The following is a 144179-nucleotide window of genomic DNA, read 5'->3' as shown; positions in this document are numbered from 1 at the left end:
ATGTATCTGGGTGCTTCTGTATTGGGTGTGTATGTATTTAGGATCGTTAGCTCTTCTTGTTGCCTTGGTCTTTTTACCATTATATAATGTCCTTCTTTGTCTCTTTTGATCTTTGTTGATTTAGAGTCTATTTTATCAGAGATGAGAATTGCAACTCCTGCCTTTTTTTTTTTTTCTTTCCATTTGCTTGGTAAATCTTTCTCCATCTCTTTATTTTGAGCCTTTGTGTATCCTTGCATGTGAGATGGGTTTTCTGGATACAGCATACCAATGGGTTTTGGCTTTTTAATCCAATTTGCTAGTCTGTGTCTTAGGATTAATATTGTTATGTGTGAATTTGATACTGCCATTTTGTTGCTAGCTGGCTGTTTTGCCCATTAGTTGATCCAGATTCTTCATTGCGTTGATGTTCTTTACCATTTCGTGTGTTTTTGGAGTGGCTGGTACTGGTTGTTCCTTTATATGTTTAATGCCTCTTTCAGGAGCTCTTGTAAAGCAGGCCTGGTGTTGATGAATTCTCTGAGTACTTGCTTGTTAACAAAGAATTTTATTTTTTCTTCACTTATGAAGCTTAGTTTGCTGGATATGAAATTCTGGGTTGAAAGTTCTTTTCTTTAATTATGTTGAATATTGGCCCTCAATCTCTTCTGGCTTGTAAGGTTTCTGCTGAGAGATCTGCTGTGAGTCTAATGGGCTTCCCTTTGTGAGTAACACGACCTTTCTCTCTGGCTGCCCTTAGCATTTTCTCCTTTATTTCAACCCTGGTGAATTGGAGGATTATGTGCCTTGGGGTTGCTCTTCTTGAGGAATATCTTTGTGGTGTTCTCTGTATTTCCTGTACTTGTATATTGGTCTGCCTGGCTAGGTTGGGGAAGTTTTCCTGGATAATATCCTGAAGAGTATTTTCCAGCTTGGATTCATTCTCTTCATCACATTCAGGTACACCTGTCAAATGCAGATTAGGTCTTTTCGCAAAGTCTCACATTTTTTTGGAGACTTTGTTCATTCCTTTTTACATTTTTTTCTCTAATCTTGCCTTCTTGTTTTATTTCATTTTGTTGAACTTTGACCTCTGATATCCTTTCTTCTGCTTGGTCAATTTGGCTGTTGAAACTTGTGCATGCTTCGTGAAGTTCTCGTGTTGTGTTTTTCAGCTCCATCAATTCATTTATATTCCTCTCTAAGTTGTCCATTCTCATTAGCATTTCGTCAAATCTTTTTTCAACGTTCTTAGTTTCTTTGCATTGGGTTAGAACATGTTCTTTTAGCTTAGAGAAGTTTCTTATTACCCACATTCTGAAGCCTAATTCTGTCATTTCATCACACTCATTCTCCATCCAGCCTTGTTCCCTTGCTAGTGAGGAGTTGTGATCTCTTGTAGGAGGAGAAGTCTTCTGGTTTCAGGTGCTTTCATCCTTTTTGTGATGGTTTCTTCCCATCTTTGGGGATTTATTCACCTGTCATCTTTGTAGTTGCTGACTTTCAGATTGGGTCTCTGAGCGGACATCCAGTTTGTTGATGATGAAGTTATTTCTGTTTCTTAGTTTTCCTTCTAACAGTCTGGCCCCTCTGCTGTAGGGCTGCTGAGGTCCACTCCAGGCCCTGCTTGCCTGGGGATCACCTGCAGCAGCTGCAGAACAGTAAGGGTTACCACCAGTTTCTTCTTCTGCTACCTTTGTCCCAGAAGGATACCTGCCAAACGTCAGTCTGATGTCTCTTTTATGAGGTGACTCTTTGGGTATATGGGGTCAGGGACCTGCTTGAGGAGACAGTCTGTCCTTTATAGGAGCTCAAGTGCTGAGCTGTGAGCTCCATTGTTCATTCCGAGCTGTTGCACAGGTACATTTAGGTCTGCTGGAGCAGAACTCATAAACCCCCCTTTTTTTCCCTGGTCCTCTGTCCCAGGGAGTTGGGCCTTTATTTATGAGTTTTTGTTGTGCTGCTGCCTTTTTTTTAGGGCTGTCCTGCCCAGCAAGGTGGCAGTCTAGTCACTGTCTGCCTGTAGAGGCTTTTCTGAGCTGCTGTGGGCTCCACCCAGCTGCCATGTGAACTTCCCTGCAGTCTTGTTTATGTGGGTGTAGTTAGAACTGCCTCGGTAATGGTGGCCCACATCTGTAATGGCGGACTCCCTCTGTAATGGCAGAATGCCTTGGCTATGGCAGGTTGCCTCGGCAATGGCAGGCTGCCTCAGCAATGGTGAACTACCTTCGTAGTGGTGGAGTGCCTCGGTAATGGTGACGCCCCTCACCCACAGAGCTGGACCATCCCAGGTTCAGCTGTGTTTGCTGTAAAACTCTCCACCCAGAGCGTTTCCAATTGCTGTTTTTTTCTTTTTCTTTTTTTTTTTTCTTGTTGGGGTGGGATCAGCTGAGCCTGATCACCTGGCTCCCTGCCTTTGAGACTTTTTCTTTTTGGTTGAATGGTCGACTCTCTCCCAGGTGTTCCAATCACCTGTTGAAAAGGCGCCAGGATCTGTGTGATTTCCCGTGTGACTAACTGCACTGGCTGAAACAGTGGCACTGAGATTCATGGCACTTTTTCTTCCCAGGAATCTCCTGGCCTGGCTCCCTGTTTCAGTCCCCTTTTTAATCAGATGAATGGGTGACTGTGCCTTTCCAGGGCTCCAATTGCCTGCTAAAAGGGCAGCCAGACCAGTGTATTTTGTACAGAGAAATGCATTCTGGGGCACCGGCAAAGCAACCACACCAGCCAAAACAGCCACGCTGACCAAAACAGCCTGTGCCAACCAAAACAGCCGTGCTGTCCAAAACAGCTGCTCTGGTGACCCATGGGGCTCCTCTGCCTGGGAATCTCTTGGTCTGTGAGCAATAAAATCCATCTGGAAATGGGCGTCCACTCACCCTTTGCACTTTCACTGGGAGCTGCAATCCTGAGCTTTTTCTAAATGGCCATCTTGGATCTCTATCATGCCAGTTTTCAAAGTTTTTGCCTGTTCAGTGTGATATTGGCTGTGGGTTTGTCATAAATAGCTCTTATTATTTTGAGATACATTTCATGAATACCTAGTTTATAGAGAATTTTTATCATGAAGGGTTGTTGAATTTTGTCCAAAGCCTTCTCTACATCTATTAAGATAAATATGTGGTTTTTATCTTTGGTTCTGTTTATATGATGAATTACATTTATTGATTTGTGCATGTTGAACCAGCCTTGCATCCCTAGGATTAAGCTTACTTGATCATGATCAATAAACTTTGATGTGCTGTTGGATTTGGTTTGCCAGTATTTTGTTGAGGATTTTTGCATTCATGTTTATCAGGGATATTGGCCTGATATTTTCTTTTTTAATTGTGTCTTTGTCAGGTTTTGGTATCTGGATGATGTTGGCCTCATAAAGTGAGTTGGGAAGGACTCTCTCTTTTTGTATTGTTTGGAATTGTTTCAGAAGGAATGATACCAGCTTCTCTTTGTAACTCTGGTAGAGTTCAGCTGTGAATCAGTCTGGACCTGAACTTTTTTTGGTTGGTAGGCTATTAATCGATGCCTCAATTTCAGACCTTGTTATTGGTCTATTCAGGGATTTGACTTCTTCCTGGTTTAGTCTTGGGAGAATGTAAGTGTCCAGGAATATATCAATTTCTTCTAGATTTTCTGTTTTATTTGGGTAGAGGTGTTTATAGTATTTTCTAATCGTAGTTTGTATTTCTATGGAATCAGTGGTGATATCGCCTTTATCATTTTTTATTGCATCTGTTTTTTTCTTCTTTCATTTCTTCTTTATTAGTCTGGCTAGCAGTCAACCTATTTTGTTGATCTTTTCAAAAAACCAGCTCCTGGATTATATTGATTTTTTTGAAGAGATTTTTGTATCTTTATCTCCTTCAGTTCTGCTCTGATCTTAGGTTATTTCTTGTCTTCTGCTAGTTTTTGAATTTGTTTGTTCTTGCTTCTCTAGTTCTTTTAATTGTGTCATTAGCATATCAATTTTGGTTCTTCCCTGCTTTCTCTGTTGGGCATTTAGTGCTATAAATTTCTTCCTACACACTGCTTTAAATGTGTCCCAGAGATTCTGGTACATTGTGCCTTCATTCTCATTGGTTTCAAAGAACATCTTTATTTCTGCCTTCATTTTGTTACTTATCCAGTAGACATTTAGGAGCAGGTTGTTCAGTTTCCATGCAGTTGTGCAGTTTTGAGTGAGTTTCTTAATCCTGAGTTCTAATTTCATTTCACTATGGTCTGAGAGATTGCTTGTTAGGATTTCCATTCTTTTGCATTTGCTGAGGAGTGTTTTACTTCCACTTATGTGGTCAGTTTTAAAAATAAGTGTGATATGGTGCTTAGAAGAATATATATTCTGTTGATTTGGTGTGGAGGGTTCTGTAGATGTCTATTAGGTCCACTTGATACAGAGCTGAGTTCAAGTCCTATATATCCACATTAATTTTCTGTCTCATTGATCTAATATTGATAGTGGGTGTTAAAGTCTCCCATATTATTGTTTGGGATTTTAAGTCTCTTTATAGGTCTCTAAGAAGTTGCTTTATGAATCTGGGTGTTCCTGCATTGGTTGCATATATATTTAGGATAGTTAGCTCTTCTTGTTGCATTGATCCCTTTATCATTAAGTAATGCCCTTCTTTGTCTCTTTTGATCTTTGATGATTTAAAATCTGTTTTATAAGAGACTAGGACTGCAACCCCTGCTTTTTTTTTTCCATTTGCTTGGTAAATCTTCCTCTATCCCTTTATTTTGAGCCAATGTGTATCTTTGCACATGAGCTGGGTCTCCTGAATACAGCATACTGATGTGTCTAGACTCTTTATCCAATTTGCCGGTCTGTGACTTTCAATTGGAGCATTTAGCCCATTCACATTTAAGGTTAATATTGATTAATCTTATGGTAATATTGATTAACATTATGGTGAATCTGAATTTGATTCTGCCATTATGGTGCTAGCTGGTTATTTTGCCCATTAGTTGATGTAGTTTCTTCCTAGTCTTGATGGGCTTTACAATTTGGTATGTTTCTGCAGTGGCTGGTACTGGTTGTTCCTTTCCATGTTTAATGCTTCTTTTAGGAGCTCTTATAGGGTAGGCCTGGTAAAATCTCTCAGCATTTGCTTGTCCCTAAAGGATTTTCATTTCTCCTTCACTTATGAAGCTTAGTTTGGCTGGATATGAAATTCTGGGCTGAAAATTCTTTTCTTTAAGTATGTCGAATATTGGCTCCTACTCTCTTCTGGCTTGTTGGATTTCTGCCAAGAGATCTACTGTGAGTCTGATGGGCTTCCCTTTGTGGGTAACCCAACCTTTCTCTCTAGCTGTCCTTAGCATTTTTTTCTCTTCATTTTAACCTTGGTGAATCTGACAATTTTGTTTTGGGGTTGCTCTTCTTGAGGAGTATCTTTGTGGTGTTTTCTGTATTTTCTGAATTTGAATGTTGTCCTGTCTTGCTAGGTTGGGAACGTTCTCCTGGATAATATCCTGAAGAGTGTTTTCCAACTTGGTTTCATTCTCCACTTCACTTTCAGGTACACTGATGATAGATTTGGACTTTTTACATAATCCCATATTTCTTGGAGGCTTTGTTCATTTTTTTTCACTCTTTTTTCTCTAATCCTGTCATCTCACTTCATTTCATTGAGTTAGTCTTCAGTCTCTGATATTCTTTCTTGCAGTTGCTCGATTTGGCTCTTGAAACTTGTTTGTGCTTCATGAAGTTTTCATGCTGTGTTTTTCAGTTAGTATTTCATCTTATCTTTTTTCAAGGGTTTTAGCTTTCTTCCATTGGGTTAGAACATGCTCCTTTAGCTTGGAGAAGTTTATTATTACCCACCTTCTGAAACCTGCTTCTGTCAATTCGTCAAACTCATTCTCTGTCCAGTTTTGTTCCCTTGCTGGTGAGGACCTGTGATCCCTTAAAGAAGAGGTCTTCTGGTTTTTGGAGTTTTCAGACTTTTTGCTTTGATTTCTTTTCATCTTCATAGATTTATTTTCCGTTGGTCTTTAAGGTCAGTGACCATTGGATGGGGTCTCTGAATGGATGTCCTTTTTGTTGATGTTGAAACTATTTCTTTCCATTTTTTAGTTTTCCTTCTAACAGTCGAGCTCCACTACTGCAGTCTGCTGGAGTTTGCTGGAGGTCCACTCCAGACCCTCCTTCCCTGGGAATCACCAACAGAGACTGCAGAACAGCAAAGATTGCTGCCTGTTCCTTCCTCTGGTAGATTCATCCCGGAGGCATACCCACCAGATTCCAGCCAGAGTTCTCCTGTATGAGGTGTCTGTTGGCCCCTACTGGGAGGTGTCTTGCAGTCAAGATACGTGAGGGTCAGGAAGCCACTTGAGAAGTTAGTCTGTCCTTTATCAGAGTTTGAACACTGTGTTGGGAAATCCACTGCTTTCTTCAGAGCTGCCAGGCAGGGACATTAAGGTCTGCTGAAGCTGTACCCACTACTGCCCCTTTTCCAAGGTTTTCTGACCCAGGAAGGTGGGGGCTTTATTTATAAGTCTCTGATGGGCTGCTGCCTTTTTTCAGAGATGCTCTGCCCCATGAAGACATCTAGTGAGACAGTGCCTGCAGCTGTTGAGCTGAGTTGGGCTCCTCTCAGTTTGGATTTCCTGGCAGCTTTGCTTACACTGTGGGTTTAAAACTGCTTACTGGAGCCTCAGTAATGGAGGATGTCCCTCCCAACACTGAGCTCAAATGACCCAGGTCAAGCTCAGACTGTTGTGCTGGCTGCAAGAATTTCAAGCCAGTGGATCTTAGCTTGATGGTCTCCAGAGGGGTGGGACCCACTGAACCAGACCACTTGGCTCCCTGGCTTCAGCCCCCTTTCCAAGGGGGTGAACAGTTCAGACTCTTTGGCATTCCAGGCATCATGGGGATATTAAAAAACAAACAAACAAACAAAAAAACAAAAAACTGCTGCAGCTAGCTCAGTTTCTGCCCAAACTGCTACCCAGTTGTGCTGGAAACCCAGGGCTCTGGCTGTTGTATAGGTACCAGAGGGAATCTCCTTGTCTGTGGGTTGTGAAGACCATGGGAAAAGCACAGTACTTGGCCGGAGTGCAGAAAACAGTCTCTAATGCCTTCTCTTGTCTAGGAGAGGGGGTTCCTTGGCCCTTTGCACTTCCCGGGTGATGCAACATCCCACTCTGCTATGGCTCACCTTCCGTGGGCTGCACCCACTGTCCAACCAGTCCCAATGAGATGAACCAGGTACCTCAGTTGGAAATGTGGAAATCACCTGCCTTCTGTGTTGATCTTGCTGGGAACTGGGCACCAGAGCTGTTCCTATTTGGCTATCTTGCCCAGTGACCCTATCCCGAATTTTTTAATTTGGAGAGTTTTTCTCAAGAACAATAGGATGTAATCAAATTTAAGAAAATACACTTTACAAAAAGTATCAAAGACTTTATTAAATTTCAAGTCTTTAAGAAATAATTTTAAAAAATCTTCTGAATTGGCTCTTGGGAAGTTTGTCAATGATTTTTTGGTTGTTGTTTTGTGTCCTTACATAAAGTAGCCAAGCTTTATTCCTATAAGCTATAGATTTTAACAGAAAGTAGATTCATACATATTTATTAACATTCCTAAATTCTCAACGTCATTTATTAATCCCTTAAAAACCATTCCTTCTTTATATGAAGATAATGGCAGCCATAAAGACATACATTATAGTTTCATTAAGATGTTTGTATTTTGTCTCAAGTCTCCTCTGAAATGCCTCCACTGAGTTAGGTGATAATGACAGCACTTAGACACACAGCACAGAGGCAGGGGACAAAGGAATCCCAAGAAAGAAGTAGGAAAAGGTATTTGATTAGAATTTAAAATCAAGTGGAGAAATCAATGAGCCAGAAAACAGAGAAGATTTCTTGTCCATCTGCAGCTTACAGCAGCAGCAGGAGTTGGAATTCACAAAGCAGATGACTGAGATGGGTCTGCCAGAACACAGGAGTGACAGACTAAGGTAGGGTACAGCAGCCTCTCCTCTAGGAAGTGGATGCCAGCCACTACTGGGCACCATCTCCTTTGGAGGGGTGGACCCACCCAGCATTTAAGGAGGAGGCCCAGTAGGTATAGTCAATTAACATGGTAATGGGACTCCCTAGAATTTAAGTCCAAAGCATGGTGTGATTTTCTTTGCTGAGCTACCATATGTTGAAGTTCAGGAAAGAACTTTACCCAGTTGATACAGCAATAGTATACAAAACCTGCTGGATTATGAGACATTTTCAACATTTTTTATTCAATGAGCAAACACTTTTAATGCTTACCTGTGATGAGTTTGGAGCAATCTTTTTCCAGGTTGTTACACAGAAGGGAGGCAAGAAAGAAGCATGAAGACCAATTAGAAAGATGCTTCAATATTTCTCAGAAAAGGGGATGATGGCTTAGACCAGCGGCAATGTTCAAAATCTCACAAATATAGAAGACTAGCAACATTTGTGACTGAATTAGATATGAGGGTAGGTGTGAAAGAGAAGGGTCAAAGATGACTTTATTCTTCCTTTTCTGGGCAAATGGAGGAAGGGAGATTGTATTTATGAGGATGGAGGTCTGTGGGAGGTGTTAGGGGGAAAGATTGGGAGCTCAGTTTTGGATATGTTAACTCTGAGATTTCTGTTAGATGTAGAGATCTACAAACACTTGAATAAACAAGTCTAGAATCCAAAAGGTAAAGAATTTGTTTGGTAGTTGTAGGTATGTAGATAGAATTTCAAGCTATGAGACAGGATTTGATTCTCTGAAAAAGTACTCAACTTAATACATGAAATGTCTATTAAGTAGATCCAGAAAAAAATGCAAGGACATGTTAACTAAAATATCAGTATTCAAGGAACAACAAAGATAGAATTTATAACTGGGCTTCTGAGGGAGGTGGACAGATTTACAGAAGACTGGAGCTAGGGAACACCTAACCTGAAAGACACACAGTGATTATCTAATTTATGCCTGTACCCTCAATGAGTGGCAGAGTGCCTGAAACATAATTGCCCATTCAAAATCTGACAAATGATAAATGAATGGATGAATAAATAAAGGAAAGACAGCTTGGCAGAAGGGCAGTCAGGCTTCCTGGAGCTAGGGCTGGGCTGCGGGGGGTACTACGTAGCAACTGGGTGTCCCTGGGTCTCCCTCACACTGGCTGTTTGCTGGGTTATTTATGACTATTCCTTAGGCTATGACTTTTTGACTTTCTTGCCTGTGGGATGAAAATTAACCCTACTATCTACCTTTTCTCTTACAATAGGAGTCCATGGATGCTTGCTCAGGAATCACTAGGCCAAGAAAGGGAAGGGTGAATAAACCAGACACCCCCTAGAGAAGCTCAGGGAAAGGCATTGTAGGGTCTACTTCCACAGTCACATTATTTTATCTTGCAGCAGAAGTTCTTGGCATAGAATATCACTGAGCTGAGGCACATTGCTAATTTGCCAGATTGACATAACCTCTAGGGAGAAAAGAAAAAAGCATTCCTATTAACTTCAGTATTGGGATAATTTGAATCTCTCTTCTAAGACATCTTGTCCCTTTTTTGGTTAATTACTGTGACAAACCTTATTTTCTCTTTAAATTAAGCCCTGAGATGCCTTTAATTCAACTAGGCTGCTATTAAAGTGTGGTTTTCATGGGAAGGAATTAGGGGTCTTTCTTTTGAGAAAAAACATGTATCATGTTGACTGTTGTCTCTTTGCCACTGATCTTGGAGGAGATGGCCTGATGTCACTAGCCCACACCTGTGGAGTAACACACTCACTTACAAACCTGCTCCTAACAGGAAGGAAAGGATGCCTTTCCTGCACAGTAATGAACGGCTGCTGTTACTCTGGAAAACCACCACCTCTTTCTCTTGTAGCATGAAGTGAGTGCTGTTTGGGAATCTCTTTTAACTTAGTTCTCAGGCACAGTATTTGCCTGAGCAGTGTGGTTTCTGTGGTTGCTGCTTAGCAAAGAATAGGCAGACCTCACACTTGTGGATGCACTGTGTGCTGCCTGCCTCCCAAGAACTTTATCCAGGTCCATTCATCGAACATCACAACCTAAAAAGTTGGGGCCATGAGTATATCCTCATTGTAATAAAAAGGAGAGACCAAGGGAGCCTCAGCAATTTACCAACTGACACACTGCTAATGGGGAGTGACACTGGACAATACACTTATCATCACTGCAGTTTGGTCCTTCCATGTGCTCTAATTGGATGGTTCATTTGTTCTATCATCTCAACTGTACTGTAAGCTTCTAGAGGTCAGGGATGTTTTCATGGTGCTCATTCCAGGGCTGCAGGAAACTCCAGTGCTGTAGCCAAGCCAGACAGCTGACTGCTGACTCTCCTGTATACCAGGCTTTGGCCAGGCAACCCACCCTGTGTCCCATTCACAATGTAACATGTATGCACTGTTCTTTCTTAGGGAAATGCTGACGGTACTCTACTTCCTTTCTCTCCTCTAGAGAGAGCATTCCTTAAGAGTAGGAACCATTGCTTTCCATCTACCAGCCCACCGTTTCTCCTGACTGACTGGGTGGTTAACAGAGCCTGCCACTCTACACAGTGCTGTATATATTGTCCTCTTCCTTCCCCTGGATCCATGCTGTTAACTAGTGTGGGGTAAACAAGAGAGAGCGAGCAAGCAGTGGTGTCTATTGGTGTCTATTTGGACATACTTATATCTCTCCTATGAGAGTCTCAAAGATCAGGGATCTTATGTTTCTCTTCCTTGAATGCCCCATCTGCTAGAATGGTACCTGGTGCATAGTATATGCTATTTTTTTTTTCTGATGGTGGAGGGGTTTGAATGCATCACACGAAAATCCATATAAAATTTATTTTCCTTTTCTGGTATTTTCCTTTTCTGATATTTTCTTTCTCCATTGTGAGTGATGAAAACTAGTATCCTATTGAAGAATTATTTAAGGAGTGTAGTTAGAGTGAAATGATCAAAAATGAATTCACAACTGATGGTCTTAATCAGGACACATTTCATAAACAACAGCAAAAAAAAAAAATCTCCATGGCAATTTTAATATGTTTTCTCCTATTGTTAAAAACTGTGGCATGTCTTAATAGGCACGCATAGATGCAGTAAGTGCTCATATGAATGCAAGGCTTGCTCTGGTAATTATATATTACAGAGCCACAATGATTAGTGAAGTGCACAGAACACTAAGAACGATGCTGTTTCATAAGACAGACTAAAGCTGCTGAACTTTCGCTATAGAACTTCTGATAAATGATGAATGATATGAATAGAATTGCACCAATAAACAAAGCTGAGATTCTAGTTTGAGTCTTATTTTAAAACTCAATCCATGACAATAAGCACTCATTATATACCTTTTGTGTGCCAGGCACTGAAGATACAAAGTCAATGAAACACACAAAAGCGAATAAAACCCTCAGAATGCTTAGATCTTTGACTTTTCATGATCATTTTACAGGTTGGAGTTATGTAAAATTAAAGAGGTAACTGTTTGAACACAGTTCCTTTGGAAACAGCCAGGGAAGTGGTATTGTCTTAGTCTGTTTGGGGCTGCTATTACAAAATATGACAACTGGGTAACTTACAAACAATAGAAATTTATTTCTCACGGTTTTGGAGGCTGGAAAGTCTAAGATCAAGGTGCCAATAGAGTTGGTATCTGGCGAGGGCCCATTTCCTGGCTCATAGAAAGCATTTTCTGGCTGTGTCCTCACATTGCTGAGGGGGCAGTGGTCTTTCTTAGGCCTCTTTTATAAGGTTCTTAATCCTGTTCATCAGGGAAGAGCCCTTGTGATTTCACCACCTCCTAAAAGGTCATACTTCCTACCACCACACTTATAATTGGGAATTTGTGGGAAGGCACAAACATTCAGACCATAGCAGGTATTTATATGCAAGTAAAGAAATCAATTTCAATTTCTTTATGATACTCGGCTTTGCAGAAGCTGGGAGATAATTCTCTAGGGGCAAGGATCTTTCCAAATGTTCTTTAGAAATATGGAGGAAAAACAAATGAACATTTATTGAGCATCTAGTATTGCACAAACAAATAGCTCACAAATGCTAGTGATAAAAATCACTAAAAGACTTGTAAACAATATAGATTTCTGGGTTCCAGAGCCAGAGGTTCTGACTCAGGGGGTCTAGGACTGTGGCCTGAGAACCTGTATTAGAATATGAGTGGCCTGAGGGCTGCATTACGAAAAAATAGATCTCAGTGGAGCTGAGAAAGCTGAATCTGAAGCAAATGTCTGTAATTTCTGGGGTCTATGAAGCTTGGCTGAGAACAACAAAATGTGGCTTTTCATTATAAACTAGATAGATGTCTGGTCTCAGACTTCAGTTTCTGGCAATATGGAGAACTAGGTACCCTGGGGACTCTCACTCTACAAACTGCCTCTAAATTCTAGGTAAAATAGAACAAACACCATCTACTAGTCTTTTATGTGAATATTTAGTTCTTCTTAGTATTGTGTAACACTAATGCAACTTCCAACCTGATTACTGCTCCCAAGGCATTCTTATTTTAAAATTTTAGAAATTCTGGAGCTAACTATATGAGGCCTTTTTGTCTCACTTGACTAATTTACTGACTGGCTTGGTTCTATCTCAGATGTCACCTCTCACTGTCTCCCACACTCCTTCACTGACCTTACTTGGGTCTTCTTCTGGCTTCAGGCAAAGAACAAACACAGATTGAGAGACTGCCTCCCAAGTACCTAGGTTTCCACGGCTTAGTTTTTTACCTTTCTTTTTTTTTTTTTTTTTTTTTTTTTGAGACGGAATTTCGCTCTTGTTACCCAGGCTGGAGTGCAATGGTGCGATCTTGGCTCATCGCAACCTCCGCCTCCTGGGTTCAGGCAATTCTCCTGCCTCAGCCTCCTGAGTAGCTGGGATGACAGGCATGCACCACCATGCCCAGCTATTTTTTGTATTTTTAGTAGAGACGGGGTTTCACCATGTTGAACAGGATGGTCTCGATCTCTTGACCTCGTGATCCACCCGCCTTGGCCTCCCAAAGTGCTGGGATTACAGGCGTGAGCCACCGCGCCCGGCCTAGATTTTTACTTTTTAAACTGTTTTCTCCCACATCCTTGCTACTCTTTTATGAGTCTGTTTATTCCAAAACCTAGTTTCCTCATCCCCTCAGCTACCAGATGTCTGCTTTAGATGAAGATCAACTGTCAGAAATGACTACTGCTTCACCCCTGCCTGGCTCTGCCACTGGATCTTACCACAGGGGCTTTTGCTGTAATGTTCCCACACCTTCTCATGAGTCACAGGTTCAATTCTATGTCTGCTCATTTACCCAAAATTCTCCCCATCTGGGTCCCCAGCATGTCTTGTCATCCACTCAGGCATGATGGAATCATACCCATTTCACCATTTGAAGGTGTTTACCCTCTTAGAATTCAGACCGGTGGAATTTTCAAATGAATATGGGTCTCTTTAAGATAACAATAACAACCACATTTACTGAACATACAGAGAATTTACTGAATGCACATGGAGAGGTCCAGAATATGCCACTTCAAAATATGCTACTTTGGCATGAGGGTTATTTTGAGCTAAAGGCAACTGAGAATCAATACATGTAAGAAAGGTTTTCTGCCCTCCCCCTTTCTGCCTAAAAGCAGAGTCCCCAGGGTACCTTAAATTTCCCTTTGTGCAGGTGGCCTAAAATACCCCACAATCCAGTCTCCATACCAGGATGAGAGCAACCCTTATCACCAGAGACAGAGAACTGGCACTGAGATAAGTTTACATAAATGAACCTTACTAAAATAACCCTTATCTTCCATTAGTTTTCCCCATGTATTTCTTAGTTCTCTTCCCATAATTTATTATTGAAGCCCAAACCCTCCTTCTTTTTTCTAGTCACTTCCCCACAATTTCTTACCCTTTGTTAAAATGGCATCTTAGCCCCCAAGTTTAACATTCTTTGGGTTTTTACTTATTTTCTGTGAAGCCTCTCTGCACATAAAATATATTATAAATATTGCATGCTGTTTTTCTTATTAATCTTTTGTCAGTTAAATTAACAATCTAAAGTTTTGAACCTAAGAATGCGGAGAAAAAGCCTTTCCCTATTACATGTATTGTGTATCAGGCACTGTGCTCAATATGGGCTAGATTTTATTTTAGTCATTCCTTGCATAGCCATGTAAGGCATTTCTGCTATTATCCCCCATGGTTTTGAGACTCGAGAGTTTAACTGCTTTGCCTGAGCTCAACAATAAAGTAAACTGAAGAAAATATTTCCAACAGAGGAGCTTTGGGTAATGGAGCACAAAGGGGCTATGTGGAGGAGACAGAGGCCATCCAACTGTTGGTAAAATTGTAATTAACTACATATATAAGTTCAGTCTTGATTAGTGGACTAGGGAATTGGGAAAACAGAAGGGGACAATCAGTGCATTATTTAGAGTAATGTTAGTTGGAATAATACATCAACCCCAAAATATACATGGGGTTAAAATTTAAGCCAAAATATACTTGGCTTAAAACAAGTCTAAGCTTGTCTCCTGCTCATATTGCAGTTCTTAAGTAGTTCAGGACATTTGGGGAGCTTGGCTCCATGCAGCCATTAAGGAAAAAACCTGGAGCCTCATCGCACATGAGAAGTTTTTATAGACTGGCCCAGTAACTGGTGCCTATCACTTTTTCAATCATATTGCATTGGCTAGAACTCAGTCATGCTGCCCCATCTAATTGTAAAGAAGACTGGGAGACACTGTCTATCTGAGTATACAAAAGGTAGAATAAAACATGAAGTCTGGTGTGATGCCAGCAATCTCTGTCCTAGTCCATCATTCTGCTCCCCAAATAACCACTCAATCCTTATTTCTGTAGAGAACACACCTTCTCTCCCTAGAGGAGAAGATTTAAGACCTATCCAGATACCACATCAAATTGAAAGTCCATGTTCTCCCGATTATGTGCAGTCTACTTTATCAGGTCTGAAAGTAGCTTTGTGTGGTTTGACAAACTAAAGGACAAGTTATCCTCTTCCTACCCTGCCAGGCATTCCCCCATTACACTCACTCCTAATGCAGAAGCAGGAATAAGATAACCACTACAAAAATATACCTGTTGAAAAGGGAACAGTTTTGCACATGCAGCAGTCATTGGTACATAGCAATGATAAAATCCTTACAGGCAGGAATTGCAAGCCTCTGCTCTGGCATGGGGCAAAGTTCTTGATTCAATCTTGTTTCTCCTGTGCAGCCCAGAAGGAACTGCCCTGTCCATCGATTTTTGTGCTCCTGTCCTCTGGGAGGGCTTTCTTGTTCATTATTTTATGTCTTCACAGCAGAAGGGACCTTCAGAGTATTAGAGAGGATATCCTCTTAGGGACCACAAACTTTCACCACCCACTTTCTGCTTATGTGAGTTTGAGGAGCCAAGGTTGTAGTAAGACTCAAACCATCAAAGATGTTTGTTTTTGTTTGTCCAACCTTATTGGCAAGGTAATTCTTTGAAATCTTTGAAGGCTGCCTTCTAATCTGTGTGATTCCATGCTGTTCTGTGTCAGGAACGCAAGACTTTTCCTAGATGTAATTATCAAGTCTGAATTAATTTTCTTCCTGGACTCCATATGGCCTCAGTGTAATGGCAGCTGTTCTGAGGCCATTTGAACCACTGGTAAGGGTAGGGTAGGAAAAAGTCCCACCCTTGATCTGATACTTGCCACAGGACAAGTCACTTAACTGAGAAAACTTAATGGGTCATTATTGCTGGAAGCCTTTTTTAGTCTTTTTCCTAAAAATGTGTGGTCTAGATATTTTCAGCTCATTTTAACTCTGCCTGACCCTAAATTTATGCACATTCTCTATTCTCTCTCTCCCTTCTCCTTTTCTTTGCTTGTAAACTGACCAGAAATTTCCAAATTCATCTGTTCCTTGCATCATGTTAAATGCAACAGCAAGCAGCATTTCAACTGGTTTCCTTCCTTCCAAGTTGTGTTAAGTAACCATTTTACCAAATTTTTTGTCTTGACCTAACAGGGATCTGTATTACTGTAGAGCTCAGGCTGATGGAAGGTCTGCCATTTTCAAAGAGTGGCTTCCCAAGGTCACACAGCCTTTGTCACTTGGTTGCAGAGGGGGAAAAACTTGGACATGCAATGTGGAAAGTTTGTAGAGGCCGTGGGTGGATATGGTGTACACCCTCTCTGTTCACATTCCATCATCTAACCTCAGTCATGTGACTACCGACAGTTGCAAGGAAGGTTGGGAAATGAAGTCTTTGTACGTATCTTGGGTCAAGGCTCCTGGGAAACTACTTATGCCCAGTAACTTCGCACTCTGTCTTCTAAAACCTGAGGCTGACTGCTTTTTAGCCCCAGGAACACATCCTTCTATCCCAAGATTCCCTCCATCCTTGCCCCTTCCCCAATCTGAATACCTCGTACTGAAGTACTTGCTGGTCTTATACATGTGAAACTGTATGACAGCTCCAAGCTTTCAAAACCCAGAGCACCCAAAGTTCCCATACAATCCCCTCCACCTAGCATGTTTCTTCCTCTAGGATGCAACACCTTGAAAATGAATACGGAAACATATGTTTTAGCCTCAGAATGGAATTATTTCGTACTCCCAAAGGAAAGAACCTGGATTTTGGAGAGCACTAACAATGCTGACCACAATTAGGAAAGAAAAACTTGTTCTCAGCACTTTTGGATAGGGCATAGAATATCAAAGAAGAGATTTTTGATCTCCTATAGCCTTGGAGTTTTGCTTTTGTTATTTTTCTTTGTGGGGTGGGGAGTGGGAAGAGGAGGCTTTTTCCATCAAGGCTGTTCACATATATCCAGGTATTCCTGTCTGCCATTGAAGTACTGCCTGCAATTAAAGCTTGGGGAATATAATACACTATCAGCTCACTCCTTTGGGAAAGTAATTACAAACTTGACATTTTGGCTCATGAAGTTTTTAATTTCAAATGCTGTCTTTTAGAAACTCCAGGGTCAGCCGTCCATGTTACTATATTCTGCTAAGTCCCCCTGGAGCAGTGGCAACATATTAACTCTTAACCTTCCCAGAGCTCCTTTCCACTGCCACTAGCCAGCAAAAAGATAATCAAAATGTCAAGGCTTGATCCTGCATACACATCCCATTAGCACCTGCATCATTCTTGATAAGCATTTAATTGAGCACAATAAATGATTTAGCACTGAATCATGGCAGATTGTACACTTGGGGTCTCCTGTAAGATATCTGGGGAGGGAAGGAACATAGGCAAGGCATGGGTTGTGGCAACAAGCCTGAAAGATCTTCGGTCACTTCTCAGTAATGGGCTAGAATCCACTACCAGACTCTCTCCTAAGGAGGAAACATCAAATCCAAATGGAAATTAGGGTGAATCATCTAGGCTTCTTTTGGTTGTAAGAATAAAACTGCAGTAACAAAAAATTAAATTGTGGCCTTTCCTTTAAATGCAAAATGTCTTTAATCAACAAAAAAATGAGGTTAGAAAAATGCATGACTCAAACCTGGGCACATCTATTCATGCTCCATTGGCATCAGTGAGTCCCATAACTAATGCCCAATGTCAATGAGGTAGAAAGGGGGAGCCAATATTTTGCTAGCGGTTTATGAGAAGTTCCTTGATACATGTGTTCTAGCTACAGGCAAAATGACAATATATATTGGTCCTTGGTCACATTGATATTAGCTTGTTGATGCTACAATTTGTAGTGAAGATGTATATGGTAAAACCAGTGGATCTCATGGGTATAAGCTCATCACCACACTTCCCGCCTTGTAAAATTAGTTAACTGGTCAGAAGACTTGCCCTGTATGGTATGACAGTGGGTGAGGCCTTCTAAAAGTCCAGTAGAGGCACCAGCAGAGGTATTGCAGGTAGGGAATGTGAATCCATATTCAGAGAAAGTAATAATTTCAGGGAAGATGCATCCTTTCCTCTGCCTCCACCTCCTGTAATGTGGGAGCAGGTACAATATACCCAATAAGCTGGCCAGCTGACTGCCAGAAAGAGAGCTGCTAAATGAGAGGGCTTGGTGTTACCTCCAGTCAGGGTCAGCACTCAGTAGATGCTGTAGCCAGGTCAGCTTTGGTAAGGGAAAGCCCATATTCTTGAGCTCATACTTGACCATAAAATCTCTCAGTATGATCACTTCACATACTGGTCTAGTGGGCTCACTTTGGGGAGGTGGCAGAAAGAGTGACTGACATTCACTCATCAGCCTACCTTATTCTGCTGTTTGATAAAAGCCACCTCTACCATCGTTGGGAAGAATTTCCAGGGGACCCATGTCCTCATGCTCTGTGACTTCAGAAAGGTCCATTTAAGTACTCTTTCCCATAGCAACTTGTCATTGATTTTCACTCTTGTTCCTTCCAGGTCCCTGAACATCCTGTGATGCCATTAGCCATAGCCTCTCACTCAATGTGGTTCCATACCTCTGGCCCCTCTCCTTGCAGCATAGTGAAGAAGCCTGGGAGGACCCCCCTTCCCATTGCCCTTGAGGTTACTCCCCTGTGGTGCCATAGAGCTGCAGTTGTTAGCTTTCAGAAATGCCAGCAGAACCATATGAAAATGAAGTCAAGAGTTCTTTTTTGTTTTTGTTGTTTTTCCTCAGTCTACTGGTCACTGCAAACTTCCTACTGGGCCACAGGTGTGAGATGAGGAAAAGGTGTCGGTGCAAGGAAAAGGTGTCGGTGCACTCAAGAGGTGCACAGAAGTTGGAGTCACTTGTTCAAGCAACTTACTTGTGCCTTTTAAGCCCAGTTTCCCACAATAGCAGTTCAACTTGATGACAGACAGCACCTACCATGCTCAGCTTTGTGGTTCAGTGATTTAGAGCAGGGTTCCCCAATCCTTGGGCTGTGGGCTGGTACTGGTCCCTGGCTTCTTAGGAACCAGGCCTCACAGCAGGAGGCAAGTGGCAGGTGAGTGAACATTATTATCTGAGCTCTGCCTCCTGTGAGATCGGCAGCATCACTAGATTCTCATAGGAGCAGGAACCCTATAGTGAACCATGCAAGCACGGGATCTAGGTTGTGCACTACTTATGAGAATCTAATGCCTGATGATCTGAAGTGGAACAGTTTCATCCTGAAATCATCCTAACTCCCAACCTCTCTCTGTGGGAAAATTGTATTCAATAAAACCAGTCCCTGGTGCCAAACATATTGGGGACCACTGACTTAGAGAACAACCAACTCTTATTGTGCATCTTGAGTTATGTAGATGCTACCATGGCCCAGAAGCATGTCAGGAGTTATTTTCTAAAAGGAGAGGAGAGGAGAGGATGATCTTATTCCAAAATTTTAAGGGATTTTCCATATGTAATCTTCTACCAGGGCCTGCTAATGCCCACACCAGACCTGCTAGACATATGGCCCTTATGTAAAGCATCTTGCCCTGAAGGCTGGATTAACTACAGAGCCTTCTATAACCATGGCACCCATTCAGATCTGGCAGCCTGATGGATAACTTGAGAAGCAGTTTGAAACAGTATGGCCAAATAGAGATTTTACTGGGAATCTTATTTCGGAATCTATTTCTATACATATTCTCCAGGTTACACTCAATGTAAACCAGTAAAATTTTACAATTATTTTGATGCATATTGCTTTAGTCCATTCTCACACTGCTATAAAGAACTATATGAGACTGAGCAATTTATAAAGCAGAGAGGTTTAATTGACTCACATTTCCATACACTGCATAGGAAGCATGGCTGGGGAAGTCTCAGTAAACTTACAATCATGACAACAGGTCAAAGGGGAAGCAAGCACATTTTCACATGGCAGCAGGAGAGAGACAGAGTGAAGTGGGGAGTGCTACACACTTTTAAACAACCAGATCTAATGACAACTCACTCACTATCATAAGAACAGCAAGGGAGAAATTCACCCCCATGACCCAATCACCTCCCACCTGGTTCCTCCCCAAACATTTGGAATTGCAATTGGACATGAGATTTGGGTGGGGACACAGAGCCAAACCATATCGCATATAGAATCTCTTCTGAGATCACTTTTTATATCTCTCCCGCTATGGTCCACAGTGAATCCATAGCTGTTACTAGATTCTAAATACAGATGTGAAAGTGTTGAGAGTTGGTGAGGTGGGTCTGAGGGAGAATTGTCAGCCCCTGCAAGGTAACTACTTCGGATGAGGTTATTATACAGTTTTCAAGTAAGAGGAGGCTCACCTACTCTGCTTGGGGAGAAAGGGCTACTCTGCCAGGGGAGGCTTGCTGGGATGTGGGATGATTCAAGGTCCTCAGAATCATAGGAATAGGATCATACTGATTGCATTCTAATCTCAGGGACATTCTTTCCAAATCGACACTTTAACTTTACGTAAGACACCAGGCAACACGGAAATTTCAATTTGTATTATAATTCAACCACTCTCAGGATTCAGTTTTGTCTTGCTTAGTTTCCCTGAGTCCTGGTTGTTTGGCTTTGAGAAATAAGGGGTTTCTTGAGGACAGCCATAGAACCTCTCTATGCATGCATTAAGATGAGAATTTAAAGCGACAAGCATGTCACTGCCTTTTCCCCAAATCTTCAGTCCAGTGAGAAATTACCATTAAGCACCATTTAAACCTTGGACTCTATATTAGCATCCAAACATTCCATGTAGCAGCTGCTCACTTTCCCAAAATTGGCCTTCTATAGGCACTTGGTTCCAGGAAACTAACTGCATTTGAGAACTTCAATAGCTTTGCCACAACATGTTGTGTGTGGTAAACATCCCATTTTCCACTGGCAATAAGATAGATCTCCACTACCTTCATATCTGGTCAGATATGAGGAATCCTCTGGTAAGAAAAACTGTATCCTTCAATGTTCAGATAGGGAACAGAAGCCACACTATGCACTCACGATTGAGAGGTTTTAATATAAAGAAATAGTGGTTTGCACAAACAGCTGAAAGAAGTATGTGAGTGAAGGTTGGGGAAGCTGCTACCAGTGATCTCAAGCTGGCACACCTGAAGGAAGTTCTTACATGCACCCCAGAAAGGCCCCATAATTCTCCAGAACTTCTGGCAAGCTCCTGCCATTATTCTCGTCAAAGTAATGAAGTGGGTGGGGGGGAGGTGGTCTTCAGAGCTTGCTAGGAAACCACTGTGAATCATGCATCTGCTCACACCTTGACCCCATTTGCCTCTAGAAACTTATGGCTCTTCACACTCTTTTATCTTTGAAATCTCCTCTGAGTGCCTCTGATTGACAGTCTTACCAAGACCCAAATGGAGCGAGGATTCTGAGGAGATGGGGTGCACAGCTTCTTTTCTGCTGTGTAGAGGGGACCCCAGTGTGCTAAATTGGCAACAATGAGTCAACTGCAGGCTGTCCTGTGGGAGAACATCTCTCTGCTTTCCTATGGGTGGGGAATCTTGCTCCCAATTTGGATAAAGTCCTGGGAAAATGGAAGTACAGTGACTTGGGCAAGGAGCAATTGGTTTGCTGCTGAAGAAGTGAGGGCTCACACTCAAGAGCGGTGAACTGCTCCACAGCCACAAATCATCCCATCTCAATGCATGTCCCTTTTCCAGGATCATTTTGTTACCTTCTCCCTTTTACCCTCTTAGGACTCTGCCTCGAGGTCTGCTGGAAGTGGAGCCTGGGTGGCTCCATGGAGCAGAAAGGAAGGAACCCAGGTGATGGCCAATGCTACTTGCTGAACATGTGCATGTGACCCTCTTGAACCATCCAGCCGGCTGCCTTTCCACCTGAACGCAGCCCCTCGAGTGTGCCAGGAGAAGTGAGCAGAGGAGCTGCCCAGCAAAACCTCAGAAGCATGAGGAATTACACATCACTCTTGTTTTGAGACACTACGGTCTGTTGTGCAGCAAAATAACCAATACACCATTGGAAAGCTCCAATACAGTGTGAAGCTGGAAAGAAGAGAACGGAGACAGTAGCTGTGCTGTTTACAACTCTCCATTTGCTAGCTTCATTTTGTTTAATGAGAGTGCAGATTCTGACAAGAAGCATTTAGACATGTTTGACCCCATCCTTGAGGCCATGAATCAGAGACCTCTTGACAGCAGGCACAGATCCTCTATATGGAGAGAGAAAAAAAAAAACCCCACAGGAACAAGAAAAAATGTTGGAAAACATATTTACCTATATTTCTCATTTCATGAAAAGAAGTCCTGCAGAGTTTTGTTCAGAGAGCCTTGAAAACAAATCATCACCACAAAGACTTGGTTTTATATCGCTTTTAAAATTTAAGCAGATGAAATTTCCCTGAAAAAGCAACCATCTGCAATGTCTGGCATTCATCAGTGTTCTCCTCTATTAATTATTTAGATATACCGGACTGGGGAGATCAAAATATAATAATAATACCACCAACAATTCATATTCACTAGGTGTCAGACTGTGTTAAATAATTTACATGCAGTGTCTAAATTAATAATTGCAATAATTCAGTGAGTAGGTACTGTCATTATCTCTATTTTACACATGAGGAAACTAAACTCAGAGAAAATAGATAATATCCACAAGGTCACATAGCTAGTTTGGGATGCAGGGACTGACCCATGCCTTTCTAATCAATAATGTGATCCCAGGTGTTTGCCACAAGGCCTTAGATATAGATGCAATTCTGGTCACTGGGTGCTGTGCAGCCTGTGTTTCTGTGGACATTTGGGGCTCTGGCCCTCATCACACTTGTATTAAAACAATGAATAAACAAAAATCAGGATGTGGATTTTCTTCTCTGATCACTCATCCCATTTATCAAAGCCCAGTCTCTTTTCACTAGATGCCAAATCTTCCCTAATATTTTCTAAACTTGCTTTTTAAAATTTGTGATTATATTTACCGTCCTTTAAAGAATGCGTGTGATAGAAGGTATTAGGACAAGATGGAAACTACCCTTTCAACCACTGCCCAATGATAATAACTATTGCTATAATTATTTTGGCATCTTTAAATATTTTTATTTTTATTTTTGTTTGTTTTGAGACGAAGTCTAGCTCTGTTGCTCAGGCTGGAGTGAAGTGGTGTGACCTCAGCTCACTGCAACCTTCTGCCTCCTGGGCTCAAGCAATTCTGCCTCAGCGTCCTGAGTAGCTGGGACTACAGGTGCCTACCACCACAGCTGGCTAATGTTTGTATTATTAGTAGAGACGGGTTTCACCATGTTAACCAGGCTGGTCTCAAACTCCTGACCTCAGGTGATTTGCCTGCCTCGGCCTCCCAAAGTGCTGGAATTAGAGACATAAGCCACTGCAACCGGCCATCTTTAAAGATTTTTAAGTCATAGAAGTAAGTATGTAGGTATGACTCATATACATCCATCTGTGTATACATTTATGAGAAATATGTATGTGTGTCTATATGAATGAGATTACAACATACAGTTTCTATCTCACTTGTTCCCCTTAACACCACATCATATCAGTTCCTGCATCATGCACTTTTGTTTGTAGACATGGCTTTCATGGCCACGTGGACTCCCCAAGGCTTCGTTGCAGTCATTCCATGATGTTTTCACCAAGTTAAGACATAAAAGAGCTAGCCTCTAAGACACTCTTCTTAGAAATCCCATTCACGGTGGATGTCCCCATGTTTTTGACACAGCGAAGCCCTCATCTTTATACTTACATTTACTTTCTTCCTTACACAGAAAAGTGGGATGAACGTGTTACAGACTTGGAGCAAAAGGACCTGGGCTCATATTCTGCCCCGTCACGGTGATCTTGATGAAGTAAGAGAGCCTCCTAGAGCCTCAGTTTCCTCGTATATCAAATGGGGGTGACGATATCTATCCTCCAAGGATGTTGTGAGAATTAAGGAGTAATGTTGGTGAGCATCTGCTACGTAGTGGGTGTTCAGTATCAACCACAGGTGTTATTTTCTACTTTCCAGGCTTATTTTCCTTGGGAAAGGGAGACAGAGGCTAATTTTTAAATATCTTTTATTTGTCTCATACTGTCTATTAAATATGGCTGTTTAGTAGGTCTGGTGGCTAATAGGGGTTTGGGGCAGGCTCCTTTTAACAATCAATAACACAGCAGCACAACAAAGGGAGCAAGGGCTATGGAGCCAGCTACCCAGATTGGCTCTGCCACTTACCAGCTCTGTAACCTAGGTTATTTCTCCTTGTCTCAGTTTTCTCATTTGTCAAATGCAAAATCAATGCTACTTTATCAAAAATATTAAATACCTTCTTTCATGTGGTGTGATATGGCAGGACATTGGACAGAATAAAGTGCTAAATAAATGTTAGCTCTTAATATTCAACATCATCTTTCAAATCATGTAATACACACAAGGTCATATAGGTAGCATGTGTTTGATTTCAGGCCAGAGCACAGTGAGCAGAAGTCCTGCACACCATCCCAGGCTAGGCCTGAAAGTGTCCATGAGGTCCTGTAGCTCTCTCTCCATCCAGTGGCCCATGTGGAGGCTGCTGTGGGAGGCTCTGCAGCTATCTAGGCAGGGGGAAGAAGCTCAAGGTGTAGAAACCTGTATTTGCTTTCCCCCTGTGGAAGGATGTTGGCCAAACACCCTATTGAACTATCATGGATGCAAAACCCAAATCTTATATTTGGGAGACATTAAAGCAACAACTTGCTTTATTAATATAGCAATCATTTCCTAATCTGCAAGGGCAAACTATAATTGCTTATTTTTTTCTCAACGTAAGGTATACCATCCATATTTTTCTATGAAGCCATTGGCCTCTAGTGTTGTCTGCTAATAATGCCAGCAAATGACAAAACTATTAAGTCACAAATGAAGATAAATTGTAATAATTAATTACAATTAATTAATTATTGGAATAAGTTATCATTCTTAGCTCAGAAATTTGCTTTGTTGATCTTCAGGCATACTTATGGTTATAATTACAGAATGTATCAGTAGCTTAGAAGAAAGTCCTGAAAACAGTCATGGAGTGCTCTTTAAAAGTAGCGGATTGCCATTGCTTCTGGTGGTACAGAAGACAATTTGGGATAGAAAAATCATAGAAACTGGCTGAGCATGGTGGTTCATGCCTCTAATCTCAGTACTTTGGGAGGCTGAGGGAGGTTTGATTACTTGAGGTCAGGAGTTCGAGACCAGCCTGACCAACATGATGAAACCCTATTTCTACTAAAAATACAAAATTAGCTGCACATGTTGGCCCACATCTGTAATCCCAGCTACTTGGGAGGCTGAGGCAGGAGAATTGCTTGAACCTAGGAGGCAGAGGTTGTAATGAGCCAAGACCACACCACTGCACTCCAGCCTGGGTGACAGAGTGAGACTCCATCACAAAAAAAAAAAAAAAAAAAAAAAAAAAAAAATCCCTTATTTGTCTCTTTTGATCTTTGTTAGTTTAACATCCATTTTGTCACAGACTAGGATTGCAACCCCTGCTTTTTTTTTGTTCTCCATTTGCTTGGTAACTCTTCCTTCATCCCCTTATTTTGAGTCTATGTGTGTCTTTGCATGTGAGATGGGTCTTTGAATACAGCACACCAATGGGTCTTCTTTTTATCCAATTTGCCAGTCTGTGTTTTTTGATTGGGGCATTTAGCCCATTTACATTTAAGGTTAATATTGTTATGTGTGAATTTGATCCTGCCATTTTGATACTAGCTGGTTGTTTTACCTGTTAGTTGACGCAACAGAGATATAGACCAATGTAATAGAACAGAGGTCTCAGAAGAAATGCCACAAACCCACAACCATCTGATCTTTGACAAACCTGACAAAAACAAGTAATGGGGAAAGGATTCCCTGTTTAATAAATGGTGTTAGGAAAACTGGCTAGCCATGTGCAGAAAGCAGAAACTGGACTCCTTCCTTATATCTTATACAAAAATTAACTCCCAGATGGATTAAAGATTTAAACATAAGACATAACACCATAAAAACCCTAGAAGAAAACCTAGGCAATACCATTCAGGACATAGGCATAGGCAAGGACTTCATGACAAAAGCACCAAAAGAAATGGCAGCAAAAGCCACAGTAGACAAATGGGATCTAATTAAACTTAAGAGCTTCTGTACAGCAAAAGAAACAATCATTAGAGTGAACCAGCAACCAACAGAATGGGAACAAAAATTTGCAATCTACCCATCTGACAAAGGGCTAACACCCAGAATTTACCATGAACTAAAACAAATTTACAAGAAAAAACAAAGAACCCCATCAAAAAGTGGACAAAAGATATGAAGAGACGCTTTTCAAAAGAAGACATTTATGGGTCCAACAAACATGAAAAAATGCTCATCACTGGTCATTAGAGATATGCAAGTCAAAACCACATTGAGATACCATCTCATGCCAAGTGAGAATGGTGATCATTAAAAAATCTGGAGACAACAGATGCTGGAGAGGATATGGAGAAATAGGGACACTTTTACACTGTTGGTGGGAGTGTAAATTAGTTCAGCCATTGTGGAAGACGGTGTGGCAATTCCTTAAGGATCTAGAAAAAGAAATTCCATTTGACGCAGCAATCCCATGACTGAGTATCTACCCAAAAGACACATGTGCACATATGTTCATTGTTGCACTGTTTGCAGTAGCAAAGACCTGGAACCAACCCAAATGCTCATCAATGATAGACTGGATAAAGAAAATACGGCACGTATACACCATGGAATACTATGCAGCCATAAAAAAGGATGAGTTCATGTCCTTCATAGGGATATGGATGAATCTGGAAACCATCATTCTCAGCAAACTGACACAAAAACAGAACACCAAACACTGCATGTTCTCACTCACAGGTGGGTGTTGAACAATGAAAACACATGGACACAAGGAGGAGAACATCACACGCTGGGGTCTGTTGGGGAGTGGGGGGGTTAGGGGAGAGATAACAGGGGTGGGGAGATTGAGGAGGGATAACACTGGGAGAAATACCTAAGGTAGGTGATGGGGGGATTGAGGCAGCAAACCACCATGGCATGTGCATACCTATGTAGCAATCCTGCAAGATCTGCACATTTACCCCAGATCTTAAAGTATAATTTAAAAAATAGAAAAAAAAATCATAGAAATTAATGACTCATTCAAAAAGTGATTCAGACGAGAACTACTGTAAGTATAAATGTTTGAAGAATAATTTAACTGATCAGTTTCACACATGTTGTGCTTTCCTTTATATCTACTGGTGATATGTAATGAAAAACCTACGCCTAAATAAGTCTAAAAAGCTTTTTCAACAAATATAGAAGTTTGAAGTGACTATTGTTTACTGGAAATATAATGTGAGCACAGACAATTTTAAATCTTCTAGTAAGCATGTTCAAAGATATTAAAAGGGAAGTCAAAATTATTCTCAGTAACATGTTTTTATTTGAAGAAATATATTGAAAGTATCAGTTCAAGATGTAATCAGTATAACAAAGTTATTGAGGAATTTTACATTCACCTTTCCTACTAAGTCTTGGAAGTCCAGCCTGTATTTTCTGCTTCACACCTCAATTCAGGACTGGCCACATTTCAACTATGCCAAATTCACATGCGGCTCATGGCTACCGGGCTTCACAGTGCACACCTAAGTGGGACAGGAGACTCATGTTCTAGTTTAATTACATTTTTCTTTTTACTGGGGCGCAAAAGAATGGTGTATTTTATACTTAGTGACGTCTTAGATTAGATGAAATAGGGTAATTTTTTACCTTGCATTGAACAGGGGATTCGAGGTAAGAAATAAATTTAGTTAAGAAAAAATATTTCTCACCATACCTACTCTGCAGTTTTTAGAAGAGAGTCTTCCGAGAATGCAATTGCTTGCACAATATACCTAAAAATGAGTTCTGTGAGTCACCATCACGGCTGGCTCTTCCTCTATTTGGGCTCATGTGGGTGGCTGAGGCCCCTGGATGCCTTCTTCTAGGTTTTCTAGCACCCTCCTGGACTCTCTCAAACCCTTTTTATCCTCTTCATGCCGGCATTGTTTTAAAAAGTAAAGGATATGTTGCTGTTTCTATGCCCCCTGCCTCCAATGTTTTTTCCATCCTTGGGATGATAAGCCAGCAATGACAAGAGTCATTAATTTTCCAAAGTCATCAATTTTTTCTTTTGCTTTGACTTTTCTGACCAGTTTCTCGGGGGTGCCTCATTCTTAAGTACAGCTTGTTTCTCCAGCATGATAAAATTGAGCCAGGAGGTGGCTGGGCATAGAGCTTGTGGAATGTCAATCTTTCCTGCCTACTTTCTCTACACCACATCATAGGCATTCTTTATATTGATTGGGCTGTGACAATCAGATAGGCTGCCTTCTTAATAACAAAATAAAAATTGTACTTGATGGACACATGCAGTTCAGAAAGATTCCAGGGCTCTGGGGATTTAGAGGACTGGAAAATCCTCTGGAAAAGTCCAGTGTTAGTCTCCGTAAATTTCATAGCATAGTTTCTCACAATATTCAAAGTGCAATGATCCACTGTAGAAACTCTGAGTATTAGGGCAGCATCCCAGGGCAAGACTGCTGTTAGAAGACTAACGCAATACTCCCAGCCAAAGGTTTTGAAGCCATTCAGAGATTAGATTGCATGCCTGGCTATATCATTTCTTGGCTGTGTGTCATAGGGTGACACCTAACCTTTCTGACTTCAACTTTCCTGGGCTAATATAATATCTATTTTAGAAGGTGGTCTTGTGAGGATTACATGCACTTTTGTCTTCCACAAGACCAGCCTAAAGAGTTTTCCACAGATTGTATTCATGATCAGGGGTCAGCAAAACGTTTCTGTAAAGGGCAAGGTAGGCATGGTGGCTAGGTAGGCAAGGTCTCTGCTGCAACTATTCAGCTCTGCCCTTGTAGGGTGAAAGCAACTATGTAGACATGTGAATGAATAAGCATGGCTGTGTTCCAATAAAACTTTATTTACAGAAGTAGGCTGTGGGCCAGTTCCTGCTCTAGGCAATGAGGAGCTTACAGAGATCAAATGCAGGAGAGCCTTCTCCCTACCACATTGTGTGCACCAGGGACCCTTGAACACAGCACATCAGTGCATTCAGTGGGGTTGACTGGGTATGCCTTTGGTTGCGAGGTAGTTCTATTTCTGAGCTGATGATTTTGATATGCAAATGGCATCTGGGACCCCTGGACTTACTTTTCACTCCCTCTCACTTTAGCTTTCTCTCCCTACTCTGCTGTTCACTTGACCTCCTTCCCCTAGCTCCAGCTCTCTCTCTTTGAGTGCAACGTGTCTTATACAATTCCTTTCTCTTCCTCTGAATCCTCCCAGCAGCATCTAGTGCTAATGGACACCAAGTCTCTCGTGTGTGCGCCTCAGAGTTCCTGGGGTTTGCACATGCCTGGCTGCTTCAGGAGCATGGAACAGGCTCCAGTGACCCACCCCAGTCCTTCCCAGTCAGGGCTGGCACAGGCATGTCTACGTTTTAATTACCTGGAAGAAAGCAGTCATCCTGTGGGGAAAGAAATACGACAACAGCACAAAGGTGATGGGAGTCTTCTCTGATGCGGCACTGCTGTTTGAGGTGATAAATGACTCTGAATTTCTTACCTGCTCACGTTGTCGTCACATCAAAAACCCTGAAGACTTCCTTGATTTGAAGATTTCCTCACATTCTAAACAGAAAGCACAAATGACCGACAATTTCTTTCCAGGAGAATAATTAACTGATTTTCCCTTCACATCACAAGTATGAAAATACCAAGGCTAATTTGACATTGTGGTGGGTTGTAGGTGACTCAGCTGTCTTTAGGCTTTCCTCTAATAACTTTTTATGTTTTCCAAGACATAATGCCCTGCCAAGCTGAGGAAGAGTCTCCCAAAGCCACGCATTCATCAAAACGCTGGGTTATTAAATCAACATCAAGATTTTTTAGCCTAAATATGCCTTTTCCACTTGATTTCACCACTTTCATTCTCCTGCATGTGGCAGTTAATCCCAGGAAGAAACCCCCCTTGCCACCCACCTCTGGTTTCAGGCCCAGGCTGTGTCCATATTCAAGGCTGAAGGCCTGCTGCTATTGCTTCTGTTGCCACCCAGTTTTCTAATTAGATTTCGGCTTTGCCATTTGTTTTCCTAGGGATGGACTGTTATTTTGTCACTTGCTAATTTGTATGCGTAACTTCTATGAATTAAAACAAGAAACTTCTAGACAAATGAAAACATGTTTTATTTACAAGAAAAAAGTCTGTACATTGCGTATACATAAAAATATACAAAACCAAAATAGAAAATATCAAAGTGTTAAAATGTGTACAAACACTTTTAAAATGTGACTCCTGGAAAACTTCAAGCCTTAATTAGTTTGAAGAGTACACATTTCATTTTAAAAATTATCATACAAAAGAATTTCCATAGCTATTAAAAAAGTTTACTGGTTTCCACCAGAAGAATTACCTAAGTATTTCCTCTAGAGTAAAACAGGATTTGTTACAAATGTTAGATTTTAACACCACCAATGCAATTTCTTTGTTTGAAATCTACCTAACAAGAAGAGTATTTTCCATAGAACCAGTAAATGTTTTTTCTAATCTTTGAAAGCCATGAGCTATAGACAAGCTTCCCTTCAAAGTTCAGTGTGAGATCAGGCTTCTGACTAGGATACAATATTAAGGTAGTGTTCTACCTTCATAGTGCCTTTTAAATAATTCTATCAGACCATTTTAACATAGCCAAGATGTGCAGAGTATGAGTGTGTGGGAAGGGGTTGGTGGAGGACTGATTTTTTTTTTTTTTTTTAACAGAAAGACATGTAACATTTGCTTCCTTCTCTTAAAAGGTGGTTGCATAATTAAAATAAAATTTATTGTAAAGGTTTTAGTCAAAAAATATTGATTAAAAGAACAATATAAAACCAACCATGTGTGTAGATATGTATATACACAATTATATAACTGTATCTACATGTATAATTTTTATACTAAGAACTAGATCAATGTCTTTAATTCTTTAAATTCAATTAGCTCAAGCTTGAACAGGAATATGTTGGATTTTTTTTTAACCAAAAGGCTTCATTCATTTAATAGAACAAGAACTTATATTTTATTTCCCTGAACTGACAGAGAAATACTTTTCATTGATCAAGTGTGTAAATAATGCCCAAGTGACAAGAACATGCATCATAATCTCACAATGAGAATATCCAGAGTATAAAAGACAAGTTGAAACTCAGGCACATTTTACCTAAACAATTAATTTCTAGATGGAGCTGCCTTGATCAGTCATGTAACCACTGGGTAAGAGTTCTAAACTATCAGAAAGTCAGAAATCGAAACACAATACAACAGAACATACTTGGAGGCTACCTGGCCTATAGATTCACTTATGCCTCTCTGATAAGTCCTCTGGTCCCACCTCACTTTCTTTCTCTGTCTTTTACCATGGCTAATCAGAATTTCAACTAGGTAATTGATCACATGTACTGCATGTTGATCTATAAGAAAAACTGGAGAGAGATCTTGAATCATGGCATTCATGTGTATGAAATTCTTCTATCAAACACTGGTGCTCATCTAAGGTTGATCCCACTTAATGTACCCAAAAGGGACCTACCTAATTAACTCAGGAGATGCGTTACTGCTCAGAAGAGTCAGTCAGCAGCATAAGTATGATCTGTCCCAGCAGAATGAACTGGCTCATACACATGTAAGAGAATGACCCAGCTACTTTGATTCCTTAATTTTGAAAATGCTGACAAGTATTTCAGCATTTCTTTCTGGTGCAGATACTAAGGCTACAATGGCTGAGGACTACTGGGGAGTCCAGGATTGATTAAGTGTCTGGCGGAAAGACCAAGAGGACCAGACACAGGAAGTGCTGTTTCTACAAGGAAAGACCCTGTAATTCAAAATGTAAAAGCCCCTCCCTTGCCCATTTTAATGCACAAGCCTGATGCTTACCTGCAACTTTTAATTGACCATCTCTTGGTCCTGAGCACAAGTTCTCCGTAAGAGCAGCTCTATAAGTACATAGTGGGAAAGGTCAGCTCCCTGGACTAGCATTGGTATTCCATGAGAGCACCAGGTCTGTTAAAGGTTACCCTCCTGCCTGGTGTGACGGGCTGGAAAAATAAGTTAGGGAGAATCTAGATGTGGTTTTGCCATTACTGGTCAAAATTAGTTTCTTTGTGATAACAACAACAACGGGTGAAATTATCTTGAAATACAAAAGAAAGTTTGTTGGTCCTGAGAATGAAAAAAGGAATCCTTAACAGCTTCAGCTTACACTAAGAGGATTTTTTTATCAGCTTGTCTTTACAAAAGAGGATGGAGGATTTTGGAAGAGACAGAACCTGGGAGAAATTCACTGAGGTGCCCCTTATTGTTAACTACTCCGCAGAAGAACTGTGTGCTCATTGGAATTCAATGTGGCATGTATGGATTTAGTCAATGTCTGGCAAAATACTGCCACTTAGAACCCATTTGGCTTATACTAGAAGTAGTTATCACATTAACTATTATGACCTAACTTTTTTTTAGGAGCTAAATAACTTAAACTTTTCTAGAAGAATGCCCAGTCAATATACTACTGATTTTTTTTTTTTTGCTACATGTAATATGTGTATTACATTTTTTGACTGTTGAACAGACCCTGATCCCCAAGAGTCTTTAAGGCCATAATAAATGCAAAAATTATAATTAAATTTCCTTTACTCTTCAGTCTTCTTGTAACCTCAATGAAACTGAAAGTACTATTTTAAAAGTATGATTATAACAAACTGCTATTTAAAAATCTTTAAAGTGTGGGGTTATGAGGCTTTGAACTGGAATATTTACATCGACCCCAATAAATTATCCTCTAACCAAGTTCTCATGTCAGCCACGGAGCATTGTGCTGGATAATAAGGATGCTTACAAGCAAAACCACTTGCAAAACTGTAAAAGGAACTTCAATGGCCAGGGGCATTTTAATGGCAGGGAAGACTTAGAAAGATCCAAGGATTGTAGGAGGAATAGTCATCCATCAGAGTCACCTCACTCGTATTCCAGTCACTGAACTTATTACACACACGTAAACATAAGGACAAGACCAAGTTCTGTCAAAAAATTAGAAAGGAACATGGCTCAGCTATGTCTACTTAGACATAAGGTATTATGCAAGACAAGGTTATCTATCCCTTCTCATACACTCAATAACAAAGCTCTAAAAATGGGCTTTTATTGAATATTGTTGTGATTAAAACTTTCCAATTTCTCCTTCATTATTATAATAAGCTATAGGAGATGTCTTGTTATCCGGCTCCAGATGTGCTGAATAGGCTAACCAAACACAAGCCATCAGTCTCTGTAAGCCATTCTTGCTCAAGAAAGTAGTCCTGAGAACAGTCTAGAAGAAACCAATCCCGAAACAAAGAAAACTTTTCCACTAAACTCTCCTGACATTCATACACTTTGCAAGGGAGAACGCATTTAATTAAGCTGCTATTGTCATTGCAATAAATCTTAACACTACCACAGAGATATGTCTTGGTTATACATTGAAATAATAGCATGTTTAATTAAGGTATTACAAAATGATTCTGTTTCACTATATTCGTAGCAAAAAAAATTTTCAGTGTATAAGTAACAGTTGAGATTTTTAAAAAAATCAACCCTGAATATAGCTAACATATTGTGATGAAATTTCCCTCTAGCTGCCTTCCCTCTGAAGCATCTACATATTTTCCTTCTTAATGAGCAATGCTTTCACATAAATTATTTAATTATATGGCTTTGTCATGCTGCTGAGATAAAACATATCTGTGAAAGCAAGGAGTGGATTCCTAAACGTCTGTAGGAAGATTTAGTGAAGATTCAGCGCTCATCACTGTTGAGTTCCTGCAGGCTGATAAAAACCTGCACAAACCCATATAACAGAGACAGGCGTGCATCCCTGGAAGCACAGAGCAATGGCTCTGAAATCCTTCCTTCTGGTTTGGAAGGAGCTAGGTGTCCCCTGTCTTCCCCAGCAGGGCTATGCCAATTGTCAGGTATGTCACTTACCATGCAGAAGCTGTGGGGTAGATCTGCAGGTGAAAGGTTCAAGGCAGAAAAGCCAGAGCTGGGGAGTGTCCAGGGGCACCTGCAGCCCTGTGATTCTGTGTTACTTGCCAGTGATGTGCCTCCTGGAGGATGTGATACCAATGCTCCTGGTTGAGTCATGAAATAATGCAGGGAAACAAAGGGTCTCCTCCGTGGTGCTATTTGGAATTTGGCTTTTCCTTGGTCCTTTCAAGATTGATGTTTTCCGGTTTTAGAAATCTGTTTTGATGCACACAAATCAAAGCATTCAGTGGGCAATGAGAAGCAGAGATGAAGAATGCAACCGTTGGAAACACAAGCCATTGCCAGGATGAGCTGGGAATTTTTGCTGTTAAACATATCTGAGTGATTACTTCAACATTTGTCATAAAACCTAGGATATTTAACAATGGATGCATGTATGAGTGATGTACTTGATGCTGTAAATGCTGCACCTCAACTTGAATGTTTCTAAACATAAACCACTTTATATGGTCAGGAGCATCACCAAAACCTGTCACTGAAACCAACCCTGATGAGGGGTACTCATTGCAGAAGAAAAGGTTGTTAACAGTTTTGGAGGTATCATACCCATGGCCATACATGTGTTTTCTTTCCAGCTATCCTTTGTTTTGCATCTTTCTTGAGTCTTATTTTTTTTTTAAATTCCATTTCTATATTCAAAGTGGTAATAAATACTCAATGGCTTAGAAAGAGAAGAATTCTCATGACCAGCACTAAATTACAGTTAAAAGACTCAAAACCACGTTGCCTAATATCTATCTTCAAGTATTCTTTTGTGACTTTGAGTACAACAGTAGTACCTTATTGCACATTGATTCCCAAGTAACCCTTTTTAAGAGCGTGGAATGACTGGACTGGGTGCAGGGCAGTGCACGGCCTGGAAGCCCGGCAGAACCACCTTGCCCTTGCGATGCAAATCCCCCTGTGTGCCTGTGTTCAGGCGCTGCACCAGGAGCTTCTCGTAGAGCAGCGGGTGGTATGCCCCGAGGGTGCAAGCTGCGTCGTAGTACAACTCGTGGTAGTGGCACAGCTCCGTCTGCCGCACGGACGGGATGTATTCATACACGTGGACCTCTCTGCACATGGACATCATGATGAGGATTCCTGACATGAAAACAAAAAATTAGAATCTAATGAACAACTCCACATGAGAGGGATGATTTTTTGGGTGTGGTGGTGATGGGGTATGACTGTGGCAAGAGACACTTTGCATTCACTTTTTTTGTTATTGTTACACCTGCAATGTTATAACTTCTATTAAGAGGTATGTATACAGTTCAGGGAGTATGGGGGCATATGAAAATGTAATAGTATATTTATATATTTGCTCATTCAGTTTATCACTGTGGATCCAGTAAGGAGAGATGAAAAGAAGTCCATGAACTTAAGGAAATCACACTCTAGTGAAGGACAGATTTGCAACCCTCAAATGAGAGTCTCCTGTATCACATTCTATACACATGTCTCATCTGGTTTACAATGGTGGGACTGTTATGTTCCAAAGAAACAAATGGTATAAAAACTGGATTATAAAATAGTTGCTTGAATATCAGTTGACTATGAAACAGTTGTTTGAAAAGTTGTAACACTAAGCTGTACAATGGATCAGCTATTATAAAATACCGTAGTTGTCTGAATGGAAAAAAAATGGAGTTAGAGGGACACAGAGTTTAGATTCATATTAACAAAATTGTTTTTCTCACTGCATTATCCGTGTTAAAGTTTTAATTTTTTAATGTTTCAAATAAACAGCTATAACAGCTAATCATGGAGTAAGTTTTATTCTTGATCTATGTTAATGGCTTTCTTTCTTTTCTTAACACCACCAGTGCCACTATTAACTTGAAAGTTAAAAAAGAATGCTTATCTCTTTTCTGAAAGGGATATCCCTTGTTACAAAAAATATAAAGGAGCACAGTTATTCCCGTTATAGCCAACATTTATCTGAAGATGACAGTAATATTCCCTAGTTAATTAACCACGTGTGCAACACAAAAATCCCATCCCAGTGGAGCCCTGCAAAAGGAACACTGGGAGAGAAGAGAGAAGGGGCTTAATTTTGCCAAGGGGATCCAGAAAGGCTGCCCAAAGGAGGAGAAGCCTGAAGCTGAAGGGGCTGCCTGGTGGACAAGGGGTAGAAGGAAACAGGAGAAGGGATACTGCTCCAGGGACAGCAAGAATAGCCTGTGTAGAAGATGTCAGAGTCATAATACAGTATCATAGCTGAGAGTAAAACACATTTTTAACAAAGAGAAGCCGATTATGCAGTTCAAATTCTATGAAGTAAAGTTGCTCTCAAAAGCAATGGTTAGAACCTCAAGTTACTGGGTCAATTCCTCTTGTTTGTCTCCCAGTTCCTTCCTACCAGTTTCCTTACTTTGTTTTAAGACAGAGTGGCTACCTGTCTGCTGCCCCTCCCTTAGGTCAGTCTAAAGCATTGTGATGCTCGCTCGGGGTGCGGGCAGCAGTGCAGAAACATGCAATGCAGGTGATCAAAAATCTACCTTCTGGTTAGTAATGACTGCTCTCAAACATTTCTTCTCCCCTGTATAAAATCATATACCAGGAATTCACATGGTGAAAGAGAAAGCTATCTGCCCATGGAGAAATAAACTCTTTTATTTCCAGTCACTTGCCAACATGGTGAAATCACGTTTCTACGAAAAATACAAAAAATTAGTGGGGGGTGGCATGCGCCTGTAATCCTAGCTACCTGGGAAGCTGAGGCAGGAGAATCACTTGAATATGGAAGGCAGAGGTTGAAGTCAGCTGAGATTGCGCCACTGCACTCCAGCCTGGGCGACAGAGTAAGACTGTCTCAAAACAAAAGAAAACAAAAACCCCACAAACCTAAACAAACAAGACACACTCTGGTGTGAATGTTCTCTGAGGGTTGAAGTTTTCCCAGAGCCTGTGTCTGAGGACAGCTTCATGTTTTCTAAGGGGGGGCTACAGACCAAGTTGCTGCACATTGCCCAGCCCTGGGGGCTCCCCTTCACCTGGGCATGACTATCTGCTCTGCCAGCTCTGCACAAGGAGCCATGTTGAAGGGGGTGGACTTCATCATGGGCATCATTAATCAATATATTTATTACAACACCTTCCATGCACATGGCAGGGGGGTGGCTTCAAGGGTATCTTTTGCACAAAGTCATTGTATGACCTAGCAGTGGAAGTGTACCCAGAAACCACAGGTCTTTGCTACTGGAGATTTCTATAAGCTAATAATACAATGGTATCCGTAAGGACTGGAGTCAGTTCTGTTGGAGCTGTGACTTTTGCAACTCTGGTTCTTAAACTGGATGGTTTTCAAAAGCCAATCTTACACTTAGGGGACTATGTCAGTCATGCAGGTGGTCCTCCGCATAAAGCAGTAGTCCTCAAAGTTCAGCATGAAAAAGAATGACACAGGCAGCTTGACCAAATGCAGGTTCCTGGGACTTGTCTTCATTTCCAGAAATTCAGATTCCATTGGTTTGTGTTGGGGTCCAGGAATCTGAATTTTTAACAGGCATTCTGTTTAGGTGACAGGACATTTAGAAAAAAATTCCCACCTACCACAGACCTAAACTTTTGTAAAACACCGTTAAGGAGCAATTACGAGAAAAATGATCACCTATTTGGATGCCATGCCTATGTGAAATTGCTATCAGGTGTCTAAATACTTCCAATTTCTACATTAATCTAGTTGTAGACCAGTAACACATGTTCCTGGACCAGTGCTGGTCTACTCTCCATGTTTTAAGGACCAGATTGTTCTAACACACATATTCTTTGAGAACTGCTGAGGAATTTCTAAGTTGTCTCATAGGTAGCAAGACATTCTGCATGTTGACAGCTAATCTAGATTTGAACTGCTACCAAATCCAAGTAACCTTCAGGAGTTTTCCTACACATCCTTGCTATCCTCTTGCACTCAAAGAGATATCAAATGTGTGAATCTGATTGTTTCTCTAGAGGAAAATTTTACCCCTGCTGCTAGTTAACTGTTACATCTTAAATGACATTATCTGCTAAAGATACAATATAGATTTTGTCATAAGACTATGCAAATAGTATGCTTTCAATATATGTAAATAGGTACACTTTTAGTATTTTCTTATATAAGTACTCTATGTTTAAAAATAACTTTTCAGCTTCAGAAACAGAGGAATTTGTCAGTTAGCTCATGACAGTCCAAATTAAAAGCCAATAGATGCTAAGAGAGTGGGTGTTTGTCCTGAGTTTTCTGTACAGTTCTTCCTGATCTTTGCCTATCCGATAGAGATTCAGCGACAATGATTTCTCCACCTTGTTTTGCAGTCTCATGAAGCTGTGTCTTTCTGAAACTATGAACCATGGCTTGAAGCATCGTAAAATTTAAGTAACAGTGGAATCTACCCTAGTGTTTAAGTGGCAGCCAGCTACAGCCATTGATATTCGAATTGGTATGGAGGCATCTTCAAAAAAAAGGAAAAAGTTAATTTAAAACTCACTGTGGAGCAGGGTGTGCAGTTGCTCATGCTTGTAATCCGAGTACTTTGGGAGGCCAAAGCAGGTGGATCACTTGAACCCAGGAGTTTGAGACCAGCCTGAACAAAATGGTGAAACCCCATCTCTACAAAAAAAATTACAAAAATACCAGCCAGGCATGGTGCCCTGCCTCTGTGGTTCCAGCTACTCGAGGCTGTGGTGGCAGGGTCACCTCAGCCCAGAGGTTGAGGCTGCAGTTAGCCGTGACTGTGCCACTGCACTGCAGTCCAGCCTGAGTGACAGAGTAACATTCTGTCTCAAAAAACAAACAAACAAAAAAACCTAGTAATAAAAAGTAAAACTAATCGTGTAATGTGAAAGGTAGAAAAGGAGATTTATGGTGCCAAAGACGTAGAATATTCTTTAATATTTTAACTTTTTTTTTTCAGACAGCATGATCAATTCATTTAGCATACGCATACTTTGCCTTTTAATTTTCTTTAAGGCTGCTGTTATACATAAATTTGAGTTTAGATTCAGACTCTGCCATATAATAAATATTATATAATAATAATATTATTATTATTAAATTTGATTCCATCTACACATCAATTTTCCTAAGAGTTAACAGTAATACTTAGCACTACACAAACACCTGAAGAATACATTTCTTCATACTTTGCAAAAAGTAAGATACATAGGTAGATGTCAATGTTTGGACATACACAATAATAGCTTTTACATAGTTCAGGGTATCTGCGTTAGAGAATGGGGTATGTGGGGAGTAGATACTGCAGGCAGGCAGGACTGGAACAGGATTAGGGAAGAATAGAGTCTTTAAGTGCTGTTGGAGGCCTCCTCAATTAAATTCAACAACTATCAAGCTGACTACGGCACTAATCACCAGAGATTTAGAGCGCCTTTCTTTAAAATCATAACAAAATTAAACAAAACTAAAGATTTCACCTTTAAATTTAAAAACAGGTAGAAAGCCCAAGACCATTCTTAGGACAACTTGAAGCAAGTATCCTAAACGTCATACTGAGAAAAATGTTTATGTGCTACCACCAGATCTCTTCTGCAATGCCCTGATGCTGAGCCTTGTTATTCACAAATGACTATCAATAGCACACAGCTCTCAAATGAACTCTGAGTCACCACCCGTCCCTAGGTTCAATGATTCAATAGAAAGACCCAGAATCTAGCAGAGTTTTACTCATGATGATGACTTATACAAAATGATACAAAACAAAATCAGCACAAGGAAGAGGCACACAGGATAAAAAGTCCAGGGGAAACCTCGTGGAGCTTCAAGAATCCTCTGCTAGGGAGTGGCATAGAGACTAAATTTCCCCCAGCAATGAGTTGAGACAACTGCTGTGAACCGAATGTGTCTCCATCCCCCACTCATAGGTTGAGATACTTCCTAATGCTGAATATGATGGTATTAGGAAGTGAGGCCTTGGGAAGGGATTAGGTCACGTGAGTAGAGCCCTCATGAATGGGATTAGCGCCTTTGTAAGAAAGGATGTTGTGGAGATGATCTCTCTCTGCAAAAACACCACATGTGGAAGCAGCAAGAAGCCTCCATCTCTGAACCAGGAAGAGAATCCACAACTGGAGCCAAACTGACCAGTGCTGGATCTCTAACTTCTTGCCTCCAGAACCATGGGAGAGAAATTTCTGTTGTTTAAGACATCCAGTCTACAGTATTTGTTACAGCAGCCAGAAATAATGGAGACAAGACAAATGAAATGATGCCAACCAGGGAAGCTTTTTAGAGACTCAGTACTCAGTGTTTTTATTTGAAACCGGTCATGTCAGCAGTCTCTGCCTGGCATGCACTAAAATTGCAGACTCTCAGAAGGAAAGCAAGTGTTTAGCATAAACCACATTTGTTGCATAAACAGTACACACATAGTGAACCACTCTTATCAGTTAGAGAGGTGGGAATCTTCCCAAAAAATCCAAGTTCCCAGAAATCAGGCAAGGGCCTGTCTTATAAGCAGGCGTTCCTGAGGATAAGAGTCAAACTAGCTGTGTTGTCTTTTCTGCCCAGATACCATATATGCACAAATTCAAAGTACTGCATTACTTCATAATCATTTCTCCATGCCAGACTGATGTGGGGAATTCACATCTGGTTATGCTAAAAATGTTATTGATTCTTTTTTAATTTCCTCTCTTATGTCTGGTCATGTCTACCTAAAATGCAAGAAGAATGCAAATCATCTAATAACATGCAATTCAGTAAGGGACAGCTTTTAAAAAGCATTTAAGAAACTTTTATGTTAAGTAATTTTGTTTGAGGACTATAAAAAATTAACTACTTTAATCACTAATAAAATTTTTACTACTTTCAACATGAGCTTGGATTTTTTGATAGGCAGATCAAAATTTGGACACTTTTAAATGTATTTTTCCAAGCCAATCAAATGGGCATGGAGCCAGCTGTTTAGAATCTTTAAACAGAATTAACGTTAAGTTTCTTGCACTGCCAGTTTTTACAAATGAGTCCATATGAGGGATTCATTTGAAGAAAATAAGTATTAGTATTTTCTAGGCAATTATGACTCAAGAGGCATTCATGTGCCAAATTGTATGCTTTTAAATGGTGTATAATGCAAGATAATTATCAAACCAATTGAAAAGCATTTCTCCTGCTCTTGATAAAATATCATGTTATATTATTCAGCATAATAGGCAGAATGGACACTTACTTATTTGCTCCAAAACCTGAATGAAAGGCAAACTTTAACACACGTTCAGATTATCACAAATTCTAGATGACTGAGACTTAAAGTAAATCTTTACTTAGCATATAGATATATTTGATGTGTTATCAGAGTCTATCATAATCATTTAGCATTTAGCTTAACTGTGGCTATGCCAAAACTATCTTGCTTTTTACTTGGTAGAATATTTAAAATAACATTCCAAATCATTGAGAATAATAAAATTTTCTCTTCCATGAAAATAGCCTTTCATTAAATAGCAAGATGAGCTATAGATATAAAACAGAACATAATACAAGTAACAGGAAAACTACCAGGTGAAATCAATTCTAATAAACACTTGAAGAAAACACACACATGAAATAAATTAGCAGTTTCTAAGAGTCACCAAGGAACACTGCAGAACACTTTTCTGAATGAGGGGTGAGGGTGAAAGGCTAAGTGTACTAAATATGCCAGGTTAATAAAACTCTAGCAGCTGTTTTTCGGTTTGTCCTTAAATTCAATCATAAAAAGAAAAATAATGAGAGCTTCACTTGAGATTCTTAAAGAGATAAAAGTGACTTTTTAAGTGGCAGTTCTAAAAAATATTTCTAACTAAAAGATGGTTTGGAAATTTGAACCTGATGTAATTTAAGAAGACTTTACCACCCTAAACAAAATAGTATAATATAAGAATAATACTGGAAGGTCAATTTTTAGCTCATTTACACTGCATTATTTGTTGTTATCACACACTCAGAATTCATTATTACAGGAAAATACAAAAAGTTGCTCCTAACTAACAAAAGTGTGACACATTTTATGCAATCCTAAATATAGATGTTAAGTAGCTTTTTATTTTGTGTTTATGTTCTGTGTTTGGGTGATATCTTGAAAAATGAGATTCCAGAAGGCAATATAAAATGAAAAAGAAAGAAGTTATGACATGTTTTTAAGCCTATTATTCTTGTGAATATATAAATTAGCCTGAAATCACAGTTTTTGCACCTGTAAACTTCAGAAGTATTATCTATAATATTATGAGCAGTGATTGCTTTTTTAAAAAAAGGCAGGATTGGGGTGTTGGTAGCTTCTGCAATAAAAATAATTGGCAATTGTACATTATAAAGGAATTCCACATCTGTGTGTATGTTGGGCAGAGCCCCTGGCTACAAGGCCTGTCTGCCTGTCAGCACTCAGGCTGGGAGCTGGGGTGGGCGAGGCTGGTGACTGCTAGTGTGCCTGGATGCCTTACTGCATGCAGGTGGCAAACCCATCCAGCCATGCTTGAGGACCCCAGGTGAGATCACTCACCTATAAAAATATGTCATTAGGTGGGCTAAATAGAAGCTGCAGGACTCCAGGTAAATTATTCCTTATCCTCAGTCAGGCTACAGCACAGTCAAAATGCCTTCACTGCACTGAATAACAAGATAAAATCTCTAGTATCCAACCAGGGATGAAAGAGAGAAATGCTCCTCATATGTGAGCAAGTAGCTCCCAATGGGCTGAGTGTAAGGAAGCTAATGAGATGGAGAAGTTGTTCCAAAGAAACAAGTCCTTATGGATCATCTAAATTACCCTGATTCATGTTACATCTTTTTAGTTTTAAAAATACATGTGCAGTCCAATAATAGGTGTATGAGTTCCTTTATTGCTTCTCTAGAGAAGGAGATGGTACATGTAATACAATCCAATAAGTCTACTAGTATACTTTCTTCTGTGAACACAGAGGACAAATATGGAGTCTAATTAGAAACTCAACTACATAATTCTTACGAAAGGAACATATCAGCTCTTATCAATAATCACCAGAATGTCATACCCTTTGCACTGGCACTAATACTCCTGAGAATTTATCTTAAGGAAATAGTTTAAGGAAAAATCTATATAGTCACATACTGCACATACTGTAGTACATATCAATACATAAGTATAGTAATGACTTGTTAACATAATTGTTTGATAATATCAAGCACTCTGAAACAACTGGAATACTCAAAAACTAAACAAAGGTATACATTATGATATACCTGTTTGATTTAATTATATGATCTCTATAATAGCAAAGAAAACAAAAGTTTATTTTCACCTTGATTACAGATCTTAATGAAAGAACAGTCCTTTTCTGTTTGGGAAAGAGTCTTATTTGACCTAGCATAAATTTTTAGATGACACACATTACAATAACAGTAATCAATAAATATTAGTTATTGTGCTTAGGCACATGATAATTCAAAGTTAAAGGTACTATCAGTATCTTCATTTTATAGGTGATGGAACTGGGGTTTAGAGATGCTAAGTAACTTGTTCGAGGTCATATGGCTATTCCGTGACAGGGCCAAGATTTGATTCTGGTCTCTGTAGAATCTAAGGTCTTACCTACAGTGCACATGTAAAGTGGCATGCCAGGAGGGTGGCCACCCTTCTGCATATGAGACCAGTTAAATCAAAGGTGAGAGTCTATAAGATGACATAAATCACAGGCTCCCATTCATTCATTTGTTCATTCATTCAGAGTACACTGTGTGCTGTGCTGTGGTGCTTCACAGTGAGGGAGCCTTGCGCATTACAGCAATGTTAAGATCTAGATGTGGTCAAGATTTGGAAGGATGTACACTACAGTAAGTTCACAATGGCAGTACCAGAAAGTAGGGTGGAGTTATTTGGTGTTTTAAAAAAATGTATAAACATTCACTTATGTTGTTATTTTCTTTCTTTTTATAAGGGCTGCAAAGTTCTAGATTATTTTTAAAAGTTGCAAAGAAAAACTAATGAAGGAAGGCAGAGTCATTCTCTTCATTAAGGTTTAGTGAAAGCTTTGGACACATGCTTATGTGAGGATAAATAGTAACTCTAAACCTCCTCAGCCTTACATATGTTACTAAAATGGGATTTCTTAAAAAGCTAGTCAGGCTTTTACTGAATTCCAAGGTAATGACCTTGATACCAAAAGTCAAAACGATTTGCCAAGTTATGTTTTAAATGTTTTGAAAAATAATGATCAGTAATCGATATGCAACTTTGAGTCAGGTTTCCATGTTTCATTGCAGTAAATATTCAACTCTCATGATTCTTCAGAATATTTTGTCAGGTGAAGTTGCTCAGTAATAACACAAATCTGATGTTAAAAACATAGGAAATATGATTTAAAAATATTAATGTAGAAATTTGAGAGGGCTAACTTCAGTTTACATTATAAGTTTTAAAACTTTAATAAGGATATAGGGAGGCAGAGCAGGATGGCTGAATAGAAGCCTCCACCAATTGTCCTCCCAGCAGGAACACGAAAGTCAACAACTAACCACGTGAAAAAGCATCTTGTAAGAATGAAAAATCAGGTGAGTGATCACAGTACCTGGTTTTAACTTCTTACCACTGAAAGGAGCACTGAAGAGGGCAGGAAAGAGTCTTACCTTGCCGACACCATGCCTCCTCCATCTGTCAGCAGGGAGGAGAATCTGTGCACTTGGTGGGAGGCAAAGTGCAGCAACTGTGAGATTGTGCAGTGAAACTCAGTGCTGCTCTGTCACAGCAGAAAGCAACATGGGGCAGAACTCAGCCATTACTCATGGAAGGAGCATTTAGACTAGCCCTAGCCAAAGGCAAATCATCCAACCCAGTGGTCAGAACCTGAGTTCTGGCAAGCCTCGTCGCCAGGGGCTAAATAAATTTAGGACCCTGCGTCTGGGTCCTAAATAAACTTCGAAGGCAGTCTAGGCCACAGGACTTCCATTCCTGGGCATGTCCTAGTGTTGTGCTGGGCTCAGAGCCAGTGGACTTGGAGGCATGCAACCTAGTTAGACACAAGCTAGGGCAGCCAAAGGAGTGCTCGTACCACTCTTCCCCCAACTCCAGGTAGCACAGACTGCAGATCTGGAAGAGGCTCCTTTCTTCTTTGTGAGGAGAGGAGAATAAAAATTAAAGAGACCTTTGTCTTGCACCTTGGATACCAGCTCAGCCACAGTGGGATAGGGCACCAGGCAGAGTCCTGAGGGCCCCATTCGAGGCCCTAGCTCCTGGATGACATTTCTAGATACAGCTGAGCCAGAAGGGAGCCTGCTTCATGGAGGTAAGGACTCAAGATCCATCATCTGCTGACTATGGAGCTGTTGAGTCTGGAATAACCAGCAGTGGGAGTCAGGCAGTACTCACTGTGGGCCTTGGATGAGACTCAAAGCCATGTTGGCTTCAGTGACACCCAACATTTTCCCAGTGGTGGTGGCTACAGGGAGGGACTCCTGCTTAAAAAAAGGAGAAGGAAGAGTAAAGGGGACTTTGTTGCAGCAAAGGTATCAGCTCGGGCAAAGTGGGGTAGAACACCAAGCAGGCTCTTGGGGTGCCAGAGCAGGCCATGGCTCTCACACAGCACTTTTCAACCTGCCTTGGGCCAGATAGGAGCCCTCTTGCCTTGAAAAAAGAATCAAAAAGAATCCCAGGTCTGGTAGCATTTAACATTTATCACAAGCTGACTGAGGAGTCCTTGGGCCTTAAAGGTACATTAGTGGTAGCCAGGCAATACTCACTGTGAGCCTGGGCTGGTAGTGGCCATGAGAGATACTCCTCTGCTTGTGAAAAGTAGAGAGAAGAGTGGGGAGGACTTTGTCTTGTGGCTTGGGTGCCAGGTCAGCTTCACTAAATACAACATCAGGTAGGATACTAAAGTTTCCTATTCTAGGCCCTGGCTCCCAGATGGCATCTCAAGACACAACTAAGGTCAGAGGGAACTCAATACTCTGAAAGGAAGGACACAAGCTTTCTAGCTTCATTTGCTGATTGTAGACCCCTAGGACAATGAGTGAACACAGGCAGTAGCCAGGCAATGGTTACCATGGGCCGTAGGTGAGATCAGGTGCTACGTTGCCTTTAAATCTCACCCAGTACAATCCTAGTGATGGTGGCCACAGAGGTGCTTTTGTCCCCATTCTAGACAGCTCAGCACAGAGAGAAAGACTCTGTTTGTCTGAGAGAAAGTGAGGTAAGAGAACAACTCTCTGCCTGGCAATCCAGAGAATTCGTCTGGATCTTATCCAAGACCACCAAAGCAATACCTCTATAAGTCTGCAAGAGCCACAGTGTTACTGGGCTTGGGGTGCCCCTTAATGCAGATACAGTTGAAGCAATCAAAAAGTGAGATCATAGCATCCAAGTCCCTTCAAAAACCTGGAAATTCTTCTCAGAAAGGTTGGGTACAAACAAGCCCAGACTGTGAAGACTACTACAATAAGTTCCTAACACTTGAATGCCCAGACACTGGAAAACATCCACAAGCCTCAAAGCAATCTAGAAAAATGACCCCATCAAACAAATTAAATAGGGCACTAGTGACCAGTCCCCAAGAAACAGAGATATGTAACCTTTTGGACAGATTAAAAATAGTTGTCCTGAAGGAACTCAATGAAATTCAAGATGACAGAGAGAAGGAATTCAGAATCCTGTCTCACAAATTTAACAAAGATATTGAAATAATTAAACACAATCACGCAGAAATTCCAGAGTTGAAAAACGCAATTGACATACCAAGGAATGCATCAGAGTCTCTTAATAGCAGAATTATTCAAGCAGAAGGAAGAATTAGTGAGCTTGCAGGCAGGCTATACATAGTCAGAGGGGATAAAAGAGAAAAGAATAAGAAAGAATAAAATACACCTGCAGGATCTAGAAAATAGCCTCAAAAGGACAAATCTAAGAGTTACTAGTCTTAAATAGGAGGTAGAGCAAGAGATAGGGGCAGAAAGTTTATTCAAAGGGATAATAACAGAAAACTTCCAAAACCTAGAGAAATATACCAATATTCAAGTACAAGATTATAGACCACCAAGGAGATTTAACTAGAAAAAGACTACCTCAAGAAATTTAATAACCAAACTACTGAAGGTCAGGGATAAAGAAAGGATCCTAAAAGCAGCAAGAGAAAAGAAACAAATATTAATAACATACAGTGGAGCTCCGATATGGTTGGCAGTAGACTTCCCAGCGGAAATCTTACAGGCCAGAAGAGAATGGCATGATATATTTAAAGTGGTGAAGGAAAAAAAATATACTTTCATCCTAGAATAGTATATCCAGCAAAAATATCCTTCAAACATAAAGGAGAAATACTTTGCAAGACACCCAGAAACTGAGGAATTTCATCAAAACTAGACATATCCAACAAGAAATGCTAGGGAATTCTTCAATCTGAAAGAAAACACTGTTAATGAGCAATAAGAAATCATCTGAAGGTATAAAACTGACTAATAGTAACTACACAGAAAAACACAAAATATTCTAACACTTAGTTGTAGCCTATAAACTACTCATATCTTGAGTAGAAATACTAGAAGATGAGCTGATCAAAAATAATAATTATAAGAACTTTTCAAGACACAGACATTAAAATAAGACATGAAGACAAACAACAAAAACTAAAAAAGTGGAAGGACGACATTAAAGTGTAGAACTTTTATTAGTTTTCTCTTTGTTTATGCAATCAGTGTTAAGTTGACATCAGTTTAAAATAATGGATTATAAGATATTATTTGCCAATCTCATGGTAACCTCAAGTTGAAAAATATACAAGATACACGAAAGTAAAAAGCAATGAATTAAAACATACCACCTTCACTAAAAGGAAGACACAAAGGAAAATTACTTTCACTAAAAGGAAGAAGGAAATAAAGAAGGAAGAAGGGACTGCAAAACAATCAGAAAACAACAAAATGGCAGGAGTAAGTCCTTACTTATCAAGATAACACTGAATGCAAATGGACTAAACTCTCCAATCAAAAGACATAGAATGGCTGAATGAATAACAAAATAAGACCCAATGATCAATTGCCTACAAGAAACACACTTCACCAATAAAGACACATATAGACTGAAAATAAAGAGATAGAAAAAGATATTCCATGCTAATGGAACCCCCCTCACATCAAAAAAAAAAAAAAAAAAAAAAAAAAAAGCAGTAGTAGTTTCACTTGTATCAGGTAACTTAGATTTCCGGCCAAAAACCTATAAAAAAAGACAAAGTAGGTCACTGTATAATGATGAAGGGGTCAATTCAGCAAGAGGATATAGCAACTATAAACATATATTGGACCCAACATTGGAGCACCCAGATCCATAATGCAAATATTACTAGAGCTAAAGAGAGAAAAACCCCAAAACAATAAAAGCTGGAGACTTTAACACCCCACTTTCAGCATTGGACAGATTGTACAATCAATGATCATACAATCAATTTTCATAAAGAAAATCGACAAAGAAACACTGGACTTAATCTGTATCACAGACCAAATGAGCCCATAATTATTTACAGAACGTTTTATCCAATGGCTGCAGAATATACATTCTTTTCCTCAGCACCTGGATCATTCTCAAGGACAGACTCTCTATTAGGCCACAAAACAATTCTTAAAAATTTGAAAAAACTGAAATTGTATCAAGTATCTTCTCTTACCACCATGGAAGAAAATTGAATTAACAAGAATAATTTTGGAATTAAAAAGATGAATTTTGAAAACCACATAAACACATGAGAATAAAATAGTATCTCACTGAATGACCAGCGGTTCAGTGAAGAAATTTAGAAGGAAATTTAAAAGTTTCTTGAAACAAATGATAATGAAAACACAACCTATGAGATAAAGCAAAAGTAGTACCAAGAGAAAAGTTTAGAGCTATAAGAATCTAAATAAAAAATTAGAACAACTTCAAATAACCAACCAAATGGTGTATCTTTAAAAACTAGAAAAGCAGGAGCAAACCAAAACCAAAACTGGTAGAAGAAATAATAAAGATCAAGCAAAATAAATGAAATTGAAACTAAGAAAATGATACAAAGCTCAATGGAACACAAAGTTGGCTTTTTGAAAAGATAAACAAAATTGAAAAATCTTTAGCCAAACAAAGATCAAAAAAGAAGACCCAGATAAATAAAGTCAGAAATGAAAAAGGAGACATAATACAACAGATGTCACAAAAATCCAAAGGATCATTAGAGGCTACTATGAGCAACTGTATGCCAATAAATTGGAAAACATAGAAAGAAGAACAAATTCCTAGACACATATGACCTGGCAAGATTGAATTATGAAGAAATCCAAAACCTGAATAGACCAATAACAAGTAATGAGATCAAAACTGTAATAAGGTTTCTCAGCAAAGAAAAGCCCAGGATACAATGGCCTTACTGCTGAATTTTACCAAACATTTAAAGAAGAACTAACACCAGTAATACTCAAACCATTCTGAAAAATTAAGGAGGAGGGAGTAATTCCAACTGCATTCTATAAGCCCAGTATCATCCTGATACCAAAACCAGACAAAACAACAACAACAACAACAACAACAAACAAACACACATCAAAAAAGAAAACCACAGGCCAATATCTTTGATAAATATTGATTAAAAAAACCTCAACACAATACTGGGAAATTGAATTCAACAACATATTAAAAAAAACCATTCATCACAACCAAGTGGGATTTATCCCTGGGATGTGAGGATGGTTCAACATATGCAAATCAAATCAATGTGATACATCAACAAAATGAAGGACAGAAAACATGATCATTTCAATTGCTGCTGAAAAAGCATTTGATGAAATTCAACATCCCTTCATAATAAAAATCTTCAAAATACTGGGAATAAAAGGAACATAATTCAACAAAATAAAAGCCAGATATGACAGATTCATAGCTAGTATCGTACCGAATAGAAAAAAATTGAAAACTTTTCTTCTATGATCTAGAAAATGGCAAGGATGCCCACTTTCATCACTTATTCAGCATAGTATTGAAAGTCCTAGCTGGAGCAATCAGGCAAGAGAAAGAAGGAAAGGGCATCCAAATCGGAATGGAAGCAGTCAAATGATCCTTGTTTGCAGATGACATGATCTTATATTTGAAAAACTCTAAAGACTCCACCAAAAAACTATTAGAACTGATAAACATTCAGTAAAGTTGCAGGATACAAAATCAACATGCAAAAATCAGTAGCATTTTTGTATGCCAACAATCAACAATCTGAAATAGAAATCAAGAAAGTAATCCCATTTACGATAACTACAAATAAAATACATAGGAATTAACTTAACCAATGAAGCGAAAGATCTCTATAATGAAAACTATAAAACATCCATGAAACAAGTTGAAGAGGCACCAAAAATATGGAAATATATTCCATTTTCACGGATTAGAAGAATCTATATTGTTCAAATGTCCATACTACTCAAAGCAATCTAGAAATTCAATACAAATCCTATCAAAATACCAATGACAGTCTTCATAGAAACAGAAAAACAATCTTAAAATTTATATGTAATAACAAAATACCAATTCAGTAGAATGACCCAGGGTAGCCAAAACTATCTTGAGTAAAAAGAACAAAACTGGAGGAATCACATGACCTGACTTCAAACTGTACTAGGTTAGTACAAGAGTAATTGTGGTTTTTGCCATTTTTGCCATGTGGTTTTTCCATTAGTAAGAATCTTATCAATATTGAAGTAAACATGTAATAAAAACAGTACTTAACTAATTTAATATTAAAATGTATTTATAGTATGTCAATAATTGTTCACATGTTTTAGAATTCACTTACTATTTTCTTTATAAAACAGAATAATTGTTATATTTGATAAATTATGTACATGAATTACAAACTTTTTGAAATCAGGTGTTTTACCAACAATAAAATGACTTTTAGTGAAGAAGCTCTTAGACTTTGCTTTCTTCAGTGCTAGGTCAATGTGTTCTTCAAATTCTGAAAATTATTGTTCTTTCTCTCTACGGAAGCCCTATTATTTTCAGATAAAATAGGAATAATTTATTTAGTTACAAACTAAGTATTTCTGTCCAATCTGATTTCACTAGGAAATCTGATTTCCTTCTTCATAGGAAATGATAATGCACAGCTCTTACAGCACCCATGGAAAAGCTCGGCCCTGCCTATGGGGTACTGGATCAATGACAATTCTGACGTCACAATATCTCTAGGCCTACTAACCAAGAAACATTCAGACTGGCGCACTGAACAGAAGTGGCTTCTATACTCTTTTTCCCTTTACTATTTATTGCTTTCCTTTTCCCAGCAGAAAACACACATGCACACACACACACACACACACACACACACACACACACGCAGAATTGCTAATCCAACAAGGCACAACCATGTGATGTATGAGCTATCAAGGAGACTACTGGTATTGGGCTAGGGGTTGCTGATGAAAGTGCAAAAGGTATGTTATGCTTTTTGAGAGTAAGTTGGCTGAATGTCTTATTTGATTTGGGCTGCTGTACCAAAAAACCACCAAAACTGGGTGGCTTATAAATGACAATAATTTATTTCTCATAGATTTAGGGGCCTGAAAGTCCAAGAATAATGTGCAGCAGATTCAATGTCTGGTGAGGGTCCACTTACTGGTTCATTGATGGGCATCTTTCTGCTGTATCTTCACACAGTGGAAGAGGCAAATGAGCGTCTGGGGTCTCCTTTATAAGGGCATTAATCCTATCCTGAAGGCAGCTCCACCTTAATGACCTAATCACCTCCCAATGATTCCACCTCCTAATGTCATCACCTTGAGGGTTACAAATTTTACAGGGAGAAACATTGAAGTCAACCACATCAAATTTCATCTGCCCAAGTGTTAGGGAGAGGATGACTTTCTAAAATCAATGAGAGTTGGAACTTTGCTTGCTTTTTACAAACTTATATCCCACTAATCAGTATATCCAAGAATCTGGGTCCGCACTTGGTAGGAACAAATAAAAATCCACTTTTGAGAAAAACATTTACATTCCACATTGTTATGTATCTCATTTCAAAATAAGTTTTAAGAACAAAAACTGAGTTCATTAGTAAAATGAGTAAATTTTATAGTTATGCCTTCCAAAGGAACAAAAAGAATAATTATATTTGTAGTTAAAACATCCAGTAATGCTGAAATATAGGATTTAATGTTACAGAATTTCAAAAGACAAAAGTGTATCACAATGTTATATTTTTAGTAATACATTATATTGTTTTAACTAAACACAAATAAAAATAATTATACCACTTGGGACTAAAGATTGCAATAAGTACATGATTAGTAGCCATTAAACACTGTTGTGTCCTTCTGTTGAGCTAAATGCATATCACCTTGCTGGTACACCCATCAGTACAAAGCCTGTGGACTAGATTTCTAAAATTCTTAAGATTCCAAAAAGCTTAAAGAATGGTTCTCAAAGCATGCCCCAGGACCAACAGTGTCACCATCACTTGAGAACTTGTTAGAAATGCAAATTCTCACAACCTCCGTCTACTCAAAACTCTGGAGGTGGGCCCAGTAATTTGGTTTACAAAACTGTGACAGCCACTCTCCAAACTGACTCAGTAATGACTGTGCCTGCTATTATTCATGTCTTTGTGTAGTTTCCTCTCATAACAATGGTGCTGACTTGTGTAACACAGAGAATGTAGCAGATGTGTTAGCTTATGACATCATAAAAACATTGTGCCTTCCTCCCTGCTCTTTCTCAGATCCCCTGTTCACTGGAAGCCAGCTGCCATGTTGTGAGGATGCCCAAGCAGTGCTATGGAGAGAGGTTCATGTGGTAAGGAACTGAAACCTCCTACCCTCAGCTATGCAAGTGAGCCATCTTGGAAACACATTATCCAGCCTTAATCCAGACAATTTGACTGTAACCATCAGACACTGTGAGCCAGAATCATCCAACCAATCGGATCCCAGATTACTGATCCATGGAAACTGTGTGAGAGAATAAATGCTTATTGTTCTTTTTAGTATCTAACTTTTGCTGTGCAGCAATGGTTTAGTAACACACAAGCCTTCTGTGTGATTCTGATACATGCTAAATTTTGAAAATTATTTTTTGTATCTGCTATGTATCAGGCTAACAGCAGAAATACAAGACAGGCAAAACAGACACTAACCATCCATTGAATCCTTTTGTTGTCCTTCATTGGACTTATCATACTTTATAACGATTTTATTTACATCTGTCCTGCAAGTTTTGGGTGGGCAGGACCCTTGTCTGGTTTCTTCACCCCCAGGTTTCTGGGGCCCAGTTCTGTGTCTGGCACACAGAAAGTGTGCAATTAATATCCACTTGATGACGACCCTTCCCTTCCTTGTTCCCCACTTTTCACCTATATGAAGAATTCAGGCCCCAGTAACAAGGCCTTTAATAGCACCAATAGCGCTATACTTAAAGGGCTCAGTAACATCTCCCTGGGAATCTAACTGCCACTGGCTAATCTCCATACAAAGAAATGTTTTTTTGTGTTCAACACAGTCAACTTTTAGAGTCTATTTCAAAGATGCAGATTCCTAAGCATGTATAAAGAAAATGTATGCAGTGGAGGTGTTAGTCTGTTCTTGCACTGCTATAATAAAATACCTGAGACTGGGCAAATTATAATGAAAAGAGGCTGAGTTGGCTCACAGTTCTGCAAGCTGTTCAAGAAGCACAGGGCTGGCATCTGCTTCTGAGGAGGCCTCAGGAAGCTTTTATTCATGGTGGAAGGCAGAGTCGGAGTTGGCACTTCACATGTTGAAAGCAGGAGCAAGACACAGAGAGGGTGGGAGGTAGTGCCACACACTCCCAAATAACCGGATCTCGATTCCCAGTTACTTGGGAAAGTGAGGCAGGAGAATTGCTGGAACCCGGGAGATGGGGGTTGCAGTGAGCCAAGATTGTGCCACTGCACTTCAGCCTGGGTAACAGAGCAAGACTCCATCTCAAAAACAAAAAACAAAAAACAAAAACAAAATCAAAAAACAAAACAAATCAAAACAGAAAATAACCAAATCCCACAAGAACTCACTGTCATGAAGGCGCTACAGCCTGGGTGACTGAGCTATACTTCATCTCAAAAAAACGAAAAGAAGAAGAAATCAGAAAACAACCAAATCTCACCAGAACTGACTATCATGCAGATAGCACCAAGCCCTGAAGGATCCGCCCCCATGATTCAAACACCTGCCCCCCGGGCCCAGGTGAACTGGGGATTACAATTCAACATGAGATCTAGGTGGGGACAAATATCCAAACTACATCAGAGGGTTTCAAAATATAAGTAATTGCTTGGGAGACTGTAAAGATGAACACATCAGTAAAGGTTTCAGCCAAAAATACTGGAAAATAAAAGTATGAGGTCAACCATGTGTGCAGCTATGTGTCTATATCTGTATCTAGTGAGGGCATCAGTACAGAAATTGGTGCACACTGTTTCACCTCCAGGGCAGGCCTTTGTGGATCAGAACAACAGGAGGCCAGGGACACTGCCAGGGTGATCTTTTGTGATGGTGACCATCCTGCTGACCTGTGTACCCAGAGCTGAAGATGGGACTGTGCAAGCTGAAATGTTCTAATCCCTTCTAACAGCTCTTCGATGGGTTCTTTTGTTCAGGAGCTGACGCTGGAGGTTAGAGCACTTGGAAACAAGAAAGTGCTGTGACGATAAGTCAATACCTTCTCAACACGACCTCAGAGCACGAAGGGGGCATTTGGAGAACACTTTCTGATAACAGAAAAAAAAAAAAAGACGGTCGTCATTGACTTTTAAAATTCTTACAGCAGACAGATTGAGATGTGGGTGACATCATTTGACTGCTATTTAAGGATGCCAGATAAATTATAAAACAGATTCTGGCTCTCAGCCTATTTATGATCAAGATCAAAGAAGAGGGGCAAAGACTACTGCAGCCTCGTGGGTAATCAAAAGGTGCTGGAGTTTTGCTGAGCAGAACTCTACTAAGCTGTCTCCACCGCCCATCCTTGGTGAGGGTTCTCACATGCTTCACCATGACAAGGCACAAGGGCCACAGATAAATTTAACAACACCAGACCATGTCTTCTGTTGCCTCTTCTATCCTTGCCCATCCCCAACCCTTACCAACAGAGCACAGCCTGCCCAATCAAAACTGAGAGATTTCTTATCAACTTGCTAGTTTTCATTCTTTTCTGACTAGCAAAAATGACAGTGCTGTCCTACGTAACTTTCTGGGACAGTGGAAATGTTCTCCCTCTGCAGTGTCCGATATGGTAGCCATCAGGACTCAGAATTTGAGATGGGGTTAGTGAGACTGAGAAGTAAAAGGTTTCCTCTTATTTAGTTTTAAGTAATTGAAATGTAAGTGGCCATATTGGTCAGTACAGTGCTAGAAAAAAATAATGATTGTAAACTGGCCGGCTACCTCATCCTTGGAAAGGTTGTATTAGAATTTCCGTTTCTCTTCTGTGGATATTGAGGGTCAGAGGATTAAGTAACTTGCCCAAGGTCAGAAAGCCAGCAAGTGGCAGAGGGGAATTCAAACTCAGCCCACCCTGTGCAACCTCAACCTCTTGCAATGACATCAAACTGCAGCCCATTGTTCTGCATGTCAAAGAAGGCTTAAAGATAAACTTCAGCTTCTGAAACTTTAAATTCTCAGTAAATAGCTTTAAAAAGAAGCTGGCTTTATATGGCATGATTTATTTGAACAAAAACACATAGGAAAGTGCTTTTTTCAGTTATGACTAACTTGAAGTTTTTTTTTTTTTTTTTTTTGAGACAGAGTTTCGCTCTTGTTGCCCAGGCTGGAGTGCAATGGCACGATCTCGGCTCACCGCAACCTCCGTCTCCTGGGTTCAGGCAATTCTCCTGCCTCAGCCTCCTGAGTAGCTGGGATTACAGGCACACGCCACCATGCTCAGCTAATTTTTAGTATTTTTAGTAGAGACGGGGTTTCACCATGTTGACCAGGATGGTCTCGATCTCTTGACCTCGTGATCCACCCGCCTCGGCCTCCCAAAGTGCTGGGATTACAGGCTTGAGCCACCGCGCCCGGCCTTAACTTGAAGTTTTTAAATGGCATGTTGATAATAAGTGTATCTGACAGGCCCCTCTAACTGTGCTTTAAAACTTTTGCTCTAATCAAATATTAGCCACATGAATCCATGAGAGGGTGATGACATGAAAAAGATATTATTAAACTTCTGTCACATCCTATTATGCTGTCCAGGCATTATTCTATCCTGTTTACCCTTTGCTGACAAACTAGATTATACTTTCTTTCCTAAATCAACAAGATCCTATGAAACCACATGAAAGATAAAGAACTTAGGATTTCAAAAGAGTGATTTGGAAACAAAGAGTGTCAAAGGCATGAGTTTAAAAGGGAGAAGAAAGTGGAGCTTAAGGAAAATAACATGCAGCCATATTGTAAATTTTTTCTTAAGTTATATGTAAAATGTTTCACATCATTATGATACCAAAAACGCACTCTAAAATCTGCAAACTTCAATCCAGGATATCTGTGTGTCCTGAATCCCTAACCAAACCAGTGTCATCTCTACAAATCTTTTCTTTATTCATGGGGAAGAACTGCATAGCCCAAGAAAGGAAAAAGGGTTGTAAATTCATTGAAATTGGGGTAGAGAACTTTACAGTTCTTTAAAGACAAAACCAATACCCTGTGGTTCTTGTACAGATTTTCATATTGCCAAAAGGATCTATGATATTCCTTAAGATTACCCTACTCAGGTAATATCAAAGAAAAATGGGGTGATAAGCTAAAACATAAAGAAATGGGGTAAAAACCAAAAACTCTGAGGATGAAAGCTTGACTGAAAAAAACTGTAGGCCCAGTATGATGCCCTCTTGTATAAAACCCATCTGTAGATGAAAGATGCTGTACTCTGGTTAAGAGGGCTAAATGAGATACTGGAACTGGTCTCATCAAAGTGCATACCCACTCATAATCTTACAACACAACACATTATCCTGTGGTCACAGATCTAGCTCCATAGCCAAGCATGGCATAAGCTATGTGAACAGGCATGCATAGTGGATTCAAGATGCTGCAGATTCCTAGACATGCCTACCTTACCTGCCTCAAAAGGCAGGTCTACATTTTGTTCCCTGGAATCAAGTGAGCCCTGCAATGGGCTCACTTGATTCCAGGGAACAAAACGTAGACCTGGCCAATAGAAAGTCTCTAAGTGTTGGCCTTAAGAAACCAGCAGTGGCAGAGAAAAATGCAAATTCATGAAATTCAAATTCTTGATTTCCTGTGTTTTCAAACATTCTCCCTAGGATCTATCAGTTGCCATTTAAGAAGTCCAATTACTTTGAGATCACCATGCAAGAGAGGCGGTGTGCAGGCACATGGCCTGGAGAGACTGCATGCAGGCATGAGCTGGGCCTCTAGCCAACCCTGCGAAGGGACTGGATGGATGTGGGAGTGAAGTCATCCCACAAAGCAGCTGAATGTACCAGATGACCCCATGGATGCTGTGTGGAACAGGAAGAACTGCCCAGCCAGGCCTGTCCTGACCCAAAATATCATGAGAAAAATAAAACAGTTCTTGCTTTTACACCTTGAGAATTTGGAGTAGTCTGTTACATGAGTGTTTCTTTCTTCCTTAACCCACCTTCCCTCCAAAACCACCTGTTAATGGCTCTTACCATTCAGGTGGAGAAAGCCTAATCTGAATAACTGAAAGCTGAAATGCTCCAAAATCCAAAACTTTCTGTGTGCCCACATGGCACTCAAAGGAAAGGCTCATTGAAGGATTTTGGATTTTTTGATTAGAGATACTCAATCGGTTAAATATCTGCAAATATTCTGAAATCCAAAAAAAATCTGAAATCAGAAACACTTCTGGTTCCACGCATTTCAGATAAGGTATTCTCAACCTGTATAACACAACTGTATATTTGTTAAATATCAGATCTCACCCTGCCTGCCCTCCCAATCATTCCAATTTTTAACATAACACCTACCAATGAAACCAGAAGATGGTGGATTTGGCTGAATCTTCTCTTTAGTGTTCTCCTGGATAATGTCCCAGAGCTGCCATATAAATTTGGGATGAAGAATGTAAAATGGCTGATTTGGATTTCTCTGACGATGCTGAATATACGGAGTGAACAGGTTGTAATCTGGTTTCTTGTACCACTAAGGAAAAAAAAAATCAATGCAGTCAGGTAGAAAGAACTACGCTGTGAAAAGAGACAGGGCATGGCTGGTTGATTGGAGGCAGAGGGGCCAGGCTGGGGCTACAGGATGGGAAAGATCACGGCTCATGACATTTACAGACACTTCTTCACTGGGATGAGGGGATGAGGACAAAGAGAGACCAGAGTGCTAGCCCTAGCAGAGATAATACTTTGTGCTTTAGTAAAACAGGGAAAATGGACTGGATCACGGATCAGCAGACTTTTTCTGCAAAGGGCCAGATATTCAACACCTTGGGTTTTCCGGGCCACAGAGTCAGTTACCTCTACTCAACCGTATAGTCATAGCACGGAAGCAGTCATGGACAATAAATACTGAATAGGTGTGCAGTGTTCTAATAAAACACTATTTATGGAGACAGGTGGTGGCTAGATTTGACTCATGGGTATAGTTTGTTGACCCCTGGGGACTGGATCCGTGTATTTCAAAAATTAGTTTTCTAAATTTCATCTATAGCGACAGAAATTTTATCATTACTGCCTTGGCCTGGGTTGGGGCTGGGAAGATTGACTAGGATGGACTGACAAAGGAACTCTCTAGGGTGATGGAAATATTCTAGGTTTTCATTGTGATGGTAGATACACAAGTATACATATTTGTTATCATTCATCAAAATGTACACTTGTATTTATTTACAAAATGTATGCTATTGTATGAAAAGTCGATAAGGATGTTTTTAAAAAAAGTTTTCAGAAGCATCTCAGCTGTAACCATGACATAGATTTGGGGAGGGTGGGTGGGGAGAAGCTTAGCTTTAGAACTCACTTTAAACAGACATCATGATGTATAGTGGGTATATATTAAGATCCCAGGTAATATTCCACTAAGGAAATGGCACTGTCATTTCAAAAGCTTTGAGAATGACTGGAACAGATAATCTTTCATAAACTAAGTCCTCAAGCCACGTGGCACTGGCAAGGGAGCAAGAGGAATGTGGGGGGTCAGAGGGGGAATCCCTCCTTTACCCTCCCTCCTCATGGGGCCTCACAAGGCAGCAAAGGCCCCACAGAAAGGGGCAGCAAAGGCCCCAGAGAAAGGTGCCCTGGGCTGGGCTGCTTCCAACAGAGGAAGAAATAAGGTCCAATAGCTAGAAGCTCTGTCTGTTCACAAACAGCAAGAAAGCTGCCAGAGCTTAAAGCCAGGGAACCTCAGGCTGGAAAGGAAGTTGAAAAGTTCAAACACCCATCTGATGCTTGATTCTCAGTGGAGGGTACATATGAGAATTAACTGCAGACCCTCTCAAAAAATACACAATGAGGCTATATATATCCTACATTTCTGGAGATGGGGCTCTGACAGATAGATTTTGAAAAATACTCTCCAGGTGATTCTGACTTGCACGCTTGGCCAAGAATCATAAGTAATCATGCGAGGTAAATGTCCAGCCTCAGTCTCAAAGTCAACAGTGACCAAAATGCTCCTTCTCCAGGACCTGCTTCGATCTTGGGAAGTTACCTCTCGGAGAAGCAAAGATCTTTCCCCAGCACTCATCTTAAGAAGGTTACATCCTCTCTGGTCTTGACTAACCACGTCAAAGACACTCATTTACAGACCTGACAGCATCTCTTACTAGGTTAAATACTATCCATCTTTTCCAGCTCTCACTGAAAAACAAACATGCTGGCTTTTCATGAAGGGTTTCATCAAAAGAAGCTCGCTGCTCGTTTAGGTAGGCAATGATTTACCAGAATGTCTCAACCATAACCTGTTTGTGTTTTTGTGGCTAGTAATAAGCTTGCTTCAGCCCTATTGCATAAAATTAAACAGATTAAGAAGTAGAAGTCAAACAGGAACACAAGTAAAAAAAAGCCTAGAACAGGCCCCATTTAAATAAAATTTAGCTGTGGATTCACAAAGTTGAGATTTTCTTGCCAATCCCTTTCAATTTATTTCAAAAGGTCTTCCCTTAACTTGAAAGGTAACGTAGCCCTATCACAATGAAACAATTCTGAGTTTAACCAGTCAGCCCTTTAGTGTAACTAGGAATTTCTGAATATTTAGATATTCTACATTCCTCCCTGCCGCCCAGCCCCCCTGCCCACCAATTCTGCACAAAAGCACTTTGGCATTAGATGATTAATGCTCACAAGTGTGCAACTGTAACTGGATATCAACATGGTGTTCACAAACACGCATTAAATTAGTATTGATGGGTACTTTCCTTGTCTGTCAAAGCTCAATCCTTTCCTTGCTCTTAATTAGTAAAAGCCATTGTCTGACCATTGGGGTGGGCACATTCAGGAAAACACTTACCAGGTTAAGATTTGCAGAATATGGGGCAGGGTCCCAAGCCACCAAAATGACGTCTTTATAGAGTGAACTGTCAATGAAGTGATGGCTGGGGTTGGTCAGAATCTGCAAACACACAGAAAACCATTTCAAAGACAGGGTTTTTTTTTTTTAAAATTGCTTTTTAAAAAGAGGTGAAACTTAAAAAGAACTAGGGTGAGAAGAAGGTGGCCCAGACTTTGTATTTTCTTCTCGGGGAGAGAGAGAGGTAGGCATTGCATGGAGAAGCACTTAAAGGATATTTGGGGAAATTACTTAAAAAACAAAAAACAAACAAACACGTTCTGACATTTTCACCAGCAGTGTATTCATGTCTAGTGGTATTGAATCCACGACCTGAAGGATGCAACTCCCTAGCTAATTCGAGCCCCACAACGTCTTCTACAATTGCCTTCACATGTAATTTGGAGACAGAGTTGCAGGTGTGGATGAAGTGAGTTCTGAAGGAGCCTCCAGAGTGCCAGCCACAGCCTTCCTTCTGTGGCCCTACCTAGCTCTGAATGAGTTCTTCAATCTCAGCTGCCAATCATCTTTTAAAAATTATTGTTTTGGGAAAAAACAATGTATTATTTTTCCTCAGTTTTAAGACACTTTTTTAAAAACCATTATTATGATGTACTTTTTTTCCTTCACATGTTAAAGTTTCTGAAGTTAGAATGTATGTTACAGATGATATATATTTTAATTTGGTGGCATTTATCTCCTTCTTTGTGAAAAGTTGTTATTAAATGAATAGCGGATTTTACAGTCAAATGATATCTCTGAATTAAGGAAATATGGTAATTGTTTCTTACCTTGCGGCAGGCTGCCTGGTGCAGTGAACTGTGCAGAAAGCTAATCTTTTGTTCTGTAAGCAACTTGCCATAAATCACTCATCATCTCATTTTTTCTACATATTTTGAAACTCTAGAAATCGTTGTATTTGTTCTGAGATGATTTTGCTATAAATTTGCAAGGCATTCTTACTAAGAACGTGAAGAAACGATATTTTTTTATTTTCAATTAAACAATTCCTTTTCATTTTTTAAAAATTTCCAAATAACAGACTAAAGTTGCAAAGATGTCCTACGGATCCTCAGCTTTTATACTTTCGCTTTTCTCCCCTTTATCCTCTGCTTTCCTTATTGCTATTTCTTCTAAATTTAACTTTTCTCATTTCACAAAATGCAACACACTAAGTCTCTGATTATAAATATATATATATATATTTCTATTTCTACTGATTTTTCCTTTTAATCTTATTTACTCATTTCCCCCATTCATGTCATGTCTAAATTCCTGTTTCTCTGCAGTTTTCCTCATTAATTCATATTAATTGTAAGAGTGACAGAAACAAACAAGTACCATGATCATAATTAACCAGGTAACTTCTATTCACTCATCCAGTTAAATTTATCTCTCTTCACTCATCAAGTTAAACATAAGAAACATACATCCACAAAACACTTCATCTGTCTTACCTGGGAATTAATGATGCGCACGGTGGTTTTATTCCCAACATCTTTCTCATAACCACGTGTAGGAGCAGAGTTAAATCTCAATACTGCATCATGAGAATCTAAGGGCACATAAGTGACAAGCTTACTTTTGTTCTCTGTAGAATCACATAATCTAGGAAAAAATGTTAAAGCAAATCTTTCAATACCTGAAGCTAATTACATACCACCAATAAAGTTAAGATATCCCCACATGATTTTCAGAGAATTTACTTTTCATTGAGAATGAGACTTTGGCTAGAGGAAACATCAATATGGATATATATAGATATAAAATCTATTCCATTGTGGGCGATACTGTATCATCTAAGTGATATTTAGATACTTGCTACCTTTTCAACATTCTTTACAAGTGACATGCTTTATGCGGCCATTTGCCCAAAGCTTCGAAGACTTTGGGAGATTCTTGCGGGAGACCCTACTGGAGCAGGTAAAGACACCAGAGGAAAGCGCTGCTTTTTGGTTCTGGTGTATGCTTAAAAAGAAAGCCAGCCCTTAAGCAGAGATTCTGCATTTAATGCTGAAGAAAGAAAGAAAATCAGCCCTGACTTCCGTGCAGCCTTACGTACTGCTGTCAATACCAGAAGACCTGTGTGAGAGCAACCTTAGAGCAGTCTGCATTAGCAGCAATAGCCTACTAGACTGCTCTCGCCCCTGAGGATGGGTGAGATGGAGAGACCACCAGCGCCACCAGCTGCCAGGGCTCTTATGTTCTGTAACCACACACTGTGCTTCACCAAAACTATTAATGCAACATAAATCTACATCTCACTTCATTCAACTTGACAGCCAGACTTGCCTAAGTTCTCTGAATGCTGGGCTGAGAGGTCTTGGATGAAAACAAGGATCCCTAGCCTGGAGGCTGATGAGGAGGTGAAGAGTGGGAGGTACAGGAAAGTGGGTTCAGCTGATTTAGCATTGGGAATAAGAGATATGTTTCCTTTGCGTAAGGCAGTCTATAAACATACATGTGTCTTGAAATTCCCAGAAACCAGCTTAAAGCCAGAGTCAGTGAGCAAGAAAGCAATTTTCTAAGGACTATCTTTAGCTTCAAATATCTCATGCAGATTCCAAGCTTGGCCTGGAGCAAGGACACTGCCTATCTGTGAGAGAGGTGAAAAGAGGTATTTCTGATATGCCCAACAGGAGCTGCATTTACGGTACCTGAGCCCCGCACAAGTGCCTGAGGCAGCTGCCTTCTTCCCTGAGTCCCTGTTACGTGCTCCTTTGGAGTCTTCTTGCTCCCCAAACAGAATAAACTCCCTATGCATGCCCCCATTAAAACCCAGTTATATAAGGTGCCCTCACTGACAAGCCCTGAACTTAAAAGTATTCAAAGTCCAGTTTTAGCACCAAAATTAATACACTTTTGGAACACATGAATGCATAAAGTGTAGGTGGCTATGTCATCAAAACCTCGCAATGTTCTTTTATGCAGGAGTTGGCAAATTATGACCTTCTGGCCAAATCTGGCCTGCCAGTTGTTTCAGTAAATTAAGTTGCACCATAACATAGATACAATCTCTGTACACACTGTCTATAACTGCAGAGTTGAGCTGTTGTGACAGAGACATGGTTCACAAAGCCTAAAAAATTTACTGCTAAGCTCTTTAAAAAAGTTTGCCAATCTCTACATTCAAGGGGATCTATTCTTTGTATAAATGATGCCAAAATACATGAATGCCTCTAGGCTAAAACCAGGTTTTTACTTCACAATTTAAGGATTTATTCATACTTTATTGAGGTAATGGATTTATTATTTATTTTTGTTGAAAAATGTTTTGTCATAAAAATTCAAATAATTTGTGGTAGAAAAATTAGATTACCCCAAACAGTAGACTCTTGAAATTTAGTTATAATGCAAAGACTTTTTGGACATATGAAATATATCTACTGATATTTATCATACTAGAAAGTAAAACAGGGAATTTTTAAATGACTATTAATTTATTTTAAAATAATTTTATTTCAATTTTAAAAAACTCTATATTTTCAAAAGCAAAAAGAATACTACAAAGACTGGTACTGTTTTAAGTGTTTGCAAGTCTCTTTAAGGTCTGGTTTTTTAGAAAGTTGGTTTTTCATATCTGCTTTTGAATTCAACTTGTTGCAGTATGCTGTTTTATTTGAAGTATATAAAAGCTCAGACACATTGAGTAGAAAGAGCTATTTTAAGAACCCTTCCAAAGAGCTGTGAATATTCTTCTACAAGGGCTCTACAAGGGCAATTTCTTAGGGGTTGGTTATAATTTGGAATCTGAACCCTATCAATGAAATTGTTGTTCTCTGTTATTTTAAAACTTGTAGTCTATTTTTCTCTTAAAATCAATCTTTCACTCTTGCGTAATTGTATAATATTGTACAATGGTCATCTGAAAACTATCAGCTCAGTAAGTTAGGAAGATCTTCCAAATTGTGATACATATTGTTACAAAGAATTGAAGCACCACATTGGTTAGAATTATCATGGAGTTCACCATTTTTAAAGTCTGGATAACTTCCAAGTTCATGGTTCAAAGCTTAAACTTTATCATTGACAACTAATACTATCAGTTATTTTCCTAAAAGTAACAGGCTCCCTTGATTCCTTTTTGAGAGCATATCTGCCAAATATCCAGGTCTGAATAATTAACATTTCTTTTCAAGTTAAAATTATATTTCACAACAAATGTGGCTAGTTCAGCTCACAATGCAATTACACAAGGGTTTTTCCTTTGTGAACTGGTACATATACGTGTTTTTCTCCGATTTCCCCATGTGTCCCAACAAATCTGAAAACCATGTGTATTCAAAGATTGAGTTTTGGATTCTGCTGCCCTGACTTGTGCTAAGAAGCCCATCTCATGCATCATTGTGTTTGTACCACCAGTGCCAATGTCAACAGCCCAAAGGAAAAGAACTCTGAGTATACTTACAAAAAGAGTTGTTTCTCATGGTCCCCTGAAAGGGTCTTGGAAAGTCTAAGGGTAAGCTGAGATCTCACTGTTCCAACTGCCAAGCTAGGGCAATCCTCCGGTTGCAGACAGTGAGAGGAGACTCCAGACAGCGAGGTGACTGCAGGTGCTTGGAGGGAGTCAGCCCTAAGCCAGAGAGGGAGTGTGATGCCAGCACTCCTCAACCCTAGTTCTTTCCAAACCACGCTGCCCACCCCTCAGACATAGCCTAGCCAAGGGTCCCAAGAGGTGGATGCATTTCTACTAGTTGACTAACAAATCTGAATTAATTGTATCACCCTTGAAAACATCCCAGCATTTAAATGTCCGTTGTCTTACTGTGGATCTGTGTTCTAAGTCATCCAAGGACTTCACGAGGCACAGGGCACAGAAAGGTACTGCAGTGTAATTCCTTAGGAGATGGTATTAGTTGACAAAATTAAAAGACCACCTTTGTGGAGAGGGCAAGGAGGGAGGGTCATATAGGCTTGTCCTAGGCCCAGTGCAAGCTCTCTGTGAGCAGCCTCTATGAGCAGCGTGGGGTTGGGATGGAAGGGGAGGGTGTATGGAGACTGTCTGTCACACTGACATGTTTTGTAAACGTACACCTGGCTGTGCATGCCTCGATAATGCACTGTGAGAATAGAAGCTGTCCACTCATATTTAGAAAAAAAGGAATAGGTCAGAAAGGAAACACAAGGAGAAGAAAGTCAAGTTTCATTTCCGAAGGAGGCATTTCGAGGCCAGAACCATGCTGTGTTGACCTTGAGAACGGAGCCAGACAAGTGCATCCATTGGAGGAAAATTAAAGCCCTTCAAGGAGCTGCTGGGCTAGCAAGCCCTCCAGTACCCGGTCACTGCCCTGCCCCAGGCCCCATTCCCCACATCCTCCTCCTCGCCTATGGTGATGAGAAAACTGAAACAGCAGGAGAGCAAGCATCCAGTCACTAAAGAATGGCCAGCCTGGGATTGGACAGAGCAGTGCTTTCCCACCACCCTGGGAGCCCTGTTTTTCCCCAGGACCTGTAACCTTTACCTCTTGACTTACTTCCCTCCCACCCTAAAGTCCAGGTCCTGGAGTGATCTCTCTGTTTCCTTCCTTCCTTCCTTCCTTCCTTCCTTCCTTCCTTCCTTCCTTCCTTCCTTCCTTCCTCCCTCCCTCCCTCCCTCTCTCCCTCCCTTCCTTCCTTCTTTCTTTCTTTCTCTGTCTTTTGCAGAGTTTTCCTCTTGTTGCCCAGGCTGGAGTGCAATGGCATGATCTTGGCTCACTGAAACCTCTGCCTCCTGGGTTCAAGTGATTCTCCTGCCTCAGCCTCCTGAGTAGCTGGAATTATATGTGTGTGCCACTATACCAGCTAATTTTTGTATTTTTAGCAAAGACGGGATTTCACTATGTTGGCAAGGCTAGTCTCGAATTTCTAACCTCAGGTGATCCACCTGCCTCGGCCTCCCAAAGTGCTGGGATTACATGAGCCACCACACCTGGCTGGAGTGATCTCTTTACAGTGAAAATCTGCAATGCCTGTGCATCAGGGACATAGGAATGATAGCTAGTGTTTCTAGAAACCCAGACTAGGATTTGAATCCAGACATTGCCCATGTGACTGAAGGTACCTTCATTTTCTTATATGTAAAATGGGAACAAAGTTATCTATCACTTAGGGTTGTAAGGTTTTCAACAGCACATAAAGAGAATTTTGGGTCAAGCCTGGTGGCTTACACCTGTAATCCAGCCCTTTGGGAGGGTAAGATGGGCAGACCATGAGGTCAGGAGTAGGAGACCGGACTGGCCAACATGGTGAAATCCCATCTCTACTAAAAATAAGAAAATTAGCTGGGCATGATGGTGCGTGCCTGTAATCCCAGCTACTCAGGAGGCTAGGCAGGAGAATCGCTTGAACCTGGGAAGTGGCAGCTGCAGTGAGTCAAGATTGTGCCACTGCACTCCAGCCTGGGTAACAACAAGAGACTCCATCTCAAAAAAAAAAAAAAAAAAAAAAAGCATTTTGAACAGGGCCTTGACTGTACTATATGTGGTAGCTATGATTACAATTAGTAAGTGAAGCCTAATTTTCATAGAGTGGTTTGCAGGCCATCTACAAAGATGATCTGCCTTCCAAGTCATCTTCTCTCTCTTCTCTCCCTAAGAGCCTGTGCACTCCTTATGGCTCTCGCCACATGCACACCATGCTGTTTCTCACTTCCATATGATGCTGGGCCTTCACTCTGGTCTCATCTCCGTGGAGCAGTCTTTATCAACCTCTTCTCTCTGCCCAGCCACCAGCCCTCAGGGAGGTTAGGATTCCATGGCCATTTCTGTTCTGTCAGCCTACATAGCTCCCTGTCCTTCTCTGATACACAACACTGGAGTTGTCTGTTTACCACTGAAGTGTGCCAGTATGGATAGTTGGGGCTGCGACCTATCCATTTTTGTGTCTAACATAGGATCTGGTAGAGAGTTGGTGATCAATAAATAACTAATGATCATTGAATGAGTATAGGGACTGCTTTCTTCTTTCCTGCCTTTTTTTAAAGGTAAAAGGACATGTCAAGTCTCAAGCTCTTTCCACCAGTCTATGCATCCCACTCTCTACTCTCTCCCTCCCTCAATGTCCCATTTCCCAAGCGCACGTCAGAATTCTAGTTTCAAGTACACAGAATTTGGTTTCCCGCATGAAGGCTATTACTGGCGGTTCAGAGCAGACCTTTCTTCTCTGTAACGTGTTTTCACAGGAATGCTAGTAGCACTGCATTGAAGCTAATTATTATTGCTTATATGCATGCGTGAAAACAGATCATCTCATGACTCTAGGAAAGAATGATACAGGTTTCCAAGACAAACAGTTTGTTTTTCAATAACATATTCATACTGGAAGTGTTTACAACTGTTATACTTTTCTAACCCAAACAATTCCACTGTGTGACTCAGTTGCAACAGGTTAGGGGGATGGGGCTGCACTGCCAGTGGAGCAAACACCAGGGGGAGCTAAAGGGCAGCCAGGAAGCAAATCTGAGACTGGGTCTCCCTTGGACATCAGCGTGGAGAGGTCTCCTCCGGGCAGAGCAGAGGTAGGGCTGATAAGCACTGACCATCTGAGATACTTTCTAGCTTTGCCTTTAATTTTTCACAAGATTGTGATCTTTGGTAAGTCTTTTGATCTTCACTTAGCCAATTCACAAGTAGATACTTAGGGGCCAAGATGAATTTAGCTACAGCATACCCCCCATATTCTAAGCTGCCTGAAGGAATGTGCTGCCAGAGTTTGTTTTTATTCTGCAAGCCATTCATAACTATGTGAGTTTGCTTGCATGCATTCGGGCGAATAGGAAGGAGTGAGGTCAGCACCTGGCACGGACAACTGCTGATACTGAGATACCAACTTACACAAATGAAACTTTCTGTTTGTACAAATTGAGCCATGCTATGCTTACATGTTCTTAAAATAATAGATATGCAATCTGTTCCAAAGGACCCTAGACAAAACAATAAAGAGAATTTTAAAGAAATTTCCAGGCACGTTCTTCAGTTGTGATTCTGCAGTTCTGATCATACTCATATAAGCTGCATGCAAAATAAATTAGATTTGGATGCTGGAAATTAATAAAGATATAACTGGCATTTCAAGTTTTTCAGAAACGTGGACTTCTCAGTGTCTTTCACATTCTCAACCAAATTCTAAATAGTTTATGAGATTCTGGTCAGGAATATTTATGCAGAAATAAAGAACAAGGGACTGCTCACTGACATGCAAGAGCAATCCAGATCTTCACCTCTGATGCAGAGGTGTTTAAAACAAAACCCAACCGGAAGCAAGTTACTGCCTGCTTCAAGCATAATACTTAAATTCCTTTTCCACATTATTAATATTGGCCCTCAGAAATGAGAAAGAACTGTGGTGTTATTTCACCCCAGGGACCTCTAAACCACTGCCTCTTCTTAATAAATTGCAGGCTGCTCTGCTCTGGCTTTGGCTACAAGCTTATGTGACACATGGACTGTGTTATTATGAGCCTGCTGTAATGTCAGCATGGGGACACAGGGACCTCAGACCTTGAGTCCAGACTTACTATCTTTTTTTTTTTAAACATAAAAAAAATGTTCTCATTCAGCTTCATGACCAAGGACTTCTGCTGAGATGAGGTCTGGGCTTCTGAGCCTGCCTACAGTGGCTTCACCCTATTCCAAGGCAGCTCTGGAACAGGGGCCACTCTTCAAGGACACAGAACAACTAATGGATCCACTTAAAATGAAGACAACAAGATTACTCATTTGCAAAGAGGGAGCAACACTCCCTGAATGTCACTTTCAGATCAGTTATGACCTAACACTGCCTATTGTGAGAGTGTCCAGGACATGATTGTTTTATATCTGGACTTGAGGTGAGGCTGTATTTGATTCACATTTGTTTTACTGCTCCTAGTACAGAATCAAGCACGTAATAGGAGGCTAAACACACATTTGTCAAATGAATGAACCCAAAGGGCCAAGCCGCTTGCTGACTGGTATAGCAATGGAATTAGCCTGTACACAGGGGGAGTCCCAGGAGCAAAGGGATCTGAAACTGCTGAGGGAGAGCCCAGCTATGGCAACACAAGAGCCAAGGTATCTCTGGCAAGACAGGGTGAGAGGCTGGGTGAGGTGGGGAAATGAATGTGATCCAGTGAGGAAGGGGAATTCTGTGGAGAGCCGATGCTGGCCCATCTGGTGCAGAACCTACCCCACTCTGCAAGAGAGAAACGTGTTTGAACCCTGCCACACCCTCATCAACCAAAAAAGATCAGAACTGGTATTTCACTTGATAACCAGGAGGAAATAGTGATGGCTAATGTGTGCCATCTTGGCTAGGCTATGGTACCCAGTTGCTTGGTCAAACATTAGTCTAGATGTTGCCGGGAAGGTGTTTTAAAGATGTGACTAACGTTTAAAAGAGTAGACTTTGAGAAAAGCAGATGACCCTCACAATGCAGGTGTACTTCCTGCAGCCAGGTGAATGCCTTAAGAACAAAGACTGGTTTCTCAAGAAGAAACAATTCTGCCTCAAGAAAGCAACACGGAAATCCTTCCTGAGTTTCCCATCTGCTGGCCTGCCCTACCTATTGCAGACTTGCCAGCCCCCACGATCATGAGAGTCAAGTCCTTAAAATAAATCTCTGTATCTTTGTATAGACACATATCCTCCTGGTGTGAGTCTCTGCAGAAACCCGACTGATACAGGAGCTGGGAAACAGATGTGCTCCAGGGCTCTTGGCAGGGATGTGAAGACAGAGCCTTGCAGGGAGGGAGGAAGCCCAGGTGTTGCACGTTATTCACCACCTTGGAGAAGGTCCCTGCTAGGTGCACTGGCAGTGACCCAAAGTTTGGATTTGCACCAGAATTTCGGAGGCCAGAACTTATTCTCCCATTGGAAAGATGTTCCCAACAGCAGCTGGGCTCTTCTCAGAGCCCACAGCAACCAACATTATCTTCGTGCATCCTGCTCTTTGGAGCTGACGCCCTGATTGGGCAGCTCGTGCTTTCCTGCCTCCTCCTCTTGTTCCCCTCCTATATTCCCATTGCAGGATGGGCTCACCGGGCTTTCGGGGGCCAGCCTGGTCGCCTATCCATACAGACTGCGGCTTCTGTGGGATATAAAGTCTGAACAGTGAGAGGGACGCTGGGGTCCTAGGGTGGGGCTTTCCTTTCACTGCCTACTGGCATCAGCTATGGAAAGGACCCTTCCTGCTCCCCAGCATTCCCCAAATCCCTGCTCTAAGAGTCCCCCGAAGAGTACCTCTACTGTGACCCCAGACAGACTCATTCTGTGCCAGCAAGGGGAAGTCTCCCGAAGAATCTCCAGCGAACATTAGAAAGACCCGGTACAGAGACCCCAGCCTGACCTGCCAGTGAGATCCAGAGGCGCGCCAGAAAGAACCAGCCCCCAGGGACCCACTAGCTCAAGACAGGGAGACCTGGTCCCCCTGCTGAGACTTACCTATTTCCTCACCCAAGGAGGAGTTGAGGATTGCGCCTGCAGACATGACAACGGCGCAGCTGCGCAGGCCGCGCGGGTGCAGCTGGCTCAGGGGCACGGCGGGCACCAGGCGCCGCCAGCCTAGCGCGGAGAAGGGCGCCTCGGTGCCGTCCAGCGTCCGCACGCGCGCGCGGCTCCGCAGCTGGCACAGCAGCTCTGCCCTGCTCAGCCCTGCCTCCCGCTTCCCGCGGAAGCGCACCCCGTGCTTGTTGGCGGTCAGGTAATCCTTCATCGCCTTCTGCAGGCGCGGGTTCAGCATTTTGGAGGAGACGTTCCCCTTCCAGAGGCGGTACAGGAAGGCCCTGGACATGGCGGAGTACAGCCTGTCACCGTCGTCGCCCTCCTCCACCACGTGGCTCCTTCTCTGCCTCCGGTGCCTCTTCTTCACCCGCCTCCTCTGGACCTGTGCAGCTGGCAAAGCTCCCTCCCGCGGGCCTGGCTCCCCGGGGGAAGGGAATCCCAACGTCTCCTGAGTGTGGCTGTGCCACCCTGGCTGACCAGCAGCAAAAAAGTAGTCATCGTCCTCGGGGTAGAAAGCACTTTGAGATTTTCTTCCCACCTGGGATGAAAAAAACTCTTCATGTTCAAAAACATCTTGGGACTGGGCCCATTTCTGCGGATCTCCAGGCTCTGCGTGAAAGGGGCCAGCTGGGTGTGCGCGGGGCAGCGGCGGGCGTGGGTCCAGGCCCCCAGGCGAGGAGGGCTCATGCGCGGCGCCCATGATGGCCCGCTGCTTCCCCTGCACTGGCAGGAGCCTCCTGGTCTCCAGGAAGGAGAGGGAGCTGGGCACAGGCTCAGCGGGGTTGCTGTCAGTGAAGTAGATGAAAATCAGCAAAAAGAGGAGCCCCCAAGCGAATATTCCAAAAAGCATTCGTTGTCTCCATTGCTTCAAGTGTGGTTTCATGGCAGGTCTCTGGGGTCAGCACCTTGTGTCCTAAAGCAGATGGGTGGCAGAATGAACCTGAAAAACAGCCAGATGCCACAGTTAGCCAACATGGGACATCTGCTCAGATGCTGCTGAGGACATTCTATCTTGAGCAGTGTTTCTGTAGTGGTGGGCTGGGGTTGTAGAAGGGGCACTAGAAACCGGAATCATCCAGGTGCTTTAGCTAAATCCAGGTGTGATGTCTGCCCCCCCACCCCCCGCCGCGCCCCACCCCCCCAGCCACCTCCCACCAACCTCTGCAAGACAAGGGATCTCACCATATCAGATGAGTCTTTGTAGAGAGAAGAGGGATGACTGTTTATTTGCAAAATCCTCCCCATGTAACTCAGGGACATGTGTGCCTTCCCACCTACTGTGGGAAGTAGGGCCCCTGCCCACAAGTTCTTTCTACTTCTGAGATTACAAAATTCCAACTTGGTAGCTGGGTGTGGTGGTGTGCACCTGTAGTCCCAGCTACTCTGGAGGCTGAGGCAGAAGAATGGCTTGAAACTGGAAGCCAGAGGTTGCAGTGAGCTGAGATTGTGCCACTGCACTCCAGCCTGGCGACAGAGCCTCCATCTCAAAAAAAAAAAACAACTCCGATTTGGTGAAGCAAAGCCAGAGAGTTAAGCATAGCTTGGCTTCTCTTATCTACTTATCAGACCACCAAAAGCTCGGAGCTCACAGATTTTACAGTAGCACTGCTGTGCACTTCTAAGGAGTGATGGCCATATCTGATTCTTCCTGTCCTCCCCAGCCTGGAAGGCTGCCTAGAACATATTGGAAGTCTACCGAGGGCACTGAATAAAGCAATACTTCAGTGACTGTGTCTGTGGGTGAATGTTATTTCAGGGTGCCTGTTGTCTTCAGCAATGTCCCCCAAAATACCCTCCTACTTTACCCTTACCGTGAGCTTTTGGTGAGGTAAGTGGGAAGCACTTTAAAACTCTAAATAGGAGGAGAGATGAGGAGAGAGCTTGCTGATTCTAGATGAGGCTCAGAGAAAGGGTAACAAAAGGGGGCAGAGATGAAAAGATACAATGAAAGCCAGAACCTCTCCTCTGTACAGTATTGCAACTAATATGTATTCCTATGTGGGTAGCACAGCACTTGATACTAAAGGAAACAATAAAACATTAATAAGAAATGCTCCTAACTTCAGGAATTTAGGCAAAGTCCTGGAAAGGCAAAATAACCTAAGGAATGTTGGTGGAAAAATAATCAAGCTTGCTGGAACTTCAAGCTGAGCACAAAGCCAAGCACAGGCAGATATTCAATGAATATTGGCTGAGTAAATAATGCGAGCTTGTGTTGGTGTGTGTGATTTGCAGGAGACTTTTGTGTGTGATTTGCAGTGTATCCGTGAATATGCATGGTGTTTGGGTGGGTGTGCTGGAAGAAGCAGCAAGACCATTTGGGGAAAACATAATTGGAAAGCTATCCTCTTCCAGCTCTGGAGGGTCTTCAGTGCCTACCTGGATGTCTGGGCACATGCTGTGTAAGAAATAGAAAATGAGTGAAGTTCTGAGAGCAAGGGAGGGATGCAGGGGTTCTATGGGCATTCAGGAGATTCCCTGGTGGCAGGTAAGGCAGGGAAGAGCACAAGGAGACAGCACAGACTACAAGGAGGTCATTAGTAGAAATTAGATACTCAGGAAGTAGGGTGATTCTGAGGGGAGGAGCTGCCAGGGGAAATCTGTGACTGACCAATGCCAAAATGCAAAGGCATGTAGGGGCATGGCTGCAATGGAATGGCTGTGTTTTCACTCAAAAAGATAGGAACTGAAATCAAAATGAATGTTCCTACCTCAGTGCGGTCACCCTGGAAAGTCATACAATGTTGCTGGTGAGAAAGGACATGCCAAAGTAAAAAAACCTACATTCCTTTTGTGTCTCTATGGCTGATTAAAGGTGGACACAGATCTTTTGACCCTCCGCCCAGAGAGAGATAGGGTCTGTGTATCCCCCTATTAAATAAGGACAGGCTCGATGACTGCTCGGACTAGTAGAATACGGTGGTAGTGATACTATGCCAGTTACCAGGCCCAGATCTGGCATTTTCCACTTCCTGCCTCTCAGAACACTCACTCTGGGGGAAGCCAGGCACCAGTGAAAACATATCCCTAAGCTTAGCCCAGAAGGCACGGAGGAAGTCCAAACTAGGAAAGTCCACATGGAATGACAGATGCCAAGTCAGCCCCAAGCTGTTCTGGCCGTCCCAGCCATCCCAGCCCAGGCACCAAATATGAAGAGCGAAGAAGTCATCCTGGGTGTCCAGCCTGCTGCAGTTTCTGATGACTCGGTCCCCAGCCGACATCTGACTGCAACCCCACTGAAGACCTGACCGGAGAGCCAGCCTAGCCCAGTCAGTTCGAGGAATGGTGAGTGATGATAATAGATTGTTGTTCTAAACCATTAAGTTATTTTTTATTTGTTTTGGTTTGAGATATGTATAGATGTTTATAAACATATTTGTATACACTTATATGTATTTGTTTTAAATTTTAGATTCAGGGGTACATGTGCAGGTTTGTTACAGGGGCATATTGTATAATGCTGAGTAAACTAAATTTTAAGGTGATTTGTTACATCAGAAGATCATTGGAATAAATTCTAATGGAAATGCTTAACTTCCAAAAATAGTCAGTAACATATACAACTATTATGTACCCATAATAATTGAAAAGAAAAATTAAGCAAAAAAAAAAAAAAAAAAAAAAAGAAGTTCCAAAAATGCTTCCAACAATTGCAACATTTTCAGATAAGGCTCTATATCCCAGAGGGAGTCTACAAAAAGCAACGTTCACTTACATGTATAAATTGTGGCTTTTAAACAGTGTTTGCTTTATTTTGTATTCACATAAGAGCAAGGCTATAGATTATATGTACAGTAATACATCAAACCTACATAGACAGAATATACTTTAACCAAGCCAGAACCACCGCTGCCAAGAAGCAAACATAGAAGAATTAATATCTACAGTTAACATACTATATATGCAGGTCTGTGTTTAGCATTTGTCCTGGATTATTTTATCTGGCATTTCCAGCATCAAGTTAGATAGGAAATACTGTCATCTCAATTTTCTAGATGAGAAAACTGAGTCCCAGAGCAATTAAGTAACCTGCCCAGAACCCCAGAGCCAGCAAGCAGCAGACACTACCTGCAAATCCATCTGCTTCACCCTATGGCTCACACCTTGTGCCCTAAGTTCTGATTCCATCTGGTCATACCAACCAAGGCTATATTTTCTAAATTTATGCTCCTAAAACTTTCTGTGGTGAAGGATAATTTTTCCCCCAAATTGTCACAGTGTGATATTTTCACATTTCCATTTCTGAAGGTCTTGACATTGTCCAATTGCTAGAAAAGTCTCTAAATGCCTGCTCTCAAGTTCTGTAAACATCAGGAACTGGCAATGTACAGTTGTGGATGAGCATCACCTGGGCCCACACTTTGAGTAGCACCTTCCATATGATCTGTCTAACCTGTCCACTCAGGGACAGTGCTTCCAGCTGTAATTTCCAACATGTAGGTCTAGAATGTATTTCTGATACTTCAAGACTTCCATTAGAAATTGCAAAATTATCCTTAATAACAGTTATTCTGTTGCATCCCACTGGGTACACCGCGATATAATTCTGACTTGCTGCTGGGAGTTAGTGCAGGCCCCATGAGTTAAGGGCTCAGGCTTCCTCTGGGAGACTGCCCTCGTTTCCCATGCCAGCTGTGTGTGGGGTCCCAAAGCCACTCACACTTCCACCTGTCCAACTACCCATCCCCAGACTCTAGGACACCCTTCAGGTTTAATTATTTGCTAAAGCTAACATGACTAACAGAAGTCAGGAAAGTACCGTATTTATGGTTATGGTTTTATTGTAAAGGATGCGCACAGGGTGAGATCTGAGGGGAATGCAGTTCCATGGCCTTTCCCTGTGGAATCTGGGTGTATTACCCTCCCAGCACATCAGCGTGTTCATCAACCAGAAGCTCCACTGAACCCCAGAATCTAGAGTTTCTAGATTTGCTCTTAGGGTTCCATTAGCTAGCCATGATTGATTAAATCACTGGCCATGTGAGTGAACTTAATCTCCAGGTCCCCTCTCCTCCCCGGACGTTGGGCAGCCCAAGTTCAAACCCTGCAATTTCATCCGGTTAATCGTTCTGGGGATCAGAGACCAAGCTGAAGCTATCTGGGGGCACAAAGTGAGTTCCCTCATTAGCACAATGAAAACAGTCCTATCGCTAAGGAAATTCCAAAAGTTTTAGATGCTCCAAGCTGGGAGCACCAAGGCTGCAGCAGCTGATTTAAAAGGCAGTCTTTTTGATTCTGACTGGTAATCATCATTTCCTGGTTTCCCTGCACTGAGCAACAGCTCTGGTGGGCAAAGAGAAAATGTGAAACTCAGGTTTCTGATTTCAGCATTTGCTCCAGCAAATATATACATATTTTTTTTAAAAGGTGAGATGTGTGCAGAGTGGTGGGAAGTGCAACAGCAAAAACAAAGCTTTGAGCTGTTGGGAGGAGCTCAAAACCTCCGGCCCGGAGGGCTTGGGGCTGAGAACCAGTGCCCCCTACACCAGAGAAGCTAATGTTACCTTGGTTTGACTAGTCAAGAAGCCATATGAACAAAAGCTGAGAAAGTGAACTTGTGAAATTTCATGGCAGGATTCAAATTATCAGACGTAAAATTAAATAATTCAAATTTAAAATAATTCGAGCTTAAAGCTACGGAAACTTGAAATTATCTTGAACCTTGAGAGAAATGTAGCTATGCAGCCTGTGTCATGTGGCAGATGGCTGCAACTTTTGCCTTTCCGTTCCTGCAAATAATTAGAAAGACCAAGCAGTGCCAGAGATAAGACCCTCCCAGATCATCGCACCTCCTCATGGAATAATAAAGCATTCTTCTTCAAAATGGAACAATCTGTAACCAGTCAAACAGCTGTGGCATATATACATGGTCTTGTATGGAAAATGCTGTGATCCTGTTGGAACTTCTCTGTCTCTGCCTATATAATTGAAACTTTAACTTCTCCGTTTTGGAAACACTGATCCCATTCATCTGCAGCTGGTGCTTTCCCAGGTGGCCAGCCTCAAGCTTTGTGCTCAAATAAACTCTGTACTTAATCATATTTTCTGAACCTCATTATTTAAGGTTGACACAGATGTAAACTGAAAATAAATTCCTAAGCCCGTCAACTGACCCAACAGACCCCTACTTGGCCAGATGGATCCCAGAGAAACCCGAGAAACATAATTTCTAGCCGTGACTGGAAGGGAGGTCAGACATGTCTCCATATACCCCGCTTTCCCTTTGGCGTTTAGACACAACTGACCAGGACTTGTATTAAAATAGAGATAATAAACTGTCCAAACTGCTCTTTGTGGCAATTAGATACCAAATTCCAATGTGACTCTGGTATAGCATCACATGACAGCTAGCAGATCCTGAAGGAAATCAAAATCTTTTACCCCAAAATGTATTTCTTTGACATATTTTGGGATGGCCATGTAAGGCCGTCTTTTGTGAAGAAAATTTGCATTGATAGAGAATCTCCTTTACTGCAGCCTACCTTTTCCTTCTAGGCCTTTCCTGGACCCAGGAGAGATTAAATGGGAGTGAACACCTTTAAGGTCCCAAAAGAGACATTTACCATCGATCCTCTCTGAAGGATACGATCTATGAGGCTTCATTTCTATAACAAGAACCTGGGCTTCCACAACCCCTCTTAATTCAAGCATTTATTTCTCCTGACTTCAAGTCTTGAGACAAAGCTTAACTCTTTCAACCAACCAACTGCCAATCAGAAAATCTTTGAATGTACGTACCTATGACCTATAAGCCCCCATTTCGAGACATCCCACCACTTTAGGCTGAATCAATGCACACATTTCATGTATTGATTAATGATTTTTTTCTACAATTCCTGTCTCCCTAAAGTGTGTAAAACCAACCTGTGACTCAATTGCCTTGGGCATGCGTTCTCAGGACTTCCTGAGACTGTTTGCTGGGCCATGGTCACTCATATTGGCTCAAGTTTTAATATTTTACAGGATTTTAAAAAAATATTTTTCTTTGCATCAACACAGACATAGCCTCCATTGTATGAAAACGCCTAGTTTCTAACTGGAAGATGGGAAGCCTTGTTTGTCATGGGGAGGTGACATACAGGAAACGGAGGGAGAAGAATGAGAGGGTGTCAGAGGACATAAACAAAGAGAAGAAGCACCTAGCAGGACAGAGCGGGCAGCGCCGGTGCCAGGACTCTGTGGCAGAGTTTGCTCTCCCTGCCTGCTGTGCTGAGAAGTAGAAAGAGGCAGGATTTGTGAAGCTCTCTGAGAATCTTGAAAGGAGTATTCCGGTGCAAAGAATGTAGTCTCTTCATCAGGTGGAACCTAAGTGGCTCCTAATGCACAGGAATAAAAGGAAGGAATGGATTTGCTGCACTGCCTGAATTTGTGATTAGGCCTCAACTTTTAATAATCCAAAAGCCTCCGCTGCAGCCTCTGGAGCTGTAAACCTTCTGCTGCCAATTAAGGGAACATTCTCCAAGACGATTAAGTCTAAAGGCAATGTCAAACCCTCTGCCAGCAGAATGTTATGGAAATCACGATCTGCATCATGGGTCTCAGTCATCAGCATATCTTTAACAAATCCAGGTTAGAGAGAGGCGGGGGCATCCTCAATGTTACAGCCCTGGATCATTCTTTCCCTTGAAATGACCATAAGCCTAATAGGAAGGCTTGGCTAAGCAATAGAAAACGCATCTTTTCCTCCAATACAGTATATCTGAAATATTATAGTTATACAGTTTAAAGAAAGTCATCAGTAATACTCACTGTCATATCCCATCATTAGCTGGTGTGATATAAATGACATCGGGGGATGTAAGAGGCCCATCAGGCAAATCATCTGTCCCCAGGCACCAATGGGAAAGTGCTCCTTAATTACACCTTCACATGTGCTTTGTCTACGATGGCTTAAGTGACTGGGGCTGTCGCGTTCTTGCCAGTTTTCCCCTAGGAAGAGCACTGGCAAGATTATACTCATCCTGGATTGGATGTGACTTTCTTTTCCTTGCCACTCCAGTTGTAACCTGGCAATGCAAAGGTTTGAATTCCCAGTGGATGTTCTCTGCCTATTGGGACTACTTTTCTCCATTTCCATTCTTTCTCCCCATTCTCAGCCCTTTCTGGCCAAGCCTCTAGGGAACTTCTATTTTTAGAGGCAGAATCAAAAGTGCCCCACTGCTAGAAATCACGGTGATTGTTCCACTTGCTAGAAAGGTCAGTGCCCATATCTTAAATACTAATTTCCAAACAATGACATGAGTCACATTTTCTATGGATATTCAAACTAGCACAAAAGTGTTTAAATTCTCCTTCAAATTGTTCTGTGAGAAATCACATTTTCCAAAAGGCACAATTTATCATGAGTTGTCAGATGAAACTATGAAATGTAAACACTGCCGCAAAGGAACATTACAATGCACCTTAAGGTTAATGCAGCTAACTTCTTATTTTGTTCAAAGGCAAAGAGAAGTTAACTTCTAGGTCTTGCCACTTTAATGATGCCCCTCTTAAGCCCTGTGGTTGACAAGCTTTATTGTCCGTTTTCTTGACTCGAGACTTTTTTTTTTTTTTTTTTTTTTTTGAGACAGTTTCGCTCTTGTTACCCAGGCTGGAGTGCAATGGTGGGATCTCGGCTCACTGCAACCTCCGCCTCCTGGGTTCAGGCAATTCTCCTGCCTCAGCCTCCTGAGTAGCTGGGATTACAGGCATGCGCCACCATGCCCAGCTAATTTTTTGTATTTTTAGTAGAGACAGGGTTCCACCTTGTTGACCAGGATGGTCTTGATCTCTTGACCTCGTGATCCACCCGCCTCGGCCTCCCAAAGTGCTGGGATTACGGGCTTGAGCCACCGCGCCCCGCTCGAGACTGTTTTTTGTTTGGTATTTTTGTTTTTTTTTTCTTTAGACACTTTGATTGATGTGTCTGCTACGAATTGCCAGCTGGCTAGGTTTTGTGTGGGTCCGAGACATACTCATGTCCTTTTTTGTGTGGAAGAGTTGTCTGCACTAATGCTAAGTCTAAGTATGTATTTTAATGTTGAGATCATAAAGAAGATTTAGCATGTGAGCTGTAGTGAGACACTCATGTATCTTAATGGCCTTCAGGAGTCATTTTCTTTTGAGAATTATTTTTTCTAAAATTAGCTCTTGTTACATACCCAAGAAAACATCCAGTCTGCAGCAAAGAGGAAGATACCTCCCTCAGCTGGAATTCTTTGATCTTTTAACACCCTCGTTGGCACTTTTTACAAATGGGCCCTTTTCTTCTCTTTCTTTGCTTTTGGTAAATGTGAGAAAGTCTCCAGACTGCTAAAGGCAGAACACCAAGGATGCACTCCCTAATTCATTCTCCCTCTAGCCTCTGCCCATTCTTAAGTTAATGTCCAGAAGAACAGAAAGAAAAAGGTAGGTCAGGTCAGCGGAACCTGTAGTATGGGGACATCCCCCTCTCTAAGGAGCAGAGTCCCGCAGGATTGCAAAATCCTTGCTGCCTCAGAAGCGCAGCCCCCCTGCAGGCAATGCCCCCTCCTTGTGATGGCGCTGTTTGACACCAGAATGCATGGAGCAGTCCCACTTGCGAGGAAGGCCACTCCTAGGGCTGGCAGACCCAGTGACCTCGCTTGGCTGAGGCATAAGTTTAAAACACTGGTGCCCAGGCTTCTGGTTAATGTAAATTCATGTGTTTGAGTAGCCCATGATGGGGATGCCTGTAAGGTTTGTGAAAGCGGGGTGGGGAGTGGGGGAACCACATCTTATTCAGTCTAGTATTCCCATCCGCCAACGTGCTTCTTCTATGTGCTTCTCAGCTTGGTGGAGGCGTCTGGCTGGATCCGGGCAAAACCATGGTTAGGCTGTTGCAGGGTTAGGTCTGAATCATTAACAGCAGTCGTGGAGGGAGTCAGGGGGCAGGTGGGTGCATGAGCAGCAGAGGTGTCCCAGGCTGCCACTGGCCAAATGCTTGTGCTGTGCTGGGCATTGTATCTAGCACCTCACACATATGTCTCATTTCAATTCCTCATCTCAGTTTAATCTTGACAACAAATTCCTTAGTAAACATTATTTGTCTCATTAGGTCTGTGAAAGCTCCACTGGCCCCTTCCTGGTTTACTGTCCCAAAGCCCCTATCTGTTTTTCACTAGAACATGAAGCCAGAAAAAAATTGCTAGGGTCAACTCAGGCACCAGCCTTAAACTTTTAACAAGATTTATGTTTCCTTTTGGCTAGAAAGTACTATGCCAAATTTCATTCCAGCTCCCTACATTTAGTAGAACAAGTGATCCCCTGCCATGCCTAGCTTTATCTGCTGGGGTAACTGATGTTCCCAGTTAGGCTTTATAATCCATACTTTCGCATGCCCTGCATTCGCCAGAGATAGCTTAGTGCCGGGACACCTGCCAAGCGGATTTTGCCTAGGCAGAGTGGGCTACTGATTCACTAACTTTTCTATAGAGAGTACGGGCGTTAGGCCCGCGGTTGCAGGGGTCTGCTACCTCGGTAGGAAGGCAAAACGGTTCTGCCTGTGTTGTTGCTTGATCCCAGGACTTCTGAATAAATGACAACAATAGAGATGAAAGTTAATCCTGAAAGGCTTCAAAGAGGAGGAGATCCAGAGCTGGACATCGAAGGATGCATGGGTATGAAGGAGAATCAGTGATTTCAAGCCAGTGGACCGCCTGGGCCCAATATTATCCGTAAATAAGTATTTCTGAAATCACTGAATGTCTGAAATTAAGAAAGTTATTGGTGGAAATGTACTGTCATGGGATTGCCTGACCAGGTGCTGTTGGTTGGTCCAGGAGGGGAAGGGTGCCTCTTCTACGTGCTTCTCACCTTGGCGGAGGTGTCTGGCTGGCTTCAGCAAAACCATGGTTAGGCTGTTGCAGGGTTAGGTCTGAGTCCATTTGCAGCAGGAGTCAGGGGGCTGGCAGGTGCCAGGAATGAGAATGTGTATGCTGGGCAGTCTCATGGTGAGCTGGGGCTGGACAAGGGTGAGCTGCTCGTAGAAGATGATAGTATTATCTTTCTGGGTCAGGTCATTCCAGCAGTACTGGGTTTTTGTTCAAGAGACAAGGCAGATGGGAACTAGTTTAACAGGCACAGACTCACATATGTGAGCCACTCTGGGCAGCTCCCAGTTGAGGAAAGGGGAGGTGGAAATGATTCCAGACGTCTATCAGTGATTGTGCAGAGACACAACACAAGCTGCCTACTAGCTAGGGTCTGCTGGCTTCCAGAAACAGCATTCATCTGCTCTGGACTCAGTGGACTGTTTGTTTTACAATAATTAGCATTCAAATATTTATGCTTCGTACCAGAAAAGTGCCAAGGCTCGTGACTGGAGCTGCAAATTCACGTCAGCCCTGATGGCTAATACTAAGAAGATGGAAGATGTATACCTGCCATTGAGACTTGAAAGGTTAGGTGAATTCCTAAAACGTTAAGTGGGTTTTAGAGCAAAAGCATAGGCGGCCAGCAGGTGGCTTTTACAAGGAGACTTCTGTACCAGCAGAGGCCATATTTCTTAGGAAAAGCGATGTAGCCCAGTAGGGATGCCGGGCATCACTGGGCTGGCACTGAATGGGCATAAGATGGTGAGGGGGCATCGGCACCATGAAGCTTGGCCTGTCAGGGTCACCACTCTCAGCCTAGTCAACCAATACATTCACGTTTCATGCCCCGAGTAACAGTCAATATTTAGATTTAATGATATGCCTCAGGAATCCTGGTCCATTTTTTGTTTCATAAAATAGGTGCAAATGAAAAGAGGATCCTGGTATACACAAAAATCACCCTGGCAGATGCAGAGGCACCGGTGAAAGTCACAGACAGGTGAACATTTTTCTGGGCATGTCCAGATGGAAGCTGTTTGCTTTGCAAGGCTATGTAGAGGCTATGGTAGAGCAGCAGGGACACCTCTTAAGTTTGATTTTTGAGGATGAAATTTTAAGACCTTATTTAAAGAAAATGTCAATTTGCTAATGACCTAACACCTTGCTTTTTATGATGGGATACATTATCCATAGAAGTCACAGGAAAAGCCATCCATAAGGTGGTGATTTTAATAGAAGACTTGGGTTGAGAGAAATCCATTATTTTTGATATGAAAACACATATATGGCTGGGTGCGGTGGCTCATGCCTGTAATCCCAGCACTTTGGGAGGCTGAGGTGGGCAGATTACCTATGGTCAGGAGTTTGAGAACAGCCTGATCAACATGATGAAACTCTATCTTCACTAAAAATACAAAAATCAGCAGGGCATGGTGATGTGCGCCTGTAATCCCAGCTACTCGGGAGGCTGAGGCAGGAAAATCGCTTAAACTTGGGAGGTTGCAGTGAGCTGAGATTGTGCCTGTGCACTCCAGCCTGGGTGGCAGAGAAAGATTCCATCTCAAAAACAAACCAAAATAAAACAAAACCCACAGACATATACACACATGTTTTGGAGTCAAATGTAAAATCGATGTGAATATTTAATACAAAATATGATCAAGCTAAGATTTGAAGATAATTATGTTTTTTTAAATTGAGCATTAATATCAAAAACATACTGATACAGAACTAGAAATTTGTCCTCTATGTTAAAACAACAAGGGTTTTTTTTTTTTTGTTTGTTTGTTTTGAGACGGAGTTTCGCTCTTTTTACCCAGGCTGGAGTGCAATGGCGCGATCTCGGCTCACTGCAACCTCCGCCTCCTGGGTTCAGGCAATTCTCCTGCCTCAGCCTCCTGAGTAGCTGGGATTACAGGCACGCGCCACCATGCCCAGCTAATTTTTTGTATCTTTAGTAGAGACGGGGTTTCACTATGTTGACCGGGATGGTCTCGATCTCTTGACCTCGTGATCCACCCACCTCGGCCTCCCAACGTGCTGGGATTACAGGTTTGAGCCACCGCGCCCGGTCAACAACAAGGTTTTCTTGGAGTATTGGAGTATTGGTCTGCCCTGAATAAGAAATTGAAAGATTTTTCTTTACCTGCTAAGTAATTAGCCTAGGAAATGAAGATTCTGTGTTTTATTCAGATAATTTATTGTGTTTCATGTTGTCTTTATTAGATCTTTAACTGCCTCAGAGACCTAAGTTCTTATTAAAAGAGCAAGAATTTCTACAAAAAAAAAAAAAAAAAAAAGAAAGAAAGAAATTTCTTAATGTGGGGCTTTCAGCTCTGCCCTCTGCTCCTCTGGAGCTGAGTGCTCTCTGTCTGTAGAGTGGCCTCTCTGGGCAGGCGTGAGCTGCACGGCCTTGGAGGTTGCTGGAGTGACACTCAAGAACAAGGCCTCACCACCGACAAGAATAATCTAGACACAGGTCAGGTGTTGTCTCTCCAGTCTGTTTGTCCAGTGTTCACTTTTCAATGCCAATAAACAAGATGCTAGATTAGGAATAATTTCTAAATATTACAAAATATTTTTTGAGGTTTCTATCTATGAGGACTAGCTTGCTAACATATCTTCTTCTTATCAACAAGTTCCAATCATGGCCAGTCAGTGAGTCACTGTTCCCACGTGAACAGCAGTATAAAAGCTTTTTTGTATATGTGTGCCTGTGTACACATAAGCAGTGAACTGATCATGCATTATACACTCACCGACTTTACTCATTTTATTTTTTTACTTGCTTTATTCTTGTTTTTCATTCACTTTACTGATTTTGCAGACATTTGAGCGCCTGCTCTGTATTGGAGTCTAGGTAAAAATGCTGAGCAAATCAAATATAACTTCTCTCACATCAGCTGATGGTAATGTGGGAAAGAGAAATTATACAAATTCTTCAGGAGACTGTGCAGTTTTACTTGACCTTTTTTTTTCCATTCCCTGTTACCCCATGACCTTCCTCCATTCACAGTGCTAAACACAAGACTCTCAAAAGGATAATTGTGGCAAAAGAACCAGAGGGGGAGTTATGTCAATTCTTGGCTTTTAAGTTCAAAAGTTTTATTTCAAGAAGTGGAGATGGGAGGTGAAAACATGGGAAGAATACTTGCTAAGCCAGTTTTCTTTTGGCCAAGGGAAGATAAAAATTATCTCTGGGCTGCTAGAAAACGAGAGTGGGAGTTGAAATAGATGACTTAGATATGGTCAAGTGTCTCCAAGGAGGAATCTCTATCCTGCCAACACCAAACCCTCTTGGGCTAGCACTAGGCAGAAGAGGACACTGGAGCCCTAGGTAAGTTTGGGGGTTGAATGCAGAAGGGATCTTGACCCACTCTGCACCTTTGAATCTTAGATGTGAGGATCTTGCAGGAATTCCCTCCCCACTCCACTGGAAATGGAAGTACTGTGATGAATGCAAAAGCCAGAGTTTTCTGTGCTGAGAATGGCAAGAGAGGACAGCCAGATGGACCCCAAAGAAGGAAGAATCTGCAGACCTAAAGGAGACGTGCAGGCATGGGAGTGGGGGGCAGGCAGCAGAGGGCAGCACATGTTGTAATGCTTCACAAAACAGGAGACCAGGCTGGCTGCCAATGCTGGGACAGTACAACATATGTGTAAGTGGATGCCAACTAAGGACTAGATAATCCTGCTGATGTCACTACAGGAATTAGAGGGAGAAAAAAAAAAACACCCTATGTTTACGTCAACTAACCTAAAAGGGTTAATCACCTAAAAGGGTTGGCAGTAAAATTGCCCCATACTCAGTGGAATGGGGACTCAAAATATAGCCTAAGTTGGACTTAGATAAAGTTGCATTTTTTGAATACTTGTGGAAGTGGATGGAAAATGCACATCTGCTTCACACGTGCACAGTAATAACTGTGCTGTGTTCTCTGTATACTAATGTCCCCCAAGTTGATATTGATACCCTTGGTTTCTCCCCTGCACTGCAGATACACATAATCAACAAACTACGTGATGTCACCATTTAAATGTGTTCTGAGACTCTCAAACTTAATGCCCAAACAAATCTTTGATGGACATTATATACTGATGTCCCTATATATACTGATGTCCCCCAAGTTGATACCTACACCCTTGGTTTCTCCCCTGCACTAAAGATACACATAATCAATAAACTGTGTGATATCACCATTTAAATGTGTTCTGAGAATCTCAAATTTAACATCTAAACAAAGATTTGTTATTCTTTTTTCCTCTCTTAGTCTTACCCATCCAGCAAATAGCATGGCCAGTCACCCAGTTGCCCAGGTCTAAAACTTTGGTGGTGTTCTTGATTCCTTTTTCCATTTACAACCATATCCAAGCCCAACCACCAGCAAACCCTAACAACCCTAACTCCAAAATACATCTAGGCTCTGACAATGTGTTGCCTTCTCCACTGTCCCCATGTGGACCTAGTCACCTGTCACCTGAACTATGTAAGAACTTTTGAACTGGTCTCCCTGCTTCCCCTATCTCTCTTCTGTGGATGTTCCATGCAGCAGGTGGAGTGACACTTTTCAAATGGAACTTTAACATGGCCAATTCCTGTGTTCAACCTCCCATTATTCTTCCTTATACTTCTACTTAAAAAAAAAAAAAAAGAAAAAAAAAACCTGACCCCTTGCAGTGGCCTACAAAGCTGTGTCCCTGCTTGTCTCTCTGGTCTCATCTCTTACTCATGCCTTGGCCTCCTTGCTCTCCCTCCCGGCCCCTTGCTGCCCCTGAGTCAGCTCACACAGCTCCTGGGCATTTACTTGGGTCCTTCCCTCTTCCTGACAAGCCTGCTTTAGAACCAGCTTGGCTTTGAGCTAGTTTTGTTGAAGTCTTAGCTCAAATGCTACCTATTCAGTAAGGGGTTCCCTCCAGCCTGTTGCATCCCTTTCTCTCTGCCTTTCTGGGTCAGCTTTGTTTGGATTTTTGGTACCGATGCCACCGGATACGCTTACTTGTTTACTGCCTTTCTTCTCTCATGAGCCTTAAGCTCCCACAGAGAGATCCATGCATCCTCAGAGCCTGAAACAGTATCTGACACATAGTAAGTACTCAGTCAGTCCAGGAAGGAGGTCGAGGAGGAAACGATTAAGGTGCTGTGGTGAGACAAAAGACTTAGGGCATAATTGCAACGGGGGAAATTCTTTCGGAGGCAGCAAAATTTAAGCTGGTAATAAATGGCTAGTGAGGAGTTAGGTACTTGGGGACAGGGTGCATCTCAAGTGAAGGAAAGAAGCACTGCATAGGGTAGGGCAGCTGAGAGCCGTACACCACGCACTGTGACAAGGGCAGGTACGTGGCTTGTATCACAAGTCCTCTCTATAAAGAGCAAACCACTTGTTACCGACTCTATAAATACATTGTGATATGGAACGAGGCTTCTATGAAATAGACTAGCAACAACTTTTGAAATATAATTTTAATGTTTTTATCACCTCTAATTACATGAATAAGGTGCAATGGGTTTTAGCTTCCCCAACTGCGATCAGTAAGGGCTTTCCCTCACAAATGGTTTTGGCTAAAACTCAACCATATACAATTGGGATATGGGAACTTAGAATTACGTTTGAAAGTTTATTTTGTGTTGTATGGAGCTAGAAAAGGAGAAAAGTGGAAACGATAACATAGCGATACCCTCCCCGCTTTGATTGACTGCACAAAACTTTTGCTGGCTTCAGCAGTTTTACAGTCTAACACACTTAGGAGGCACCAATGCCAACGGCTGGAAACCTGAATCTGCTCTTCAAATGTCAGTGGTAGAAACTAAAGGAAGAGTAGACCAGTCAGACTCTAACTGTGGCTAAATCATCAGACTATGAACACCAAACTAACCAGAATGACACAGGATAATAGCACAGCAAAGAGGAAGAAAAACACCATCTAAAAATTGTGTGTCTCTGTGATGACACCATGAATCATAAAGCCTGAGGAATTCTGCTTTAATATCCATATTAAACAAGTAACGTGTCTATCTTCTCATCTCAGCCCATCCCAGCCCCTTTTCCTTACTGCCCTAACCACTCTCTGACCTATGGAAATTCTTTCCTTTTTTTTCTTTATTCTTATTTTATTTTATTTTATTTTATTTTATTTTATTTTATTTTACGAGACAGGATCTCACTCTGTCGCCCATGCTTGAGTACTGTGGCTGCGATCTCTGCTCACTGCAATCTCCGTCTCCAGGTTCAAGCGATTCTCTCACCTCAGCCTCCCGAGTAGCTGGGACTCCAGGCGCATGCCACCATGCCTGGCTAGTTTTTGTATTTTTTGATGGAGATGGGGTTTCACCATGTTGGCTGGGTGGTCTCAAACTCCTGACCTCAAGTGATCTGCCCTCCTTGGCTTCCCAAAGTGCTGGGATTACAGACATGAGCCACAACCCCTGACCTCATTTATTCTTATTCCATGCTCTTATGTAAATATACAAACAGAATTACAATGAGGGTATCTGCATCTTATTTCCATGTTGATTAAATGACAGTTCGGTATCAGAAAAGAAAGCACTAATGCAACATCTATTCACTCAACAAACATCTCTTGCAAGCCACACAGTGAGACATGAAATTATGAGTGATCGTTCCATATATGATATGCACCTTAAATGAAATGCTAATGCTGCTGCACCAGCATTGTGAGGCAGTACTGATCTTTATGTTGCCTCTAACTGCAGTGTGCTTTTTGCTCATTTTATTTCTGCTCGTGGCAAGATTTAAATAAAGGCGTTTTTTCCCTTTGCTTTACAAATGTTTTCAGCAGCTATATTATACTGACTTAACACAGCATTAACTACAGTGCAAATACATACTCCCTAGATTGCTTTTTGAGAAAGGAAAATGTTTACGAACTCTATCAAACAAACACTGAATTCATCAGTCTAAAATTTATTTAAAGTGTCAGATGAGTTTGATAAAAATCTATATCTAGAATTCATTTCTGAGCAGTGTAGGCTTATTACTTTGATTTCAAAGAAAAAAAATACCCTAAAAATTATTCTGGTTCTCTCAGAATGTAAAGTTCAAGTTAAGCCATGTATGGCTACTATGGATTTACACTTAATTATGTGATTTAAAAAACAAAACAAAACATTTCTGGCTTGGTTGCCTGACTCGTTGGAGTAAAATTTTTAGTCCCAACTCTGCAATAAAACAAAATATTGGTCTAAGTGAAAACAAGTGAGGAGCATAGGCTGAGGGGAGTGTACTTTTATTATGCTTTATTTTATGACCCAGGCACCAAACTGAGGCAGGGCATAGAAAAAACCCTTTTAGACAGAGATAGGGCAACTCAGCCAAGAAAATGACTACATGCTACAGAAAACAAACCATTGAGCTATTTTAAATCTAATTAATTTGATGAAATATGTTTCCATTTTTCCAACCCCAAAATAAATGAATACAATAATAGAGTCATGAGTGCATTGCTTATAATGTAAATGTATTTTTTGTTGTTGTTGTTGTTATAGTCTTAGAAAAGCCAAAGAACATGGTATTACTGGGAATACTTTTCTCCCTTTGAAGTTTGCTATCGTGTGTGTTACAGCTGGGACAGGCCTTACAAGGGCTCCAAATTTCTTTCTACAAATGAGAAGACCGTGGTCTGGAGAAATGAAGCGAGTTACTTGTGGTTACAAAGCTAGCTGGAGGCAGACACAGAATGAGAGGACAGGTTGCCTGGCTCACGTTTGTTCTCTTGTTCTCCATCATTAAGTAATGGAAAGGGACTGAAATACTTACAACCTACAGAAATCTATTCCACTCACAATATGCTCCTTGTCATCCAATGATACAGAACAGATCGGATCACAGATTTTTGTTTCTTGAATGTTTTGGAGTTCTGTAGCTAAACAAGAAGCTGCAGAAATTGGGAATGAGGAACCTCAAAGACAAAACCTCTACATTGTAAAGTATGTAGAATCATTCCAACGGAGTTTAAAATATGTTGGGGAGTACAGTGACCTCCTTTCTAATGCACAATGTTTCTGAGGCTGGTTCCAGAGCAGATCACCATGAGGTGGCATCCTCAGAACACGTGGGCAGTAGCCACTATGGAGCACTATGCTACCAAGGAAAGACACCTGCAAAATACTGAGAAATCTGGGTCCCCCATTTGCTAAAGGTAGGACCTGGCACTACTTAATTAACCTCTCCCATCCCCAGTTCTCCCAACTGTAAAATAAGAAGAGTAATTAACTGCTCTGAACATCTCACAGGGTAATTGTGGGGATCGATAGAGGCTGGGTATAAAAGATGCTGTGGAGCTAGGAAGAGATATTATTATCATTATATGTGTGTTCTTTCCTCTGACTTGGAAAGACAGCATAGAAGCTACAAAACAGTACTATTTCTAGAAGTATGGTGCTGGGTGCTGCCTCAGAACCTCTGCAGAGGTGTGTTTAAAATGCAACTTCCTGGGTTCTACCCCAGACTCACTAAAACAAAATCTGAGGGACATGGCCCATGATCCTGTCATGTCAAAACTTCCCTTTGGATTGCATGCCCTTAGAAGGGCTACATTAGAAGTGATCCAGGAGTAAAAGCTAGAGGAGGCTGAGAAAATGGGCAACCACATTCCACAGAAATAATGTTCAACCCGCTGGTTGGAATCTCCAAACCACCCACAGATGTCTGTCTGACCTCAATCCTGTAATTCTTGTTACCTCTACCAAAACCAGTCTCTCTCCCTGCAGCACTTCAAGCCCTGGAGACTACAGGCACTGCCAGACACACACCTGCAAGCCTATGCAAAGGCTGTTTTCCTAAGCATCCTGCTCTGATGGCCACTGGTCTTCTCCCATTTTCCTGCAGCACTTCACAGGTGTATTCCTCCCTGGGCAGAACCTTTACATGACCAGTGATTAGCACATTATTTTACTTTCAGTGTGTGATGTACAAGTACATGAATGAAAGACAGAATATGGAATTCATCATACTCACAAAAATCTTACTATAGCATTTAACACTATTCTTTTTGCAAAATGTATTCACATTTCCATTTGAGAAGGCAAAGACAAGAAGCATCTGAATAACAAAATACCTGGATTCAAATACATTTCCAAAAGAAGTTTTTGCATTTACTAGCTATATCAACATGGGCAAGTTATTATACATCAGTTTCTTCAACTGAAAGGTAGATGTAACATCATACAACCTAGCCCGCCTTCAGGAAGATTTTATTTGGGCTCCATAGGAAAGGCAATTAATGTATTGCCAGGCACAGATGCTCAAAGAATGTTATTCTCTTCTTGTTGTTTTCTCTTTGCACACTTTCTAATGGGTTCTCTAATAGTCTGCAATAGCCACTGCTTATAACAAACCTTCCAAAAGGAACTCCGACAGTAAATTTGATTCCTACTTGGTAGGGTATTATTAAATGTTTTACAATCATCTCTCAGGGAGGGGGAGTAGAGGAAGAACCCTGATTGTTAGTGTTTGCCCATTCTATGGTGCAAATACTTCCACTACTGCCAATTTCAAACCACCAATGGGATGTTACTGAGCAGAACTGTGATGCAATGTGCGAGAGCTTGTTTTGTCTGAGCATTTCTACCACTCAGATGCAATAAAAGTAAATAACTTCAAGAGCACAGAGGATAGCAAAATGAAATAAAATAATCAGCAAATGATGAGTGTTGAGTATTTGCCACTCTCAGTTTTTAAACTGGCTCATAAAATTCCTGAAAAGGTACAAGCCAACTCCAGCACACCACTGTGTCTTACTCCATCGGGAAAACTCTGCTCATAGAAGAATATTAATTCCAGACACTTCAGCCTAACTAGAGAGCTTTATTTATGCAGGGCCCTTTAAACAGATGCAGAAAGCACATGCTTAGCATTTCTACAGGGGCGAAACATGGCTACATAACAGTATGTGTCTCCTTAATACTGACATGCTATACATATGCATCAGTTCTGCTAGGGAAAGGCTTGTCTGGAGAGAAAGAAAGCTGCACTGTGCTTAACACACGGAAACACCCGGGCGACAGGTAATGTTAATAGGTAATAAGCAACAGTAAACTTTGTTACACATCTTCTTTCCATCTCAACCTTATTATGTACATTGATTTATGTGGCTTAACTTTTACCTTAGGTCAGTCTTCACTATAAGACATTAAGCCATGATGTAACAATTTTTAGGACCCATGTCAGACGTGTGTGGCACTCTGACTTTAGACACAAGAAAACAGTGACACAGAGGAGGAAAACAAGTTGCCCACAGGTAAACCAATGTAGGACTGGAATTCAGGCCTTATACTTTTACAGAATGGCTTAGCTCTTCAAAGCCTTTAGGCTACTACATTTTATTTGCTTATTCATTTGTACAATGACTGTTTTCAAGAGATAATAAAATATAATTTGTGACTTACTAAATTTTATTTGCATCCTGCTCAGTTCTGGAAGTGACATTTAATGACCCCGACTTGCATTAGCATTAGGCTGTCTTTACCACAATAGAGCCATCAGATTTGAAAACGTGCTCAGTAGTAGAAGTGGTAGGGATTAACTTTTATTAAAGGCTTATAAGACCAAGGGTATTAGTACATAAATTATAAAGATGGCTTCATTTCAAAAGAAGAACAACCATAATAGGTAATATTAAGGCCTCGATTTTATGATGAAGAAACGAAGGCTCCTTGAGGTTAAGAATCCATCAGAAGCCTCTAGGGTTGGTTTCCTGGGCACGTGACCTGTGTAGTCATGTGGGACCCCACACTCAGAGGAGCCCGCATTTGTTTTGATGCTCCCCTGCCGCTTGCCTGAAATTTTCAGTAACTCTTTGACTTTATATGCTATACCTGAAGTTGGATGTGACAGAGTGGAACGATGAAGCAGACATGGGTAATGTGTGTGTCACGTCCTGCCCACCGTTCCTTGCTACCAACTTGCAGACAGCATTCATGATGACTTGTGAGCACAGGACTCTGGTGAGGCCACAATGCATGGGAGTTCAGCAGGACTCAAAATGAGTGCAAGGTGAGTATGGTACCTCTTACCACAAGTGGAGGATCCCACAGCTCTCAGAGGCCATGCTTTCTGCTGGAACCAGAACTAGCTTCAAACACAAAAATAAGGCAATTGTACTTTAAGCAACACAACTGACCAAGGCACCTATCATGTCCTTTCTTATTTCCTTGTATTGGCCAACCACCCATGCTCCAAATGGTGACACAGAAGGAAAGCCCTGCCTTACTCCTCAGGAAGCTGAAGGTAGAATGTGTTGGTGAAACATGCGTGTATCAAGAAGTCACATAAAAACAACAAGAGTTAGTTTTTGGAAGTGTTTCCTCTGTTCTGGTCATAAAGAAATACAAAGGCATGTGACAGCTATGGGAAGCCGAGGTGGTCGAATCATGAGGTAAGGAGTTTGAGACCAGCCTGGCCAACATGTTGAAACCCTGTCTTTATTAAAAATACGAAAAATTAGCTAGGAATAGTGGCAGGCACCTATAATCCCAGCTGCCCGGGAGGCTGAGGCAGAAGAATCGCTTGAACCTGGGAGGTGGAGGTTGCAGTGAGCTGAGATTGTGCCACTGCACTCCATCCTGGGTGACAGAGTGAGACGCCATCTCAACAACAACAACAACAACAACAACAACAAATCAGAAAGAAAGAAAACGAATAGTTTAATTTCAGTGATTATGTCAAATGCTCTTAAATTTACATTTAAAATTGGCATTGCACAAGTTAAGACTAAACAGAAAAAATCATACCAATAATTAAATTTTTAATTTTTCTTTACTTAGAACATTAAAAACATTGTGACAATTCCAGAGAGAAGGAAGAGAAGGAAAAGGAGGGCAGGGAAGCAGTGGGAAGAGAAGGACAAAACGTTTTGTTTTAGCACCTTGCGGGGCACTTCTTTCCTGATTTTTTGAATAAATGGCTCCACATTCTAATTTCACGCCTCCCACAGCCAGCCCTGGTTGTCACACAACTTGGAAGCATCAGAGTCAGTATCCGAATCCAAACCGACTCCAAAGCTCCTTTGCTTTGACCCCATTTTATTCAACCATTTATTTTAAGCAACAGGGCTCTTCAGCTTCAGAAAATTTTTGTCATGATTCCACTATTGGCAATCTGAACATGTGACAATTGTTTATCCCTCTTCCCTTTTCTTCATTTCCCCCCCTTTCTCTGAATCATTTAAGCTGTGGTTTTTCCATTCATTGAACAAGTATTCACTCTGTGCCAGGGACATCTAACTCTGTTACCGGGGGTGCATCGGCAAAGCCTATGATTTTGGAGACAACAAAGGCGAAGTCATTTCTGAGAACCTCAAAAATGCCAAATGAGGTTTATGCAACTTCAAAGCCTTTCTGCCCTTTTTCCCCCCCTAACACTTGATTACCTCTCTAACCAGAGGCTGCACTTCATGCAGGTCTAATCTTTCAGAGCACAGTGTGGTTAGGAAGCCCCCCCCGCCGCCTCTCAAAATGAGCACTGGCTGCTAAGCAGGCATTTGGTTTCAAAGAGGTTTTGTTCCACTGAACACCAAATGTGGACTCGAAGCAGCAGATTAAAATTCTGTTTGCTTGTGTCCCACAGAGGACTCAAAGTCAGGGGATTTCTATTCCAGACCTTTCTGTTCTTTCTTCCTCAACTGCTCCTCCTGTACCCCCTGCCCCATGAAAACCACTGCCTGGGTTATAAGTTAAATCAATTGTAAGTCACCTCAAAGAATAAGGTGTTATATAAGAAGGTAAGGCAAGAGAGAAACTAACAAACAAAACCCTATGCTACTTATGCTGCTTAAGCAAAAGCCAAAAAAAAAAAAAAAAGAAAAAAAGAAAAAGTGCTAGACATGCAGCCAATTCTTTCCTTTAATTCTTCTATTGCGTCCTAATAATAGTAGCCACAAATGCTACCTTTGAGTCCAGCACAGGTGTGCTGGCTGGCAATTTAAAATACTGTTTGTCAGAGGAACTAGATGATTTACTCTCACTTTACAGGGGAAGGAACTTTTCATCGTTTGTTAAAGCACACAGAAGGAAAAGAATAAAGGAAAGAAAAAGGTAACTCACACAAATCTCAGCAAGGTGCAGGACCTGGAATTGGAGACTAAGTCTGTGGACTCCAAAGCCCCTGTCTCTCCTCACAGGCTGCCCCGTACAGGTTACAAAGTGCATTCATGCCCTGCGCATCTCCGTGCCATACGGATTTCAGATTAAATGTCCAATTCTGACCTCAGTTTTACTGAAAATAAACTTTTCATAGGTCATAAATTTTTAGAACTGGCCATAATAAACTAAATATCTATGTACAAGTCCCAAAGCGAAGATCACTGCACCGTAATCCTCTAGCAGTGCTTCAAACATGCTTGCGGCTAACACTTAGAACTGCTGTATCAGACAGAGATGGGAGACAAGAAAGAATCGGATTGGGAGACGGAAAACCGAAGAACGCCAAGGAGAGAATCCCATACGACAAAACTGTCATCAGTCTAGCATCTGCGTAGAGTTTGGGGCTTTCAGAGACAACATCATAGGTTAACTTGTTTTTTTTCTTAGGAAGGAAATTCTAACCTCAAAATGTGCTGTTCTAAATATCTAAAATTTTGCTCCCACATATGTGAATTGTGGTTAGAGAGTATGAATTAGGCAGTACAATAAAAAAAAAACCCACTTATTAAATTAAATGCATTATTTATTGAGGGAGTGTCATTACATTCTGCTGTAAACTGGTGGTAAGATTCAAAGTAGACTGGTGATGGGCCATTGCTAGGTTGTAACAAACCCACATCTATGGTGAACAGGGTTTTTTTTATTTAACAAATATCTATGGAAGGAATTTGCTAACCACTGGGGATATAAAGGCAAATGAGATGAGTTCTCATATCTTAAGAACTGGTGGCAGGGGAGAAGTGGTGCGCTTTGGAGGGGGTTTTGGGAGTGGTGGACAGAATATCCCACAAGTACAAGACAGGTACTCCAGGAGAGGAAGGCCTGGAGAGGGAGAGCTGCAGACCCCCTAGAATTCTCCATTTGGAGAGGAAGGGCACCTTTCAAGCAGGTGCAACCAATGGGGAGAGGGGTGTGGGCCTCTGGCAGCTTCTTTGTACACAGAGCTTGTCTTCCTCCATTGACACGTTCAGACAAAGACCAGACTAGGGCTACTGTGTTAATTTTCTGAAGCACACTATAACACATCTTGTTTCATCCTTTCATCTTCTCCCCCAGGAACTTCAAAATATCAATCGCCCTTTAAACTCAGGGATAACTGCTCCCATCCTAGGAAGCCTGTGATTTGGAAATGGGGGCAGAGGGGCTCCCGCTCCCACCCAGAGAGGGAAGAGATGGGCTGTTTACAAAGTGCAGACACCCCCTCCCACTGTTGCTTTGGCTCTCTGGGCAGAAGTGGGGCCTTCAAAGCTGTCAGTCAGACCTTTGAGAACATGAAAGAACGCTGGGGAGGGAAGAAAGGGTTTGTTTGTTTTTAAGCTCTTCTCATTAACTTGACTGATAGGGAGGCTCACACACAGCAATGGGGGCCATCCAAGACTGAAGTTTAAGCCCAGACAGCTCCAAGCAGACCCCCGCTGGCTGTTCTCCCTTGCACCAGCCCAGGTGGCTGGGCCTCCGACTTTCCTCTCTGCACCTCACCCCTTTTGGACACCAAGCAGGACTGAACGGAAGGCCCTGCCCATAAGGCACCTGACCTTTGAGCCAGAGAGAGTGAGCCAGTCCTTTATTTAATCCTGGAGACTGCGATGAGGCTAGCCACTGCGTGGTGCCACCTTCCACTTCACCTGGTGTGACCGACCAACAGAACTAACAAAGGTGACGTGCCTGGGATCTGCCTGCAAGATGGCCAGTGAGAGGAGTGTGGGAAAGCCAGCTCTGCACAGGCAGTCACTTGGGCGGGTGGGGAGCGCTATACTCAGCCAATTTTTGTACACGAATCCTCTGATCCCCGCAGAATGAGATTTTCCCCACCCTTCACTGGCCAGAGAGAAGAGTCCTGATATTGTGCGAAGCTCCCAGCCTGATGCTAGTCTTCTGTTTCCTGGACACCAAGAGACAGATTTTCTTTCCAAAAATGAATAAAGATAGGGATTTTGATGTATAAACTAAATGTTTAATAGTAATTCACTAAAAGGGCGAAAAATGTGAAAACTTCCACTTAGCCCAGATAGTCACGAAATGTACACAAGTAAACCCAGGCCACTTCTTCTTGTTAGATCCTTATGATTTATTACCAGTTTTCTAGGAAGCCGCAAAATTGTATTTACTTTCACTGCCTGAGAGTACACGTTCTCAAGGAATTAAATCAGTTGAAAAAACAATCTAACAAATAAACAAGCAAAACACCAAACTCATTACTGAAGGTATGCCTCGGCCAAGTTCATCACTTCTTGCAGAAGATTGAGATCCTTTCAAATCCAGTGCCAATATCCAATGATTATGGGTTTCCTGAAGAGCCCAACATTCTTCAGGTTGACAGGTTGGTTTGGGCACAGGATGAGGCCTTCCTAGACATTAGCATTCCGGAATGCAGTCATAGACCTTTCTAACCACATCCAGTCATCAAAAACCTTCTCCAGGACAACAATATAATTAAAAAGTGCAGAGAAACTGACCAGCAATGTAAACCCTATTAAGATGGCATAGCACAGCTCACAAGGAAAATGAAAAGGGCTTGAGGGTGTGCAGGGATCTAAGGTAATTAAGCAAAGTGAAAGAATTTTAACAGATTTTTTAATTTAATATAGTCATGACTTGCTAATGACAGATACATTCTGAGAGATGCATCCGTTGGCAATTTCATTAGTGTATGAAATCACAGCATGTACTCACACAAACCTAGATTGTACAGCCTACTGTATACCTAGACTGTGTGGTATGGCCTATTGCTTTGCTCCCAGGCTACAAACATGTACAGTGTATCACTGTACTGCATACTAGGCAATTGTAACACAACGGTATTTATGTGTCTAAACATATCTAAACAGAGGAAAAATACACTAAAAATATGGTATAAAAATTTAAAAATGGTACACCTGTATGTGGCATTTACCATAAATGGAACTTCCATGTCTAGAAGTTGCTCTGGGTGACTCAGTGGGTGGTGAGTGAATATGAAGGTCTTGGGACATTACTATATGCTACTGTAGACTTTATAAACACTGTACACTTAGGCAAAGTATAAGTTTACACTAAATTTACAAAAAAAAAGTTTTTCTTCCCTTGACAATAAATTAATCTTAGCTTTAGTAACTTAGCTTAGTAACTTTTAAACTTTATAAACTTTTTATTTTCTTAGAACTTTTGACTGTTTTGTAACACTTAGCTTAAAACACAAACACATTGTACAGCTGTACAAAGTATCTTTTCTTTCTATGTATTCTATAGGCATTTTTCTATGCTTAAAATTTTTTATTTTATTTTTCACGTTTTAAGCTTTTTTGTTGTTAAAAACTAAGACACAAACCCACACATTAGCCTAGGCCTACACAGGATCAGGGTCATCAATATCACTGTCTTCCACCTCCAATCTTGTCCCACTGGAAGGTCTTGAGGGGCAATAACATGCATAGAGCTGTCATCATCTACGATAGCAACACCTTCTTCTGGAATTCTCCTGAAAGACCTGCCTGAGGCTGTTTTATGGTAACTTTGTTTTTTTTTTTTAAATTAGAAGGAGTATATTCTAAAAGAACGATGAAAGTATAGTATAGTAAATACATAAACAAGTAACACATTTATTGTTGTTACTTTATTATGGTTTGTTATCATTATCAAGTATTATGCCCTGTACATAATTGTATGTGATAGACTTTTATGACTGGCATATAGTAGGTTTGTTTATACCAGCATCATCACTAACATACAATGCAGTAATGCATTGCAGTACAACCTTGCAACAGCTACAGGTCTCTAAGAGATTGGAATTTTGCAACTCCATTAGAATCTCAGGAGATCTCTGTGTTATATGTGGTCTGTCATTGACTGAATGTTGTATGTGGCACATGACTATATATTATCTGAAATAACAGCAATACTGAAGTGCTCTAGAAACCAATTCAGTTTCCTAATAGAAGACCAAGTTTTCTTCTTCGTCTGGTGCATGAGTCCAGGGCCAGACCTGAGTTTGTGCTTACGTTGTAGAAATCAGGAACAGCCCCGGGCAGTGGTAGGGACTGCCAAGCTGACACAGTCGGAATGACAACCACTAATAATCAGCATCCATGAAGTCACTGAAGTCCATTTAAGTTGCTTATGAAGGTGATTTAAAATGATTTCCACGGATGTAAGGACATCCACACTTAGGCTCTTCTATCTTCTCTTGTATGAGAAGTCCCTTGTTTACATGGAGACATGACATCATGTATTCAAATGTTCCACATACATCCTTTTGTTTGTTTGGTTGGTTTTCGTTTTGTTTTGTTTTTGAGACGGAGTTTTGCTCTTGTCGCCTGGAGTTTGCTCTTGTTGCCCAGGCTGGAGTGCTGTGGCATGATCTTGGCTCACTACAACTTCCACTTCCTGGGTTCAAGTGATTCTCCTACCTCAGCTTCCTGAGTAGCTGGGATTATAGGTGCATACCACCACACCTGGCTAATTTTTTGTATTTTTAGTAGAGATGGGGTTCCTTTTGTTTTAAACTTCATGTGCTGCTATTATATTCTGTGAAGTTCTACTTAACATTGAAGGTCATTTAACATTCCTAACTTCAATCCCTGAATATTTTTTATTTTGATTCTAGTACAGGTTCAGAGTAAGGAAAATAGTCCCTTTAATTAACTGACATGTACCAGGCATGCCCCTGATTTTAACTTCACCTTTGAGCAGCTGCAACATTTCAAAAAACAAAATAAAACAAAACAAAATGCTCACTCAGAAGGCTATGAGTCTGAAAAGAAATTCAGAAAATACACAAAGATCCACATAAACTTTAATGACCCCAAATGCTCACTGACCCTTCAGCTCTCTCCACAGATGTCCCCAGCCCTGTGGCCATCTCCTGCAGGGAGTGATGGCAGAATGAGGTCGCGACCATGCATCTGATACACACAGGCAGGGGACAGCACAGTACCTTCCCTGGGCTTTAAGCTAAAGGTGTTTGTTAGTTTCTCTATCTGGAACGGGGTTGGGCTGAACCCAAGATCAAGGCCCTGCATTTATAATTCTTCATGGACAGCTGATACTGTATATTCCCCCTGGTGTAGAAGTACCTTTTCCCAATTTTAATAGTTATTCATAGATAATTCTTGGGCAGGCAGAATAATAACAAAACACTGCTGAGCCCATTCATTCTGGAATGGCCTTATTATCACACTAAGTGCTGAAAATGTATGTAGTTCTAATTGTAGGATTTGTACAACATTTATGAATCCAAGACAAAGTGCTTTTTATAAATCCTTGAAGGACAGATCCAACCCAATATATTTACTAATTATTTAGTGATTACATGTGTCCCTTAGTTCCAAATGCTTTGCTAAAGAAAGAAATAAAGATGCTGAACCCTATTTTTAATCATTTCCACGAGAAATGTGAATTTCAGGTTCTCTCTGTGAAAGCCATGAGTGGCACAAAAATTATTAGGTTGAATGGCTTAGCAGTGATTTCCTAACATTGCTGGTAAATGTGTTTCTCCAGTGATTAGTGGCAACTCTAAAGTATAAGAGAGTGTATATGCAGGATAGCCCACCTGGGCCAAGGAATGTACAGTCTATCCCTTGTCCTTAGGGAATGTTCTGTTTATAAATGGATCACTAGAATTTGGGGAGCCCTGTTCATAGGGATTCTACCTGAAGAAAGAGGGGAAAAATCCCACCCACTCTCCTTTGTTTTTAGACATCACACTTAGAGAGTAGACAGCCATCCTTTCAATCTAACAGGACTCCTAGATCCATCCATTTGACATAGATTCATGAAGTTTCCAGGGCTCAGTACCACACAACATGCTTGACAGCTGGGACACAGAGTTCTGGAGGCTGCCTGCAAGGAACTTACAGTTTCGCAGGGGTGGGAAGGGAGCAAAGTCAATTATAACAGAGTAGCAAGTGCAACAGCAGAGGCTTGATGCTATGGTGCAGGTAGGAACCAAGTCACGTTAGGTGTGTGTGTTAGGGAAGGCTTGCTGGTAAATGAATGGAAGTTGGTGTAAGTTAGGGGTTGGGAAGTGGGTAGTGGGAGAGAGAAAGAACCAAGTCCTTAATAATCTGGTCAAGGAGAGATCCTGAAGGTAGCTGTGGTTGATAGGGGAGTAGAAAAGTGGAGACCATGAGCTTGGACCCAAGCCAGAAGCACATGATGTTCTAAAAATGGCAGACAGTGTCCTGTATGCAATGGAGGATGACTGGGACATCTGAGGAGGAGAGAATGGCACAGGACTGAGCTTCAAGTTTGGAAGGAGGACTCTTGGCCAAAGCGGCAAAGGGATGGGTGTGCAGGAGGAGGGCAAGAGTGAATGGAGACATCTGTAAAATGGATTCTAATACAAAATACTCTGTTAGCTACGAGTAGTGCTCGGCTTCCACTCAATTTTTTCCTTAAAGAGTATGATAAACACTGGATGCTGAAGCCCAAGAAACACTTCACCCTCTAGAAACTGTAAATGTCACTGTTTCCATAAGGGCAGAGACTCTGGACAAGCATATGAGGCATAATCACATACTTTCAAACCACTTAAATAGCACATGCCCAAGGGCACGTTGCAGACAAGCCAGCATCTGCAGCAGCAGGTAGCAGAGACAGCTTCCTCTTCAGGAAGCAGACACCAAATCGTTAGAACCTTAATGCCATGTCAGCTTTGGCTGCCAAATACGCAGCTCCACACCAAATGGAACCATTTGCATCTGGCTCTGGATTTAAGCCAACTTCTTTGGCTTTAAGAAAATTCTGAATTTATACAATATAATATGAGAACACCTGATCTTCATTAGGCAATCTGCCTGTTCTCCTTTTTACTTTTGAAATCATTTCTATTTCTTATTCTCTTCCATTCTACCAAATTTTAAGATATCATTTAACTTTTTCTCTTTTCTTTTTTAAATGGGGTCTCACTCTGCTGTTCAGCCAGCCTGGAGTGTAGGGTGCGATCTCTACTCACTGCTACCTCCACCTCCCAGGCTGAAGCGATCCCCCAACCTCAACCTCCAGAGTCGCTGGGACCACTTGCAAGCGCCACCACCACTCCCGGCTAATTTTTTGTATTTTTGGTAGAGAATAGATTGCTCTATGTTGCCCAGTCTGTTCTTGAACTTCTGAGCTCAGGCAACCCAGTCATCTCGTCCTCCCAAAGTGCTGGGATTATAGGCGTGAGCCACTACGTCCAGCCCACTCTATTTTTTCTTTATATTCCTTTGAACTTTAGTTTTTGGTATCATGGACACATCTCTCAAAGCTGGTCAGCACACTCCAAGTATGGACCAGCAACTGACGGGGTATGGGACAGGCCTGGGCTGGGTTTTTATATTTACATTTATTATTTCCAACTGCAATGTAGAATTCCTGTATAAGAACAAAAATTACAAGGAATCTATATGACTTTAATCTTCCATGTCCTGATGAACTTTCCCTGCTGAGCTAGTTGCTTTAAAACATCTCCTAAGAGATCTCATTATATTATGTAGAAAAGCTTCTAGAACTGTTCATTTAATAAGCTTCCATATTATAATTGGGATAGATATATATCATCTGGAAATAACAGAGATTCCTTGGGCTGAGGGTCCAATATCAATGTCCACTTGCAATATTCAATTATTCCAAATTCACAATTCAGAGGCTACAAGTTAAACGCCAAAGAAAATTGAATTCAGTTAGTAAATTTCTTCTTTTAAATAGATGAGGTCTCGTTCTGTCCCCAGGCTGAAGCACACTGGAGCGATCATAGCTCACTGCAGTCTTGAACTCCTCTGGGCTCAAGAGATCCTCCCACCTCAACCTCCTGAAAGCTGAGAATAAAAGTGCAAGTTAACATGCCTGAACACAAATTTCATTTTTAAAGTGTGTTTTTTCCATATAAATGTTATATGTCCAGCACTGTTTTTAATAAACTGGAACATATTAAAATACATCTTCAAGATTTAGAGTAAAATGCACTGGCTTGTACTACATTTTAAAATTTACTTTTGGTCTTCCAGCTGTAGTCAACTGAAGAAAGATCTATAGCACTGAACAAATGGCAAAACTAAGCTTTTATATTGTAACAACGCTGGGGTTTTAATAACAAAATGAACTTCAGACAGCATGAAAAGTTTCAATGATGAACAAATATTGAACTTTTGTACTGTAATAGCACAACCAATACTTCATTCCTGGTTAACTTCACCTTAATTATTTAAAAAAAAATTGTTTAAAAGTTATTTTTTTTAACTTTTAAGTATAAGCTGGTGAGCAGGTGACACAAAACTAATCTACTCTGCTATGAATCAGAATAGGGAGTACCCACTGGGGGACAGTAACCAGAAGAGGGGACCAGGAGGCTTCCGTGGTGCTGGTAAGAATCGCTTCTTGATGTGCTGGTTACAAAGGTATATTTGGTTTATGAAAATTCATCAAACACATGCTTTGTGCACAGCTGGCACTGGCAAAAGATTTAATAATTAATTTTTCACTTAGCAACTTTCTGATTAAGGTATACAGCTAAAGAAAACAAGACAGGTAGAGTCACGGTGTAAAAGCCAGAGTAACCCTGCACGGTGGAGGGAGCAGGCGCCACAGCGTCCTCCGTTTGCATGTGGACACAAGAAGCGCATTGGTGAGAAAGACACGCCTAAATGAGGAAGAGAAACGTTCAGGACTCCAAAGAGTCTATTTAGAGAGAAAAAAAGTGGTAGGTGGGGGAAAGGAAAGATGACATGTTTCTTTGTACCCTTTCCTCTTCCTAAATTTATTTGATGTCATCCAGAAATGTTCATTTGACATTTCTGGTTTGAAGACTATGAGGGGAATGCATCCCGTGGGCCAGTGGTTACTGACTACAATACCACCTTTGGAAAGTTTAGGAAATCCTCTTATGGCCTCTGTGATTTTCAAGCTGGGGATATAGCCAAGTTGGCTTCTTATAAGCCTTAGATCTCATAAGGTGGTCTGGGGGCAATATTCCACTTCAGTCTTTTGTACTTGAAGTTGATGAAATCTGACATGTGAGATTCCATGGAGCTGACAATGTTATGTGAAAGTAAATCTGGATAAAAATATTGCATATCTATGTATATGCACATGAGGATGGAAGGCCTATGAGCTCCAGGCCTTTCGTTGTATGCAATAACGTCTTTCACCCAAGCACCTGAACATATCAGCACCTGTGAACTTCTTTTTGTAAAATTTACTATCTAAATCGCATTCTACCATCACAGACAATGGGGCCTGTGACTTCATCACTTTTTCTCCTCCACCTTACAGACTGTCAGTACCAAATTTCATAGTACCTAGTTGAACATGCCAAGGGGCTTAACCGTATCTCTATAAAAATATTTGGTTGGCACCTACAGGCAATAAACAAGAGGAGTGCTCAAACACCTTACTGCATTCATTAATCCTTATTTTCTACCCACCATATATATATACACATATATATATATATATATATATATATATATATATATATGTGTGTGTATATATATATGTGTATATATATATATATATATATATATATATATATATATGTAAAACAAATAAACAAAACCACGCATGTCTACCTTCCTATAGTACTGTTCCCTACAACCTCTCCACACACACAGAACTTGAATGTTATTTGAAGGAGAAGCAAACCAATCAATGTGGGTATGCCTTTCAGTTCAGTGAGGGGCATTTCTAAGGAACAGCCTTGTGACCAAGGTCCTACTGTCTGGGTTGAGCAGGGACCTGAAGGGCTGCACCCTGGTGCCTGGCTGAAGGTTGCGCCCACCACCTTGAACATTCAGCAGCTATTGCTTAGGTGCTGAATACACGCAGTAATTCCCAAACCAAATCTGTATGCCAGTCACAGTTAACCCTCTGCATCCACAGGTTCCACATCCACAGATGACACCCACAATCACTCAAAAATACTTGGAAAAATAAATAAATAAGAATAAAAATAGTAACAATAAACATACAGTGTAGGCTGGCATAGTGGCTCATGCCTGTAGTCCCGGCACTTTGTGGAGATGAGGTGGGAGGATCGCTAGTGATCAGAAGCTCAAGACCAGCCTGGGCAACAGAGTGATACCCTATGTCTACAAAAACATTTTAAAAAGTAGCCAGGTGTGGTGGTGCACACCTGTAATCCAAGTTACTCAGGAGGCTGAGGTGGGAGGATTGCTTGAGCCAAGAATTTGAGGCTGCAGTGAGCATGATTGCACCATGATTGCATCCAGCCTAGGCAACAGAGTGAGACCCTGATTGTGAAAGACAAAAACCAGGCCGAGCGTGGAGGCATGTACCTGTAATCCCAGCACTTTGGGATGCCGAGGTTGGGCGGATTGCTTGAGTCCAAGAGTTCAAGACCAGCCTGGAGAGAACGGTAAGACCTCTGTCTCTCAAACAGCAATTAAAAAACAAAGCCAGCATAACTGTTTAGGTAGCATTTACATTGTATTAGGTACTATAAATAATCTACAAACAATTGATTTAAAATATACAGGAGAATCTGCCTAGGTTAGACAAAGATACCACGCCATTTTATATCAGGGACTTAAGCATCTGTGGATTAGGTTATCCAGAGAGAATACTGGACTCAATACCCTAAGGATACTGAGAGACAACTATATTTCTACATTATAAACTCACCTCTCATTTTCAACACAGTGTGGTAAGAACAAGATTCATCTAATTTGGGCAACTGAAAAACAGGGATAAATATGGATATTTATGGTAAGGTGAGCTTGTTTAATTTTACCTGGGGCTTCCATATTATAATTGGGATAGATCTACACCATCTGGAAACAACAGAGGTTCCTTAGGCCAGGAGTCCTTCCATCACCCCTTAAGAGGCACATTGTGTAATACAGTCTAAAGCTTTCCTTTTACCTGCTTCTGGTTCTACATCTAATACTGTGCTTAACTGTCATGAGATAATATTGGAAAAATGCCAAATGAAAAAATCAACCCTGTCATTTCTGTGTATATATCCCAATAGTGATACGTGGGGTCTTGCTAGGTTATGATGAGAATACAGCATGATGTGTTTTAATTCTGCGGAGCAAAGTGTAGAGAGAGGCAAGTAACAAATGTTTAGATTGAACTTAGGGACACAATCACATTATCTTAAAGCCATACCTTTCGGACATTTTCCTACCACTATCAAGTCAACCTTGGAAACTCTCCTGCCTCAAATAGTTAATGAAATAATAATGACACTCCATGAATGTTATTCTAACACACCAAGTATTGAGTCAGGACAATTACTTAATTAGTTCAACTCTCCCAACTACTAATTTTGAACATCAGGCAGAAGAATGTTTTTTAACTACACTGTCACTCGGAGGGGGTAAGCTGCCCTTTAAACAATGGAAATTATAGGCCAATATATACATTATATCAATATCTATACATATATTGACATTTTTAAAAAGGAAATCATGTTACATTTGTCTATTTCCCATTTATTCATAAATTACTTAAAATTTGCCTTAGAAACTAGAGCATATAGTTTTTTTTTTTTTTTAATAACTCTTAGGCTTATGGTCTTAATTATTTTGCCTATAGTGATTAGAAGACAACATAATGCAGGGCAATTCCAAATAGTCATCTGCTCTCCAGAAAACAGATTGAATCACCTATAGTATTTGGTGAACTTCAGGATGACCTAAAATATCTCAAGTGGCTCAGCCTCTCATTACAGAGAACAGCTAACCAATATGTGAGATTCCGGCCATCAGCCTGGTGCCAGGAGCCCCAAAGGACCTGCCTGAGAAGCCAATCTCAAAAGTTATTCTCAACAGTCAAATACATTCTGCACATCACCAAAGGGACCCAGGGACTCTGAGCACATCTGCTGTCATCACAAAGAACATTTAGAAACATGCACACTCACATATATGTATACGTAAAAGTAAAAGTATGTTTTCCCTATGTATCCTATTTATAATAAACTAAGAGAAAGTTTAAACCCTAAACATTTTGGTTGGCTTCTCACAAGCCACATGCAATCTGGAACATAAAATTTTCTCAGAGATAAGTCAGATAGGAAAAAGAATGTTCTTTCAGTCAGAAGGGCTAGGCTCTTGTCCTAATTTTGTTAGGCAACAGCCATGAATCCTAACAAATAATGCTCAAGTATCCTAATCCAAGTTCCCACTCCTGATTACTGATGTAACAATACATAATGCAGGATTTTATTCCTCTGGTGCTTACTTGTGAGTGTGTGAGTGTGTCTGCACGTGTATGTGTGCACGTGTGTTCTTTTTAAAGAGAGTTCTCTTTTTCATTTGAAATTTTATTTATTTCTTTATTTTTTGAGATAGGGTCTCACTTGTCACCCAGGCTAGAGTGCAGTGGTGTGATGATGGCTCACTGCAGCCTCAAACTCCAGGGCTCAGGTGATTCTCCCAACTCAGCCTCCTGAGTAGCTAGGACTACAGGTGCTTCCCCTACATCCAGCTAATTTTTTCAAAAAATTTTTTGTAGATATGAGGGTCTTGCTATGTTGCCCAGGCCAGTCCTAAACTCCTGGGCTCAACCAATTGCCTGCATCATCCTCCCAAAGTGCTGGGATTACAGGCACTGCACCAAACCCTACAAGATTTCTAATGGGGTATACTTTCCCTAATTTTAAAATATGATTTACATAGCAAGATCCCTCTTCTAACAGTAAAAACAAATTCATTCATTTAATTCTACATGTACAGTTCCATTTTGTAACTGGGTTAGCTCTATCATTTAGACAACAAATCCTATATTAACTGTACTTTTTTCCACCCATTTGTGGTCAGTCATACAATTATGGGTTTTTAGCATATAATATTATACTTACATTTCAGAAAAGTCATCCCTATACTTTCAAAGAAGCTACTTTTACATTTTACTTCTAAATAATGAAAGCTATTGGGTTATCTAAGAGACGTACCCTTTCCCATATTTAATTTACAGCTAAGTCATTTTAGAAACCACAATTACCAACATGCAAGAACCTCTACTTGAAAAATTTGTGTAATTTGAACATGGAAAACCAATGGTTTTAAATTTAATAAAGTATTTTTCTCTCGGGCTCAAACAGTAGAAGCAGACCATAGTAGAACTTAATGTGTGAATTATAAACTTCTGAAAACAAAGGCTTACAATCAAGATATTGCAGGATTTTTCTTATTCTCTAATGCTTTAGCCAATGTATTTCTAAATGTCCCAGGAGACTACTTTCTGAGCTAGCTCTCTTCACCAACCCAGTAACTCAAAACAGATGAATCATTTTCTTGACTCTTAGCCTAAATTTTTCCTTGGAAATTTCACTTGATATGACATGCTTCATGTCAGCCCAAATTTCATTCTAATATTGACTGGATATTCCACATTTCATGGCCCATTTTTAACTTGCAGCTTAAACCTTTTTCTGCTTTCAGGTTCTGATGAACACATGCTTTCTGTATACACGAGTTCCCTGAAATCCTCTTCTATCATGTAAAATCTTCCCCATCCAGCAGGCTCAGCCTGGTTTGAGAACGTGAAAGCTTATAGTCATAGTTGGCCTCTGGCCCCACACAATGATGGGAGTTGTCATTCTTGTTTTCCTCTGTTGAGCAGATCTCAGTCTAATAGCATGGGTTTGGGACACCCCTAAACAGGTTCAAATCCCAGCTCTGCCAAGGCACTTTACCTTTCTGAGGTTCAGTCTTCTCACCTACAAAATGGGCATAATGATGATAATCTGTGCAAAGCAAATAGTTGGATGTGGCACATCATAAGCGCCAATTAGTCACTATTAATATTCTTGAATTGCGATTGTCTCCTGGGGCTGCACAGCAGTTAGCTGTTAAGTACGCCAGAACTTACAATCATCAGTTTTGCAGACTCTCACACCAGAAGACATGTTGGAAAGGGTTTAATCTAAGCCTTCCTTTTTCAGCCCTGGAAACAGAGCTCTGATAAAGCTGTCTTTCTCCAGTTCTGGTCACTTCAAGAACACCGCTCAATAGCTTTCCCTGGCTCCCTAAGCAAGTCCAGTGCAAAACTGCAAACCCAGCCTTCACATCCCTCTAGCTTTGTAAAGCCACTGCATGCCTTCCTAGACATGGACTTCTTCCCTAGACAAGACCACAGAGGGCAGCAGAAGCCAGGAGGGAACAGAACAGTTCTGTCCAGATGTAAGTGGGCAGCATGCCTCTCGTGTCCTTTCCATAAACAGAACACTTCACCCCCAAAAACCAGTAGGTGCTTGGTACTGCGGGATAATCAGGAACCTGCAGGTGGCCAAGTGAAGAAAATAGTCCCACAACTGCTGGGGCCCTGCTTTCACCAGAGCTAGGACCAATGCTGGGGCTGGACCAGAAGACCAACTCCTACAAAGCCTTAGGACTACCCAGGTCATACCTCATCCCCATTTAAATGCATTTCACCTGTGCACTAGGTAGATTCCAAGTATTTTGAATTGCAGATGTTCCCCCATCAATTCAATGAGAGGGGTGGGAGGTGGTTTGGATCAAGGAAGGGTAAATTTCAAATTTTGGAAGAGGCATAATAAATCCGAGTTTCTCTAACACTGATGTCTTTGCACGGTGTACTTAATAACATTTATAAACAAATTTGTCAAAAGTTGGAAGGAGAGCTTTCAGAAAAATAGCAGCGACATTAAACTGAAAGTGTGGTAACTGACACAGTGGCTGGTCATCTATAGCTCATTCCGTCCTTGGCATTGATATCCACAATTGGTGTAAGAACATTGAAAATTTCTGTGCAAATGTGCACCTGCATTTCCCTTCCACTTTCCAAAATTAGTATCTAATTACATGCAATTGTCACTTTTATAGTCATTTGAGAATTTCATCCCATATAGGTTTTTGTGTGTGTGTGTGGGGGGGGGGATGGGCTTTCAGCTTTCAATGCTTAAAAAAATCAAAACTTAACATACACCTGCCAGGAGGGTACTATCTGATTACCTTAGACATTTATACATGTTAAGCACTTAATTTAATTTAAGCAATTAAACTTTAGGATGATACTAGAGAAAATCTAGGAGCGGTAAAAACTCAATCGATCAGGAATAACACAATATGCTTAAAGAGCAAATGCATTGACGAAGACTGTCCTTATTATCATTCATAAGATATTTTTATTCAAAGTATCACCAATGAGGTAGCAAATCTGCAAATTAATTAAGAGCTTCCTAGAGGACAAATATCTCCAATTTTTTGGGAAGGAATCTATCATGTATTCACTTAAGCAGGAGCTGCAGAAGCCTAGAAATGAGTTTGTCATTTCAGAAAAGATCTAAGCACTTGAGAAATGCTTGGATAAATTCTAAACCTGGAGGATAAAATTTCAGTCAGTATTGGAATAAGCAATAGACCAGAGCCTCACACACTTAAACTGTCTCAGAAAGAGGAGAAATTCCAGAGGATGGTGGGGGGGGGGGAGGGGAGACCTTCCAGTAACAAGCACACGCAGGAATATTTTCAGCAGTCCCTTCACTGTTTAACCAATCTTTGCTGGCTGGATTAGCCACAACTCCTTAGACTCAACTTAAGTCTTCATCCCACAGAGTAAACCCTTTCCCTCTTAATTATCCTCATCAGAAACAACACAGATGATTGCCCTCTTCTGCATAATAAATCATTCACATATTTTCAAATGTTAAATGATCTCAACCTTCAATCCTCTAGTCTAAATATCCTCAATTTTTTATCTTGTGTTCTAGATCATGTGCACCACACAGCAAACACAAATGTTGGTCCTTGCTCTGACCTTACTCTTTCCAGGAGTATCCATCCACAACCTCTCTAAACTATGGAGCTCAGTACTCCACATAGAGCGGAGACTCCTATCACAATCTCTGCAAGAGATTTGGCTCAAAACTCCAGAAGCTTTCACAGCACCAAGCAAAAAGGTAAGATGCTACAACTTATACCTACTGCAATAAGAATTGGATCGAGAATTCCAACAAGTCTGAGTGCCTTTTGAACGTTGCTGTAAAATTCAAGGCACTTCACCTAATTATTTTAGGATTTCATCAGTTTTGAGCACAATACTCACTCACCTTTGCCAACAGTTTCTTCTAACGCGTTAGTAAAAGAGGCCTCGAGTGCCTTAAAAATTTTGGTTGTGAGTTCCAGAAAAACAATAGACTCAAGGCCACACATCATTTTTCCTTTTGAAAGAAATTTTAACTCTAAATTTGCAGCAACAGGATTTTATACACACACACACACACACACACACACACACACGATGTGTGTGTGTATTTACATTCATATATGATGTATATGTATATACACATATACATCATGTATAGCATATATAGAGAGCACTTCACTTTGTTGGAATTCTTCCTTAGTCATAAATTATATTTCAAATTGGCAAAAAATGTTGATCAGAATTTCAAAAATTGAAGCATCAAAGTAACCAGCGTGGGGTTTTTCACGTGTGCCAAAAATTCTCTAAATACAAAATGTGCCACAACCCACCCACCAAAGATCCCCTCACCCAAGCAGCCAGTCAGCGGCGACAAGGGCCAGCATGCCCCTTCATGGTCAGAACGGCAGTGGCGCAAAAGACAATGATTTCAACCAAATATGGTTTGCCTCTCGCCAAATTTTCCGCATGTCCAATAAAAATAAGTTCACAAAAATCCAGCCAAGCATTACTTTCCCCCCTAAAGTGCTTCTCAGATTACAAAACAGCTTTGAAAGTTCAGCCTGACAAAACAAATATGGTACTAGGAGGAGAGACCTGGAAAGCAATCACAAAAAGTCTCATTTAAATTCCTGGAAAGCACAGCTTCTCCAAACACAGCTATTCAGCTCTTCGGAAGGCAGCACTTTCGGGAGCCATGAGTTTAACTTCACTCTGTCCCCCAACACAGAGTCGGCAAATCCGAAATGAGATGGACGTCACACTCTCTACTCAAAAGAGTGCATCAAATATCCACTCTGCACACCGCGGAAAGTAAACCCAACAGCGGAATTTGACGCCTGCCAACTGCATAAGAATTAAGACTCGGGTATTTAGGATTCTAAATATCCCTACTACCTCAAACATTATAGCCACAGAGAATCAGAAATCAATTGAACACACTTTAACCTTTAAGAAGTGCAGTTTTGTTCGGGAATTGGCTGAAGAAAGACAAAAATCTTCACTCCAAGAGCCAAAATAAAAGCGCACCATTACTGAGCCGTGGGGGCACAACTGTGTCCGTCCGTCCCCAAAGCACGAGCCGTCCTCCCATTAGCTTCTCCAGAATTTCCTGCTTCTCCCCAAACCACCTTCAACATTCCCCACACACGAGTCTGGCCACTTATCCAGGAGTGTAACTCCGGCAGAGCAGCGCTCAGGCTGCAGCGCCACCGAGGAAGGCGTCACCCACCCTTACCCTCTGCCCTCCCTTACCAGTCTTCTCTCCCCGCTGCGCCTCGAAGCGCACGACACCGCGGGGCTCGGCGCTTTCCCTGGCCGCGCGGCACTGAACTCAGAGGCGTGCGTGTCACATTTTATTCCCCCGGAGCCTCTCGGGTGCGCGCGCCACGCGCTCCCACATTCACACTGACGCCCGCTAGAGCTGGGACCCGGGGCCCGGGAGCTCCCGACGTACGCCGCGGAACTTGGGGGCTGCAGAAGGCGAGTGAGCGGTTGGAGTCGTCCTGCAGCGGGCTCGAGTTCTCCTCCTGCTACCCTGGGGGTCTTGGAGCTGGCTGGCGTTCGCGTCCCAGGCGGCCTGCGAGATCACCTCCCCGGGGCCAGCGCAGCTCAGCGCTGGCTGCAGCTGCTAGCGCGGGCGGCAGGGCGCAGCGGGTGGCTTGGCCTCAAAGGCAGCAGGGGGCTGCGCTCAGCCCCGAGCCGCGCGCCTCATTGTTTCCGGCAGCGCGGCTGCGGCTCCCGGGTTTGGAGGGACCGCGGCCCCGAGCCCCGGGGCTAGGCGGCGGCTCCCGGCCCCCGCACGGAGGCTGCGCCGCGCCCCGCCCCCGAGCTCCGCTCTCCCCCTCCGCTCGCCCCAGAGCCCCCTCCCTCTCCGCCATCCTTATCATCCTCCCGGCTCCAGGCTCACCTAGCCGGCGGGAGCTGGACACTGAGAAGTTGAGCTGCCCCCTCCCTGCGCCCCCGGCCCGGCAGCTCGGCCCGCCGGCGAGCGCAGGCGGGGCGCTCCCAGGCTGCGCGCTGATCCCTGCTTCTCGCGGAGAGTGATTGCAGACTTGGGCTGCGTGGGGCGGTGCGGGGCAGCGCGGCTGCCTAAAAAGGCGTGTTTCTCCCCGGCCACCGCCTCCATCCAGCCCTAGTTCTTCCGAGGGTACCCGCCTGGCACCTCGCCTGGCACCCCAGGGGCACTCGGGTCCCGGGCGGCGGCAGGGATGCTGGAATGCGCACAGGCTGTGGGCGGCGGGGAGAGAGTCCGGGCGCCTGGCCTGGCGGAAGTAAGTCTTTGTGTACCCGGTCCAACACCTCCCTTCTACACCGCCGAAGGCCAAGCTACCTGCGCGACTGGCAGCCGACTGGGTGGGGCGCAGGGGAGTACAGCATCCTCCCCAGTTTCCTCGCTCCCTTTGTTCCTCTCGATCCGCCAGGCTCCACGCTGCCGCCTGGCCCTTGCTCCCGGAGCTACTCTAAGGATCTGGGATGGGCTTGGGAGCGGGCCACCTTCCATTTGCGGGCCACCTTCCACTTGGGAAGGGTAACTCGCCAAGTCCGGAGACAGTGCTGTCTGGAGACCCCCACCTGCCTGCCCCTCCCCACTGCCGGTCCCCAGCCCCAAGAGGGACGGAAAGTTCTTGGGGTAGAGGCCGGCGGGACACGTGGTGAAGCGGCCTGGAGAGCTAGTGGGCGGTTGCGGGCCTGGCAGCTGGCCGCTGGAGCCTGCGGGCGGGGCCGCGGGGAGGCGCAGATCTAGTGTCTATCTGGTCGCGTGCGGAATGTTCACTTTCACTGTGGTCCTTGCATTTTCTCGAGGCGGCGGCAGCTGGTCCCAGGACCCCGAACCGCGCCGTTATTTGTTTGCTGGTAAATACTCCTCTGAACTTCAACGTGGCTCTCCGCGCGCGCTCGTGGCGTTGGGTGCTGCACCCCGCTGGTTCTCTCGCGAACCCAAAGAGCTGTTCAGGTGTAGAGGAATCCCAGGTAGATGGGTAATATTTCTAAGGTTGGGCCCATCTCAGTGGGACTGGTTAGTCACCCCTCACCCCACCCACACCCTCAGTCGATACAGGGATGCACGTTTTGGAGATAGAGATCTTCGATTAAATGTATTACTTAAAAACCCACAAGTACGTTAATTTAAGTAATTTAGGCTTTTTTTTTTTTTTTTTTTGGAGAGGGAAGCAATAAACTAGCTATCCAATTCATTCAGCAATCAGTGCCTACCTTGAGCCTGAAACTCTGAGCTAGACAGTGGGCGCCCCAAGAATTTACAGAAATGGAAAACAACGCGGGAATTAAACTAAAACCGAGTGGGTGTAATGCACTGTGCTCAAACAAAAGGGTGAGCCGAAAACGCTTACTCAGTATTTCCCTAATTATATTAATTGTGTTTGACACTTGGAATTCTTCGGAACTGCCTGAATGGACAATGTGTTACACAGATTTTAAAAAATATATATTTTATAAATGTGAAATACATACAATGTGGTTAAAAGTGGCAAAACAAACAAGCTAACAAGAAATCCTGCGGAACGACTCACCCTCTTAATAGCAGAGGGGCACAGAGGGGGTTGCAAAGTCTGTGAGCTTCTGTTTCTCTTCTGTATAACGGATATAATAATACCTACCTCCGGCAGGGCGCGGTGGCTCACACCTGTAATCCCACTACTCTGGGAGTCCAAGGCGAGTGGATCACGAGATCGGGAGTTCCAGACCAGCCTGGCCATCGTGGTGAAACCCTTTCTCTACTAAAAATACAAAAATTAGCCGGGTGTCGTAGTGCGCACCTGTACTCCCAGCTACTGGGGAGGCTGAGGCAGGAGGTTGCAGTGAGCCTAGGCTGGGCCACTGCACTCCAGCCTGGGCACAGAATGAGACTCCATCTCAAAAAAAAAAAAAAAAAAAAAAAAAGTGCCTAACCTTCAAGGTTTGTTTTAAGAGGTAGAGATCATGTGTACAAAGTGTCTCCCTCAGTTCCTGAAATGTGATACCTAATAAATTGTAGTAATTAATAAATGACAGTAGCCATTATTAAAACACTTTACCGTGAAACAGAAAAAATTATATACTTTTTATAGTGTATATGTATTTTATACACCTACTGTCCTTTTTGCATAAATACTGCCAAAGTTAATGTCTTAAAGAAATTTTAATGAGTTAAATAAAAGTGCCCAAGTAACAGTCAACTTTATAGAAGTAGAAAAACTACCATCTTAAGGCAAATATGCAAATTACTGTTGTAAAACTTTAAGTGGATTTAGTTCATTACTTATGATTGAGGTGGTAAATAACAGTCACTAAACTGACTTAAATCTATTGCTTCCCAATGAAACCACAAAGCCAGTTTATATACAAAAAGCTATATCCTGATGATTGCTTCTGTCAGAGTGTAATAGTAAATAAAATATTGTGGTACCCTTTAGTTTAATTGCTCAGAGACACCGGGGCAGATTATTTAATTATTTTATTGGTCTATAGATTTGTGAGGAATTCCTGAGCTCCTCTGGCACTAACTATACTGTTATTTTCCTTAAAAAATCATGAACAACAACAAAACAGAATAAACTTACTCCTACAGATAGGCAGCATTCAGAAATCCACTTGAGGTTATCCATTTGCTCATAATGACATGAATTTTCTTTCTTTTTTTTTTTTTTTAAAGGTAGGGTTCCTCAATTCTCCTTTTCTTACCCACTGTTAATTAGCCAACTAAGCTTCCACAGGGACAATTCCTTCCCATTTCCGGAACTTGAAGCACGTCATGAACAGTCAGCCAAATCAGGAAGCTCAGTTACTCAGCTGAGAAGCATTCAGGTGGGGCAGGGATGAAGAGTAAATATTTTCTAACTCCACCATTGCTGCATCTGGGCTATTCTGTTTCATCTAACTATTGTTCATAGAAATGTATTGTTCTATCACTTATTATGCTACTTACATTTTATAATAAACCTTTAGATTATTTTACAGATGAGAAAAGTGTCACCGATAGAAATTTTTGGGATCATATCCTCAAAACACAATATCTTCATTTTCAGATTTACCTGAGATTTTCCATCCGTAGCACTGAAATAAAACACACTGACTTCTTCCCTTGCTTGAAAAGTTAGTACCCCAGAAAGGAAAATCATCTATATCTGGGCTCTTCCTATTTAATCAGTGAAACAAATTTTCATGTGGCTGATCAGTATAAAAAAACGAACTTCAGATTCTTGCTTTTTGAAACCCATTATCCACTGCTGAGACTGGAACATTTGTTTCCTAGCCAATCCATAGATTAAAAAAAAAAAAAAGTAATTCACTTTGTCTTTGGAAATGTTCATAAGGAAATAGACACCATTAGAAAAAAATGTTTTAGATATTTGGATACGTGTAGGGGCCAAAATCCTTGGCTAGCAGGAGCTTCCTCTACCCTTCTGTCAGTATTTTCAGGTGGAGAGAAAAACATTATTTTCGGCATCAGATATAGGAATGATGCCATTTTCAGTATCTGCAGTAGGAAGGATAACACTAAAATGCAGTTGGTTGCCTTTAGGCTTGCTGATACCTGGCCTATTCTGTGGGCTCCCGTCCAGAAATAGAGGCTGGACTCAGAGGCGGAGTCCTGGGACCACCACCTGATCTCAGCGGGCAATGAGTTCTACCAGACAGAATAGTAGAAAAACATGTCAGGGTGTGAGAGAAATGATCCTTTCCTAACTTCTGCTTGCAGCCCACTATCCAATAATAAAAAGAGAACTGAAAGTTGGGACCTCTGGGTTTTAGTTCTGACTTTGTCCCCTTAGTGCTGTTATTTGAGCTTTCCGAATCCAAAGAACCTCATCAGCAACAGACACAAAGGTCATCAGATAGCTGTACACAACAATCTGAGCTCATATTCACAATTAGACATTCACCAAACCACAGCACTTCACAGTTTATATAAAGACTTTTCTATGCATTATCTCACTGGGTTTCTCCAAACACTGAATGATGAAGTACAGGGATGAGGGGATTAAGGATACAGGTTGATTTGCCAGATTGAGGTAGCCCTGCCACTTCTTAATTCTATGATAATAATAATTACATCTAATCATTAACATTTTAAGGCCTGTATTCTAAATCCTTTGTAAGCATTACCTCATTTAATCCTTAGAACAAGGTTTTATTTTAAATTTTTTTACATTTAACTTTTTATATGGACATACTTTCTGACTTACAGAAGAACTAGATAAATAATACCAGTTGTCTATATTTCCTAAATATCACAACTTAACTGTGTTTGCTTTATTATTCCTAGACTATTTATGTTTTCTCTTGAACTATCAAAAAGCAGGTTACATACAACATACCCCTTTAGCCCTAAATACTTCATTTTGTTTTTACTAAGAGCAGGAACATTATCTTAGTTAACCAGAGTGCAGTTATCATAATTAATTAGGGAAATAGATAAGAATACTATTATCTCATCTCAGAGTTTATTCAGATTTCACCAATTTTCCCACTAATGTTTTTTAAGCAAAAAATAAATAAAAACAAACCAAAACCCCCACACTCCATTCAGGATCCAATCCAGAATCATGTGTTCTATTGAGCTGTTACATCTCTTGAGTCTTTTTAATCTGAAACAGTTTCTTTGTGTACTGGTTACATGATATTAACATTTTGGCATAATCTAAACTATTTGTTTTGTTTTGTTAAATGGCCTCAATTTTGGCTCCTCTGTTGTTTCCCAGGATGACTAAAGTTAGATAAAAAAATTAGGTTATGCTTTTTATCTTTTACCTTTTTCTTTTTGGCCAGGAAGGGCACAGAATATTATGTTTCCCCAGTGCATCGTTTGCAAAGCCCGTTATGTTTATTTGTTCCAATCCTGGGTGAGGTTAACTGGTTACTTGGTTAAGGTGGTACCTACCAGTTTTCCCCACTGTGAAGTTGCTAGTCATTTCTTTCAAATTAAAAGATAATGTCTGTGGAGATGCTTGAAATCTGTCTCAAAGAGGGATGGAAAGTGAGAAACAGTCTTAGGGAACCATTTATGGTTCCACCTGCAATGTTGGTGGTTTTCTACTTGTGGTTGATGTTTTCCCATAAAGAAGAGTGTTTTCTGCTTCTCTTCTTATTGATTTCATAACAAGCTTTTGGTGCAAGTGTTTTTTGCTTTGCTTTGTTTTGAGACAGAGTCTTGCTCTGTCACCCAGGCTGGAGTGCAGTGGCACCATCTTGGCTCACTGCAACCTCCTACCTCCTGAGTTCAAGCGATTCTCCTGCCTCAGCCTCCCAAGTAGCTGGGATTATAGGCATGCATGCACCTGCGCCTAGCTAATTTTCTATTTTTGGTAGAGACGGGGTTTCACCATGTTGGCCAGGCTGGTCTGGAAATACTGACCTCAAATAATACACCTGCCTTGACCTCTCAAAGTGCTGGGATTACAGGCATGAGCCGCCGTGACCCATCATGTGCAAGTGCTTTCTGTTACCCTCCTTTAAAGAGGAGTTCAGTTCTAGGGTTTTTGGATATAGAAGTTAATAACAGAACAGGTGCCTGCTCCTACTGTCTTGTATATTTTCTAGGCAAGAAAGTAGACAAGTGTACCTGCCTAACCAATCACTTGGGAGGCCCTATTTCTAGTCACTTCCAGCTCCTCCACACCAACAGCCTCCAATCAGGGCATGCCTGGAGTCTTCCCTCCCCTCTTTCTGCTAAGCAGTTTTCCCACTCTGCCTGCTTTCGAGTCTCTGCCAACACAAGTGATGGTGGCCAACTCCCTTGCTATGGCAAGCTCTGAACAAACGCCCTTTCTTTGTTCTTATTTCAGTGTTTTTTGTTTATTTCCACACAGGGAGAAGGGAGACAAATCAGAAAGTTACGAGAAGGACACCTAACTCCACTCTAAGACCTTGAGAGGCTTTGAAGATGGACCGAAGGGTGGTCAAGAATGTTCCATTTTAAAAATAGTGCTAAGAGAACAAACAGCCCATATGTGATGTTTCTTTGATTACCTTTTCAAAGACCTCTCCCTAACAAGCTGGCAATATAATTAATTAAAACTCACCTCAACTGCAGGGTAATTTTCCCTTGATTAGCCCTGCAATTTGTTATACATCTCTCACAAAACCCTAATCACTCTAAGGTGAAACAGCCTGTTCTGACGCACAATTACAGCAGAGTTGAAAACACCATTCCATTTCAGAAGTCCAAATCCTGCAGCAATTTAAATTTTTTTCAGTCAATGATAGAAATGGTACAAAATAGCTTTAGTTATAGAAACTAATGGATAATAATGAGGATAATTTCAGAGACATCGGAAGCATGAATATGAAGTAGAAACTTTGGGCCAATTTTTTTTTTCAAAAACCTTACACAGTTTTTTAAAAGTAGTGCTAGATTGTCTCATATTTCTCTTGTTCAGCTCAAGTTATTCCCCTCAAAATATTTCTAGGTCTCCAAAACAGCTTAAAGTCAGTACTAGCTTCCCAAGAGTACTTTTACATGATTAGGATTGATCATAAGTTATATATTAAATAGCACAATTTAGATATCCATAGATTTCCTAATTCAAAAAATAAAAGTGAAAAATATGAGAGTAAACTGCATTACATTCCATGCAAGAAATAATTTTTAAATTTTTGAGTGACTTGCCTAGGGGAACTAATTATCTTGTGACATGTACAAATATTAGAGGGACAGAATCAATCTCTTCTACCCTTTAAGTTCAGCTTAACTTATGGTGGCAATATTGATGAGACATAATGAATAATTGGTTCTGAAAAGGTTAGCACTCTTTAAAATGTGCCTTTTTTTTTCTAGTTTACATGCTTATGTAGTTTGAATGTTGTCCTCTCTGAATCTCTTGTTGAAATATAATCCTCAGTGGTAGAGGTGGGACCGGGTGAGAGGGTTTTGGGTCATAGGGCAGATCCCCCTTGCTGGGTGCTGTCTTCTGACAGTGAGTTCTCAAGAGATCTGGTTGTTTAGAAGTATGCGGCACCTTTCCCCACTCTCTGGGTCCTGCTCTGGCTGTGTGATGCACCCACCCCCACTTAACCTTCTGTCATGAGGTGAGTAAAACCTCCCTCAAGCTTCTCCAGAAGCTGAGCAGATGCTGACACCAGGCTTCTATAGCCTGCAGAACCATGAGCCAGCAAACCTCTTTTGTTTATATATTGCTCAGCCTCAGGCATTTATTTACAGTCATGCAAGGATGGTCTGACACACATGGGTGGTTGAGGATGCTTGGGATGCTCCTGTCTATGAGTCATTGAGAGACGATAAGAGGGAAAACACATATATTCATGATTTTACTATTGTTGAGAACGGTAATGTTCATGGAAGAATGTTCTAGATGGCACAGTCCAAAAACGTCAGTGTGGACTGGCCAGCGTGGACTGTTCTTGGGGCCACAGGCCTCTATGTGTGGCCAGGGAATCTGGGGGGTGCTCAATGTCCTCTCAAAAGGGCTGGTGGAGTCCGATGTACTATTTTTGTAATAATACTAAGTGTTGTTTGTCTTTTTCACTCTCTGTCTCTTGTGAGGCACAGCGGACTTTTTCGAGGCTGTGGCATGTGATACTACAGCAGAGTGACTGCACATGCAGCCATGATCTACCTGTTTTTTTTACCCAGGCAAATTAAAACAGTTTGCAAAAGTGAGAAATGATGTGATTTATCTCACGAGATTTGAAAACATGTAGTGACTTTTCCACCAAAATATGTGCTTTCAATTAGCATGTGCAGTACTCCTCCCTTAAACTTGGTTTTGCATTTGGAGTCTCAGTTACTTGCAGAAACAGTCTACTGTCTGAAAATAGTCAATGGAAAATTCCAGAAACAAACAATTTTCAAGTGTTAAATTGTGCACCATTCTAAGCAGTGCAATGAAACCTTTGCTGTATCACTCTGTCTTGCCCAGGATGTGAATCCTCCCTTTGTCCAATGGGTCTCCGCTTGTCTCTTCCATCCACCCCCAGGTCACTCAGCTGTCTCAGCAATCAGATCCACTGTCTCAGTATTGCAGTATTTGTATGCAAGAAACCATTATTCTACTTCGTAATGGCCCCAAAGGACAAGAGTGGTGATGTTGGCAATTTGGATATGCCAAAGAGAAAGCTATAAATTTCTTCCTTTAAGCAAAAACGAAAGTTTGTGATTTACTAAGACAAAATGTGATTTACTAAGACAAACTTAGATGCTGAAGTTGCTAAGATCTACAGTAAGAATGAATCTTCTATCCATGAAATTTCAATGAAGAAAAAACATTGTACTAGCTTTACTGTCACACCTCAAACTGGAGAAGTTATGGCCACAGTGAGTGCTAAGTGCTTAATTTAGGTGAAAAGTCATTAAATTTGTGGGTGGAAGACATGAAGGGAAGTATGTTGGGACTAACTGCCATCGGGTTCTGTACTCTCCTAGATTTCAGGCATTAACAGAGGGACTTGAAACAGATCCCCCACTGAGAGGGCTAGGCTACTGTAATAGCTTGTTTTTTTAAAAAATTCCCAGTTTTAATTTCAAATACAATAAATATCAGTAGATAAAGCTGACAAATCCCCCATAAATGAAAGTTCTTTGGGGATTGGATGTGGGTGGCTCACGCATGTAATCCCAGCACTTTGGGAGGCCAAGGCAGGTGGATGGATCTCTTGAGGCCAAGAGTTTGAGACCAGTCTGGTAGACATGGCAAAACTAAAACTACAAAATGGGATTACAGGTGGCTCTCACCTGTAATCTCAGCTACTCCGGAGTCTGAGGCAGGAGAATCGCTTGAACTTGGGTGGCAGAGGTTGCAGTGAGCCAAAATTGTGCCACTGCATTCCAGCCTGGGTGACAGAGTGAGACTCCATCCCACAAACAAACAAATAAAAATATTTAAAAAATAAAAATAAAAACATGGAAGTTCTTTGGGATCCTCAGTGGCTTTTAAGAGTGGAAAGGAGTTCTGAGATGAAAAAGTTTAAGAACCAACGTACTGCAGAGTTGGAGCACATTTTTCCAGGAAAATGTTCTAAAATGTGGCGAGGATGCTCAGCTCCTCCATAATAGCCTGAGCTCCACAGTCTCCTTTCTGCTTGAAAAGGCCCTCAATAATTGCCTTCCACAGCCTGGGAGGGCATCATGCAGTTGCTGTCTTGCCCTCTTCCGGCTGGCACTCATTCCCGCACTCCTTGTACAGGGACTTCCTGCCCAGCCCCTGCCTGAGTCTCCCTGCCTGGTGTCTGCCCTCTGCCCCCTCGATCTCATTTCTTCTCATCCTTCTGATCTTAGTGAATGGGGAGGCAGGGTGTGCGATGGGGGTGTGGCTCGCTTTTCAGTGCCCTGCTGTTCAAACTTCTAAGGGAGTATACAGACCAGTAGGCTGTGGGGCTCCAACCCCATCACTCCACGGAAGTACTGGTCTAGGGATGAATGTTTACAGTGGAAGCCCCAGTAGGTGTGTGTTCCAGGGTGCTCTTTTAGTTCTGCCATCTTTAGGCGGCTTCTGTCAGTTAGCTCAATTAGATTCCTGCCTTGTTGTAAGGACAGAGGGCTTTCTGTATCCTGGGGTTCTTGCCTTGGTGTATCAGAAGCATCGGATCACATGTGGGCTTGGAGAAGGAGTGCAAGTAGCTCTCAGAAGATGGAGAAGCCAGAGGGAAATGGTTTTTCCTGGAGCCAGGCTGCTCGTTGCTCTCCTCTGGCACTCCCTGCCAGACTCCACAAGGTTCTGCCCGTGGATGGCCTGTTGCCTGCCGGTGCCTGGTGCGTTCCTCTCCAGCCGGCAAGTATGTTCCTCAGCTGACGTGCTCCTCTCAACGTCCAGCCACCTGTGGGTCTGCCTGCTAGAGTATCAGGATTATTATAGACACAGGATGGGGGCGTGGCAGGCCAGGGTGGTCTGGGGAAATGCAACATTTGGGCAGGAAAACAAAATGCCTGTCCTCACCTAGGTGCATGGGCACAGGTAGAGTGGGGACAGGTGGGGACGGGGGTTGGGGTGGAGGTGTTGTAGTCATAGCCAGGACCACCCCCCTTTCCGTATCATCAGCTTAAATCTCATTTTCTCAGAGAAAACTTACTGATACCCCAGACCATGTTAAGTTCTTTTGAAATATGACGTCATGGCATACAGTATTTTTTCTTGTTGTTGCATTTAACAAAACTGTAATTACATTGAGGAAATATTTATTGTCTTCTATATGCTAGGACCTATTTCAGGTGCTGGAAAACAGCAGTGAAAATACGATTTTTAAAAATCCCAGGTTTTATAGGGTTGACATTCTTTTGTGGCGTGAAGAGGAGACAGACGATAAGCATATCCATACATAAATTATATAGTTATATGAGGTGATAATAAGAGCCACAGAGAAAAATAAGATGGGAAGGAAGACAGAATGCTGGGAGTAGGAGTTCTGCTGTTTTTAAAGGGCTGTTCAAGGAAATCCCTGCTGAAAAGGTGAATGAGAACATCCAATTGGAGCAAGCCCCAGGATATCAGAAGGAATAGCAAGAAGCAATGATAATAGAGGTGAGCATTTATTAAATATTATAAGGCAGTAAATACTTTTAAAGTATAATTACATATATTCTTTGACTGCTTGAATCAATAATAGTGAGGGTGTCATCTGCTGTGTTCTGTGTTCTGTAAATATTTGTTAGGCGAATGTGGAATGATCAGTGCTAGCTCTGCCTCTCCACCTGACATTCATCAGGTAGCTTCCATCTGAGTACACCGTCCTCTTGCTAGTAAAATCTGGCTGCCCTCGCTTTCGTTTCTTTCCCTCAACCTACCCTGTAGACGGAGGCTTCCCTCAGTGGGGATGGGCTTGGCCTGCTCAGCATTCCTCAGCAGGACTGCAGGATACCAATCCACGACGGAGATGATGTCTCCTTCTGAAGAGGTACCTGCTGACCTCTTCAGAAGACCAGATCCAGGAGTGTGTCTGCCTGCTGGGCACCTAGAACTCCTCAGGTCTGGACTGTGGTCAAACTCATTACCCCTGCCCACACTCACCCCAATCTCATTCTTCCCTAGCAAGCCCTGTCTCTTCATTTAACGGGCAGTGTTTGCAATCCAGAGGGAAGGTGGGTGATAACTGTTACCCATGGATGCTCATCTTAGAAGAGTTGCCTGGGTACCTTTACCAGTGGGCACAGGTTTGACTTAATAAGGCTTGACTTGAAAACAAAATCTGAAAATAGCCTGGAATGTATAGGCTTGGGCCCCTGAAACTCTAAAATTAGCAGCGTTCCATGTCTTCAGCGCAGAATATGGTTTGGCATTGACAGAAAATGAAACAGCAATTGACACCACCAGTGAGGTTACAGATCAGCTGACACACGGACTAAACCAAGTTTTAATTTATCCTCAGCTCACAGGAATGCAAAGAATCCAAAGGAGGGAGGGAGGGATACAGCTTAGTTAACAGCATCATCTTCCATCTAGCTGCCCAACCAAAGAAGCCAGGAGTCAGAGGATATGTCCACATCGCTTTATTTCTAGTAGCCAGCTAAATCTTTGAATCCTGTATTCACATAATCTATTTAATATATCCTTTTATTTATTATTTATTATTATTTTTTTGAGAAAGAGTCTCACTCTGTCACCCAGGCTGGCGTGCAGTGGCGTGATCTCGGCTCATTGTAAACTTTGACCCCCAGGTTCAGGCGGTTCTTCTGCCTCAGCCTCTCGAGTAGCTGGTATCACAGGCCCCCACCACCATGCCTGACTAAGTTTTGTATTTTTAGTACAGATGGGGTTTTGCCATGTTGGTTGGCTAGGCTGATCTGGAACTCCTGACCTTTGGCTATTGACTTGCCTTGGCCTCCCAAAGTGCGGGGATTATAGGCATGAGCCACCACACCAAGCCGATTTAATATATTCTTGAAAAGAATATTTTCCTAATGCTTTGCATCAGATTCTTATTCAACTTGCACCAAAATTATGGTATGGGTCAGTCTCCCTACTTATAATTTATTCTCAGTTCAATCCATCCCTCATGATGCTTCTAAAACATAACAATAACACACACACACACGACTTTCTCTCTCTCTACACATAGATATATCTACATGTCATATAAGCATATCTATCTACAGATTTACCAATCCATTCTCTCCTCTTTAAAATTACTTTCCTTGAATCTCTAGAACTAAACACTTTCAAAGTGGTATCCATTTGCTAGTCCAAAATTCATTGTCCAGTCACATTTTTGCCATTTCTCATAAATTTTCTATATTGGGAAAATTGCCATATTGGTTATCTCTTAAGCAGAATACAATTAATTGATCCTTGAGCACTGCAGGGTGCAGTGGTGCTGAAACCCCGAATTTCACTCTGTCTTTGTACTTTCTTTGATTAGACTCACAGTTCCCAAACAATGTGCTGAGGTGCCCAGGGAGTCACAGCAAATTCACTAAGATTCTGCAGGATAGTTTAAATTTCCAAGGGAAGCACAGGATATGCAATATTTCTGTGGGGTAATGTAACTTACCAGTCTCATCATTAAAACATGCAATATTTGTACTGGTGATGTTATATCTTCTTGAAATTGTGTTCCCAGCAATTGCTATTATTAAATGTATGTGACAAGCAAAGTGGAACCAGAAATGAAGGTGGTGGTTCTCAATCTGATTCCACATTTGGGAACTTTTGCAGCAATCAGCAAGCAAAAGATACTTAAGCAATTTGGGGTATTTAACATATTTAACATATAACATATTCAACATATAACATATTCTTAAGCAATTTGGGGTATTTAAGAGTGAAGTTAAGGCATGTTTTTTCCCTTCAATTTATATATATTGTTTTTCAAATAACTACAGTTAATTATCATCATTTGCAGTAGTTATGTTCCATAAAGCCACCTCAAACACTGAATCAGTAAATACTGGACCATTGTTCCTAGGGGAAATACAGGAGTGGTTCTTGCAAGCTTCTGAAAACAGTTTCATCAACCAACCAACACATAACCTTGCTGTATGTGAGCCTCTGTTTAAAAACACCTTATTTTGTATATAGTGGATTTATTAATATAGAACTCTTGGCCAACAGCACAGTAGTGTAACTCCTGCCTGAATGGTGTTAGAAGCATATCTAACACTTGTATGTTCTCTGTAAGGCACATCACAGCCTTCCTGTGCTTAGGGACACTAGAAAACACTTCAGTACTATGTTTTGAGTCATTTTAAACAGCAAATTCACTAACATAAAGCACAAAAAGTGAGAGAAATGAGGCACCAAACCACAGAAAGGGCACTCGCTTCAACAAGAAGACAGAACAACCCGCAACAAGAAGACAGAGCAACCTGTTGCCACCTCGGTCAGGAACATTGTGGCTGAAGCGACTCAGAATGTTCACTGTCTTGCGCCTGTCTCTCAGTGACTTGAAAAAGCACCGTGAGGCTTGGTCTTCGGGTTACAAACAAATTGTAGCAAGTAGGCAAACAATGAGGATCCTTTGTAAACTGTCAAAACAGATACTTTTTATGTTGTGCAAACTTAACTAATGGGTAAGTGGAACTACACTATTAGACATTTCTTTCCGCTTATATGCACCTAGAAGCATTTCTGAAATGCTAAAGGGCATGGTAAACTAAGTTTGAGAACCTTTCATTTAAACTTTTCTCCTCCCTGAGTTATTTCTACCTCAATTTTCTTTCTCAACCCAATGGAGCTGTCCCTTCTTCACACTGGCCACTTCCTCTTTTGGCTCCCATGTCATAACGGCTACCTCTGTGATGAGATAGGTAACTCTCTGAAATCCAAGAAAGAGGTTCCTTCTTCGGTCGCCTTTATTTTTCCAGAACCATCAACCCCAACAAGTTAAATTTTGCAAGCTTGTTTTCTGGTTCCTCATCGCTATCCACTTTGCCTTGCCTCATTCTTGAGCATTTTATTTCCAAGATTCCTGAAATTTGGAGGAAGGAGGGAAGGGTAGGATCTCATTTACGTTCGAAAAGCTTTCATGTGCTTCAGTCCTTGCTGGGCACTGTCTGCACTTCAAGCTGTCAGTGCCTGCTTTGGGTCCTGGGGTTGGCACTGCAGTTTGCGGGTGCTGCTTGCTGTTGCCTGAGTACACCAAAGGTGCACTGAGCAGCATCCTCACCTATGGACTTCATCCTTCTTCCAAAACTACACCATTTTTATGGAAACGTGGTAGTGCCTTGGCCTCTCTCCTCCCTTGAAACAGGAAATGTGTCTGCACTGTATAAAAAAGCGTTCATCCAAAGGCATTACTAAGACAAAATGCAATTCACAGAATGAAAGACAGTTGCAACATTTACAAATGAAGAGGCACAGCAGCTCTGTAGAAAATAAGCAAGATTGAACTGGTGCCTCACAAAAGAGGATGTGCAAATGACCCACAAACCTGTAATGATGTTCATCTTTTGTAATCAGAGATATGAAAATTAAATATGTAATTATTTTCCATAACAGAATGACTAAAATTTAATAAAAGACTGACAATGCCAATAATTAAAAATAGTGTTGCGGTATTATTTCTATCATCCCAATGTGCAAGCATTTCAAAGTCCTTCGACCGTAAAACATAAATACATTATGATATATCCATATGTGGAATATTATACAGTAATAAAATAAGTAAACTATAGCTACATGCAACAACGTGGGTGAGTTTCACAAACATAATGCTGATTGAAATAGGTTAGACACAAAAGAATGCATGTTCTCTGAGCATTGCTGGATCATTTTACATTTCCACCAACAACATATGAGTGATCCATTTTCTCTGTATCGTTGCCAGCATTTGGTATTGTCCCCATTTCTAATTTTAGTTGCTCTGGTACATGTGTCCAGATATATCATCATGGTCTTAATTTGCATTTTTCTAATGGTTACTTATGTCGAACATGTGTTCATGTGCTCATTTGCCATTCATATATCTCTTCACGTTGTTAGCCAAATTTTTGGATTACGCTTTTAATGTTAATTTCTAGGAGTTCTTTATACAGCATAGATTAGTCTTTTGTTACATATGTAGTTTGCAAATATTACTTCGTCTTTTCATTTTAACAGAGTCTTTTGCAGAGCCAAGGTTTCAAATGTTGTTGTAGTTCACTGTATCAATATTTTTCTTTTATGAATTACGTTTTTAGTGTTAAATCTTAGAACTGTTCACCAAGAACTAGGTCCCAAAGATTTTCTCTGTTCGCTTCTAAAAAGTTTCAGTTTTATGTTTACCATTTAAATCTACATTGAGGTAGGTTTGAGGCTTAGGTGTAGGTTGACATTTTGCCCCTAGATATCCAATCACTCTAGCACCGAATGTTAGAAAGACTAGCCTTCCTCCATATAAATGCTTTAATACCTTTGTTATTGGTTGGTCATAATTGTGTGGCGCTATTTTTAGGTCTTTAATCTGAGCCACTGATCTAAGTGTCGTTACTACCCCAATCACACACAGTTTTGATTAGTGTAGCTGTCTAAGTTTTAAAATTGGGTTAAATAATTCCTCCCACTTTATTTTCTGAATTGTTTTAGTTATTTGATCTGGTTTCTTTGCCTTTCCACAAAAGTTTTTAAATAATAGTATCTATAGCTACAGAAATTATTCCTGGGATTTTTGATAGGAATTTTGTTAAATCCGTTTGTCGATTTGGAGGAAATTGACTTCTTGACTCCATTGAGTCTAATCTATAAATTTGGTATGCTTCTCCATTTGTTATCCACTTTGATTTCTTTCATCAGCATTTTGTAGTTTTCACCATACAACTCCTGTGCAGGTTTTAGATTTATTTCTGAGAAATTTATTTTTAAAACATTAGTTTCCACATGTTCATTGCTAGTATATAAATATATAATGTATTCTCATATGTCAATCTTGTACCCTACAAACTTACTGGATTCACTTATTAGTTCTATAAGATTTAGTAGATTTTCGGGGGAATTTTCTACATAGACTATCATAAAATTTGTAAATATGGGCAGTATTATTTCTTCTTTATCTGTATATCTTTTATTTCCTTTTTTCGTCTTGTTGCTCTGTCTAGAACTTCTAGTAGTATGTTGGATAGCAGTGTTAATAGTGAAAATCCTTGCCTTTTTCTGCTGTTAAGGGCAAATAATTTAATCTTTCATCAATATGTATGATATTAGCTGTGGGTTTTTAGAAATGTTCTTTATGAAGTTGAGGAAGTTATTTTTTATTTATTGCTTTCCAACAGTATTTGCCATTAATGAATGTTAAATTTGACAGAGTGTCAATTCTTTGTCAGCTGATATGATCATGTGATTTTGCTTCTTTAACCTGTTACTATGGTGGATTACATTGATTGCGTTTTGCATATCGAATCAGTCTTACATCTCTACAATAAACCCTAAGTGGTCATGACATAAAGACCTGCATTGTCTTTATAATATTGACAGTTCTATTTGCTAATATTATGTTAAGGATCGTCACATGTATATTAGTAAGGGATATTTGACTATATTTTTTGTTTTGTTTTGTATTCAGGTCTTTGCTCTGAACCAAAAGAGAAGTAATTTCTTCTCTTTTTTTTTTTCAAAGGTGTTGTGTAGAATGGTGTTCATTCTTTTTAAAACATCTGAGAATTCTCTATTCCCCTTTGAGCCTGGAGATTTTAACCAAATTGAAATAACAAATTCAATTTGTTTATAGTTGTAGGGCTATTCACGTCAACTATTTCACACTGGGTGGGTTGTGGTAGTTTGTATTTTTTTGAGAAATTGGTTCATTTCATCTCAATTTTCAAAATTATATGTGTAGATATCTCTATAGTACTGTATTTTTTAGTTCTAAACTTTTTTTCTGGCTCTTCCTTATATCTTCAAATCTTTTCTGAGACTTTTCATATTAAAATTTTGTTTTAAGTCTTTTTATAATTGGCCACTGAAGCATTTTTATGAGGGCTTCTTTGAATCCTTGTCAGATATTTCTCACGTTGATGCCCTCTTGGTGTTGGTGTCTATTATCTTTTCTTATTTAGTTTGAGATCTTCCTAGTGTCTTGTATGACAAGAGATTTTTTAAATTGAAACCTGGTGTTTTTACTATTATAAGATTCAGGATCTTATTTAAATTCTGTGTTTCAGAAGGGCTCACCTGACACTATTCCATTGGGGAAAAGTGGATGTCAGTTGGTTACTTTCAAGGCGGTGGAAATGGCTCCAGTTCTTCACGTGGCTCTGTTGATAGCTGGGGTCAGGGTTAGACTCCCTGGGGTTGCTGGGTAGGGAGAAACTTTAGGTCCTCACCTAGACCCCCACCCATTCCACCTTGGTACCCTGGCATATTATCCTTTCTAGGTATATTAAAAATGATAAATCTGAAAGTATTACTCTGTCAACAACTAAATCGTAAGGCAAGAAGGAAAATGTGAATTTAGACCAGAAGACTATTCTGGTTGATCCTTTCTTGAAAGAATAAGAGCGCACTTCAACAGAGAAGCCTTTGGAAATGCAAAGCCAGAAGTCATTTAGGCAGAAGAGAGGTTCTCCCTGTTGACAACTTAACTAACCCTCTTCGTTTGGTTTCCCCAGAAGTAGACCTTGAGACAAGCATATGCTTCTTTGGAGGTGATCCCAGGAAATACTAACAGGAAGGAAAAGGAAGGCAGGCAAGGAAGACAGCCAAAAAGGAGTGCACTGTGATGCAAATGACCAACCTGGGCATTGGAGCTCTATCTTGCTTGGGTGCTGTGGGTACCAGCATGGTACACACAGTTCAGAATATGGAGGAGCTGGTGTATGGACACACTGTTTTCTGTCAGTCTTTGTTCAAGGGTTTCTTGGGGTTAAAGGGGGTGTTACTAAGTCTTGGTGTTGACTGACGGGACTCCAGCTGCCAGAGAATTTTCCCTGGCACAGAGACAAAATAATGGCATTTGGGCCAGGGGTGGTGGCTCACATCTGTAATCCAGCACTTTGGGAGGCCGAGGTGGATGGAGCACAAGGTCAAGAGTTCAAGACCAGCCTGGCCAAGATGGTGAAATCCTGTCTCTATTAAAATACACAAATATTAGCCAGGCATGGTGGCAGATGCCTGTAATCCCAGCTACTCAGAAGACTGAAGCAGAGAATTGCTTGAAGGTTGCAGTGAGCCGAAATTGTACAACTGAACTCCTGCCTGGGCAACAGAGTGAGACTACGAAGAAAGAAAGAGAGAGAGAGAGAGAAAGAGAAAGAAAGAAGAAGGAAAGAAAGGAAGGAAGGAAGGAAGGAAGGAAGGAAGGAAGGAAGGAAGGAAGGAAGGAAAAAAATGACAGAAGGAAGGCAGGCAGGCAGGCATTTGGAAGCCAGCCTGGTGCACTACAGCGGCAAAGCCTGATGAAGGGTTGGCACAATACCACAGCATCAGCAACATTACCTAGGGATATCTGTAACACTCCACTGCCACATTTTCGTAGTCAGCATAAAATACCTGGATTTTAAAAAAAATGCCTCTTTAATCTGCATCCTTCCTCTGTGATTTTTGTTTCTCTGTAGGATGGGAACACTGTTTAGGGAGAATGCTTCAGCATCTCCACTGCCCTTTATGTGAACTTGGCCGGTCTCAGTCTTCTTCAAGAGCATCCCCCATGCTCTCAAGAACCCCACACTTCATCTCTTTATATGTCATTGGACAAATGCATGCTGTAATGATAGCAATTGAGTGTGTTATCACTGCAGGCAGAGTTTTATTCTGAGAGAATGAGGATTTAATGGCAGTTCAGGCATCTGAGCCTTTGAGAGTGGCTGCCTGTTGTGGGGTGGGAGGGAGATGCCAGCTTTCATTTTTTCTGGCTTTGATAACAGACATAAGCAACTGCAAATCGGTCACCACCTACAGCTGTTCTGGAAGCAGCTGTTCTGGGAGCAGTGCACCCCTGGCTTCAACTTGACAAGCAGTGCCTCTCTGAAGATTTGGTCAGGTAGGTGAGCAATATGGATGATTAAATTAATACTTAGGACCTGGTGTTCTAAAGTGAATGCCTGGGAGACAGAGCTCTATCTTTCCTGAGCCACTGAAGGCTGTGGGGAAAATAATTTAACACTTCAGTTCTTTATCTATCAAGAGACCGGAAAAAATATTGAACCACCACACTGGGCATTGTAAGAATCAATTAAAATCTAATTGTTTAATTTTTTCCAGAATTGCATAGGATAATTTCCTTGCTGGGGACCCTATGATGCTTTGCAAGTGGGAGGTGCCATTTCTGCTCGTTGGTTGCTTCAAGCCTCAGAAATATGTAAACATACAAAGAAACCAATTTAAATGTATGGAAGATACTGTGTCCCCTATTTCATAAAGGATAAGAGCAATTTTACCCTTTCTGCATGTTTTATCTTAGTCTGAAATGTAAGATTATGGAACCGAACAATGAAAATCCTTTTAAATGACATAAGTGTATCTGTCAAAATACTCACATGGTTAGAAACATCTTACCCTATATAAGAAGTCTGAAATTTATTTAAAGATAAGGGTTCTCTTTTAAATTCTCTTTATCTGCTACCTCCAGTGGCAGTAAAAAGTGACATGGCTTTTGACTTAAGAAATAGGATTCAAAGACAATCTGTGAAACCAAGCCAGGACTTTCCCCAAATCTGGCTTAGCTTGAAAGAAAATATTTTTGGATAAACACCAAACATTTTATTGAATTTTCTTTTAATGTCAGACCAAGAATTAACACAAACAGGAAGCAGGTTTTAGGTATATACCTCCTAAAGCCAAAGTTTTGAATGATTCAGCAAACCATTTTTTAAAAAAATATAGTATTTGTATTCATTTTTCAGGGCTGCTGTCAAGAATTGCCATGAAATTGGTGGCTTAAAATAATAGAAATGTACTTCCTTCCAATTCTGATGACCAGAGCCCCAAATCAAGCTTTTGTTAAGATCACCCCCTCTGAAGACCCTGTCAGAGAGAATCCCTCCTCGCCCCTTTCAGCTTCTGTTGGCTCCAGGTATTCCTAGGTTTAGGCTGTATCACTTCAATGTCTGCCTTCATCTTCACAAAGCATTCTCCTATATCTCTAGGTCTCTCTCTGTCTCCTCTGTGTGTCTCTTTTAAAGACAATGGTCATTGGATTTATGGCTCACTTGGATAACCTAGGGTGATTTCATCTTGCAATCCTCATTTCCATCTGCAAATACCCTTTGCCCAAACAATGTCACATTGATAGGTTCCAAAGGTTGGGACTCGAACATATCTTTTTAGAGAACATCATTCAATCCACTTCAGCATTTCTTTAAAAGATGTACTTCACAGAATTAAAGCTGTAATAACATTAAGGCTATATTGGAAAAGCAAACATCTTTTCATTCTCTATTTGTATTTTCCTTTTCCAGAATTTCTGCTCTCTGAAAATCAACATTACTAATCCACTTAAAGGTTTGCAAATTTCTCTAAAGGTTTCCAAATGCCTGCTGTTCTCTGCTAGTGTGAGAAGCTTCCTCCGCAAGGCAGGGGACAGGGCTTCAAGAACTGAAGTCACCTTCTCATTCAGTTATCTCCACAATTGCAGAGATCAGAGGCCTCTGTTCGCCTCCCACCTCTGGCCAGCTTCAGACAGACTCATCGGAGGGAAGATCTTGATTGTCAAGACCAGGTTTGTGTGACCATCTATCTCAGCCTGTGCAGGGGAGTGTGAAATGGCAAAAGCAAGAGCTAACACGATGTCTTAAAACGGGTCTCTGTTAGGAGTTCTAGAGGCAAGGATTGAGTCAGAGGCTAAAGAAAGAGTGAAGACAAAGAATATTTTGCTGGATGACCAAAAAAACAAACTTCCAAAATGGATCTATTTCTCTTTTCCACTGTTGAAGCCCCTGTTTTCTTGGCATGTCTAGATAGCCTGATGCATATTCATTTTTGTGTGTGTGACAGTAGCCACCCCAGGCCACCCCAGACCGCCCTGTTCAAATGGAATAACTGTTAATGCCACACAACCCTTTCATGACTGAGTTGCCCAGAGCTCTTGTCTACAGCAGAGCAGCTAAAATTATGTCTTTATCGGCTTGACTGTAAATGTCAGAGTTCGCATGCTGCATTCTGGTTGCAGACCTCTGTGTCTTGAGACTTTTCCAACGGAGGGCCAACACCTGGTGGAATTTCAGGATTCATGCTTCTCATTCCCATTCAGGTTGGAAACTGGTTGTTTTCCACAAATATCCTGGCACCCGCTACTCTTCCCTCCTCTCTCACCATGTGGTCTCTGCATGCCGGAGCTCCCCTTCACCTTCTGCCATGAGTGGAAGCAGCCTGAAGGTCTCACCTGAAGCAGATGCTGGCACCATGCTTCCTGTACAGTTCATAGAACCATGAGTCAAATAAATCTCTTTTCCTTATAAATTACCCAGCCTCAGGTAATCCTTTATAGCAACACAAATACACTAAGATGGAAGCCTTTCTGATTCCATCAAATATGGCTAAGAGTTTGGGGTCTCACTTTACAGACATGGCTGCTACAAGTCAACTCCTGATATGAAGAAAACGATGGACAGATAGTTTTTCATGGGGTGGGCAAGATACTTTAAAAAATGTCTGCCGGGCACTGGTGGCTCACGCCTGCAATCCCAGCACTTTGGGAGGCTGAGGCCGGTGGATCTCAAGGTCAGGAGATAGAGATCATTATAGCCAATATGGTAAAACCCTGTCTCTACTAAAAATACAAAAATTAGCCGAGCATGGTGGCATGTGCCTGTAGTCCCAGCAACTTAGGAGGCTGAGGCAGAAGAATCACTTGAACCCAGGAGGTGAAGGCGGCAGTGAGCTGAGATCATGCCGCTGCACTCCAGCCTGGGTGACAGAACAAGATTCCACTTCAAAAAATAAGTAAGTAAAAAAAATATCTTTTATCCCATTACTCTGTTAACTATGCTTATAGACGTTCTTCTTTTGAAAGTATTATTTTAATACCTAGGGGAAAAATGGGATTGAAATATTTTTAAAAGTAGATGGTTGGCTGGGCACGGTGGCTCAGGCCTGTAATCCCAGCACTTTGGGAGGCCAAGGTGGGTGGATCACGAGGTCAAGAAATCGAGACCATCCTTGTCAACATAGTGAAACCCCATCTCTACTAAAAATACAAAAAATCAGCTGGGCATGGTGGTGCGTGCCTGTAATCCCAGCTACTCAGGCTGAGGCAGGAGAATTGCCTGATCCCAGGAGGTGGAGGTCGTGGTGAGCCGAGATCACGCCATTGCACTCCAGCCTGGGTAACAAGAGTGAGACTCCGTCTCAGAAAAAAAGTAGATGGTTAAAAAAAAACCCAAAAAACAAAAAACAAAAAACAAAGAAGTAGATTATGATATCCTTTTCCTCCAAGATATTTGTAGAATGAATATGTTATGATTGTTAATATCACATTTTATTGTAATTATGCATTTGCTTCCCGTGTTCCTTCAGTTGCATGGAAAGCTTTGGGAGGGCATAATTGGGTCTTAATAATCTCTATGTCTTCATTTTTTGGCACAGAGCAAACTGAACTGGGCTTATATATGTTATTCCAGGTATGCTCAAGCAGACCTTTTGTAGAGATGGAAATATCCTATCCTTGCACTGACTGATATGGTGGACACTAATCATAGGCGCCTCCTGAGCATGTGAAAAGTGCCTAATGTGACTAGGCAATCCAATGCTTAGTTTTATTTATATTTAATTTGTATACATGTAAATTTAAATAGCCACATACAAATCAAGGAGGATGGAAAATATTAATACACAATAAAAACATAATTTATGTTTAAGGTGTGTGGCAGAGATGATGGGTTCCTAATCTAAAACCACTCACTCACTGTGTCATGTCTCTCTTCCTTCTTCCTTGCTAACCCCAATTTTGTTTTGGTATCAGGAGGCCTGTGGTTCTCGAAAGGCCGGGCTGCCCTCCAGCTTTAAGAGTGTAAATCTTAATTGATCTAATCCAAACGTTCTTAACCTTGGCAGCATAATAGAAATACCTTGGGGAGTTTTAAACCTCCAGATGATCGGACTGCAACCCAGACCAAGAAAATCAGGATCTCTGGGGATGGGACCCGGGCATCAGTATTTTATAAAGTGCACCAGGAGCAATGGTTAATTTTATGTGTAAACTTGAAAGGTAATTTTGGATGATATTAACATTTCAGACTGACATCCATACTATCATAATATGAATGGACCTCATCCAATAATTGGAAAGCCTGAATAGAAGAAAAAGACTGACCTCCTTGAGCAGGAGGAAATTCTCCAGCAGACTGTGTCCAGAATTAATCTGTAGTATTGGCTTTTCTGGGCATCCAGCCTCCTGGCTCACATGCAGATTTTGGACTCACAAGCCTGCATAATAACATGAGCCAATTCCTTGTAATAAACTTCTTTATATGTATGCGTATATATGTGTGTGTGTGTGTGTGTGTATGTGTATATGTGTGTTTATATCTATCTACAGATACATGAATACGTGTGTGTAGTTATACATACATATACATATATATATATATATATATATATATATAGAGAGAGAGAGAGAGAGAGAGAGAGAGAGAACTATAGGTATATATATCACTTATAAGTCCTATTTCTCTGGAGATCCTTGACTCACAGAGATTTTGGAACCAGAAATGGTTATAGAGAAATATAATTTTAAGTATGAGTGTTCTGGGGTTTCTGGAATTGGCTCTGCATTCTGATGAAAGATTCTGATGACTGTTTTCAGTAGTAAGGGGAACTCTGAGTGTTCTCGGTGTGATCTGGAAAAATAATGCACAATATATCCACATGGGTATATCTTTATCAACCACTTATTAGAAGCAAGAAGCTGGGTAACTGTACATATAATATTTTGAAATATTTCTGGAAAACCAATGAACATAATAAGGTTGGCTAATTGCTCCTAATGCTAATGGACAAAGTGGTGAAAGAAAAGGTTGAGCTCAGGGATTTGAAATCCTGGCTCCAGTCCCATATAAATGATTTAAAGGCTTTAATGTGTGCCTTGAAGGAAATTCTTATCTTCTGTAGCTGCAGAGCTGAGATTGCTGAAAATCAAATGCAGAATCTCATCTTATCACTGGTTGAATTGAATCCCCTGCCTCACAGTGTTCCACTGTTAGATTGAGACCACTGACTGAGAAAGAATGGGAATGGGACCCTATAATCTGAGTTGGGGACATGTAGGAAAATACTGGTAAAGTTGGGAAAATTGAGCCCCTAAATTCTAAGTCTTCTTTACTAGTGAAAGAGGTCTCCACTGAGAGGAAGCTACTCTATCCCAATGGCAGCAGCCCACCCCTGGTCTGCCTTTCCTTCCCTATTTGAGGGGTAGAATGCTGCCTTGCCAGAGTAAAGTAGAATGGCCTCTCCTCAGGAAGTTGCTATGCAAGGCAACACTGTTTCTCCTCAGTATCCACCACACCATTTCTCATTGTTCCTAAACCATTACTTCAAATCTCAGAAGACTCCCAATGGTACTAAGTATGACCTATAACAAAGTGTGCTTTGATCCATGACAAGGTGTCCTTTGTACCTTTGGCCCAAAGGTACAAAGTATGACCCATGATGAGGTGTGCTACACTCCAAAAGGAGTACTTGAATTTTCTAATCGGCAGAATCTGCATAGGAATGGACACTAAGAGTGTGGGATAATGGTGGAAGGAAAATAAAGTTGAATCAAGTCAAATTTATTTATATGGTCTCACTAAATAAAGATTTGGCATTAAATATTGTAGCTTGTAGAGTCATAAAGGGTTCTAACTGGTTGGCTGGCTGAAATACAGACCAAAAGATGTCCCATGGTGAGCAAATTGAAAGTATCTAGTGCGTCCTAATTGAATGTGGAAGTAGGATTCAAAGGCTTAGAGTGGAATGTTACAGTGGATATGTCATTTAAGATCTACTCATCCACACTGGGAGGATAAAGAAGACTTGCTTTCACCAATACTGTGATAAATATATTTGTGAAGAAAGCTGCATTATTGTTGAAGAGCTCCATAATTGCTCTTCTCTGTAGGCCAGACCTTTCAGTGGGAACTATGGTCCTCTAATTGGGAAACCTAAATGCGATGGGTGTAACTGAATCCTAGGGTGGCAAGGGCCAAGTGGGGGCCACACTCAACCATCAAATGTAAGATGAGCATGGTTAAGGCAGTGGAAAGCAGAGTCAAGGCAGCAAGCAGAATAGTTTGGCTACTGCAGACCTAGGCATGGGTTATCTGATGATGGTGTTTCTAGAACCAAAACAGATAGGAAGCCTACTAAATGTTTACTTGACCTGTATAAGCAGAAAGTTCTTGATCAAGTGAACAAAATCATAAAAATAGCCACAGCCCCTCAACTGATTACACACTTGAGCCAGACTCAGGACCTCTCGGATGATGGGTGGAGGGGGCCTGCATTGCATCCCCTTGAGGAAAGACCCTTATATACTACCAAACATTCATATTGTTAATCTTTCTCTTATCTTTCTCTCCTATCTTTTCTTCAGTTTTTTATTAGTGTAGCAGTCATCATGTAAAAGGAAATAAATCAGTCATTTTGGGAACTACTAGACACTGGCTTTGAACCAACACTAATTCTAGGAGACCCAAACATCACTTAGAGTAGGGGCTTATGGAGGTCAGGTGATCTATAAAGTTTTAGCTAGGATACATTTTGGCATAGGCCTAGTGGGTCCCCAGATTCATCTTGTGGTTATTTCCCCAGTTCTGGAAAGCGTGGTTTGAATACATAGAGTCAGCAGGCAGAATCTCCACATTGGTTCCCTGAGCTATGATGTGAGGCTTATTATGATAGAGAAGTCCAAGTGGAATCCAGTAAAACAACCTCTGCCTAGAAAGATAGAAAACCAAAGGCAACATCGCATTCCTGGAGGGACTACAGAGATTAGTGCCACCGTCAAGGACTTGAAAGATACAGGGGTGGCGATTTCCACCACATCCCCATGCAATTCTCCTGTTTGGCCTGTGCAGAAGGCAGATGGATCTTGGAGAATGACAGTGGATTATAGGAAGTTTAACCAGGTGATGACTCCAATTGCAGCTGCTACACCAGATGTGGTTACACTGTTTGAGCAAACTGACACATTTCCTGGTGCCTGATATGTAGCTATTGATCTGGCAAATCTCTTTTTCTCCATTCCTGTTCATAAGATCCACCATAAGAAGTTAGCCTTAGGGGTTTATCAGCTCGCCAGCCCTGAGTCATAATTTAGTTCACAGAGATTATGATCACCTTTCCCTTCCCTGAGATTTAACACTGTTCATGACATTGTTGACGTTATGCTGACTGAACCTAGTGAGCAAGAAATAGCAAGTACTCTAGACAAATTGGTAAGATAGTTGCATGCTGAAAGATGAGAAACAAATATGATAAATACGCAGAGGGCTTCTACCTCAGTGAAATTTCTAGGGGCCCAGTGGAGTGGGGCACCTTGAGATATCCCCTCTAAGGTAAAGGGTAAGTTGTGTGTCTGGCCCCTCCTAAAAACACACACATACGCAAAATAGGCACAAAGCCTAGGAAACCCCTTGGGATTTTGCAAGCAACATATTTCCCATTTGAGTACGTTGCTGTGGCCTATTTATTGAGTGACCCAAAAAGCTGCTAGTGTTGAGTGGGATCCAGAAAGAGGAAGGCTGCACAACAGGTCCAGGCTGCTGTACAAGCTGCTCTACTGCTTTGGCCGTATGATCCAGAAGATCCGGTGGTGGTTGAAGCATCAGTAGCAGGTAGGCATGCTGGTTTGGCACCTTTGGCAGGCTTCTACAGGGGAATCACGGTGCACAAACGACTTTCTCTTTTGAGAAGCCTCTCTAGGCTTGCTACTGGGCCTTAGTGGAGGCTGAACATTTAACCATTGGCCACAAAGTTACTATGGGACATGTCCTGCCCATCATGAACTGGTGTAATCTGATACACTAAAGCATTAAGTTTGGCAGGCGTTATAGCAACAGTCAAATAGAAGTGGTATATGTAAGACTAAACTCAAGCAGGCCCTGAAGGCACAGGTAATTTACATGAAAAAGTGACCCAAGTACCCATGACCCCAGTCCTGCTATACTGCTCTCCCTCTCTTAACCTGCATCTATGGCCTCATGGGAATTCTTCTGGATCAATTTGCAGAGGAAGAGGAGACTCTGGTTTACAGACGGGGCTTCGCAACATACAGACACCAGCTGGAAGTGGAAAGCTGCAGCACTACAGCCTGTCTCTGGGACATTCCTGAACAGTGATGAAGGAAAGTTCTCCCACTGGGCAGAACTTTGAGCAGCATACCTGATTGCTCACTTTGCTTGGAAAGAGAAAGAACCAAAAATATAATTATGTGCTAATTCATGGGCTGCGGCCAGTGGTTTGGCTGTATGGTCAAGAATTTGGAAAGAACAGGATTAAAAATATTGGTGACAAAGAAATTTCCAAAAGAGGTATATGGATAGATTTCTCTGAATTTGGCAAATTTTCTCTGAATTTGTCAGAAATATGGAGACATTTGTATGTCATGACTTCGGAAGAGGATTTTAATAACGTGGATAGGACAACTCATTGTGTGAATCTCAGTCAGTCTCTTTCTCCAGCCTCTCTAGTCATCACTCGATGAGCTCATGAAAAAAGTGGACTTTCATTACCAAGGTCAATCTGGCTATGGCCACCATTGAGTGTCCAATCTGCCATCACAAGAGATCATACTGAGTCCCTGACATGGCACCACTCCTTGGGAGTGATCAGCCACATACTTGGTGGTGGATTGATTACATTGGACCATTTCATCATGTAAGGGGCAGAAATTTGCTCTTATTGGATTTGATATTTTTTTCTGGATACAAATTTGCCTTCCTTGTATGCCATGCTTTGGCCAAAACTACCATCCGTGGACTTAGGAAATGCCTTATCAGCAGCATCGCTTCTGATACATGACTGAGTTCACAGCAAAAGAAGTGCAGTGATGGCCCCAAGCTCAAAGAGTCTCCTGGTCTCACCACGTTCTCTGCCATCCTGAAACAGCTGGTCTGACAGAATGTTGCATGGCCTTATGAAGACTCAGCTATGGTGCCAGCAAGGTGGCAATGCCTTGCAGGGCTGGAGCAATATTGTCCAGGAGGCTGTGTATGCTCTGAATTAGCATCAATATATGATCCTGTTTCTCTCATGGCCAAGATTCACAGGTCTAGAAATCAAGGGACAGCAATGGGAGTAGCACCACTCACCATTATCCCTAGTGATCCACTAGCAAAATTTTTGCCTTCTCTCATCATGACTTTATTCTTGGCTGATCTAGAGAACTTATTTCCAAAGGAAAAAATGCTTCCACCAGGAAACACAAAAATAATTCCGTTGAACTAGAAGTTCACTGCCACCCAGCCATTTTGGACTCCTCATACCTCTGAATTAGGAGGCCAAGAAGAAAGTTACTGTGCTGACTGGAGCAACTGACCCTGACTACTCCACAATGGAGGTTAGGAAGAACATGTCTGGAGTTCAGGAGATCCCTAGGGCATCTCTGAGTATCGCCATGCCTTGTGATTAAAATCAATAGAAATTGGCAGTATCCCAATTCAGACTCTGAATGGCCCAGACTTTTCGAGAGTAAAGGTTTGCGTCACCCCACCAGCTAAAGAACCATGGCCGGCTGAGGTGCTTGCTGAAGGTAAAGAGAATATAAATGCCAGTCTGGGCAACAGAGTGAGACCCTGTCTCAGCAAAAACTACAAAAATTAGCCAGACATGGTGGTGTGTGCCTGTTATCCCGGCTACTCAGGAGGCTGAGGTGGGGGATCGTTTGAACCCAGGAGGTGGAGGTTGCAGTGAGCCAAGATCATGCCGCTCCATTCTAGCCTGGGTGACAGAGAAAAACCCTGTCTCAAAGACAGACAGACAGACAGACAGACAGACAGACAGAGAGAATATGAATGAGTAGTGGAAGAACATAGTATGAATACCATCTATGTATAAATAACCTGTTACCAAAATGAGGTCTATAATTTTTATGAGTAGGTTCTCTTTGTTTTGTTATAAACGTGTGTGTGTGTGTGAGTGTGTGTGTGTGTGTGTGTGTATACAGTCATGTGTTGCTTAATGACAGGGGTATGTTCTGAGAAGTGCATTGGTAGGCAATTTTGTCATTGTGTGAACATCATAGCATGGACTTACACACACCTAGATGGTATAGCCTGCTATATACCTAGGTTATATGGTATGGCCCTTGCTCCCATGCTACAAACTGTACAGCATGTTACTGTACTAAATACTGTAGGCAACTGTAACACAATGGAAGCATATGGTAAATATACAATATCATAATCGTACGGGACCACCATTATATATATTGCTCATCACTGACTGAAACAGAGTTACGTGGCATGTTACTGTATACATATACATACATATATAGCAAATACCTTTGTTTTCTCCCCTCTCTTTTTCCCTTATCTGGTAACATAAGTTGTACTGGCTTTTTGTCATAGTATTTAAGTTATAAGATATCAAGAAGTGTAAACTTCATCAAAAACATCAAAAAAAGATTTTTCATCCTTTTTTGAGAAAACAGTGCATTTTCGGTTGCACTAAGGGTAGGTTGAAGTATGACCTTGTTTTTGTGTTTATTTGGAGGTTATGTGTGGTTTAAGGAGATGTATGCAAGTGCCAAGTTGACAAGTTTAGACTTGTAGTGGCTAATTTTATGTGTCAACTTGGAGGGTGTTTTTGGGTGAGGTTTACATTTAAATAAGTGAACTTCGAATAACCAAATTGTCCTCCATAATGTGTGTCAGCCTTATCCAATCAGTTGGAGGCTTGAATAAAAAAAGAAAACAATAGCCCTCCCCCTACCTGAGCAAGGGGGCTTTCTCTATCATACTGCCTTCAGACTGGAAGCTCATCATCGGCTCCTCTAGGTTTCCAGCCTACTGGCCTAGACTGAATATGTTGTACCCCCCTGCTTCCATAATCACATGAGGCAATTCTTTATAGTAAATCTCCACACACCTCCTCTTTTTCCTGTTTCATTGGAGAATGCTGACTAGTTGGCCAGATGACTAGAATGTCAGAAAAAATTTGATAACCGATAGTTGAAACCAATTATGGTCAGTCCATTCTTCTTACCAGAGATTGCTGTAGGAATGCAAATGTACTTCTGCCCATTCCTACAGCAATCACTGATAAGAAAAATAGAATAACCATAATTGCAAAATTCAAAACTATAAAATTTCTGAAAGATAACATAAGAGAAAATCGAGGTGGCCTTGGGTTTCATGATGACTTTTTAGATACAACACCAAAAGCATGATATATGAATTTTTAAAAAAATGAGTAAATTGGATTTGATTACAATGAAAAAGTTTGGCCCTGTGAAAGACACTGTAAAGAGAATGAGAAGACATCCATGACCTGGGAGAAAATCTCTGCAGAACATATATTGGGCAAAGAACTGGTATCCAAAATATTCACAGAACTCTTAAAACTCAGCAATAAAAAAGCAGACCAACCACACTTTTAAATGGGCCTAACATCTGAACAGAATTCATTTTGGTAGTAGCAGTGCTGGGGCTCTCTAAAAAGGGTTCTTTCATTATTAAAACGTGGCATGAAGAAGGAGCACTCTCTCCCTAGGTCTTGGCTGTTGCTGTTTGAAGATAGGATGCTTCACCTTGCTTCAGCCTTCCTGCAGCCATGGAAATAACAAGTGGGGTGGTAAAAGTCAAATAGCAGAACAAGAAGTGGATAGAACGTGAGTCCTTGGGGCAGTTGTTGTGATTCTCAGCCAATTGTCAAGCTATTTCACATCTAGACTTCTCATTATATGACATAATAAATCTGTTTATTGTTTAAGCTAAACAGCTCAAAGCATTCTGACTCAGTTTTTGTTTTTTTAATTGTTTGTGCTGCTTGGATTTTAACAGTTAAGTTAGAAAAGCATTATAATTATCATACAGCAGCAGGTTCAGAGAGATGTGATGTATTGGAGCAGCTGCTGGCCTGGGTTTAGTTTCAACCCCCAAATCCCCTTTTGGGGGAGACGATTCTGGACACAATTCTCTCACCATCCTCCTTTACAGATGGGGAGACTGGATGATATTCTTAATGTTTGGTGATACTAACTAAAGATCTTTACTTGGCATTGATATGCTTGCTAACTAAAGTACTTTACTTGGCCTAGTTGATGATCATGAGCTGAAATAGTTTATCTTTTCCAGGTAAAGGACCCCACACCAATACATGTTCTCAGCTTTGTGTGAATCGTGAAAAATCTGAGGATTACATAAATACCTGAAAGTTGTTTTCACTTAGAGTAAATCTGAAAGGGAAGTCAGGGCACTGTAATGAAATGTTTCTTTTTTCTGAAAGGTCAGACCAGAAGTGCTCATCCTTAAAAAGAGGGAACTTATATTAATATATTATAGGGTAGGACACATGCATAGTAAATATTAG

The 144179-nt window shown here is 41.3% G+C and overlaps 1 protein-coding gene across 4 annotated transcripts; it reads right to left on the bottom strand.

Moving 5' to 3' along the window:
• Positions 1–28619: 28619 nt before the first annotated feature.
• ST6GAL2 (ST6 beta-galactoside alpha-2,6-sialyltransferase 2) lies at positions 28620–113420 on the bottom strand. Of its 4 annotated transcripts, none has more exons than XM_074400406.1 (6): positions 113204–113420; positions 70753–71752; positions 61812–61909; positions 60316–60417; positions 57828–58002; positions 28620–35000 (listed from the first exon to the last, which is right to left on the bottom strand). In XM_074400406.1, exons 2-6 carry the CDS (start codon positions 71693–71695, stop codon positions 34729–34731), a joined length of 1590 nt encoding a protein of 529 aa, XP_074256507.1. In that variant the 5' UTR covers positions 71696–71752; positions 113204–113420; the 3' UTR covers positions 28620–34728. The 4 variants fall into 4 exon arrangements, with proteins under 4 accessions (XP_074256507.1, XP_074256499.1, XP_003922824.2 ...); XM_074400398.1 differs by lacking the exon at positions 113204–113420 and adding an exon at positions 112781–112888; XM_003922775.4 differs by lacking the exon at positions 113204–113420 and adding an exon at positions 112126–112661.
• Between the last annotated feature and the right edge of the window lie 30759 nt (positions 113421–144179).

Source organism: Saimiri boliviensis, chromosome 1 (assembly GCF_048565385.1).
Source record: "Saimiri boliviensis isolate mSaiBol1 chromosome 1, mSaiBol1.pri, whole genome shotgun sequence".
Taxonomy (NCBI): Eukaryota; Metazoa; Chordata; class Mammalia; order Primates; family Cebidae; genus Saimiri; species Saimiri boliviensis.
This window is presented reverse-complemented; position numbering and strand designations above follow the sequence as displayed.

Excerpts from the sequence above, each read along its gene's own strand:
- ST6GAL2 (XM_074400406.1), bottom strand. The coding sequence starts at position 71,695 with ATGAAACCACACTTGAAGCAATGGAGACAACGAATGCTTTTTGGAATA. Across the intron at positions 61,910-70,752 it reads CTCCTTGGGTGAGGAAATAG|ATTCTCATGATGCAGTATTG; the intron begins GTAAGTCTCAGC and ends ATGTGCCCTTAG. Across the intron at positions 60,418-61,811 it reads TGCGCATCATTAATTCCCAG|ATTCTGACCAACCCCAGCCA; the intron begins GTAAGACAGATG and ends GTGTGTTTGCAG.